This window comes from Dryobates pubescens, chromosome 24, assembly GCF_014839835.1.
Source record: "Dryobates pubescens isolate bDryPub1 chromosome 24, bDryPub1.pri, whole genome shotgun sequence".
Lineage (NCBI taxonomy): Eukaryota > Metazoa > Chordata > Aves > Piciformes > Picidae > Dryobates > Dryobates pubescens.
The window spans coordinates 6,111,395-6,255,573 of record NC_071635.1 but is presented as its reverse complement, the minus strand read 5'-3'; the positions used below and the strand labels follow the sequence as shown (position 1 = coordinate 6,255,573).

At 40.7% G+C, this 144,179-nt stretch overlaps 2 protein-coding genes across 2 annotated transcripts; both read left to right on the top strand.

Moving 5' to 3' along the window:
* Positions 1 to 53,148: 53,148 nt before the first annotated feature.
* QRFPR (pyroglutamylated RFamide peptide receptor) lies at positions 53,149 to 64,376 on the top strand. The gene is made up of 6 exons (XM_009895943.2): positions 53,149 to 53,630; positions 58,696 to 58,854; positions 59,399 to 59,460; positions 60,062 to 60,297; positions 61,886 to 61,983; positions 63,833 to 64,376. Exons 1-6 carry the CDS (start codon positions 53,291 to 53,293, stop codon positions 64,231 to 64,233), a joined length of 1,296 nt encoding a protein of 431 aa, XP_009894245.2. The 5' UTR covers positions 53,149 to 53,290; the 3' UTR covers positions 64,234 to 64,376.
* Positions 64,377 to 79,074: 14,698 nt separating this feature from the next.
* Positions 79,075 to 128,288, top strand: TNIP3 (TNFAIP3 interacting protein 3). Its single transcript, XM_054172507.1, has 12 exons — positions 79,075 to 79,097; positions 102,891 to 103,110; positions 106,225 to 106,311; positions 107,690 to 107,779; positions 108,784 to 108,849; positions 110,064 to 110,195; positions 111,904 to 112,032; positions 114,693 to 114,806; positions 117,573 to 117,698; positions 119,093 to 119,251; positions 122,602 to 122,662; positions 128,188 to 128,288. Exons 1-12 carry the CDS (start codon positions 79,075 to 79,077, stop codon positions 128,217 to 128,219), a joined length of 1,239 nt encoding a protein of 412 aa, XP_054028482.1. The 3' UTR covers positions 128,220 to 128,288.
* The last annotated feature ends 15,891 nt before the right edge of the window (positions 128,289 to 144,179 follow it).

Genomic DNA, 144,179 nt, shown 5'->3' with positions numbered 1-144,179 from the left:
ATAGACAAGTTTGTACAGATAGGTCCATTGGTAGGTTTTAAACCAAATCCAGTGTCTGACTCTCACTGTTCCCAGCTGCTTTTTCTGGGAGCTAACAACGAGTGCGCTGTACTTGCTCTGTTTCTGATGCTCTTTCATGATGGTTGCTGCTGGATTAAATGACCCATGCTCAGACCCAAGTGGCAGGTTTTATTCCTTCCCTCCTCCACCCTCCACTCCAACTCTTTGTCTAGCAGTTAGTTTGTCTTCCCCATGGCTGCCTGTAAGTCATATGTTAAAAATGAAAATACTTCTGTAAGACTTTCTCCACCCAAGAAAGAGCTGCCTTGTCAGGAGGCCATTAATTAGTGGCTTCTTGGTAATGACCGTGAAGGATGCCTAGATGAGACAGAATGCCCACAGCTCTCAGCACAGGACACTGTCCCATAACAACCACAGCAGGGTACAAATGAGCAGTCTGAATTCTGCTAACATCTGCCAACCGGAACAGCCACATTCCCAGCCCATACTAAAAGCTGTAACTGTTCCTCTCCAGCTGTATTCCCTCCTTCTTCTACGGGCTGCTTGCTCAAGGGGATGCTTCATTTTGAAAGACTGACAATTGAATGCTTTGGGTTTTAACTCCCTTTGATTTTGTCAACTTGACTCCCCCAGTCAGAGCAAGGTCAGGTGGCCAGCAGCACAGAGCTTTCAAAGCTTCCTGAGCTAAGGGGCTTGCTGTCTTCAAAATGAGAATGTTAAACTGATAGACATGAGAGTCACCCTGTAAGAGGAGCAGTATTTGTATAAACAGGAGTGTCTTCCATAAGCATTGGCTGGCTTGGCTTTAGGTTATTTGTCACAGTAATGGTAACACCTTAAGCTATCATTGCAGCAGATTGGTTTAATGCAGTCAACTTTATCCTTGCCTGCATCGAAGTGTCCTTTTTTCCCTTCACATACTAACCACTGATTTGAACATACGGCTTGCTTTTGCAGTCTGAAATAGTAAGTGCAAGGGACAGAGACGTAATTGTGTTGTACAGACCAATCTTTCTCTGCTGGACTAATATGAGCTTCTGACAGTAACTGTCCTCCAGTTGCAGTGTTCTGCCTCCTAAAATAGTTTTTGCTGTACACATCCTGCTCCCTGGAGCAAATGGGTTTTGCTGTATGTCACGATAAAGCTTTCCCCAACGTGGTTCTTCAGACTGGAACTCCCCTGGCAGATGTTTTGAAGCTTGTTTCTGTTCCCAGAGGTGGGAAACCAGTCTTTTCAAAGGGCAGGATCTACCCTAGCTCACCACAGACTCAGTGGCCGGTAGCTGCCTAGCAATACTATGGCCCTGGCAAGGAAGAGGCAGGAAGGGACTGCCTGCCTAAGTGTGTTGGGCCAGTGGCTGCTGGCACTGCCTTGCCCAGAAGGGGAGTGCAGGGGTTTGTATCAGTTACCTTAAGTTCCTGAGAATCTTTTCCATGTTGATTGCAAGCCCTGTCTGGCTTTTAGGTTTTGTGGGTTTAAGGACACAAGAACAACTTGGAAGACTTGGATGTGTTTTGGGCTTTCCAATGCCGTGTTACGGATTCTTTAAGTATACTGTAAAGAATGCTTAGCCTGGAACATGCCTTCAAGGAATGGGGCTATAGAGTTTGAACTTCGGTCAGAGCCCTCTGGTTCAGAAGCTTAAAGGACTCCATGGTTGAGTGCAACTGCAAATTGACTGACAGCCTCTGCAGAGACGGGCTGTCTGGTTTGTAATTGTTACATTCATTCAGCTTGAAAAGGTCTGGATGTTCTTTTTGATGGGAGCTATAAACATTTCATTCCCTCAGTGTAACTGCCTTTCCCAGTCCTGGTGGAAAAGGCAAGGTTGAAAGTAAGCAGCTTGCCAATTTGTTGTTCAGAGGTTCTATTGTTCTTTTCTCTTCTGATAATAGCAAGGTTGTATAAACCTTGTCTGGAGATTCAGAGTTAGCCTTTGTTCTTAAAGGAGCTTTAACTGCACACCTCTTTCACCTGGAATTTCCTGGAAGATTGTGAGGTTTTGTACACAAAAAGAATGTCTGTTGCAGTAGTGCTTATTCCACTGTTAGGGAGAAATTGAATGAATAAAAGGGAGGATTATGCCTCTCTAAATTCCAGAGGCATGATTTGACTTTGGCCTTAGATCAGAGCCATTAGAATATTCAGGGTGTTACGCTATCCTTGGAGTCAATGATTTGGTGACTTTTCATGCCTTCTCTGATGGCTCTTTTCTCCAGAGAGGTGTGTTTGTTGCTGGCTTGCACAGACAGCTGGGACAGATGAAGGGAGGCGCTTTTGATTCCATAAACATGCTGTAAGTCCTGGAGAAAGCAGTGTGGCAAAGTGGGTACAGGAAGAGAGTTGTAATTAGGGTTAAATATATTAACTCACAGCCACTAAAAGCTGTGATGTGGGCAAGTTGCTTGAGAACAGGGTGATGAAAACAAAGCAGGACTCTATGGCATTTTAAGAGCACTTTGTGATTGCCTTTCACTCTCCTTTGGTCCTCGATAAAGAAGACCTCGCAGAACACCGTGGCTGGCCTGAAAAATTTGCTGTTGGAATCAGTCTGAGCGAGTTTACCTTCTTATTAATCTTTCTCTAGCAGGGCCTCTATTATCAGAGTGATATAGGAACTCATGGAAGGGAATGGGGAGAACTAACATCCATCCTGAGTTGTCAGGCATTCAGGAAAGTCCGAGTTCATTGTTGTGGTTTAGTACTTGCAAACCAGAACCTAATGTAGCCTTTTGCAGTAGGAGCCTGTAGGTAGCCTAGACGGTATCCATGCAGTTCAGTAGTTTGTGTTGCTCCAGCCAGGGTTCTGTGTCTTCAGAAACCAAAATAATTTGATTTAGAGGGGTTGGTGCTGAAAATCTGGGGGATGTTTGTGTGAAAATGGTGACTTATTAGTACAAGAAGAAATTATATAAATGAGACATGATCATATCTAAACCTCAGGCTGACTTTGGATGTCTAAATCCAAGTAGGTAGTAATTTTATGAACTAGGGAACTAAAGGAATGTCTGGGATCTTGGTAGATTTGAAGGAGTAATAGCTACATGTTGGAGTGGCAGCTTGACCATGAACCCATGAGACAGCCTTTCACAAACAAAAGTTGAATTTTGTCTTGTGGGTGTGAGCATTGAAGCAAAAGCTGAAGTATTGTGTCCAGATTCAATGCAGCAAGTCAGTGATGATTATTAAACCAACCAAATGCTCAGAAAGCTGGAGTGATGTGAATTGCTGGCTCATGGTAGGGGGCAGTACTGTATATGAATTGCTAATGGTTGTATGTCATGTGGGAGCTTTGACTGGAAGTAGAGTTGATGTAAAGTTTTGTCATCTTATCTGTCATTTTAATGGCAATACCCTTGTGCACAGATGAGAAAAAACCATTGAGCTGGAAAATATACTGAAGTGATACTTCTTCTGCATGAACTCTTATTCAGCACTGGCTCATCTGGCTTTGTTATAATTTGTAATTTAGTTCCACTATATAATATACTTAATAGAACTTAATAAAGCTAAATGGATATTCTACTTTATGGGCCTCCGCTGTGTGCAACTGGAGAGATCTTAGGTAAGTGTTGATAAACTCATAAATCCCCCAAAAGCAAATTCTGTAAATGCTTATCTTTTGTCAGGGGATATATGAATACAAGGCACTGCATAAGAACAGAGCTTCCTTAGAAAATTGCACAGAGGCAGAGAAGAGTTTTCTTTATTGTCTCTGTCAGGGGTCTGCGCTGTTGGTATTGCTGCCTGCATGGAGGATAAAAGTTCTCCTTGGTTTTGGTATCAATGGTGAGCTGTGAAGACCGATGGAGGTGTTCCACAAAGAAGTCCTGCATCTGAAATTACACAGGTTTCAGAATTTGCCAGAATATCTTAGAGGAGATTTCCATAGCACACATAACTAGAAATCAGACCTGAGCAGAGTAGCACATGTCATACAGATACTAAGCAGCCAAGCAAAAGGATCTCAAATGTGATGATGACTTTCAGTTTTTGACTTGTGACTATAACAGCAGCTCCCTCACAGTACTTGAGAGCACAGCTTTAGCCTGCAGCAGCTGCCATTCCTCGTGCCTGGTGTTCTTCAGCCTAATTCCTATTTCATTAATCAGGTGGTATTTCTTGAATAGATAAATGCAGATAATCAATAAGGCCTTTCCTAGATGATGGTTGAATTCAGCTTCTTCTCTATTGCTTCTAATATGCAGTCACAATTTATATTTTAAAGAGATTTTAGGCTGTAGCACAACGTTTTTGTTCAAACTATGACTGCTGCTAGGACCTGCAGAGTGGAATAAAGGAAGGAACCAAGGGAACAGAAATGCGACATCATGAAACCAGTGAAGAAAAAGAGGAGACATGGGACAGGTTAACTTTTGTATTGGGTTGGTAGTCATGTACCAAGGACTATCAGGCACATCTCTTACTCTGGGTGAGTGTGACTGCATCAGGTGCCTCCAGGTTAATCAGTCTGTCAACCATATCCTGAAGCCACAATAATGAAGTATGAGCACAGAATACACTGTGGTGTGTTGCAAAATGGCCTGTGAGGAGAAAGCAGTATCTGAAGAAGCTGGCACTAGAAAATCTAACCCATGTGACAAGGGTACATACAGTGATCTCTCGCTGGGTTTAAGTAGCAGAGGGAACTAAGCAAGAAAGGTGGTACCTGTGACAGGCTATTGAGTAGCCAGGAGGAGGGAAGTGTCAAGAAAGAGCTCTGCCTTCCAAAACCAGAGCTGAGCAAGCCAGGATGGAAAGGGACTCACCATAACAACCCCACATTATTACTTCATGGTAGTCTCCCTCTCAGAATATATTGCCAGTCTCAGCACTGAACAAGACAGCTGCTGTATTTTGAGAGGAGAGGTGAAAGCTTGTCTGGGCAGAGGGTAGGAAAAAAAAATAATAATGCATTTGTTTACATAATGGTCTGATAAAATGTGATTGAAAAACGAATCAATTGTCTCTTTTGTTTAGATGATTATAGTATGTTGTCCACTATAGCAATCTGTAGGAGTTCCAGTCAGATACGTAAGGCTGTGTGATGGTAGCACCAGAGACTTGTATTTTTTAGCTTACAACCTTCTGCAACTTTGAAAAATAAATAATGTAATGGGTGACAAGGTTCAATAAATAAGTACAGAGAGAAATGCGAGGGAGACTGCAGTGGAGATTAAGGAAATGTGATAGTGGTTTGAGTGGAAAGTGTCAGGGAAACGTTAGGAGGGATGGGATTTATTTTTTTAGCCCTGGTATATAAAGCCAGCTGTAACAAATAGCAAATGAAACGCTAGCATGCTGGTATGGTGCATAATAAGCAAGAAAAAATTAGATTTTATGATTAACATCATATGACTTAATACAATATACATTAAGAAAGCCCTTGGAAATCAGGGAATGAGGTTTTCTTTCATGATGTAGGGGAGTAAACCAGATCATGGTAGCCTTGGGCTATTTAATTTCTTCTGCATGCCAAGGTTTGGGAAAAGGACCTTTTATTCTTGCAATTTTTGAGTCTGTTACAAGGTACATTCTTTCAAAAAAAGTGGTTTTGGAGGGGAGCTGGGGAATGTTGCTTTTCTCCTTCTGGAATTGAGATGAGGCAAATGGAAATGTCATAGAAATAAAAGCAGAAGGCTGAGAGATGTTTGTTGCTGGCTCAACTTAGTCTGAATGAAAAAAAATGAAATGGTAAATTAGCAGCTCAGTACCCCAGAGCAAATTAATTTCCTTGTTTGGGTATATGTGACCAATTCTTAGATGTCCTGGCCTGATATTATGGTAGGCTTATGCAGAGTTAGTTAAATGTTGTTATTGTGTGTTGCAAGGGAGCGCATGATCTCTGTAAGAGAAGGCTTGAAACAATGCTTTTGCACAGTGAAAACTTGTTTGCAGTAAGGGCATAAATGCAAAATGACTTCATGAGCTTCAGCAGAGTTATTAAATGCCAGCTGATTCACAAGATTTTCAAGTTAAGAAAGGCTGAAAACGGCATAATTAAACTGAAAAGTTTGAGAAAGTGCATGTAAAATTGCTTGAGTGATGTCTCAGCACTGAAGGCAGGCTGATCTGAATCATGGAGCTAAGTGGCACTGCAGGAGACCTCACTGGCTGTGAGTTATGCTGTGGTGAGTAGTCACTGTAACAACAGATCAATGGGTACATGAGAAGCCTTGTTTGATAGAGGCCTGCAGCTGTGCCTTACTAGGCATGAAGGATGTGCTCCCATGGCAAACAGCGAAATCTAATGATTCTCTTAATGGACCTGATGAGTTTGAGCTGTGTTCAGAAAGGAGCTGGTGATGAGGAAGACATTCAAATCTGCAAGTGACATGCATTTGCATGTGGGGAAGGTTCTGAGTGATCCTCAGCTGACTGGCAGTGTGCTGGAGGTGGCTGCTTGGTGGTGGAGAATCCCAAAGAGGGATGTATCTGAAACCTTGCAGCACTGAGTCTTTGCTCACTGAATTTGGATGGGACCCTGACATCTTTTGGAGAAAAGACTGAAATGCATAATCTGGAAACCTTCCTTCTAAACAGGTAGCCAAGGCACTGCTCTGTTGAAAATGAGATGAACCTCTGTTTTAAAGATTCCACATTTATACAGTGAAATTCTGTGCAGCAGAGGGAACACCTTTATTTAATTCCTTCTTTGTGCTGATGTGTTTGTGGCTGAAGAGTCTGAACCCACAAGAGTCTTCTCAACGGCAGTGTTTTATACAAGGCTTTCTTGTGCACTGCAGCAAGCTGTATGCAGAAGCAGAAACTGGCTTCCTTCAGGTAAACTGGGGCTAACAGCTTTTTAGAGCTTTTGCATTTTGCCAGTACATTCCAGAAAAAAAAAAAAAAAGCAAAAGTGGAAATGGTTAAAGGCCAGAAGAATGGGAACACAATTCTGCAAAGCACAAGTTGGGTGGAGAAAGGAAAATGGAGGAGGAGGTAAAAAAACTAAGTCTTATAAAAGCTGCAGAAACAATTGAAGAGCAGGAGAGCAAACTCTGTCTTTGAATTCTTTATAATGCTATTACAAATAAAAATGTAAAAATATCTGATTTGTCATGAGCAAACATTGTGAAAACCAGGCTAGTGAAAAACAAAACAATGAATCTGTTTTGCTTAGAAATGAATAAGCAGATTTGATTAGGGACAAAAGAAATCTGTACAGTGTAAATGGGACATGAGGCTGTGAAACTGAAGTGAGATCTGTAAGGTATCATCCTGTGCTCTCATTTGCACACTCTGTCTCTCTTCTTCTCATCTTAGGCCCTTTGGGCTGGGTTATGATGTAATCTTTACATAAGTCACTTTAAATGATAGCTTTGAATTGTCTTTAAGGCATTTTTTACTCCACACATTCTGGAACTGAATGAATTGGGGCAAAAATTTCAAAGAATTAGATTAGGTGATTCTGGATTTTGAAACAGGGAAATCTTGACCCTAAAGAAAAAGGAATTGGGCAATCCCATTTCTCTAGTTTCCTCCCTGCTGCTGTGTGGATTTAAGTGAATACATAGAATACATAGAATAAACCAGGTTGGAAGAGACCTTCAAGATCATCGCGTCCAACCCATCAACCAATCCAACACCGCCCAAACAACTAACCCACAGCACCAAGCACCCCGTCAAGTCTTCTCCTAAAAACCTCCAGTGATGGCGACTCCACCACCTCCCCAGGCAGCCCATTCCAATGGGCAATCACTCTTTCTGTATAGAACTTTTTTCTAACATCCAGCCTGAACCTCCCCTGGCGCAGCCTGAGACTGCTTTCCAGCTGCTAGAGGAAGAACAAGCAGTTCATACTTTTTTACTGTAATAAATTAATGCTGGCATTCTTAGGTCTCACAGTGTTGTGGATGCTGCATAAAGGTGTGAGTAATACTGTAATAATGGCACAGTAGGAGAAAGGAGTGAGAACAATGGTGACTATTTAATGTAAATTCTGGAAATGCTTTAACTGTATGGAGGGGAAAAAATTGCTGGTTTACCCCTGCATCTAACTGTCTGACATACTTGAAAGGTCTGGTTGGTTCTTTGGTTTCTTTGTGTGAACAAAGATGTCATCTGCAAATATGTTAGTAAGCTCTTTCTGTTGCCTCATATTGGCTGCATAGTCATAAGCCAAGCTCCAGTGAGCATTATTAATGAACAGAGAGAAATACCTTTCTGTTTGGTGTGTATCCAAAGCAAGCTGAAAATAATGGGGAACATTTTATTTTCTCCATTTGATTTTCACTAAATAACTTCTTGCAGATTTGTACAGATTCCTAAAATGAGACTGAACACAAATGATGCAAACTCCTAGTGATCATAGTACAGGTGCCATCTTACTGAAAAGATCATCCTATCTGATGTGAAAGGACTGGCACTTCAATATCCTCTGGTTATTTTAGATGCTTGCTGTTTCCTGTACCTTTCTACTAGGAAGAGGCTCTTGAATCTGTGGCAGGACGTCTGTCAGAGTAGCATACTAAATCCTAATGATTGTGCAAAACACTTTTCCCTTGGATGTACTTTATGCTGCAGGCATTTTGCATAGCAGACAGCACTTTTGTCTTACCCTGTGACTGAAATTATCTGCTGTGATGAAAAATATAGGAAAACTGCTTTGGTGAACACCAGTGGTTCCATTTTGTACTGCCTTACATGAAAAAGAAAAAGCCAACAACAAACAGTTACTAACATCTGTTTGCAACACAGGACTTCAGTAGCCTTACTTCTCTCTGCACAGTCTATGAACTGCTGGCCTAAAAGAAAGGATCTGGTTGCTCTCAAGTTGCTTACTAAGAATTTTCTGGAGTTAAAATCAAATGGAATAAACCTGAGAAAACTCAAATATGAATTCACAATTGTGGCTATTGATAGCCTGAGTATTGGAAGTGCAAGGGCTAATTGCATGCACTTTAATCAGTATAAGGAAGTACTGTTCTGATTTGATGCTTTAGAACATTGTGGGTTTATAAAAAGGAAATAGAAGCTGAATTACACATTTGGGGAGTGTGGTTTTACATTTCTCTAATACCCTTTCAGTGTAGGACTTTTCGATTTAGTGCACTCAGAGACCTGTGCCTTACAGGTACTTCAGAACAGAGTTCTATTGCAGAGGGGGTTCCATGCAGTGTTTGATAATACTGGGAAAAAAGGACTCATAACCTGAAACACCTCTGCCTGCTGAACACCTAATGCCTGCTGAAATGAAAAAAGTCTCTCTGTACTGGGGTTGCATTACAGTGTTTTGAAATATCTTGCTGGATGCAGAGCTTTTATTTTTTAATGTGCAGATGCTCGAAACATGTTTCAGTCTGGCTTCATGTCTAAATCCAAATCTATCTTTCTTAGAAGTGACATTTCTCTCCCGCTTGAAGTGAAAATGTGACACTAAAAGTATACCCAGTAAGATAATTTCAAGGCATGCCTGAGAAGCAAAAGAAGATACATTAATCTATCTTTGATGATTTCAATTTAGCTAGCAAATAAGTAATGGTAATAAAGCTATCACATTACCAATTTCCATGCACAGAAGCAACCAGAATGTGGATGCAGATCCCTTTGTGGCTTTATCACCTGCTTCACTCTCCCTTCTCTGCCTGTGAAGGTTTAAACTGGCTTTGCATAAATCTGGTCTTGCTAACTTGTTGCCATGCCATCCAAAATAGCTGTCTGCTCTGGAATTACCTGGCACGGCCAAGGTGGTGTTTGATAGTTACCTTGTCATGACACATCCTTTAATCAGCTGGCTTGCCATTTCTGTTGCAGCCTGCTTAGAGATCAGGGCAGGTGGTGTCCGGGGCTTTGGTGCTCTGGTTAGTATTATACAGCAGTATTAGCAACCTAATACTTAAGCTTCAGAAAAGCTCTGCTATTGATAAAAATATAATAGCTGTGCTGCTAGATAGTATCCTGTGTAACTACTTGCAGTAGTTTTTTTTACTTCCTTTCTGGCTCTTGGATCCTGGGCTGCAATGCATTTGAACACAACAAGAAAATGCAGTAAGTTTTTCTCCAGTCTTTGGAAAGCTAAGTGCAACACACAGAGAGTATGAGTGGAAAAGTTCTGCGGAGGGATAACAGACATCTCTGCTTCTCAAGTTCAAGTACAGCAGAGGCTACTGCAGGTAGTGCAGCTGTGCTCACTTGTGTTCTGCTGCACTGCCATAAGAGCTTTTGGTAACTGCAATCTGGTGTGCTGGGTGTGGTGCTGGCATAATGCCCTAGGTCTCTATTTCGGCATATGCAATAAGATCCTGAGCTTCGGAGGTAGCCGTACCTAGATCCTTTCTTTAAAGAGAGCAGCCTGAAAAGAGCTTTTGGAAATTCAATGGCAGGTGAAGCAGAATAAAGCTGGATTTGGAGTGCTATCTTCCCTGCATCCTAACACAGTGGGTTCTTCTGCATTTGTTCTGAGCCCTTTTTTGCTGACCAACTCCACAAAGTCCTTTCAGCTCTGTCTCTCTGTCCCTTCAGACACTTGATTCTGTGCATGCTTTTCTGTTTCCTGGGCTCCACTTGTTCTGCTGGATTGATTTGAGTCTCTTTCTCAGCTTCTGCCCCTCTGGTATTTACCCTTCTAGTGCTTGCCCAAGATGCTGTCAAAATCAATGATCTCAGTTCTTTCTAGAGAAAGATGCTGGCTCCACAGCATCAGCCAGGACTAGATAAAGAGACATCTTTAAAAGACAGATAGTTCTGTGCCTTAACCAAATTGAACTGATGTTTTCTACCATAGCACATTCTAGAATGCATTTTGTGCTTCCTTGAATGGCATGTCATGGGCTGCAAATCTTACTCTGTTTTCAACAGAAAGCCAATTCTGCTTTGTTAGGCTGACAAAGTCCTAGTGGTAGTGTGCTGGAGAGCAGACTGTTGTAGGTGATTGACAGGAATGTCATGGGCTCTACCTGACTGGAGTGGTTTAAAAAAGAAGAGAAATTTCAGCTGTTCTGAAGGTGGGGAATGGACTAGCTGGCTTGATAAGTGGTGGGGGGTTTTTTGTTGTTCCCCAAGTTTATTTTTGTAATCCCTGAATTCAGTGATTGCAATAAATGATCGATTGTTCCTCATGGAAGCATCAATGTGTCCCTAGAACAAATAAACATAGAAGAAATATCTAAGTATAAACAAAGTTATTTTCCCTGCTGTTACCATGCTGCAGGGAGGCTGGTTTCGTCTTGCTTTTGTTTTTGTATATCTAAAGGCATTTCATCATATTTAGCAATTACTTCAGACTCCCAGCTGTCAAAAGGGCTGGAGGAAGAATTGAATTTACCTCCCTTTGCTGTTCTGCTCTTTCAGGAAAATACCTGTGATTTTCAGACTGGATAAACACAGGCTACTCAAGACCTCCCAGGCTTTCTGAATGCAGGGGGTGTGTGTATGGTTTTTTTAGTGACCAGAAACAGTGAAGTACTTTGCAGACTAGTGAGAAGTTCACTGCTGTTTCAGGGTCAGAGCTGATAAACAAAGGCACAATGTCCTGTTTCCCTGAGCAGAGCAAGAGCTGTCCAGACCAAAGGCTTTTGCAACCATCATGCAGAAAGGGCATGTCAGACTATGGTAAAAATTGTAGTGCTGGTGGAAATGGGAAACAAGTTCAAGTTGCATGGGTCAGGTTAAAGTAGCTTCTTGATGAAGGCCATCCATGTATTCTGACAAGTGTCCCATTGGCCGTTGCTGTTTTGGAGTGGATGTGTGTTGTAAGTGTGCTCATGGTTCTGGGGAACTATTTGGGGCAGCAGGTAAGGAATCTCCTAGCACATATCCACACCTGCTTAAGCTGCAACGTAATGTACAATGTTTAGCATTCCCTTATATGAGGGAATCTTCTTGTCCTACTTCACAATTTCAATTAGTGTGTTAGGGAAAATTTGAGGAACTTTGTTGTCTTAGTAAGAAGTACCCTTCTAAAAAAAGAATCATCATCTCCTTATCACTGAAGACTCACCAAAATAAAGGAAAAAGCTACTTCTGCTAGCAAGAATATGAAACTTGACTATTTGCTTACTGATAAGAGATGTGTAAATGCTTTGGTCAGAAAATTGGCTGCTGTAGTTAAGGAAAAGTGGAAACTAGCATCTGAAAGAAAAAAAATAACCTAAGTGAGGAGACAGATTTGTGGCAGAAACTTGGAAAATAAAGGAAAAGAAACTTAGGGGCAGGCTAATAGATGGCAGCTGCAGCATCATGTAACAGTGACAGGAGCCATTCTGGCTGATTTGGGAACCTTGTTACTCAAGCAAGGGGCAAACCCTTCTACTAATACATCTTTCTAATTGAGAGAATGGATTGTAGATGTCATTAAGACAAAGGGTTTTGTCAAATGGGATGGAATCCAACACAAATTAGAAAGCAATGAAAGAACTCGTGTCACAAAGACTGAGCAGTATAGAGATGAAGGACTGATTTATTTGGTTACAGCTGAAAAACTGGGATTAAATCAAGCCAGGTTGAATATTTAGGATGGAATTTCCTCATTATGATAACTACTAACTATGTAAATGGCTTCCTGGGAAGTGCTGAAACTTCACTGCTGGGAGCCCTTTCAGAATCAGGCTGGATGAAAAGCTGGTAAAGGTACAATAAAGAAAAACAACCTTTGCTAAGAGAGAGAGGTGCTGTATCTCCATTATAAGGACTCTTCCCTCCCTAGGGCCAGTGAATGAGCTTCCCAACAGCCTGAATGAGGAGTGCTTTATTAGTTCAGTGCCATTCCATCAGTTCTTTTTGGAGCAGGAAGGTTGTAAGCATTGACAGCCTCTGAGGCTCACTAGCACCTGAGAAGCAGCCCTGGCACAGCAGGTAGATGCCAGCAGCCCAAGGCAATGCTAACAGACTGCTGGACATCTCCGTAGGTTAAGCTTATTTATGTGCTTCTAATAATGACTGTAATTTAAAATTTGTAACCTTGGATGCTCATTATTTGATTTCATTTAGAATTCAGCATTGTGCTTGTTGCAGTTACATGAAAGCTTTGATGCTGAAAGCCTGTTTTTAATACACAGTAAACATATCTACTATTAGGAAAAGTTGCCACTTTTAAGCTTTTCTAGTAGTGGGAAGCAGCTATTCCACCAAGTAAATTTATCATGTGCTCAATGACAGATGTTATTCTTAGCATACTTGTATGGTTATTTAGTGATATGACAATTGCAACCCTTTAACAGTGACATCAGGGTAATGACCTTGCTGTAGATAGCACACAGGATATCTTTCTTTTGCTTCTGGTCACAGCTTTGGCCACCTTTATGGGAAACTCATTGCTGGTGTTAAGAATGAACCAAAATTTAAGTTTATAATTTTGAAGTCAGTCTTACAGAGTGTGACCAGCTGATGTGCATACTGATAACATGCAATCATAGAATCAATAAGGTTGGAAAAGGCCTCAAAGTCCAACCTGTCACCCAAGAGCTTATGACTACTAAACCATGGCTTCAAGTGCCATGTCCAGTTCCTTTTTGAACACCTCCAGGGATGGTGACTCCACCACCTTCCTGGGCAGCCCATTCCAATGGCTAGCAACTCTCTCTGTGAAGAACTTTCTCCTCACCTTGAGCCTAATTAATCTTTTGAAGATGTTTTCCCTAAAAAAAAAGTTTTGTGTGCCTTTTTGGTTTGCTTTAGGTTTTGACATTCTCCCACACTATATATTATAGCAAAATTCCTTTTTCAGTTCATCCGTTCTAGATCTTTTCTCTATTTTCATTTCCAGTATTTTCCTCTCAAATAGAATTTCACCAAGGTAACATTTTCATAAAGCCCAGAATGGTGCCAGAATGGAAACAGCCCCTCTGTTTTGGTTCTGTATGTTGGGATGTTCCCCCAGTGCTATAGTAAGATGATTTGACCCTTTGCTTTCTAACCCCTGCCTGGGAGCCTCTTAGGCAAATCCAGGAGTCTGTGAATACAGCTCCTGTTGCACCTCTTACAGTGTTTTGTTGAATATGTTCTGCTTGGTATGTTTTGCAGAAAAGTGATAATATATTTTCTGTTCTTGAGGGGAGCACTTGGATTTTAATTATTTGGCAGATAAATCACAATATTTTTAATCCAAATCTCATGTTTAATTTAAATGCCTGGGCATATTAGCTTGCAAACTTAAAAATAAAAGAAAAAATGGCATTTTTTCTTTTAAGAGCTCTTCTAGACATTCCCTTGTTATTATGTGTGTGTGTGTTTGTGGGTTTTTTTGGTCCCCATTCCTCTCCCTTGATTCTTCTGTTTCCTCTCTGGTATCACCTTTGTTTTCTTTGCAAAGAAAACAGCTCATTATTTTATAATAGTTAAGCATATTTTGTGATCTGTATTAGCCACAGAAGCAAAGGTTAGATTCTGACTTAAGCATAACTGTGCACGTGGCAGCTCCTTCAGCTGAATGGAGTGGAGAGGGTGAAGCACCACCATGTGGAGCCAGCAGCAGGAGGAGTGGGAGGCAGTGTATCCAGTCTAGTCGTAACCTACCATCCTAGTAGTCCTACCATCACATATCATTTGCCTGAGCTTGACCATCTTGTTCTTTGTATTTTGTTTGGTTGGGTTTTGTTTTCTTCCTTACAACTATTTAAAAACATCTAAGCAAACACATATTAAAGAGAAAAGAATGTGGCATGCATTTCTTCAGTGAGCTTTGCTTTCTGTATAGGACAGAGGCTCTGTGTAGATAAACCTATACAACAGGTTTCTGTAGGATCACAAGTAGATGATCTCTGTATTTCCTCTTTCACACTTTGAGTGATGTACTCTAATATTAATGATGAAGAAGTTTGTATAACTGGATGAGCTGCATTGTATCAAACTGATGTCAGGTAGCTTGCTTGGCTTTGAATTTCATTCAGTTTTGATATATCATATACAACTGCACTTTTTTGCCACCTCTAGATGTAAATACTAAGATACTACATGGAAGAGGAAGGCAGATACTCAGAAGCTCTTAGCTCTTGCTGGCTTGGGACTGACTGCTCTAACATCCATTAGTTGAGGTGGTTTGGCATCCTGGACTTGATCTGAAATGAGCTGCAATCTCTTAGTAATTGCTAAAAGGAATTAAAAAGTTACAAGCCAAAGATAATTTTTTTTCTGGAAGCCATAGAAAGCTGTTTTTTAGTACTGCTGTAACAGACTGGCAGTGGGATTAACTGAGATTGTTTATGTGCGGTTTATCCAGGCGCAGAGGAACATACCCTGTGCAGCTGATTTGTGGCATAAGTGGAGGTGCTTTCTGCATATTGCCTTTCAGACTGAAGGCACAGTCCACACCTGCTACACAGCTTTGCTAGTGGAAAGCATCTCTTGCTGAGGGTGAGTTTTGGTGAGTCCCAGCACTTTTCTTGCTCCATTAAGACAGGTTACAGAGGCTTCTGAAGGTGGGATGAACAGCATTTCTCTGTTAGTGCTAGTGCTATAGGCACTATTGGCAACTGACCCAGTGTTAAAGGTTACTAACCCTTGTTAAGGCCAAATCTGTAATGGGAAAGGGCAGTGTGACACTTGCTGCATTCAGTTCAGCCTTTAGTGGTGTCTGCTGTGTACAGAAAGCCTGAATACAAAATACAATACAGCTGCCAAGGACACATTAATTTCCTCAGATATAGCCCTCTTCTGCTGATGTGCCACGCACAACATGGGAAGCAGAGGAGCTTCCTGGTGAATGTCTCCTGAAGGATTCAGGTTTTATTAGTTGAGCACACAGCATGTAAAGGCTTCCATTCTCCTGTAAAGGTAACAGAGCCTGATGTTTCACAGTTGGCTATGCAAAAAACCCAACAAATTGCTGCTTCTGGAATGGGGTATTGTCATGGGGCATTAACGATTCTGCCTTAGAGTGATTATAGGGGAAGCGAAAGATGGTGCTCACTGGGAACAGGGAGAGAATTTGAAGTAGGGAAAATGTAATCACCAATTCATGAGTGAGAATAGCAAACTCTGGAAGAAAGGGCAAGTTTAGGAGCGTGGGTGATAGAGATATTTAGATAAAGAATGCAGAATCGATGTGAAAAACCCAAACTGGATGTTTGCTTCCACTACCGAAATTTCTCAGAGACCTCACAGGGTGAGGTGAGTTAGAATGACAGCATAAATTGCAGATAATATTTGGGGTTTGTGGAGAAAATGCAAAGGATTTCAGAGCAGCCTGGGTTTACAGTAAAACAAATAAAACTGCTTTCTGAGAGACAGCTCCCTTTTCAGAGCTTTCAAAGAAGAGGCAGGAGAGGAACACAAGCTTAAGCACCCTTTCTGTGAGTACAGAAAGGAAGTTAATGAGCATTCATGAAAGCTGACTTGGTTAGGTCTACCTTGGTTTCAAAACATCTTTTTTTAAGGTTTTGTTCTTTTCTTTCAAATAAACTCGTGGGTTGCTGGGAGTAATCATAGACTTTTTGCTCTGCTTAGTTCCATAATAAACATATAAATTAGCTCATTCTTTAAATGCTCCTTCATTAGCAGTGAGCTCAGTTAAACAAAAAATATTGAATATCTTGTCACTTATTCAGAGCTTGTCCTGGGGGCTGCTAAATTCCCATGTGTGGTTGCTCAACGTCTGTCAGGAAGTGACTGACACATGCCAGGATGCTCTCCAGAGCCTGCAGTTTAGGGATGCTCTTTGTTGAAATTACTACAGAGTTGGATCTGCCACATCTTTTACAGGAGGAACAGTTAACTTTGTTGGGTGGCAGAAGCAGACAGTGAGCAAGCTGTGACCTGGAGAGCTTCTGGATCTGAATGCTTTGCCTTCAAAGCTGAAATCACCCAATAATACAGCTTTCATGTATTGTATCTTGGATATTGGTGAGTTGGTCCCAAATTAGCTATTTCTTTGTACTTTGTGTAGTGATTTATGCTTGTGCAGCATGGCTGTAAAATATTTCGTCTCTTCACAGTGTGCAGTTATGCTCTTGTAGTGAACTACAGAGGGTATAAAGCAGTGGAGAATCAGGACAAAATGTGTGCTGTTCCTCTCACTATTGATGGTGCTACCAATTTAGTTATACAGCCTTGAAACAAGAGTTTGTTTAAGGTGACTACAGAAACTCTGCAACTCAGTGATATTAAGCTGTGATAGCAAAGTTTCGATGTTTGTAGCCTTCATCTGATACTTGTAGCCTTCATCTGCATTTAATCTCCATATTTCTGCCTCTACTTTTATCGCTTTCCTCACTGCATGCTTATTGGAACATGATGGAAAAACAAATCAGTGGGACAGATGTTACTCTACCTCTTATTGTTGTTTAAAAGAGCCAAGTGCTTGTCAATCTTAGAAAAGTTTTAATATAACCTGGTTCCATCTAAATTATGTTGAAATGGCCCTTTTCTGGTTTATTGTTTCTGTTCTATTTATTTTTCAATCTCTTACAATGACTTTGTTTCCATTTCTATAAAACATGAAAAATGAAATGCATTAGCAGTTCTGAATTGAGCTAGTAGTTCTGAAAAATGTTTGGGTTTTTCTTTTTTGTTTGTTTTGGAATAATTTCTTTGTAGGTGGTTTTTGTTGTTGTTGGTTGGTTGGTTTTGTGTAGGTTGTGCATGGTTTGTTTCTTTTGGTGTCTTCCCCCCACCCCCTGGCTGCTGTTGTTGACATTTTCATTCAGAACAGAAAAGACCAAACTTCACTGATGGAGTTTCTCATAGAGCAGAAGATCCAGATCTTTAAACAGCTGAAGTACTTCACCTTTGAGTTAAAACTCCTGGTGCTTCTGTTTAAAAATGGATAATGTGGATCTTCTCAGTCACATTTTAATTGAATTGTGTTTGGAAGCCTCTACACAGTTACAGGGCCACCCACAAGGCCTGCCATTTACTGGTAGCCATATACAGATGAGCAGATACTTTGGCAAAGAATGCCAGTGAAGCTTGGCGGCAGCAGGTGAATAACTGTTAGAGGGATGGTAATCCCCTCATGGCCTAGTAGGTGCTGATGTTCTGTTTCTGGTTTAGCTTTCATCTTTGCTCTAGATTACAGCTGAAGGAGAACCATTTGCATTCACAGTTGTGCTTTCAAGAGGAGCGCTGTATTTGCTTAATATATTATCTGATGTGTATGAGGTCCACTGTCTGCTTATTGACCTGCCATTCAAATGATACTTGTGTTTCCTTTTTAACAACCATTGCTGCTTTGTTTTGTAATTCCACTGAAGCTGGAGATTATATCAATGCAAAACGGGACCTTGAAGGAAATGCAATTTGTGTTCTATTTTATTACTTATAATGATATTAAAGACATGTATTTTTGTTATTCTGTGTAGCAGGGTGGTTTCTGTGAAGTGTTCTTCGGGAGTGGTAATGCCTCTGCCTTGCTCACAACCTTTCTCTAGAAAGTCAAAGGAGGACATGTCTTCCTTCATCCCTATAAATACAAATATCCTATTCCCATTCTTGAGAGCAGTACTTTTACTGAAAGCAGGGACTAGGTAGGATGTTACCATTTCTTCTTTGATGAATCATCTGTCTGGACAGCTGGGTATTACTGAACTCATACCCCAAGAGCATCCTTGGTGCTTGGTGGGAGCAGAGAAGATGCTTCTCTGATCCTCCCTCATGCTGTCTGCAGCCAGGGCTGGGTGATGACTTTGATGTTAGTCTGGAGTCATTTGGCTTCCTGTGCAACCTCAGCACTGGCATCTCCAGTTAGATGTGCTGGGCAGAATGCCTGTGGGCTGGTGGACCCAGCAGTGGCAGCGGTGGTGCACCTTGGTTTTCCAATGTATAGCAATCAAATCTTGCTTCTTTTCTTCGTGAAGCTTTTTTTTCCTCCTCCCTATTATTTTACTCTGAGTAGAATATTTTATTTGGAAAAGCATTAGTCACACAGAAGGGCTGGAGACTCTGACCTGGTAATTTTCCATCATTTTGCATCATAGGACATTTATATTTGCAAAAAGTGGCAGTAAGTGATACATAATAGCTACATACAATATTGGCATAAGTATAAATACATGATGTGCAAGATACATACAAATCCATGCTCACAGCCTAAACCCTTTAATGTACGCTGTACTTTTCCTCTGTCTGACCATAGCCAACAAGTATTGGAGCAGAATTAAACAGCAGTAGGCAGGAATGTGTGGTATAACCACAGCTCCAGTATCAGTTCTCAAAGTTACTTGTTAAGTATTTAGATATTTAATGGCTGAGCTCAACATTACCCAGAAGCCAGTTTCTGTGCTAGTTTTGCCTGTGATCTTTTATTACATGACTCTCTTCTCCACTTCATGCATGATCTGTTGGTCTGTGTTTCTTAACATTTATAATCGCACACTAGCATCATGTTCTTTTCACTGGCATTCATTTCTTGCAGGAAAATAGAGCACCATATTCAGCAGGAAAATATATTGTTGATCACATATTTTCAAAGGAGAAACACAACAGTGTGAGAGTTATGGAAGTTTGTGGGAATGTGATTGAACAGACTCCTTGCAGAAGTGGATGGTTAATACTGAGAGAGTTTGAGAGTGAAATTCCAGCCAATGCACCAGTCTCAAAGGCTTTGGTACCTCTCCCTGCTCCAAGGAACTGCACCATGGAAAGCAGCTGCTTGGAAATGCCTCTGGTTGCATGAGAGATGTGGGATGTTTTTCATTTGCTGCTTGTTAAATTTGAGCCCACAGGTCTCTCTTTCTCCCCTCTGCTATACTCCTGTAATTAAGATGCTCAGGAGTCTGATGCTAATAGCTGTATTTCCCTTTGTACACCCTGTGGTGTCTGTTTAGTCTCAATTAATTTTGCATAATTATCTCTGAGTTTTAAGAACACCGAACAGTTTACTCAAGTTGCAAGATGCCATTTGGGAATGAAAAAATCTCATTGGCTTGCAGAAAATAAGACTCAGATCTCAGACAAAATATATTGTGCCTTAATTCTATGTGCTTGTGGGAGCAGGATTCAACAGAGCGAGGTTTACAGATAAATATTTTCATTTCAGACTGGCACAAATTTTAGTTTCATTTCACGCATCTTCTTTCTCTCCTTCACTGAAAGAAAAGTTTCCTGAAACATCTGGGGGGAAATTCTACTGTAGATAAACAAGAATTGCCCTGGAGCAAGGACTGGGCAGCTGAGACCAGGGTTATTACATTAATGAAGGTAACACAAGTTCTCTGCTTACCAAGGCTTCTTACCTATTTTTAGCTTTTCTGACATGGTTCTAATAAAAGTGACATCTGTCTCAAAGGCTCGGTAAGAATCAGTTTTGGTAGTGTAGGCTGATATCTTGAGCAGAGACACTGGCACAACAGAAAAACCTCTCAGTGATTTGTGCAGCAGGATAACTAGTGAATGTAGCATTCCTAGTTTCACAATAAATAGGAGTTGCTAATTAATTTTCATGGGCTTGCATTCCTGTGGCTTTGTGGGTACTGCAGGTACAGGAGGGAACGATGCCATGACTACTGGGCTGTTTCTTTTTGCCTAGTTCAATAGAAATACTTGATTCCTTGAGGTGGCCCAGGTCAGCTCCGTACAGAGCTGAGCAGGAAGCCTCTCTCTTTGCAGAAAGGCTTGTGATCAAATAATAACATTCTCAATGTGTGTCTGAGAAAGATGGAGACCTGTGAAAGCTCAGGAAGGAGGAGTTGGTCCTCTGACTCAATCCAGCGGAATTGACATGGGTGCATGCAGGTTTTCAATATGTAGAGCAATGTGGACCTGCCACTCTTTCCAAGCTTTGGGGTCAAGTGGAAGGAATACAAGAACAGAGATAAATCAATTTGCAGGCTTCCCATATATTTATATTTGTAATTGGTCATATGTCATGTTGATTCATCCTAAAATCTGCTCCTAAGGACTTCATGCAAACTATGTGCCTACTCTGTTAAGAATGTTTAAGAAGCTAGTGTCAAGCTTCTGGTAAGAAAGGTCATGTGTAAATTCTGATAGATGAGAAATTATTCTAGGCTGCTGTTTTCAAGTTAGTAGCCTACAGGAACTATGCAAGCCTATGGTAACTATGTGACTATCTGCATTAACTGACAGGCTCATTTTTATTAGCCAGTAGCAGTCTTGAAAACAACAGCCTTTTTCATTTCTGTATTGAGATCATGTGGAGTAAGAGATTCTCCTTTCCAAAGACCTAAAGAATGGCCACTGAAACATGGTTTGTATGTATAATTTCACCTAATTTCTCAGGACAAATGGTGCATTTATAGAATTAGGTCTGATCAGCTCTAGTCACCTTATTTTTATTTGCTAAAAATTCATGTTGAAAGATGGGAAGCATTGTGTAAGGAGTGAATGCAAACAAGACTTTCAGTATCACACACACACACACAAATTACTTCTGAGAAAGAGAATGAAGAGCAATGTACAATGACAGCATGAAGATGTAAAGTTAGATGAACTGCAAATTTCAACACAAGTAAATCTTCTTCTGACGTGTTTTAACATTTGGAAGGAGATGAAACAAATTCTCAATTTCAAGTTCTGCAGAGAGATTCATAAGCAATAATTCAGACAGAGCGTGTTTGAAAGAATTGATTTCAAACCAGACTGTCAGTTACCATCGCACATAATCAGACACTGAAAATGAAAAGATTTCTGGTAATTCTTGTTTCATTCCTGTATGTGTGTGCGTGTGTATCTGTGTGTGTGTGTATCTGTGTGTGTGTGTGCATATATGGTTTTAAATAGTAAACTAAAGGCAATTGTATATATTGAAGTGTTTTGGTGTGCAGATTATGATATCCAGCAACTTAATTCCCAGTCAAAGCTTCAAAAATCCCCAGGAATTGTATAGGAATTATATGGGGGTTTTTTGTTTGGGTTTGGTTTTTTCTTTACAGCCGGGGCTTCAATCAGAGTTAGAGACCTGTAGGAACCATCTGTATTACTCCAAACTGTTCAGCAGTTTAAAAAATGTGAGCAGGAGGGACTGTCAGTGTGTGGCAGATCCACTTGTGCTGGATGCTCTTGCATCTTTTGGTTGACACTGATCTCGGCATCTTCTTCAGTTTTTAAATTAGTTTTAACTGTGTATTATCAGGGGACCAAGAATACTGTAACATGAATTAATTTCTCTTGGTCAGAGACTCTTTTAAAGTTGTTTGAAATACCTAAACTCCTTACATTATCACAGCTTCTCCAAATACCTGAGAGTCATAGCAGCTGTGAGAAAATACCTTTAATCTGTAGCTATTAACACTGGTATAATACTCTGCTTGGCAGCTTCAGCAGATGCAGAAATCTTCTATGAGATCTGTATCAGTCAACATTACATTTTAAGGCATGAGATGGGTGGGCTCTGGTCTTGGGAAGCAAGAAAATTTTATGGCTTAACAGTTCCTGAAATGAACTGTGGGTGAGAGTTGTGTCTAGATGCAGTAACTGTCAAAAAACCAGGATTTTAGCTTGGATTTTGACCAACAGAGTCTGCATTTCTAAACTGAAAACAGGTTTCAGTACTGAGCAAGCACAGCTAGGCTTATCTTGCTTCAACTTTCTGTTGAAAAATGCGTTCAGTTCAGTATTTGATAAGGTAATCTATTCTTTCAAGTGAAGAGAATGAAACTAGAGAAGATAACATTGTGTTGGTTTTTTTCTTCGGGGAGGTGGTGGTGTGTGGAGAGGGGGGAGCTGTTGTGTACCCCTGTGTGTAGCTGGTAGAAATACCAAGCATTTGAATCCCACCAATGAGATTTTTTCCTTGTGCTATAACACTGGGATTTTACTATTGCTGCTTTCGGGCTTTCACCGTGGGAGCAGTGAAATGGCTGCTGTCAGGGCTGGTGCCTGCAGTACCAATCCAAGTGAGCTGAAATTCTCTCTCACTGTCATAGGGTGGATTTGCAGTTTCCTGACTGACACTTAAAAGCTTATTATTTCTGAAGTGCAACAGATGAGGCAGGGAATCTCCTGAAGCATGGATTGAGATTTTGACTGTGATATAGACATAAAGGAGAATAGATCACTTGTTCTGATGCAGCTGGCTGGGATTTATGAAAGGTATTTCTACTCTAATTGAAGCCATATTTAAAGTGAAACCTCGGGATTAAGATATTTTTATCTTTTCTGCTAAATAACTCTTTAGTTTTGCAATCTATCTGTTACTGAAAGACAGCTTTCCCACATCTGGAGTTTGCACCATAGCAGCTATCTGTAGGAAACTTTCTGTGTACCTTATCTTAGCAGCAAGAAAAAACAATTCTTCCTTATGTTTATAGTCAAGCAGGTGGGGTTGAAAAGATCCCGGGTGATCTAATTTTACTCATTGCTTTCACAACCACCACATCATACAATCCCTTTGTAAAATGTGTTATACTCCCTCTTACAAGTAGTTGTCTCCATTGCCTTCTGTCCTGGCTGTCCCAGGACATAATTGCTCTACTGATTAGGGACCTCCTAATTTTTGGTTAAGAATCAGCAACTCTGTTCCCATGCCTTAGGCCAGTGCTGCCTTTCAGCTTGGACAGTGCTTATTCCTCCAGTCTTTCAAGTCAGTGTATTTGTGGGAAGCTGCCTCCTGTTCTCTAATTTACCAGGCTGATTACACAAAGGCAATCTTTAATTCTCTTCTTGGCAGAGTTTGTCATTTTAGTTTGGTCTCATATTCTTTGGTATGGATAACCAGAACTGCAGAGTGTCAGCTCTGAAAACAGACTGAGAAACAAATCATCATTCATTCCTAAGAGTTTTGGTGAACTGATGACACAGGTTAAGAGAAATACCACCCTCCGTAAGATGTGATTTCTATTGCCAAAGGGTATTAATTTCCAGAACTGTAATGCCTTAGTTAAGAGCTTGATAGTAAGCAGCCCACACTGCATCTCTGGCTTCCAAACTTTGGCATACTACATAAGCAAAGGAGTCAGAAGGCCAAGGTTAGGTGTTTGTTTCATGTTGCTGCTTTCAGCTGAGTGATGTGCTTGATGCATTTCTGAGCCCAGTACTATACAGGTGTCTGTAGCAGGTATTTGTAGCAATAGCAGACCCAACCAGTGTTAAATTGGTGACCTGCAGCTGTATGTCACCTCGTTTTTGAAGCTGCTCCATCAGAGCTACTTTGAAAATGTGTAGCAAAACCAACAGCCCGAAGGAAGCAGTGAATGGGAACATTATAACATTTCATCTTTTTTTTTCCTGCCACTTTTTCTTGGTGAACTTGATCCTTTAGTTGACCTTCCCTGGCAGCAATTGAATTCCAGCAGCCACTTACTTACATTGTATAATTCAATTAATTGGATCACCTCTCCTCATTGAATTAGTGAGGTGAGAGACACAGGTGAAAACTCTCAGGTGAGTAGATGCTTGATGTGAGACACAGGTTGGAAAAGGAGTGTTTGTAAATTAAGCCTGATGATGTGTGTGCCAGCATTTGGAATGCACTGTCTCGACAATATTTGCTGATGTTGCTGGAGATTTGTAAAGCTGCTGAAGAAAAATGCATGTCGTGAGAAATACATCCGTGGCTTGTTGCTGGGGAAGGAAATATCTTTCCTGTTCAGATTAGAGGGGCAAAGGAACAGCAGATGGATGAGAAAAGGCTATCCCTGGTAAATGTGAGACATATTGTATCGTTGGTAAGCTTTCCAATTGCAATTTTAGCCACTGAGCCAGGCAACGCGGCTTTTCTTAAAATGAATGCATAGACTGGGAGAATAAACAAGGTTTGGCTTAGGTATGACACAACTGATTCATGGCCTCTTTGGGATGGCTGGGGCCAGGGCATGCAATGCTTGACTAGATTTCTAGTGCGAGATCTGAAAGCAAAGAGAAGATGTCTGCATTTAAAGGTGTATTAGTCGCCCTGAGGAAAAATGCTTGTTAGCACATGAAGAGAAAAGTGTTCTGAGCCTATTGAGAATTTTGTTCCCAGCATTTAGGAGAATGTGTAATGAACTGTACATCTCTAACAACAAAAATATCTGGGAGGGAAAAAAAAAATAACTGCAAGACAGTGTTGAGACTTTCAAGTACTGAAAGTACCAAATTCCATCAAAACCTTAAGTTTTCTTTCAAGTCAGATTGATAATAAATTAGATCTTAGTCCGCCAGGATTAGAAGAAGATAAATGGCTGAAGCCACAACCAAAGTACAAGGTAAAATCTACCAAAATAACAATATGTGTGTCTGCCTTTCCTTGGGCTAGTTTAGTTGGCACAGTTTTAATGTTTCTTACGGCGCTGTGTGGACGTGCCTATTACACAGTACAAAATGCAGCTGTTGCTGATCAGTCCCTTTATTCCTATCTTCGGAGCTTGTACTGCGCACCACAGCCAGCCAGCAAAGACTCTGCACACCACGCTGTCACGTGCAGGATCAGAATGACAGTGTTAACCACCCCCTGTGACAGTTACCTTTGATTATGCTGACAGCATACTAAAACTTGAACGTTACCTGCCCTGCACTTCACTTGCCTGGAGTGCAACACCAGAGTTAAAATGAAGAAGGTTAACTTACATTTCTCAACTTCCACATCCTGAAGGGATGTGCAGTTAAGTTGACTGTTTTGTAGAGGATGCTGAGATACTAGCTGTCTGATTCAATGCTGGCTCTTCTTGGGCTCAGCGTTCTGCATCAGCAAGAGACAAATGAGATCCCAACAGATTTCCTCCTTTTATACTTTAGCTGAAGAAAAGCAGCTTTTTACATTTACCATGGCTACCTGCACTATTAGAAGCTTTTGTAAATGGTGTAAGATGGGATAAGAAGTGGTAGGAGCAGCAACTAAAGCCACAAAGTAAATAGATGTTCCTAGTTTACTTCACAAAGCAAATTGTCATCTGTCAGTTCAGATAACGAGCAGGACTGTGGGCAGGAAGAGTGACTAGAAGAATTAAGTGAGAAATGACCTTTATGAATGATAAATGATTTTCCAAGTGGAGACAGTGAGCAAAATCATACAGGTTTCTGAAGGCTCCAAACATCTGAAAAAATTAGACTGGAACATTCACAAGCACAAGTTTTTAGACAAACTTTTTAACTTCATTATTATTTTTTTTTCCCCTTTCAAAATGTTGCAATCACCTTTTCTCTTTCAAAACAGCTTTCTGATCATGGGAAAAAGAAGGAACTGCAGGAGAACAGCATACTGAGTGAAGTTTCTCTTTGCTGCTTTAAAAATTGTAGTTCAAATAGTGTATTCCTTTCTTGATTAGCCAGAAACAGAGGAAAATATGTGTAACTGCTGTAGCAGACTACTGGCATCTTAGCAGGGTGCTGAGCAGGCAGCACGGCTCTGCCAGCACAGAGCTCAATGCGTGTTGATCTCTTTGGCCTTGTGACCATATCTGCTTCTGGTTTCTAGGTTACAGTATAGCTGTTGATTTCCATGACCAGTGGAAGCCAGTGGTCTTTGGGTTTTTTAAGTCTCTGTGAAATCTCAGAAGGATAAAAAGTAGTGTGGTTTTTGTTCTTCAGCTTCATTTGTGCTGTTGCCAGGTGGAAAAAGTGTCTTTCATCACTAACCCAGAGCAGCTAAAGTGAAGTAGAGGTGCTTGGATCAAGTTTCTTTGGAACCAACCTACATTTTCAGTATGGGATGTGGTGTCACTTGAACAGTTGATTCCAGTGATGTGTTGACTAATACAAGAAAGGTAATGTTGGGTGTTTGGCTGTGAGGAGCAAAAATTTGCACTGTCTGAGATTTGCTTTGGTCCCTTTTAAGAACGCTGGAGACTTAAAACAGTATATCCTGGGTGTGAGGAAGATGATGAGGCAGCAGGAGGAATGCATTTAATTTGATGATGGCTGGGAACAGAGTCACTCTGGCTGTTGAGTTCAACTGACCAGCACATGTTTGGATATTGTCATCACTCTGTTAATGGAGCCACCGAAGCTCTGGTCACAGCCTCTGGAGAGCATCTGCAAGTTTGCTGGTGACCTGCCAAACCTGCCGTGCCTCCAGATGGAGGAAAACTGAGGTCTGTATTTGTTAATAAATGTAGGCTATGCAAATAAGAGATGGCTGAATGAAACTGCAAGTGATCAGTGATCTGTGCTCTGTGTGCCCAAGAGAAACCTAAGTACGCTATAGCCTGGAATATAAACCAAGTGATTATAAAGCTGAGCTTGGACTTCTGGGGTTTCCTGACTTGTCAGCCGTCAAACCCTTTGATACGCATATCGATACAAACATTTTTACATTTACTTACCTTGGAGTTTTGTTTCTTATTTTGGCATACACTTTAGGGGGAATAAAGAGAGGGTAGGAAAGTTGTTAGCAGAGAACTAACAGCAGGCAAATATGCTGACAGTTATGAATAAAAAAAGTATATTGGGTCCTACTTTGCAATATTTGTTCTCAGCAGTCTGTCGGTGTCTGGACAGCTCAGATGGAAGGACAGAGGCTCAGTGGTGCTCAGTAAACCAGGATTACCAGACTTGTTTTACAAACAACTTGCTAATTTGTTTATTTCCTTGGTTTGGCTGCATCCTAAGGGAGCTGTCCCATGGCAGCAGCTGTGACAGTTGGTCTGTGAAGGGCAGAGAAACAAATACACTTTGTGGTGTAGCCTTGTTAAATGAGAGGTATTTAGCAGTCAAAACAGCAGATAGAAAAAAACCAACCACCACCATCTCTGTATTTTAATGATTTAAAAATAGATACTTGAAACTGCCTCTGACCAAAGACTCTTATTTTGATATAAGAGAAAAACATTAGAATAATGGTTTGCCTAAGGTTATATTTAGTTTGGACAACACCACAAATAAAAGGTGAGACCTTACCAAACATTCCCCTCAGACATAAACTGCCTGGGACTGACTGGTCCCTGTGAATCAGCCTCTACACTGTTTACCTACACTGACAGTGACTCAGCATGCAGAGTAACAGCCAAAAACATATTTAGATGAAAAAAATATCCAAGCCAAACTAGTTTAGTTTAGCTTAGTTGCCTTTTTTTTTTCATCTTCCTGGTCTTCAAACCTGTGTCTTTTAAGAAGAAGTTCAAGTGTCTTTTAAACTGATTAAGTTCTTAGTTATTGAAGCTGATGAAAGAAAGGTAAGGAAATAAGCCAGTACATAGTCAGCTGGAGGCTTTAATTCCTTCCCCTCATCATTACTGACTTCTCCTGGGTATAAACATATTTACAGTCATGTAGACTCCTGCCTGATTACTCTATGTCCTGGTCAGCCTGACTTCCTAATCTTCACAGTCACTTCCTCCAGCTGTTCTGGGAACTTTGAGAGGCATTTGTCCTTATGGCTTTCATGGCTGGCACAACACTGCTCTGCAGTGGCTCTTGGGACCTGGGTACATAAAGAGACCTCCAACCTCCAATATTTTTTGCAAAGTCTCCATATCTATCTATATCTAGAAGTATCTGATTTTCCTAGGCATAAAATATAATACAGGATTATATTTATAATTATTCAGTTGTATTTTCTTTATGCATGTAACACCCTGACATTTTCTCCTGGAAGTCTGCAGGAAGCTGTTGTTGTTTCTGTCTGAAAGCATATAGCATAGTAGGGAACAGGACAGGGAGGAAAACTACTCTGTGTTTGTGTTAATGATTTGGACAAAGAACTGGAGAATGGCCTTATTAAATCCTCAGAGAGTGCCACAAATATACAGTAGAATACAAAGATCAGGATTTGAAATGATCTTGACAAGTTGGAGGTGTAGTATGAAAAGAAGATTCATCAAAGGTACAAATGTAAAGCATTGTGCTTAGGAATAATGAAAGCATGGAGAGAGCTGGCTGTGTAGCATTTGTAGGGAAAATGATGAGACTTTCAGGGGAAGACTTCTCGGGGGATGTAAATGAGATATATAGCCTGGGAGGGTGATGAATGAATGAGTTCTTCTGCATTATTAAGGCTATAAGGTACCAAATCCTAGAGCATTTGGGTACCAAAATCCAAGAAAGCTGTGTACCAGCTGAGGATTACATATAGGGAGGAAAAGAGGGTTGTTGGAAGTGTGCAAACAACCTGCAAGGATACATGAATCAAAAAGTTGTTCCTCAAACTGAAGGGTTCATCCTTTGCATGTATTTAGAGACTGTTGCAAGGTGAAAGGGAATGGCTTGTTCTGCCTGACTGCCGTTGGTAAAGCAAGAATGAGCAGGCCTAAATTGAAGTGAAGGAAATACAGAGGTAATCACTTGGACTTTTCAAAGGTACGGGTACTGAAATGCTAGCAGATTGGAAAGACGGAAATCTGTTAAACTCTGAAGTTTATAAGAACAGGCTGCAGAAACACGTGTCATGAATGGCATACATACAGCTGGACTTGCCACCAGGCACACCCAAGTAATGCTTTTCAAGCTCACCATTTGGCCCTGTTGTCTGGTGATTTTTTTTCTCACTGCTTGTGCAGCTTTCCTGAGTGTTAGTAGCATAACTGATACCCTGTGCCTTTCCATTCCAGATCACATTATAGTGAGGTATAAAATTAATGGTGTTTATGGCAAAGTTACAGCAAAGGCAGAGCAAAGCAAGTAGCTGTTCAACATAACCTATGTTCTCCCATAGCTGCTTACTGATTTGTTTAGATCAACTGACTTTCTCATACAACCCCATAACCAGACAGTGGTGAAGAGGAGAACAAGGACGCTGGACAATACTGTGTGAAGGCGGCAGAATTTATGATCTCTCTCCAGAGAATAATCTTTCTAGAGTTAAATATGCACACTCTTGGTCCCCTCCCCCAGATCTGCTGTTTTCTCCATCTCCTTGCATTTGGCAGCTTTATCTACGTACAAACAAAGAATCTAGGATTGCTTAATTGCTTGCAATTGCTTGGCAACCATAAAACAGAATAAAGTGGAGACAGTGGTTAGAAAACAGATTTCTGAGCTCCTTATTTAAGAAGTAAAAAACCCAAACAGACTTGTGGAATTTGTGTTCTGCCTGTTCTGTGCTGGTGTGTGCTTAGAAGTCAGTAGCAGGAACAAAGGCTGTGTGCTCCCAAAGATCTGAGGCTTCCTTAAATCAATTGTAATGGCTGCTGCTGGGTTTAAATGCTTATGCCTTTCAGAAATACTGTTTATTTTCTTCTGCACCTACCTATTAGGTAAACTGAATTTATGGTTTTATTAGGTGAGCACCTTTTGAAAGCTACTGTCTGGTGGTAAGATGAATTCAGCATGATTTTTTCCTGGAATAGACGAAACTGTGGGGCTGCACTTTCTATTTAATAGATGAAATGTCTAGTGCTTTTGGTAGTAGAGTTTTTATTTTGTAATATTTTTATATAAGCTGAACAGTATTTCTAACTTTTCAGTGAAGACTCTGACATCCTCAAGGTCTGTGTAAGAACTCTCAATCAAATTTCATATTCAAAATTTACTATGAAATAGATAAATGGCTATTAAATGCATAAAATTTTTTTTTTATAAACTATTCACTAAAATGCTTGAATAAGTGACACAGATTCCCAGACTGCATTGGGTTGGAAGGGAACCCTCAAAAGTCACCTTGCCCAAACCTCCCTGCAGTAAGTAGGGACAGCTCCACCTAGATAACGCTGCCCAGGGCCATGTCAAGTCTGATCTTGGGTGTGTCCAGTGACCCTGGGCAATCCATTCCAGTATTTCACCACTCTCATTGTGAAGCACTTCCTCCTAATGTCCAGCCTAAATCTACACTGATCAAGTTTAAAACTACCTCCACTCATCCTATCACTATGAGCCCTTCTAAGCAGTTCCTCCCCAGCCTTGCTGTAGGTTCCCTTCTGATCATCTTTGTAACTCTAAGGTCTCCCCAGGGTCTTCTCTTCTCTAGGCTGAAAAGCTCCAGTTCCTTCAGCCTGTCTTCATAGGATAGGTGCTCCAGTGCTCTGATCATCTTTGTGGCCCTCCTCTGGACCCGCTCCAGCAGGTCCATGTCTCTCTTGTGTTGGTAGCATTTCACTATTTTGATGTTCTTGGTTTTGTGATAAAAACACAGCATCTTTCATATTTTCCTAGTTACCTGCATCACAAATTCATAAAAGCATAAAGATTTTAAAAGCAGAACCATAACAGTATGGGCTGCATAGCTCACTGTGAGGGATATAGGAAAGCCAGGCTGCCTTTTCACTACAAAGTTGGACCAGAACCTCCAGTTGTGCCCTAAAAGGTGGAAGATCCCTTGTGGAGGTTTATTTCCTAATTGGATTCTGTTGGGTTGCAGGAAACAAGAAGGTCTGCTAACCAGGGATAGGAAAAAGCTGAAGATGAAAGAATCTGCTTTGGTCTCTTCTGCTGGTCAGTGGCAAAATTGCAGTAAGTTTTTTGACTCATCAAAACCAACATTAAATGCCCCAAAGCAAAACCTTAGTCTTTTAAACCCAGATGAAATCACATCAGAAGGTGAGCTATCTCTCTGCACATAAATACACCTCCCAGCTCTGTTCTTTTCAGTTACCTTGTCAAGTCCTGATTCCTTAGACTTGCATAAAGTTCACTCATTCTTTTTGTGGTGATGCCATTGCTTCAAGCAGTACACGGGACTTCAGAAATATTGAACTTTCTTCCCTGCAGCACCTTGCAGAATGTCTTCAGGTTTTCTCTCATGGTTCCTCAGAGAGAATGACTAACATCCACTTTTTTGCACTCACAGAATCTCATTTAAAATTCTTTTCTTCATGAAGATGCTTTCACAAATGGTTTCAGACTTAGTTGAGAACCAAACTAGCTGACTTTGAACATGAGTCTCTCACTAACTTTGACTCCTTTTTGCAATAAAATTCCATTGAAACTTCTTCTGAAGTTCTAAAGTGTTCAGAAAGTTGCCTCCTCTGTTGACAAATTCGCTGTTGTTATCAGTGGCCAACTAATTTCAGATAAGCCCCTGTACTTGTCAGATTCATTCTTCTGGATCACTTCCCCCTCCCCCCTGATGGGACATTCAACTGGTTTCTGAGTTGCTTTAGATGAGGATTTGGTTATAACCTTTTTAAAATGTTGGTATTAAAAAACCCAACAAACAAAACAAAACCAAACCCCAAACCCAAACTTGAATAAGCATTACCTCCTGCTCTAGTTGGAATTAGAATATTGTTGGCTTTTCATGTATTCCTGGAAAGATCTTTACCTTCTTAATGGGTTTGTACTGCCAGTTCTTGCATTTTCAGGCTGATGACTGTATCTCTTCCAAATATTTTTCCTTTGATATTGGAAGTGTTACGTAAAGAGATCTCATTACCTGTTCCACAGTTCTCATCTTTCCACTACTGAAAGTTTCTTTTTTGTCTTCAAATAGCATATAGTATTCCAGCTTCTTATGCACATGGGAAGGCCTGGAAAAGATGAAAAATAGAAATGATCATCATTCAGACATGAATATACTGAAGAGATTCCATGTTTTCCTCATTGATACAGGCAACAACAAACCTAGAGCTGGTTCATATGAAACACCAAAGGAGATTGTTTCTGCCTGGCTGGTTGAGGTGTAGATGGTGCAGGACTTGAGTGACATGACTTCCCCTCCTTCCCACCATCTGGAGTTTTCAAGAGTTTGTGAAAGGGTTTCACATATTCCAGTTTATGAAGCTCCACAATTGCTACAGTCACACTTCCATAGTGTAATAGGCACTGGTGAAGAATGGATGGAGAATATATTTCCCAGGTTGGTGTTCTAGGTTTTTCTTTTGATAGGGTCAGGAATAAAAGTACTCTCTGGCTCATAGAAGAAAGCAACAACAGGATGCTGTTTGCAGGGTTATTCCGGTTCCTCTGAACAGCACGAGCAGTGCAAAATGGTCATTGACTGGTTGATGTAAAATATGTAACTGATCTCCAAGACTCTGAAGAAGTTAAAATTTAAGCAAAAACCTCTTCAAAGTTGGCAAAAGAAACTCTTGTATATTTTTGTTCTTCTGCTCTTTTCTACAGTCATTGTATTCCTCAGAAAAAAGTCTGAAAAACTAATTCAATAACTCTCTCAGCATGACTTTCTGATCAGTAATATAAATTGCTGTGAGAGAGAAGCACAGCTGACAATAACTGAGCTAATGGTTTAGTGAACATCCCTCTAACCTACGCAGAGATTGATCATCAGATCTTAAAACATGGGTGAAAATACAGAGAGAAGGAATGAAGAAGAGTGATGTGAGAACACCTTCTGCAATGCTTTTCTTCCTGTTGGTCACAGCTGTGCTCTTTACTTCACCACCTTGGAGTCAACCTCTGTTAAAATCATGGCACGTTGTTTCAAGACTACTGGGCTTTTATGCTGATGGTGTTACTGTGAACACTACACTTTGCTTAAAAAAAGCAGCCTGTCACTCAGTGGTTACCTTTGTGTATTTACAGAAAAAGAGTGCCTTGTAGAGTGGCAAAGACATTTTAAATAGCTTTTTGAAGCATTTTGGCTTCCTTTCAATTCCTTCTTGGACTTTTTCAGTGGAATTATTTATTAAACACTGACAGTTGCATCTGGGGGACTATAGGTGTCACTGAGAACATGATTTGAAGGAACTGCACAATGCTGTCCTGTTGAGATAAAGCTTCACAAATCAATTAGGTCTTTGTTGCCAGCAGTGATGGAGAGGGAAGGTCCCACTTGAGTACATTTGCTTGGCAACCATGAAAACTGTTACCTATAAATGGTGTGGCAATAATTGCTGATGTGCACAGTGGCACTGCCTGAAGAATTAAATAGCAACGGATCAGTAGGGAGAAGTGGTTGAAAGATGTGACTTTTCTCCTTGGGAGCGTTCATGTCACAAATTGTAATTAACTGGTCCCTGTTAGTGTGTTTTTTATTTAGATTTAATATTAAGCCAAAACCTATGTGCAGGCCCCAAGAGGCACTTTGGCAGTAATTAGATTTGCAATTACTACCCAGGAGTGCAAAGACAAAGCTACCAATAAATAAACTCTGCCAGCCAGCACCGATGAAAACACTGATTTAGCCCAGAGGATCAAAATAGAAGAATTCCATGGAAGCCTTTCATTTCCAATGCTGTCCAGAACCCTGGCCAGAGGTTGGTATTGTTTCTGGAAAGTAACCTGCATGGGATTATTTCAGGTGGCGGGGAGCATGCCCTATATTTCTGGGGCTGTCCTGCAGAGCATTCTGCAGGCAAGCCTTGGTCTTCTCATTATCCAGATCTCTATTGAGTATCATTGGAGCTGAGGCAGTGGGTAACTGGGAGAGAAATGGCCTGGAGAGCTGTATATGTTGTGAAAGCACTCTGAGTGCCACACAGAGGCAAAAGGAGTCTTGTATTTTGTACTGTGTTGTGTGCTTCTGGTAAGTGCTATGCATAGTTATTGTCTGCTGAAGCCAGGCAACTAATCAGTCAGGCTTGTTCTTCCGGTCACCATCTATCAATATATAAAAAGGAGATGCTTCTTTCCAGCCCTATGAACTAATTAAATTTTAGAAACAGTACATTGTTTTTAAAAAGAGAAGGGGATGAGTTTCCTTACATAGACCTCAAGGAGAAGTTTCTGAAGTCACTGAAATGTGAATATTTACATTTTTCTTGCTATAAAGAAAAACAAAGCTTATCAGCAAGAAAAACTGTCGTTGTTCCTAAAAATAATTGTATGGGAAAATTAGTTTTAGCAAGAGGAGAAAGAAGTGCTTTCAGGTTAAATATAGTGGAAATTTGAACAGTTATTTTTCTGTTAGCTTCCCTGGGAATTCAGTAGAATCCCCAATTTATCTGGTTGTTTACCATGAGTTGTTTACATTAACTGGAGTATGGGTGGGTGGATTGTCTTTAACTATGGAAAGCTTAAAAAAACATATACACTGTATTCCACACTTCAAGGTTTTTTGGTGGTGGTTGTTTGTTTGTTTTATGGTTTTGTTTGGTTTTGTGTTGTTTTTTGTTTGTTTGTGTTTTTTTGTGGTAAAGACCTTGTGCTCTGGAGGTAAATGAGGGAGCAGGGGGTGTTTAGTAGCTGCCTGCATGTGCTTGTTGCTGAAGGCAAATATGAAGTAACTGAATTACCTCAACCTCCAGTAAAGGAAACAAAGGTAATCTGGGTGACCTTGTAGCTGCTTAAGACTGGCAGTGTGTAGGCACAAGGTTTGTGCTCATTTAGAAACAACAGCAAGGAAGGAAATGGAAAGAGCATGTTGCCAGGGAGTCATATAAACAATTACAGTTCACAACCACATTTGCATGCTGTGCTATGGATGGGTCAGAGCATGCTACAAAGCCTGCCTTATGCTGGGCTAAAGCCACTAGCAGGTTATTTCCAACCTGGTTTGGGAAAGCAGAGAACAGTAAGTTGAGGAACTCATATGGTTGTGATGCTTGTGAGACACTATCTACAGGACAATCATAAAGCAGCAGTGGCTAAACATTAAACCCTGTGTTAGTATGATTTCAGTCAGAGCTGGCACATAACCTGTAATTTTAAAAACAACCAAAATATCATCTGGTCATGCAGTAAATACTGAGATTCAGGGCTGCTATTTTAACATGAATCCATTTAAATCTGCCCTCTAGGTTTGGGGAGGTACGGCACTGGTCTCATTGCAGTGGCTTTGCTCCTGTTTTACTTGCAAATCCCAATGGTTTCCAAGAAAATTGGAAATAGAAATGGCTAAAGAGTACAGCTGCAAACTAAGACAGGAATTTATGGTTTGAGGCATATTCAGTGATTTTAAATGGTGATTACACCTGGTAATTGGAATTGTGTTCATTGCCTGCCTGCTCTTCACTTTGGTCACTGTGGGTCTCTTAGGACAGGATGAATTATTGTGATGGCTTTCCTGTCACAGCTAGGAATGCTTCATTCCTCAGCCCTGAGTGCTACAAAATCTGTTTTACTGCCTTCCCCTGGCACATGGGTGCTTGATCATAGCTGGAAGTGTGGCACAGGATTCCTTTGAGGTGGCACAAAGGATCCTTTTCCTGGTATTTGCCTGATATTTTTGCTTCTCCATATACACTCACTTGGAGCTGGAGCTGCAAATTAATTTGCCCTGCAGGGATCTCACAGGTTTCCACCTTTCTCTGAAGCCTGGGGAGCAGCTCTCCTGCTGGGGCTGTCAGGGCTTGTGTCACTCAATCACTTCTCTGCTACTACCAGCATCTCAAGAATTAATTGTTTTGTGCTCTGTGTGTGAAACAGATGCTTCCTGATAAGAGCAACACCATTAAGCTGGCTAAATTCGCCAGGCTTTGTAAAGGGAGTCAGAGGAAAAACAAAAGGGAGTTGAGTTTTTACCCTGTGACTTCGTGAGGATATGTCTAGAATAGAAAAACGGAGCTGAAAGGGTGAAAACCCCCCTTTTTCCAAAGGCAGCCAGTGCACTATGCTGAACACTCATCTTTCTTCAGGGACACTTTTCCCTAATTTGAACCCCACCCATGAAGCTTCTGACCTGATCTTTGTGGAGGGTGGTGGTGGTGCTGTGCTGAGTGGGAGCTGTCTCCCACTCAGGTGTGGTGGCTGAGCCATCTGACTTTGATAATTCCTGTTAAAGGACAACTTCACACCTCACTTAGGCCTGCTGACACCTTGCAGTAGGTTCCTTGTATTGCTCATACAATGGCATTCCAGTGTAGTAGAAAAGCCACTTACTAATGAGTGCAAGATGCAGCTAGCGATTAGCAGAGGAAAGCAATTAGGCATGAATGTGTCCATGAGTTTGTCTGAAGTTGTCTTTGATGGATCTAATTATTTGATAATTCTGTACATCTCCTTTGCTGTATGATGAACAACTGTAGTTGAATTTTTGGAAGAACTAAAAGCTTGGACTAGTGTGTGGTTTGTACTGAACACACACACACAAGTAAGATATAGTTCGAAGCCTTAGAAATAATGGCCTCCAACAGTAGAGCTAGCATTCCCTCTTGAAAGCTTTTTAATGAAATTAAATTACTAATTAGTCTTTCAGTTTAACAAATGAGCAGTCATATCTGTGTCATATTCAACAACAAAAACACAAGAAAACTGTAAGCATTACATTGAACTCATAGCACTAAATAATGCTCAAGACTGAACTTTATATGACCTTTACATGTTGTTTGTGATGTCCCTGGAAGCTGAAAGCAACAGACAGTATGAATGGGTCAGTACAGAATGAAATGGGTCACCACTATGTGTTTTCTTTGGTTAGAATTGTCTATCAGGTGTTTGTATATTCAGACAGCTGTTACCTACTGCCTTTGTAGGTAACAGCAGATGAGCAGTTAGAACCAATTCCACACACAACTTGGCAAGTGTCTCATCTAGACCAAAGCTGACAAGCTAAAACATGTCTTGTCCCTAGTTTTATAGAGGTGTATGTTCTTAAATACAGATGGAAGTTTGACTGCGGCCCTCTGAGGCCAAAGCAATTTTATATTTCCAGTGTTTTGTAAGGATGTATTTATAGTCACACCAGATAAACATAAGAAATCTTGATGTTTACCTTGATTTGACAAGCACATGAGCTTATTGGAGCTATTACACTTGCCTTGTTCTGCTGAAATTTGTGCATGATGATTGTTTCCCTTTCAGCTTCTGCAGACTGTCAGGTATTAAACTAAAGCACTTGGAATAGAACTTCCCATAAAATGACACAGTAAAACTGCAACAGAATCTAATTTAAGCAAGAGACAGATTTTCTTTTCACTCTCATATTTTAGCTTTACCCCAATCAAATGGAGTGAAGGTGGAATGACCCTCTGCTTGGTAGAAGTGAGCATCCACTAGTGTCATGAGTAAATAAACTGTACTTTACAATCATTTTATTTGGCTTTTGTATGACAGGTGCATATCAACAGAGGAAGTCTTCCCTCTTCTCATTCCACAGAATAAGGATTTATGGTCCTGCTGGCAAAAAGGAAAATAGCAGGAAGTGACTCAGAAGTTGCAGCAATGGTAAGATGAAGTGAGTGGCCAGCACCACCTCTTGAGGTGAAGAAGGCCACACAGCACTTTTGCTGAAAGGTCTTGAAGCAGATGGAGAAGATCTATGATAGTTTCTGTAGTGGAAGTTAGATGTCCTTGTGCTCAAGAATGGACTGTGAAAGGTCAGAAGTTTATTAGCTCTTATGCTGCAGTTAATTTCCATTGGATTAGACTTCAAAGTGGGACATTTGTGCCAAATATTTCTGTGGAGGCTTTAGCTGCCAGTACAAAATTCTGCCAAAACCTTCCATATGGCTAATGCTTATAAACCCCTGGTTCTATCACAGTCATGTCCGGTAGGTGTTTAAAGCTTTAGTTCCTGGCAATGCAGCTGGAATATCAAACAGCTGAGGAGCTGCAGGCCTGTTCAGAAATGTTGGTCTTGACATATTTCTGTAGGCAACATTATCTCCCTGATGAGAACAGATTTGTTCACAATGGAGGCCATGTAGTTGTCCTTATTAATTCTAAGCTCATTAGATGATGATACTCTCAGTACGATAATGTCTTCACAAGTAGACCTCAGGTCAGCCAGCTGCTAAATCTTGGGTGCCCCCCAGTGCTGTGGGAGTCATAGCCTGAAGTTAACACACAAACCTATTTACAATACCTGAGGAAGGTTAGGTGCCTTTAAGTAGCACCTATAAAAGCCAATGTGGTGCTTAGCAAAAAAAGGCAAAGCGAAGGTGAGGTCTGGGTATGGAAGACTCTGCGCTGGAAATAGAATCCACTCCAGGTACTGTTACTGGACCTTGGGACTGCCATGAAGTCTCTGAGCCAAAGAAGTCCTCTGTGCACCAATCAGGGCAAAGCAAAAGTGTTGCTGCATTTCTGTCTAAGAAATCCAAGGTTAGAATCTTATTGTGCTTCAACTTTTCTCAGTTCTTTCTTGAAGAAAGTAACACCTGCCCTTTCAGACTGAGTAGCTTTTGGATGCCATAAAAATCTCCTAGTGTGACTATCAGTGGGATTACTTCTTTTTTATAGGCTGATTTGAATTGTGGGCACCAAGTTATCAAAGCTGTTGCTGCCAGAGGGTTGTTTTGAGACAGAATTTTGTAGTAAAGCTCAAGAATGCAAATAATGCTTTTGCAAAAAGCTAGAAGTATTTTCAGCACTTTGAAGTATTTCCTGACACTCTATTGATGGCTTAACCACCTGTGCATATTTGAATTTACAAATTTAAAGCAGGGTAACCTTCTTAATCTGTCTCTGATTTTAAGAAAAAGAGATGCTATGTAGTCTTGGGAAGATACTCTTGTAGGAGATCCAAAATGAGTGTGCCTTCTTGTGACGGAAATTGTCAGAAATATCTGACAAAGGCTACCTTCTAGAAGATTCTATCAGCAGCTGCAAATCCCAGACAATAATACAATCAGTAGTCCTTCAGTTCAGCAGTGAGGACAGCGTCTAGTTCAAGATGAAAGGAGTTTAGTGTCCAAATAAAAGCACTTTTCAGGGAAAATGAGTCCTGTTATGGCTTAAGCTAGATCAGGACTTCAGTGACTTTACTTTTTAGCTCATTCTTTTCTAAGTGATGGCACTTTCTGAAGTTAACTATTTTTGCAGAGGGTGGCTGCTTCTAGCAATGATAACACTTGGTGTTTATAGTTATTACAAAGCATGGGTATGCAGAAGAGCTCTTGCTTAGACTTGCTCCTATAGAGACCAAGGTCACTGCTAAATCTTGTGTGCCATATTGATGGTGCAGTAAGAGACTGCACCTGTTGGGAGGAGTGGACAGGCCAGGTGACCCTAAGGTGGCCAACAAGGTATTCTATTCATATATATCAAATTTGATATAAAGCTGAGGGATCACAAGGGTCAAGCCTCTTCTACTTTGGTGGTGTCCAAGAAGGACTCTCTTTGTTCTGCCCTTGATCCTTATCCATGGGTTTCAGAATCCATCTCCTGAATCCTGTTCTATTCTGCTGATGAGTCCAGTTGGGGATTTCCTCTGCCTGCCACAGCATCAGTGGTGTCAATGATGTAATTGCCATAAGGGGAGGTGGCTTAGATATTGTTTTGTATATATTTGTAAATATTTCAATTTATTATTTTCTTTTCATAAAAGTGGTTTTAGTTTTCTATTCCAATTCATAAGTGTCTCCCTCTTTGGGAAGGGAGAGGGGTAATAGAGATAACCCATCATTTGTCCTGTGACTGGCCCAGCCTTATCTGTCAACACCCCCGAAATCTGTGAGCTCCCTGATGCAGGTGAGCATCACTGCAGGAGTCGGCAGTTACCCAGTTTGTGATAGTGAACAGCATTTACTTTGCTGTCCTTTACTCTGTGGTCACTGACTTATAGTATAAAATATGAGCAGTGGCCTCTTCATGTAAGAGGTGGGAAATAAATACTGTCAAAGGAACGGATGGTCACATTTCTGTCTGGGAATATAGCAGGTGACTGAGAGGGCATCTGAAGCATTGCAGCTGCTGGGTAAGATCACTGTGATGTCACCGACAGCTGCTAAGATGGCTTTATAACCTGTCACTATGCAGAATTAAAGAAGGAAATTAATCAGAAGGGGAATTACTTGTAGCCATTCTAGAGCAACGCTTCTGAGAAATTAACCTTCCATGACAAAAAGCTCAGAGGCATTTCAGGTCTAGGAAAAATTTCTGCTTGCCAATGCAAGTATGAGTGCATTGTTAGAGAGGGCTGGTGTTTCTCTGAGAGAAAAATGTGAACCATAAAGTATGTGAGTCTAGCTGGACAGTCCTGATGTGCTGCAGATAGACTCTTAGTGGTTTGTTTCCATCCCTGTTGGTTTATTCCCCCTGCAAAAATGAGACATTTCTGTGCAGAACAGACAGCAGGCTAATTTTACAGGAAGTGATGCATCAGGTTTATAGTAGGTTACTCATACTAGGGAAGAAAATAAAACATGAATACATATTAAATCCTCTGAAGTCAGGGCACATTCCTCTGTCTGGAAGCTGTAGGTTCCCTGCTTATCACCCTGAATGAAGTGAAGGTGTCTCACCTTCCTAAATGGAATCTATGCATTGATCCAATTATTGTACTTTTAGAGTTATAAATATCCAGGTGATGTGAGTAAGGCAGTTCCTCTCTTACCCAGAAACTATACATTGTTCTCAGGTAAGATTTGTCTTTAAGGAGTCTGCCATTTCTTAAACATAATCAAAAAGGTTGGACATTTTTCCTGCCACGATATCCCAGTAGCCACAGATCTGATGAAACAGTGTACTGGGCTGTGAACTGTTCTAATAAGTGAAGATTAAAACTTTATTAAACTAGTTAACAGTCTCACTAGAACAGCAACATTTAATAAGCTGTGATATTCCTTAATTACCCCACACAGACCCAACTTCTGATTTCATGAATCTGTTTGACCATTTGATCATTGTACCATGGTCAACACTTTTAATTTTTATGGCATTTCTTTTGTTGTATAAACACTTGTTCAATGCAGCCTGGATATTTCCATTCTTACTTGAAAAGATGAATGCAAATGCAACCAGGGGCAAAATATTTTCAGGGGAATCCTTTAAATTACCTTTTTGTAGCAAGACAGAGGTGCTGAAATTCCTTGTGCCTATAGTAAAATCTCTTTTGAATTCAATATGAATATGAAGCACAAAGAAATATTGTTGATTGCAGCTTTTTTTCCCCTAGTTAAACTAAAATATGCTCTGAATGTATGATGCTCTTAAAAATTTCTAAGGAAGGGCATTATGTCTATATACCACTATAACAGTATTCTGTACAACCAGTTTTAAAGGGAACAGGGGCAGGATTAGAATAGAATAGGACAGAATGATGTTGCTTGTTATTATAAGAAGCAGTTTTAGCAGCCAGTTGCTATTAAGATCATCCAAACAAATGCTGCACATGTTAAACAGAACAAGAAAGATATTTTCTGGGAAAATAATTTCAACTAAAAGTGAACTCAGGAATGCCTCCAAAAGTCACTATTATTTATTTTGGTTAGCTGTTTTCAGAAGTTTGATAAGTTAAGAGAAGGAAGAGATATCAACTGATTACTATTGGGACTTTCTGGCTGGTGAAGTCCCCTCAGCTGACATGACATCTGTAAGGCATGCCAAACACTTGCTATTTTCATTATGTTACTACTGATGGTGAGGCAAGGGTAATTATCTCTTGAGACAAATGCTATGTACATGTCTGCTTGCTCATTTATTCTGAGCTGCCTTTTCTTATTAAAAATAAAAATTTGAAGTTTGGAAGGGAAGTTATTAGGGGAATAAAAACTTCCACTGAAAAGCCAGGTTTTCTCAGTTTCCTGCCAGAAATGGCATCTGTACATACCCAAATGTTGAGGTTAGAAGTTCAATACTTTTGCCGTGAAATTGACAAACGCACCGACACACTTGTCCTTTTCTCTCATCTCCCACCATAGATTGAAACATTGCTGATTGCAATTGCAGGACTCCTTGAATTCCTGTTGAATTTATTGCTAGCCACAGACAACCAAATAGCCTGATCCCTCTCACACCTGCTCTGTAAGAACCCTTATTGCTTGGACTTGGCAGTGATCATCTGTGCATTTGTTACCTCCAGTTGCATTGCTGGACATCTATAGGAAAATGGTGCCTGCTGTCCACTGGTATCAGACAAAATTGTCCTGTTATGTCAACACTTTGTCTTCCAAGAATATATTGCTGCTGTTCTCACAGTCTTGCATTATGTCCTGGCCAGTTTCCAATGCCAGTTTGAGAGTGTGGTCCTAACCTTTAATAAAATTATTAGCTTGAGGCCAGGCTAACTTAAAGACAATGAAGCTACAAACCTTCTTAATGCCTGTGTGCCTTGAAAGGTGCAGGATACAAACCCCGTAAGTGAAGGATGTGAGGTTCAGAAGATAGTGATATCATCCAATAGGGTAGATTCCTCTCTAGTACTTTTGGTCTCTGTGCTTCGGCTCACCATCTAGCAGGTGACAGGTTATTTCTGAAACACATAATTTCAGTGGCAGGGTTTGTACTATGGATCCACAAGCCATTGCACTGCTTCAAATGGACAGATGGTAAATTATGCAGGCAGGGCATGGGAGGCAAAATCAAGAACTACTTATGCCAGGTTTGCCATGAAAGCAATTGCTTCCTGAGTTACATCCTGAAAGCTGAAACCAAAGTTGTCTTGAATTGCCTGTTAACAAGCATTGCCAAATCTTTCCAACATATACAATAGAAATGCTGTGGGGTTGTTTTTGAGCTTGAGTGTCTACCAAGCCTTCTCATCTCTACATACTGCTATAGCATAGGCTGGTGCAGTGGCAAGATTTTGCAAAAATGTTGGCTTTTCCTGACTCTTAAACTGAAATTATTCCTGACATCTGGTTTGGGGCCAGCTGAAGTTTTCAGTTTAAATAGCTTTTCTCATTCTCTACTATGTTCTTCAGGTGTTTGAAAAGAGCAGTCAAATTCTCTCTTTACAGTTATTTAAAGCTCTTTCTGGGATAAGGTTGCACAGTGTTTTGTCAGGGCTGCAGAATATTGTTCCCATGAGTTGTCCCACACAAAACATCCACTGGTTTTGATCCAGTGGGCCTGGAGAACTTCCCAGTGCATCTTCACAGCATGGTGGCTTGGAGACCCAAAAGTTGCCAGCACAGGCTCCTTTGGAAAGACTCTTCTAGTGCTCACTTTGCTGTCACCTTGTTAGAGACACATGGAGCTGTCACTGCACAGCACAGGCTGGCATAAGGATCTTGTACTTGTGTGTGGGACTTATACTTTTCCTCAAAGCTCATCTGCTATAACCTACAGCTCACAGAAGTTGCTCCTTCTTATGCAGGAGGTGCCATGCAGCCCTGCTCCCTGGCTTTTTTCTTCGTCTTCTCCCCATCTTGTCCCAACCTTCTTCCCAGCATAATCCAGCATGGCTTGGTATCCTCAATACAGGTATAAGCAGCAAGACATTTCACAATGTGGAGAACAAGGAGCTCTTCCCCCATAATCCCAAGTCAGGGTGCACAAGTCATCTAGTGTCACACACTTTATCTTAGGCTAGAGCTGATGGGAAAAGAAAACCTATGCAATGGATTTCCCATGGCAGAGGGGAGATGGAGTTCTGAGGCAAAAACGGTGGCCTATGCCTGACTCCTATGCCTGCTTTTGCTTATGAAATAACCTTTACCAAATCATCTATCTTTGTACCTCAGCATCCCTCTCATAACATTTCACTGCTCTGTTGTCAAGCATTTGAATGTCAGTTGATGACAGAGTCTGTGGGCAGTACCATATCGTGTTTCAGAGCCAGCACAAGCACTTGCATGGGGAATGTGCCAGCTATTAACTACCTTTGTTACTCTGTCCTTTCTAACTTAAAGAAGGGTTCCTTATTAAGGGTTCCTGTCCTCTAGAGGACAGGTTGAGGGAGCTGGGGTGGTTCAGTCTGGAGAAGAGGAGGCTCCAGGGAGACCTAATAGCAGTTTTCCGGTACCTGAAGGGGCCTTACAGGTAGGATGGGGAGAGACTGTTTACAAGAGCCTGTAGTGACAGGATGAGGGGCAATGGCTTCAAACTAGAGAAGGGCAGATTTAGATTGTATATCAGGAAGAAGTTCTTCACAATGAGGGTGAGGGAACACTGGAAGAGATTGCCCAGGGAGGTGGTTGAAGCCACTTTCGTGGAGATATTCAAGGTAAGACTCGACAAGGCCCAGGGCAACTTGATCTGGTTGGGGATGTCCCTGCTGACTGCGGGGAGGTCGGACTAGATAACTTCTGGAGGTCCCTTCTGGCCAAGAACATTCTATGATTCTATTCTATGATTCTATTAAAACCAGTCTTTCTTCACCAATGTTACATCTGGGACAGCAGCCAGTAATTTGTTCTGGATATGGGAGAAATATGAAACCTCAAGCTTTGAAAAAACTTCTTGGGTTTTACTGAGATGAAGTTCTTATAGACTAGCCTCATCTGTGGCTCCAGTGCCTTCAGAATTGTTGAGAAGATTTCAAGAGGGCTCTGTGACTTATATCCTGGTATTATCCTACAGGATTCTCTTAGGGAGTGTTGATCAAACAGGCTGAAAAAACAGTTCTGCAGAAGTAGTGGAGCTGAGTTCAAGCTAAGTAACAAGAGGTCATATTGGCTTAGACTTGCTTTCTGAGTGGTATATGGCTTGCCTGAGGCTGGCTTCCAGGATGCAGAGTTTGCTTGTCTCCTCACAATGGAGGACTGTTTGACCAAACTGTTCAAATTCAGTCTATGCTCCAAGCCATTGCTGGGTAAATTAGTCCAATCTGCAAGTCATAAAGCTGACTTTGTGTACATGGACTTTAAGTAGCCCCAAAAGATAAATATAATTTCTTTTCAGCCACAAGAAAGGACACGCTTCCCCACTTAAGGTCCAGCGTATTTATCTTGATTAAGTGGATATATGAGTGGTCAAACAGGCTCTCATTTTTGTTGTGTGCTTGTAAATACTGATAAGAAATGTAATTTGGTTGATTTTATATATGAAAGTGCAGAAATATTTGAAGAGAAAAATTAATGCTATGGGTTTTTCTGAGATCCATTTCTTACACATGCAGAGCTATCTTTCTGTTATCCTTCCTTCTCCTCTCTGTCCTGGGGAATATGCAAGATCAAACACAAGTTTGTCCAAGGCAGTTAAACAAGTACAGCTCTTCTAGAAAACTCTTTATGCTGCCTCTTGGATGAGGTGCTTAATACACAAGTGGTTTAGGATTTGAGGATTTCAGAAATCTCTAACTTGTGTTCAGGCATGAGACTTTCCAATTTACTGGATTTTCCAACAAAAGGTCCTTACCTGTTTCAAATAAATAATTTACCACATAAAGGACTGGAACAGTGCATGGAGCCATGGTCAAAGCCATCCTTGAAACAATGCAAAGTTCTCTACCATGGATTCCTTAATAGGCTTTTTCCCTTCCCCCCTCCATGTAAAATGATCTAAATAATGTAAAAAGCTCATAGCAGGCAGTGTACAATCTAACAACAGCTGTGATTCATAACTCTGTTTTTCTTGTCTCCATTACCTTCAGAAGAAAACCACTTAGATTTATTTCAGTGTTTTCTTTTGTAAACAAACAACACTTATACTAAACAAAGGACAGCCACAGGGGCACTGACTACTATTTTTGTAATATGAAAAATGGAGAAATGGAGTGTCCCAAAATGCTTATTGATACTGACATTGTTTAAAAATCAGATTGTTCCATTGCACTTCAGTTAAGATTCCCAGGATTTCCCAGTTCAGTATTTAATGCCCAAGTTTGTTCCAGAAAACTGCCTTTCCCCCTGCTTTCTTGGCATTTTGTATCCTTGGGTTACACTGGGGGAGTTGCTATTGTGTCTCAGGGCTTCCTGCAGAATAACACCACCTGAGTGTGTAAAATGGTCCAGTAATCTGGTGATTGACTCTACCTAACCCTAACCCTTAACCCTACCTACACCTGTAATCCTGAATCTAGCCACTAAATCTAACCTCTTACCCTAAACTTAATGCCAACCCCTAACTCTTATCCCTAATCATAACCACAAACCCTAATTCCTAATGCTAATCCTGACCCTACCTCTAACCATAACCTTTTCTGTTGTTTCAGCTCTAGACTGAAACTCTCTAAGTCACAGTGAACATCCTACATATCTTTTTCTAGTTGTTTTGGGCATTTGGTTATTTTATTGTTTAATAATATTTAGAATTCTTTTGGAACTGGATCCACTTTTTACCTGTTATTCTAAAGCAAGGTATAACCTAGTCTGAGGTGATATTTGAAGAGAGAATCAAACTCATGTTTTGCTCACGTGGACTGTACAAGTGAGACTCCATCTCTTTCCACTCCTGTTCTTTCCCCTCAGTTTCATTCTTGTTACTGCTTTTGCCAGTCCACTCATTATTCTGATCTGAGTCTGTGTGACAAATTGTACCTATTCCTCTTCCATACCTACTGCTAAAGAAGGTGATAACTGCTGGCCCTCTCTTTTTCACGTCTAGACAGCATTTCTTTTTCTGCCCCTTGACTCATAACTTCTAGGATGCCAACAAAAGCTTGTTTGGAGTTTAACCTGCATTCTACAGTTAGAGGCTTGCAGACTGAGTTCAGAAAAATTTTGGTTTGTATTTATTGTCTAGCAATGACATGTATGTGCTGACATTATGTGCTGCGATGGATATATATATATAAATATAAAAATAAAATTGGAAGTGTCAACAAGTGATTGTTAACATCTTTAACCAAGTAGAAAACAACTCCCAAACCCTTAAGAGCACCTTCCTGTATCCTGTTGATCCTAGCGTTTTCAATATGCGTTTAGTTAAATGCTCTAAAGCAAGTTATTAATTTGGAACATGCCTGTACCTTGAAATCTCTGTTTCTGCAGCTATGTATCCTTCTGTGAATTTTATTTTTTGGGACAGAAGGTGGTAACATGAACAAGACCATGCTAGTAGGAGCATGCTAGTATAAGCTGCTTGCTGCTTAGCACATCACGCTACCCTTTCTAGCTGGAGTCATGCAAAACATTAAAAAGGAAAAATAATGATTTAATATTCTAATTGAGAGAAAGCAACGACTCATCCAGAGCAAGCTGACCTAATTTATAATAATACAGGTTATGTGGCATTAATCATGCCTAAATAAATCATGGTGCAATAGCATCTTAGCAGGGTCACCAGTCACAACAGTATTAAGGAACACTTAGAAGATAACGAGGGTATAGTGAAAGAGCTTGATTATTATTCACATGAGCCTCACATTGCTTGTGCCTGGCCATAATATAGGGCCTGTGGTTTATCCCTACTTGAACCCTGTGTAGATTGTTTAGAGTGGTGAACAGGGGATTTAATAAACTGGTATTTTATATTCTTTCTGAAATACTGTGATCATCTTCAAATTAGAAAGCTGCTGCAAATCAGACCAAACATGTAGGGGACAGAACATGTTTTGATGTAATAAAACCTTATGGAGTTTAGAGTGACTGATCCAGCTGTTACTCAAATCATGGCAAAGTAGCAAACACCCAGATCAGAAACAGTAGGATTAGCTATTTTCTGAGATGTTTAAAGTAGTGGTATACACTGCCTTTCACTGAGACTAGTACTTGTAAAGTCATCAGATGTTTTTTGAAAAGCTAGTCCATGGCTTTCATAGAAGTGTGACTATTTTATTATCCTCTCAGAGAAAGTGTAGATTAATCACAGTAGGAAGACTGTTACATGAAAAAAGCCTCAGAGTCTAATTCTAATTTTGTCCAAAAGCACAAGAAATATTTTATCTCCAAGTGGGCAGCCTTTATTTCACTCTGGGGCCAAGCAATACTACCAAATGTTGTTAATACTTTTATGTTGGTCTTCCCCAGTAATTTCTGTTGCAGTCTTATCTCTCCAAGTTTCCTATTCTATGCATCATTTTTTTTCCCAAGTAATTTCTCAGCAATGTTGTCATGCATCTGGAGTGTTTCTTTTTTTTCTTTGTAAATCCTTTGTAACTCATAAAAAGATTTTTTTAAAAGGCTTCTATATACTAATTTTACATAGAAAAATTCAGAAGTGAAGGTGGCACTTCCTGTTTAACTGTTACTGTTGGCATTTAATCCAACAGGAGTTGTGATTGTCAAGTGTTTTTACAAGACAAGTGTAAAAATGGAGTCATTCAATTACTTGGCTTTAGAGGATGGAACATCCAGCCTTTACAGCCTGTAAAATGTCATCCATTATTGTCCACTGAGTCCACTGTATCCAGAATGGGATATCCACTTCCCTTTCTGGAAATTACTCAGTGATGGAGAGCAGAGTCTTGTTCTGTTCTCCTCCCCATGAAACAATGAAAATATTCTGTTTACAGTTGGCTACTGTCAAATGACTGCCTCAGAGAGGGGCAGATTAATTGGAGGTGCTACTTACACTCAGTGTTTTCCAGCATGAGGTAATTTCTGTAGGCTGAGCTCTGTGACCTGTGTTTAGTCCTGCTTCCATCAGCTCTGACAGTATTTAATAGGAGCAGGGTGAAATGCTGAGGAAGAGAAAATACAAGTTTAGTATTTTTTTCTTGCCTATTGCTAGTGGAAGGGTTTCTGCTGCAAAGGAGTACTTCTGTATTAGATGAAAGAAAAGGTGGATTTTGAATCTTTAAATCAGCACTTTCACTGGAGCTGACAGCGGACAGGTCTCCAGGTTTCACCCTTGCCTGTTCTGAAACACCCAGTTCCTGAAGTTTATGGTTGCTGCAGTAGCAAGAGATATAATCAAAGTGTAGTGTGTAATGCTGGCTAGAGGGCCACCATGACCTTTGTTTGGCTTGTTAAAATTATGCCCGTTTGATAACCTGAGGTGACCAAACAAGAAAGACAATTGCTCTCCATTTTTCAGTTTCAGAGGCTGGCACTTGGCCACAAGTATCTGTAGAAACACAAGTAAGGTTTCCCCTGTCACTGGTGTGCATGTACTTTATGGGACTCAGGCCTGTGGAAAATCTTTGATGGATTTGACTTTCTTCTGTAGCTCAAGCAGCAGGAAGGCAGGATTGGTATGAAAATGCAAGTATTTAAACTTGAAATGAGATGGCTGATACCACTTTTTAATGCAGTTTGAGTTAATTTGGAGCAGCCTGCACATTTCACAGAGTATTCCTATGGGTCTAATAGACTTCCATTAGTGTGAGTTTGGCAGGGAGGTGGGACTGGATGCTCTTTCAAGGTCCCTTTCAACCCCTGACATTCTGTGATTCTGTTATTCTCTGACCTGAAAGGAATTATCTCTTCCAAAGTCATTCTCTTAGTAGTTAAGTTGTCTATTTATATTGCCTGGACTAGACAATGAAAGTACAGATTTGGCAGGGGAAAAAATAGTGTTTTAAAATATTAAGTTTAGGAATACACATAAAGCATTTTGCTTTCTCAGTGTTTAAGATGTGTTCTGTTCACAGTTTTGAGAAGCCTTATGCTCAGTTAACAAAACTTATGCAAAACTATATATGTGCATTCTTTGTTGTTGGCTTTTTTTCACTGCAGTCATACATGGATCTTGTTACTTGCTGTTAAAAGGGTATCAGAGTTCAATTATAGCTTCTTTTAGCTTTCTAGTAAGAGCAAAGGTTATCACCTGTGCACAAACTGACTGGCAGCATTTCTCAGTCTGCAGAAAATTCACTGTTCTTTGGAATGAGGAGTGTATTACTGATGAATCATCTAGGCAAAACAACTTAGCATACAGTGGCATGAAGAAACGAACAGTGTCGACAGAGTGCAATCTGGCACAACTCATATTTCACCACTTCTCATACTTGTCAGTCTGTAGATTTGTGACCAAAGAATATATTATTTCTCTGAAGTCTAAGTAAAATTACTGGAAAACCTAAGACTTGATCTGTGTTAGGGTGCAAGGTTGTTTCACTGGGATTCTAGATACAGAAGTAAAATACTTCTGGCCATTTATGTAGTAGGAGGCTTATTTTTTTTTAGGTTAAGTATTCTGAAAAATGCACTGTTTCTGTATAGTCAATTGTTTGTTGGAATAGTCTGGGTTTTTTTTCAAACCCTGCTTTATATTTGTAAACACAATCAGTGTCAGAAATTATAACCAGAGGAATAGAAAAATGCCTTGTGATTTATTATTATCTATAAAGGCATGTGCAGGCTAATAATAGTCTTTATTTTACAGCATGCTACAGCTTCTCAAATTTATAACCAAGATTAATGTAAGCATGGCAAAGATTATGCAACAGCATGACCCATGTCTCATTGATGTAAATATCAAAACTCCATAGACTGCAATGGAAACAGGAGTGGATTTAGTGGTAGATGATACTAGAAAATCAGCATTAAAAGCTGAGGGGAAAAAGAAGAAAATTCATGCAGGAGTATCATAGAATGGTTTGAAGGGACCTCTGGAGATCATCTAATCTAACCCCCATGAGGCAGTAGTGACATTTCTACAAGATAAGAAAGTCAATCAAGGACAGTCACAGGGCACAGGGTAAGATAGAATGGCAGCTACCTGCTCTGACAAGTAAGCAGTGCTTTTCCCTACCCACCAATCATTTGTAGCCCAGGGAAGCAGAGAATTAATTTCAGTAATTTCAGCAGGTTTTAGATGAGGTCACCTTTCATAACTCAATCCTTTTTTACTACAAATATAATTTTATTCATGTCAAGCAGCTGGATAATTCAATTACTAGTGATTTGTATGATGTCCATGCTGTTATTGCCTTAACCAAGAGGATCAATAAATGCTTGTAGAGATTTAAAGTTTCTGCAAATCCTACATTTATCTTCTCTGTGTGGGTAAATACTCAAGACTAATGTTATCTGTAAAACTACCTGCATCATGCCTTTGCATGCAAAAAAACCAGCTAAAGCTGCAGCAGATGTAATGGTACACTTCCATAACATACAGCTTTGAGATGTGTTTGTTTTATGTAGATTAAACTGTTCAGACATTTTTCATTTTTAATGCTGTTTGAGTACTTGTAATGAGCAATCATAGTAATAAAATAAGGATAGATGCAAAGCAAATGTCCATGTTAACCATAAACTCTGATTATTTGTAGTATTTAGGTGAGAGCTCATTTCCATTTGTTTGCTTGCTTGCTTTTGCAACGAATAACAGCACGCTGCAAGCCATGATGACAAAAACTGGCTTTCCCCATGTTTGGTCCTTCTTTATTTATAATAGGAATGAAATTTACTAAAATGCACCTGGTTTGTTAATAGAACTGCTTCTAAATGAGATTTCTGCTAATACAACATGGGGAGGCAAGGAGAAGAGCAAAAAGAAAAGGAGGTCTAGTAAAGGGTGTGTGAGCAGAGTAAACCAAAGTGGCTTTAGGCTATACATGGTGTAGTTAGTGTATTGTCTGAGGGGAGGTGATAGGAAAACTGATCCCTAAAGAAGCCTGTCTGTGCTACAAGACATAAGCTCATCAGGAGCACTGTAAGACTGAAAGAGTGAGCTTTTCTAGCCAAGGCAGCAGGTCTAAGACAAGGTGAAAGTGACTCAAGTGAAAAATGCAGGGCCACACTACAGCAAAGAGGAGTGACAGGACCCTTTCATGGTGGGGTAATACAGATAATTTTTTTTTTTCGGGTCAATGAGCTATATATTAAAAGAGGGTTGTCAGCACTTGGAGGACTGACTTGTGCAGATTGGAATATATATGCAAAACTGCAGACACCAGAACTCCACAAATACTTTCTTTCAAGGACAACAGTCTTTGCTCTTATTGAGAACATTCATTTTGCTGAGAGTGACTTTGTGGTGAACTCTTCCCTCTCCAATTGTCCTTGGCAAGCCAGCAACATAATACCTAATAAATAGACAGATTTTGCTCGGCTTTTCTTCATTTTGTTTTATACTTCCCTGGTGCAGACGAAAATGTACCCAGGGCAAGGAGCACCCTTTCTGTACAAAAATCTAATTTTGCAGCATTCTCCCAGGTGATGTTAGTTCCTTATGAAACATCTCTTACTGTGGAGAGGGGGAAGTATTGCCAGGACAGTCTCCTGTATTGTTATTGCCTTCTCTGGATCCTTTTCAATAATTAAGTGATTAAAAACCAGCTTGTTGCTATTAAACCTGTTATTATGTGGTACAAAGGGTTTACCTGTGCTAGCAGGAAAGCCATGATTGTCAATTTAAAGCAGGTTGGAAGACAAATCAATGCTTATTTTCAACTTGACCTATTAGAACTTAACTCCCATTATTATCCATGTTTAAACTGTGGTGGCATTTTCTTGACTGCTGTTGTAACCAGTTAGCTAAACGCAATTTAGCAATCGACATAATCTGGCAGTTTAGCCAGTTAGGTTGAGTGGGTTTGGATTCTCACAAGGTTCTTCTGGCAGGAGTCGTTACTACTGGTGAATGTGCCTACCTGGGAAACGAAACTTTAGGAGCCTCGTAGTATCTTTCTGAGCTCAGCGGATGAAACTTTGGAAAATTATTTTTCTCTTTAAGCTTTGGCTCATCATCACAAAAAGGTCGGATAAAATTCCCCTGCTGTCTCGCTTGGGCTTGGGTCGGAGCAGCAGCAGTGTGACCCGCTCTCGGTACTCCCACTCTCCCCTCACGCAGACCGTGTACCTACCACATATAAAATCTCTTTTATTTCCTGCTCGACCTTTTATTTCCTTCCAAATGTGACAAAAGGTTGTCGTGGTAGTTGCAGGTCCCAGTATAGGCATCTTGAGCCCCTCCTTGGGGAGGCACCGGCCATACACCTTGTCAGGTGCTGAGGAAAGGGCGGGCAGGGCTATGAGGGGAGCCTCGCGCGCCGGGTCACAGCCGTCCCGCTCCTGAGCGGCGGGGCTGGGGCGGGCACCCACTGCGCGCCGATTGGCTGCCGCCACGGTGCCCGTTGGTCACGGCAGCCGGCAGAGGCGACGGGCAGTGTTGTCGCCTCACAGAGGTGGTCGTGTTGTCTCATCGTTCGCGGACTGCTTTCAGCTGTGGGAGTTCTTCCTCTGCTTCGCGGTCCGGTGCTAGCTGTTTTGTCTCTCGCCCCGGCAGAGTGCCGGAGGGGCGGTGGTCCGGCGATGGCGGGGCGCGGGCGGCGTCACTAAGGCAGAGTGAGAAGGGAGTGGGGAAGTCGGCGCCATGAGGTCCCTGAACATCACCCCGGAGCAGTTCGCGCAGCTTCTGCGGGACAACAACGTGACACGGGAGCAGTTCATCGCCCTTTACGGGCTACAGCCGCTGGTGTACATCCCGGAGCTGCCGGGGCGCACCAAGGTGGCCTTCGTCCTCATCTGCGTGCTCATCTTCGTCTTGGCGCTCTTTGGCAACTGCCTGGTGCTCTACGTGGTGACCCGCAGCAAAGCCATGAGGACCGTCACCAACATCTTCATTTGTTCGTTGGCACTCAGCGACCTCCTCATCGCCTTCTTTTGTGTCCCCTTCACCATGTTGCAGAACATCTCCTCCAACTGGCTTGGCGGTGGGTGTCAGGCGCGGGGCAGCCGTTAGAGGGAGGCGCGGGAGGGCGGACGATGAGGCGCAGCGGTGGGGTGGTGCCGCCGCTGAGACACCTGCGTTTCCCTCTCGCCCCGGGAAAGGGACCCCGAGCCATGTAAGGTATCCGTGTGAGGAATCCCTGGGCAGCTCTTGCCCTTCGGGTGAGACCTCCGCCGAGGAGGAGCGCGGCCGCCCCGCTCTGAGGGGGCTGCTGGCGGAGCTCTTGGTGCTTGCGCGGGGCTTCAGCTCTCGGGTGAGAACTTCAAACATCTGTTGTCCCTGAAGCCGCTGGTCGCCTTTCAGACATTTGAAATCTTGTATCGTTGGACTGGAGCGTTATCTCCAGGTGTGCAGTTCAGTAACCTTAATCTGTTCTTCCGCAGAGTTAAGTAATGGGTGTGCTGCTTCCTCAGGTTACGTTAAACCCAGCGCACTTTAGTGCTTGTATTCGTTAAAAGTTGCAGTACGTCTGTGAGAAACTATACGTCGTGTGGTGCTGATGAGGTAGTCTTGTGGTGCTTTAGCTTTTGTTTTTCTCACTAAGTAATGAAAGCTGTCTGCCCAGTGAAATATCAGTCTCCATTCAGCTTAAGTTCCTCTGACAGCACTCCACTTGGAGTCAGATCTCCTTAACCTTTTGTGAGGAAAAAGAACGTGCTCCTTGAGAAATGAGGAGAGTGAGGCAACATGCACAATTTATGTTGAGGTGATGCATTGTTTTTAGAACATGCTTTTATCTTGGGAATTGCGTTGTATTCCTGTTGATGTGAAGGACCCTGAGCAAGAACTCCTTGATGGCTAGGAAAAAAAATGACATTTTTATCTTTTTTTTTTTTTTTAATGCATTCCTTTGTGAAAGTAGTAGAGTAACAAAGGTGAAGTAACACAGCAAGTGGTATTTATCTTCCTTTATTTGGTCTTAGAAGAGTGTTTGACAATTTTAAGTGGAAAAATGAAAGTGATTGTTTTGCAGCAGACAGCGTTTAAAAATATTTTTCAGAGTGTTTCAACGTGAGCAGAAAATATAAAGTGAAACAGTTATGTGTCAATTTTCAAGGCTTCCTGTACTCCTGTTGTTGGGAGAGAGTGAAGGTTGCCTTTAGAACATGAAGATTTAATTTCAGTATATTCCACAAGCTAGAATGCAGGATATGAACTGACATGTCAGAAGAGACTTTAAAAGTGCACAGAAATGGCCAGTGAGAAATGGGCTTTATTTTTGTCTGAAAACCAGGAACTTTTGGGGAATACAAAACTCCAGGGGCTACTGATAGCCAGGACAACTGGTTTATTTTCTGACAAGCTGTCTTTATGGAAGGTAGCCTCTGTTTTATGACAGTACAGATGTTGAACCCCCAAACTAATGAGGATGTGTAAATAAAAATAATAAATTGATAGCTATACTGCTGGACCTTCCTTTTGACTGCTGTAGTTGCAGATTTCCTTCGTCAAAGAATAGTACAGCAGAAAGTTACTGGTGGCATCAAGAGATGTCATACAGAAGGAAGAAGACTGAATGGATAAACTTTCCCTAATGAGGTGTGATTATTCTTGCTGGTAAATAAGACCCTGGTCTGTCAGCTTGGCCACACATCTGACTAGAATCAGCTAAAAGCTGAGTGGGATGAAGCCTCCACCTGAGGTGAATTACAGCATATGTGTCACAGACATATAGAACAGTATGGTGCAAGTCTGTGTTCCATTTACTTTCTGGTACTGAGGATGCTTGGCAAAAACCTAGAAGTAATGAACGTAAAAGGTATAGCTTAGTGGTGACAAATACAGTAGATAGATACTTTAAAGCATGCTGCATTCTGTGGGGTTTACTATGCTTTTTGTCCACCCTCTTTGCTGTGCTGGAGTATCTTCAGTGCAAGTGGATCCCCACTTTAATTAACTTTAACTAGCGTAGTATTGGAGGACATAAGCAACATAATTGATCAGTGTTACCCTTAAGTGTTGGGGGTTTGTATGTGTGTGTAAACTAAAATTCAGGGAAGCAAATGAGATGTAAACAGATGGTACCTGATTTCTGAGGCTTACACTGTGAAGTGTGATTATACAGTGATTATGCTGCAAATCAGAGCTTGCCAACCTGGGAGGAGTCTTCTCCTTGCTAGCTTTACTGATTTAATTTTCTTTTTGCCTTCTGTTTTGTAGTCCGAAAAAGCTTATTCTCATCTACTTCAAACAACATCACTGAGCAGTGCAAACTCCGGTTTTGTTAAGAAAAGGGTGATTTGACTATGCAATATACCCCTGCTGGAGAAAAGTGGTGCATCCTGAGACACTTGATGCTAGAAATATCTTTGAGTTTCTGAGCATTTAGTTACTTTATATCTCATTTATTTGCACTTGCTTCACTAAAACAAGCATCTGTACTAGATGTGAACTGAGAAGTGTATGTTTTGTATGTTGATTTTGAACTGGTTCTTTATTTCCATGCTTGTTCTTTCTCTTCTTTCCCTCTTTAGAAACCCACAGCAGAGTGGGAGAGGTGAGTGGAACAGCTGTAGACTGCTTAGTTAGTTGAGTAGCAGTGTTGTCTTTGCAGAACTGGACTGCATTTAATGATGTATAATATAATAATCCTGGCAAAAGATAAGGGCAAACCGTGAGGCAGACCTAGCATTATGGTACATCTTCTGTGTGAATTTCATATCTAATCAGTTAGAATATGTCTTCTCAAGACAGGCATCAGAGGGTGTCTTTTCCTGTCACATAGAGTAGTGAGTGATCAGAGGCGCTACTGAACACCCAAGCAGCTTTTTAGGTGCCCTTGCATATCATGTCTGGCCCCTATCTGCCACTCAGGAGAGAGGGATGTCTTCTCTACATTGCTGTCATCTCAGGTGCTCCTTGACATGGCAGTTTCCTCTTCTTTAAAGGCTTGGTTGAAGGCCAAGTGGCGTCTTCTACCCTGTAGGGTATTTAGAATCCTTTCTGTTCTATACCGAACATCTTGCATCAAGCACTGTTACCTTAAAGCTTAAATATTCCTTTCTGAGGGACTAGAACTAAATCTTAGATTGGGAATTCACTGGGCCTTTTGTGTCTGATACTCTTGCATACTTGTAGGTTCTTTGCTCTGACTTTCTTCTGGAATGTTCTTTGATCCTGAAGAGCTTCCAAGTGGTGATGTGCTGTTAGGGTTAATACTAGACAACACAGCTGGACACAAGAGATGCAGTTATTCAAATCTCTTGTTTTCAAGCTTTTTTCTAACTTTCCCATTTAAGTTGTCTAGACTCGCTGTAAATCAGGTCAGGAATATGTGAATATTCTTTATTTTCCTCTTGTAGTGTGAGAGGTTATGCCTTGGGATTAATCTTTTTGTTAAGAGCAGTGTGATTTTATAGTTCTGTCTGTATTGGTGAAATCTTGCCTTTATCCTAATTTTCCATGCCCTGCTCTTGTATATTTCAGAATATTTGCTGAAGAGTAAGGGCAGAAGTAAAATTCTGTATGATGGTTTGAGAAATTCACTGTAAAACCCTGTCTCAGTGCAGGAAATTATAGGCTTAGTTTTTTTACATATACGATATATTGGCAGAGTGCTTTGCTTAAAAGCAGCAAAACAACACTGACAAAAGAATATGTACTCACAGACTCCTTTTAAGGAATTTCTTACTGTAGATTTTGTGTATCATTAGCATAAGTATTCAACTTAGTGATGAGAAATATTTGCTGTTGCATTAATCAAGCAAAGAAATAAAGCAAGATTTAGGGTGTGGATAGATTGGTTACTGTTCTGTGTGAGATGTGATGTTGTTTTTCTTGGTAGACATATCTTGCTTTCTTTGCTTTGCACCCAGGGAGTCAGGAATGTGTTTACTGTTTCCCATTTTGCTCACTGCTAGTGAGTCTGTCTTGTGAAGAGATCTGGATCTTTAACCTGTATCCCCACCAGAAAAAACAACAACAGTTGTACAACTTGTTTTTTCTACCACTGTTACAGACAGTAGTTTACTGCAGCAGTTTTGTGTTGTGGTAGCATTGCTTTGCTGCACGGCTGTCTTGCATCTTTGGTTTTACTTGCCAATTACTGAATTTTTAATCCAACTTTGATCCAAATTTGCCTGAAAGCTGGGGTGCCTCTTTCAGTGTTTTTGTAAACCCACAGGCAGAGCAGCTTCATGTGAGCCATGGAGGGAATTGGAAAGGAGGGTGGACAGTGTGAAATACCTTTGTCAGCTAGCCCAGGGTGTGTTGTCTCTGCTTTCCCATTGCAGGATGGAAGGAGTGCTGTGGACTCCATTTTGCATGTAAAAAACATACAGGCTATTTGAGGTGCATGGGCTCGTGATATACTGTTTTCTGTCAGGTGCTGTGGTTGACCCTGAACAAACTTAAACTCCCACACATCTGTGCTAGCTGTACATAAATACAATGGGAACCTATAGAACTGTGAAAATGTAGACAGAAAATGGTATTTAATTTGAACACTCATTAACATAATGTGTTAATCAGGAAAGAGGTCTGCCTGGAGAATGGAGAGATGATGAAGAGACTGAAGTTTTCCTCTTATATTGCACCTCATATATATAGTGCTTGGTGGAATGATGACACTTGGCAGATTAAGCGTCAAAGTGTACAAGTAGAGTGGTATTTAAATGAGCAGTAGGAATGTCTTTGTTACAGCAGGAAAGGTAAACTTTTAAAGAGGGAACAGGAAGATCTTTATAAATCTGGAGAGTAATCTACCAAGATAAAAACATAATAAATACGCCAAGACACAGGGACATTCGAAAACACATGATGGAAGACCCAGTCAAAAGTGAAACAGGAATAAGCATCAGCCTGGGAGAGCACACAATTACGGCCTTAGAGGTCTTGGTTTTGCAGTTATGTGTATGGTGGAAGAATGGCTCTTGGAAGCTGCATTTGATGAATAGCTGAAATAGGTGACTTAGCATTTGGCTGTTAAAATACATTAAAGAGTATTAGTCTGTTCATTTTGCACAATGGCACTTCAGTAATGAAGTCTGGTATGAGTAGCTTTTTCATCAACTGCAACAGCTGCATTTTTTACTTTCTGATTTTTTCAGGTGCCTTTGCTTGCAAGATGGTACCATTTGTTCAATCCACGGCTATTGTAACTGAGATTCTTACAATGACCTGCATTGCTGTGGAAAGACACCAGGGAATTGTGCATCCCCTAAAAATGAAGTGGCAGTACACCAATAAAAGAGCTTTCACGATGCTTGGTAAGATTTTGGGCATCTCCAGCAATTGTGTATATAGAGAAATAATGTTCAGTGTAGCTGGTGTAGACATTGCATGACAGAACAGAAGGCTCTGATATGACCAGTGATTCAGAGGTGGAGTTATTGATAAGTCTGGTAACATTTATGCAATAGCTAAAGGACAGGGACTGTATGTATGGTGATTACTAGCCAAAACCCTGACAATGAACTTGGAATTTCAAGTCATCAGTGTGACAGCTGTAAACAGTCCTTGTGTTGTTACACAAAGAGAACATAAATAATGCTGCTCATACAAATGAAATTGTCTTTACACTTGAATACCAATAAATGAAGGTAGTTTGAGAGGAAAAAAACCCCAATGATAAAAGACAATCTGTTATTGATGTGACTTGTGACTTATGCATGCCTCATGCAGAAAACTTTGTTCTATTTTTAAACTGTCTACATTGCCTCCTGACCTTTTAAAGATGAAGCTGTTAAACTGTTCATACAAAAACTAATGGTGCTTGTTGTACAAAGTATTAAAAGCTGTATTTGTTTACAGGCATAGTCTGGTTGCTGGCACTTATTGTTGGGTCACCTATGTGGCATGTGCAACGGCTTGAGGTATGTTAGGTGAAATGGGAGTTTACGTTTTAAACTCAGTCCTTGCTGGATTTCTTTCTACCTTTAGCAATGAAATTCAGTAAACCCCTAAGAAGCAAGAGTGGATAAGAGGAGTAGAGTTTTTGTTCTGTATGCCAGCATGAGAAGGTTTAAGGATTAAGGTTTGCATGCACTGGAAGGAGGACTACAGGAGGGACCAGTCTCATCTACCCTCCCCAGCTATGTCAAAGCACTAATTACACCTATGACTTCCATTGTGGCTTTTTTTTTTGTTTACAGATGCACTGGCATACAGCAGTGTCGGGCTTAAGTCACTGTTTCAGGATGACATGGTGTTCCCTGAGATTTGGAAGAGCTATGCCTATGTTACAATGTATAGTTGCCCATTATAGCTTAACTACTGTAAGGTTTTGGAGGACTGAAAAAAAAAAAAAGCCTTCTCAGCTTGAATCAACCCAACACTTGATGTGGGAAAGTGTTTGGAAGGAATCTATCACTTTGAAAAGTCTCTCTGTTGGATTTTGGTTTTGGTATTTGGATGTGATTGGTTTTTGCTTGGGGTAAACTCTGTCGTGACTTATCTCCTTTACACTTATTACAGGTTAAATATGACTTTCTGTATGAAAAGGTGTATGTTTGTTGCTTGGAAGAATGGGCCAGTCCAATTTATCAGAAGATATATACAACCTTTATTCTTGTTATACTCTTCCTTCTTCCACTGATGTTGATGCTTTTTTTGTACACTAAAATTGGCTATGAACTCTGGATTAAGAAACGAGTGGGAGATGCTTCAGTTCTTCAAACCATTCATGGGAGTGAGATGTCTAAAATATCAAGGTTTGTAAACTAAAATACAGTTGGAATTTTGTCTTTTGGAATTTCCCCTCTTTGCCCCCCGACAGTTCTAGAAAAACAGTGGAAAATAAATAGATAAATCTGTGGTCTTTATCTGCTGGGAAGTCTACAAACAGGGCAGATTTTAAAAGATGGCTAGTTATTTAACACTTAGATTCCCAAACTAAGTCAACTTAAGCAGGGTGTTTTCTTTAAAGTATAGTGTAGCCACACATTTGAAGTCAAGCCCTTTCAGTAAATCTCACATTATACATTGTGAAATACTTGGTTTTAAAAGGTGTTAGAAGATGTCGTGGGGAAAATGCTGCTACATTATTTTTGTATGTTCTATGGAAAGTTCTTTTTATGATTCTGAAACTGTGAACACTGCTTTATGATCCTATTCTAAGTTAAATGGGCATCTAGGAAAAAAAGAAGAGTTCATTAAAAAGCTTCTTTGGTACAGTTTAACTTGGTCTGCGTTCCAGAGTGTTTTAAGTATTCTCGGATGTGTTCATGTGAGACTGTCCAGATGGTTATGTTGTATCTGTGAAGTTAAGAAGATCGATAATCATAATCTTTGCTATTTAGCACTAAATATGGGCTGCCCCTAGTATTGCTTCATGTTTTTTTCCTTTCATTTGGCCAATTGATCTGTTGCTTGATGAGTCTTAAGCAGTTCTACTCGGTGAAGAGGAGGGAGGAGAGTTACCTCCTTAAGTATTGACTGCATGGAGAATGCTGACAGGCAGCATAGAGAGAAATCATTCCTTAGATATTTGTCTAAGTTCCTAAGGAAGTGAAATCAAATCAAATCCTGTGAGACTGAAGGTTCAGTCTCACAGGAGTTATGGTGACATGAAATCTTTATGCTACTCCTTGGTTTATTTTCACATGGTGGGAAGAAGGCCCCATGACTGCTACCAACGTAGTGCTACTTCTTTAGTTCAAGCGCAAGATCTGTCTCAGGATCTTTAAATGTAATTGTATGAATTATGTATAAATTTTAATTATATATGAATTAGAGCTATAATTTAAATTATATATCAGTTTGGGAATGGTGATAAATTAATGTAATCCTTGAGTTTGTGAGATATTACACTGGATATTACAGGGAGCATGTTTCTTGGTGTTACTCTGCCTCACCTACCAGCAAAGGTTAAATGTTGCAGGTGTAGTTTTTCTTACTCTCCACCAAATTCTCTGTGTAATCAGCTGTGTGGTGAGTGCTCCCAGATATAGGAAGAGACTTTTTTAGGCATGTGGGTTTTTCCCCTTTCATTTTTCACTATTGGAACTGCATCTGCATGAATAGAGTGAAAAAGCCTTGCAAGATATGCTAATATCACTGCTGCAGCTGCAAAGTGCATTGCTTTCCCAAGAGAGTGAAATAAAAGGTGTTGATTGATGTACAAGATTTATGATACTGCCTTTTTTGTTTCAAAGGGGATTGTGTACTTCTGAGCACTCTTCCATTCTTATTTGCATCTGCAACCATCAGAACACATTTACTGATCTAACTTGAAGAGACACATCAAATTACCAGTCAATTCTTAGTGATTCAGCATGGAATGTCTTGGTGCAATTTCAGGAAGAAGAAGCGAGCAATTGTTATGATGGTGACAGTGGTGTTTCTCTTTGCAGTCTGTTGGGCCCCTTTCCATGTGATTCACATGATGATAGAATACAGTGAGTATCTGCCATGTGTCCTACAAAAAAGCCTTTTTTAGCTTTTTTTGGTAATGAAACTACAGTTTGTGAAGAGCTAGTACTGCTGCAACACTCAGCTGTGGCAAACTTCCTGCTAACAAAGGCTAATGCGCTTACACATTCTGCATCCCTGTCTTGTCATAGAGATACATAGCCAGCACCAGACGAATTACTCTGAAGTCTGCAAGTGATAGATGTGAAGTACTCATGTAAAATGAGTACACATAAAAAAACTGTTATCAGTGAATTATTTAAGTTGGAAAGGGCCTTTAATGTAGTGTTTGGGAGATACCTTATATGTGAGACTAACTTGCGTGTCATCCACGTCTCTTCTTCCCTGCTGTATGAATTGAAAAAAAAGATAAACATTTCTGTCTTGCTATAAACCCTCCTTAACTTTGTTGCAGCGTAGGTGAGAGGGAACCCAGGCTCTGTACCAGCTCTTTTAGAATGCATACCCTTTAGAAAGGAGATTGTCAGTACTTCTCTGAATTTCTACAGTCTAATCCAATCCTGAAAGAGAGGTTTGATAGGTCTTGCGAGACTCAAAAAACCCCGTAAGACTTGACTATTAGGATGGTGAGTGTATCTGTAGATTCTTTCTATGCCTGTCATGCTGTCCTTATTTGCTGAAAGGTCAAAAGTAGTTGACTGGGAGATAAAAGTTATTTCCAAGTATAAAACCTCTTGAACAAGTAACTTTGCAATTCAAATATAATTTTAATTTAATGTGTGAAGACTTCTATTTGCATCCACTTAAGAAGTCATACTGCTTTGAATTAAACTGTTATGAAATATTTATCCCTTCTGTTGCCCTGCTTTTAATGACCTAGGTGTATTGGAAATAAAAATACTGGACATCATAGTGATAATACCCAGCAAATCCAGCTGATTTTTTGCTGTGGTCTTGACTGGATACTGGCTTGAAAATGCCCTCAGTGCTTGTTATCTTCACATTTTGCTACTTGCCTTTCTCTGAGGTCTTGTACTGCATGGGTACTGGGATAGCACATGGTACCATGCAGCAAGCTATGTGTGGGAACAAGAGGAGGTTTTCAGTAGTTACTGTATTCTTGCCAAAGGCAGAAATTGTTTCTTTATTGTCTGTCACAAGTTGTAGCAGATAGACCAGAAGTCCTGCAGCCAGTCAGCTGAACCAAATAATGTTTATTCCTGGGCACAATCTGAAGTGCAGAAATTGTCTGTATTGTCCCATGTTAAGCTTGCCCATAAGGTTCCATGAGCTGTTTGCTGTCTTCACATTACATTATTTCAGGTGCCACAAGGCCCTTATTTTATGTGCTGTATTAGCTTTCATAGTATTTATCCAGAATTTGGTCACAATTTGAACTCGAGGAATTCAGAGCCCTCTGGGATCTCAGTGATTAAAAAAAGAGAAATGTGACCAAGAAGATGCCTTTTTTACCTCCATGAGGTGATCTGTGGCAGCGCAAAGGAGAAAGCCATGTGTGGTCAGTTAAAGTACTTACACGTTTGATGTGAAACTCAGTGCCAGAAGACCAGCTTAATAAACAAGGCTTATAATTAGCAGAGTGGAAGCTTCTGTTGCTTAGCCATTGGGCAGGTTTTTTGGCTCATAAACTGCCTCTTTCAAATGACTCCTTATTTATGTGTAGTCAAAGCAGGGCTGAGTTGTTGCTCTTGATTTTTCCTTCCTGCTGATACCCTGTTGCTAGTATTAACTTCCAGCAAGGTCTTCTGTTGATTTTAAACAAAAGCTTCTAAGGCTACACAGGATATAAACAGACTAAGCAGTAGGCATTTGTGCCATTTCTGTACTTACTGCACATTTCTCTTTTCTTCCCAGGTAACTTTGAAAAGGAGTATGATGATGTGACAGTCAAAATGATCTTTGCAATTGTCCAGATTATAGGTTTCTTCAATTCGATTTGCAACCCTATTGTGTATGCCTTCATGAATGAAAACTTCAAGAAAAATTTTTTGTCTGCCATCTGCTTCTGCATTGTCAAAGAAAATTCATCACCAGCCAGGCATCTGGGGAACTTGGGGATTACTCTGAGGCGGCAAAAGGCTGCGTCTCAAAGAGATCCTGTTGACTCGGATGAAGGCAGGAGGGAGGCATTCAGCGACGGCAACATTGAAGTGAAGTTCTGTGATCAGCCATCTTCCAAAAGACATTTGAAAAGGCACCTTGCCTTATTCAGCTCTGAGCTTACTGTGCATTCTGCATTAGGAAATGGACAGTAGCATCACAAAGGGTTTGAGAAGGGAAAAAGCATTCTCTTTAGATAACTTTCAATAAGCCATTTAAAGTAGTTTCCTACTTTGCATGCTGAAACGAGGGGAAGACTATTTTGTGGATTATTATAATGCTGGATAATGGTTGAAAAAAACTGAATATCTTTTATAAGGACAAGGAGAAAAACTTTGGAGAACACTTACTGTCTGATTTCCAGGAAAAACACCAAACGTTTTTCTTCCTAAGCTAATTTAGGGCTTGTTTGTGCTTTGCTTTAGGTAAACTAAACAACTGTTGCTCTATTTGTTCTGTGTCTGGATGCTGGCACATTGCTGGACCATACACGGTTGAATGGCAGAAGACAGCATCTATGAAGAGAGTGCACGTGTTTTTTTGGACCGCTTAGAAATCTGACATGGTCCAACATTGTAAGGTCTACTTTCTGCAGCTTGGAGATCAGAGGAGCTTCAGATCTGAGTTCAGGAAAAATGCAGACTGAGATGCAATTCTGTTTAGCAAAAAAAAATAAAAATTGAAATAGCCAGCCAGAATTTAACTCTGAAGAAATTAAGATCTAAATATTGCATGCATGATCAGATTTTGTTGACAGGAACCATATTATAAATTAACAATGCATGCATAATTAATGTCCTGTTTTTACAAATTAATTCTTGGGTGCAGATTTAAATGCCAGTGAGCTGCCCTGCAAACTGCATTGTTGTGCTGAGAAATGTAGGCGCTGACAAAGTGCTGTACAAGCATGTGCAGATGCTGGAGGTGAGGTCTGTAGAGTGAACACTGAGTTTAACTTGCAGATGTGCTTGGATAGGTGACCTTCAAGTTGGAATTGTGGTGTTGCCATTTTCTAGTAGAATATCGGGGCCAAATCCAGGGCCTGTTGGGGAACTTCAAGTTGAATATCAGTCTTTTGACCAGACACTTTTCTGATGACATGCACAGATTTTTCTCTCTCTCCATCATCTCCAAAGTGGATTAATTACTGTCCAAGAACAGGGCCAGTGTTCCACTGTTTTTATCCTTCACAGTAAATGATGGGATTGAAATCCATATAAATTCTAAATGGTTTTGCTCTGGGTGGATCAAATTGAAAAAATTGTATAGGGATGCTTACAACAGTGAGACTGAGGGAAAAGTGTGATCTAGAACATTATGCTGTGATCTGATCCCGTAAATGAGGTTTTGAAATACACAATTTGCAGCTCCAGCTGAGGTTAGGTTAATCTTTTAATAGCCTCTGAAATGTCATTACTCTCTTCTGTTATCCCTTGCCTCACCTAAGGGACTTTAGTGCTCCCAAGGCAATACATTTTAAGATTATTTTATGTTGCTGCTTCACACTTCATTGTAATTGCAAACTTAGTCTAAATTATCCTTGTATAAATTGGAAGTAATCTGTTCCTTCTGTAATGTCTACACTCATGACAGTGGAAGATTCCTGACTTGTCCTGACAGGAATTAAGAGCACTCCTATTTGCATAAGCATATGTATTAGAGTAAATAACAATTTTGGAGAGCTACATCTAGGAAAAACAGCATGAGTGAGGACAGATTCTGGGTTTTTTTCTGATGTCAGTCCAGTTATAACAGAGGGATTTGCTTATTACCCTCCCAATACACCTGCCTAAGTCACAAGCTCTACTAAATCCATTTGATGCCCTCTGAAACTAATTCTCACAAAACCAAAAGAATTCTGCCACAAAGAAGTCTTACATAATATTTCTATTCTTCTGGGAGAACAGGAATTCTATAGCAGACGCACTGATACAGACAGCTATTGAGAGGTTGCATGCTCTTGTACTCACCTTTTTCGTTGTTTGTACTCCTGTTGAGCAAGACAACATCTCTGACACTTTTTCCTGGCCATTCATTTTTAGAATCTCTGCTCAGCTGAATGTGTCCTTTCAGGTTCCTGTCTTCACCGGCAAGTCAGTTCCTGGCATCATCTCATCCCAACTTTAAAGCTTAGCCTCTTACAGCTGAGAATAAAATAAATTTCTCTTTAATTTGATCAAAATTAAAGAAGTGATTTGTGACTAAGATAGTAGAAAGAAAGTTTTCTGAGGCAGCATTTTTTCTTCAAGACACGTAACAGTTTTAATAGATATTCTCAGTTTAGGGAAATAAGCAGGATTGTCTTTTCTGCTCACTGGTAAAATCATTAGCCAGAAATTTTTCCAACCAGATTCCCCACACAATTCTGTTAGTAGAAGATGGGAATAAGCAGGTAAACAGCAGGGCTGTTCTTTCCACAGCACTGCTAGCTTCCACTGGTTTGAAGTAGTTACAGCCACATGGTCAGGAACACATGATATGAGCCCCTGAAAGTGACAGGCTACAAGCCAGAACTAACACTTGACCTGACAGAATAGAACCATTTGTTTTGTTAGTTAAATCAAAAGTGAAGCTCTGACAGATTGAAAAAAAAGTCATGGGCAAAATCTTGGTCAATAAAAGCTTTTCTGTTCCCTCCAGCTAGGACTTTTCACAAGATTACTTGGCTCTGAGAAAACTATTGTGTTGCAAATGCACAAATAATAAAGGGCAGCAGGAGGACTGTCTTCAGTGCTTTGGTTTATATTTAATCTAACTATAGCCACATATATCTGTGCTGTAACATTTTCCATTTCTCATCTACCAAGAGACTGGAAGGTTTTTTCCTTTTGCCCATGTTATTCTGTAGCCCTTTAAAACTACATCTCAGGACTACAGTAACAGCTGGCACCTGTAACAAGACTCACTATTCAATCCCTAAAAATGCACATGTAAGCTTGTATGAATCTTTAAAGAAAGCCTCAAAAATTGAAATTTATAGCAGATGCTCCCAGTGCAAAGCAACAGCAATAGCAAAAAAGGAATTTTAATGAAAAAATACCACAACAATTACTTATTGACCTAACATAAGACAACAGAAGGAACAGATAAGACAAAACAAAACCATAAAATACTCAGGTTTTCTTAAATACTTGTTAAAATCTGTCACTGAAATTAGCAGTGCAAATAAGTAAAAGAAACCCATCTCTTCTGGTGGGGCCAGTCAGCTTAAACCAATACAATGGGATAGGAAGGTTGTCATGGTAAGCTACATTTTTGATATGCTTAGAAATTATCTGAGTGTTACAAAACTTGGGAAAGTTTAGAAACTATTATAGAGAGCAGTTTGGGGATCAGGACAGGATCTAATTGCACAGAGCAAGAGACTGAGAAAAGTGAAAGCTGCCCTTTTGGTGCTTCTCTGAGTGGAAGTGGTAGAATGGAGCCAGAGCTCCTCAAGGGTGAGGAGAAAGGGACACAGTTCAGCTGTGTCAAACCTGGTGAGAACAGGGAGGGGTTTTTCCTGAAAGAGCAGTAAGACAAGGATCAGAATAATTTCTGTCTGCATCCTGGTTGACAGAAAGTATCTCATGTTTGGTTTAAGGTTTTCAAAACAGATGCTCTTTTATGTTATAGATGAATTTTGATTAACAGCAGCATTCTAAAGCTTCTGTCCTGAGAAACAGGGATTTAATGCAGAAACACAACAAGGGGTTAGATTGTATATATTCCTTCAGACACAATCACCTAATTTCTTTTATTTCTGTCTGCACTGTAAGTGATGCTTTGACACCTCAAAACTGGCTTCCAGGAATCTTGCTGAAAATGCAAGCCATTATCAGGTTCCTCTGTTCAAACTTCAGTGAAGATGATGGATTATGAGGTTGTTTTAAAAACCTCTGATGATTTGAGATGAGAAAGAATCCTATAATGCTATTATATTTAGTTAATAATTTATTTCAAGTGGCTCTTACTCCTTGAAACTGTTAAAATGTGAAGTCCTGCTCAAATGTTAAGCACATTGTTTCTGTAATAGATTGTGATTTCAATTGCAGTCTCCAATGCTGCTATTGGGATGTGATACTATCTTTATTATCTTCTGATTACTCCTGTTTGTGTGGGTACTGTTTCCTGTTCTGGGATTTCTGGATTTTGCTTTGTCTGGCAAAACTGGCATTTTTTGTGTTACTGACTTGTCTATTAGCAGCTGCAGGGATTAGAGCTGTCTCATCCAGATTTCACTTTATAGAGGCATTAATGTTTGTTTTTAAAAATCATGCTTAAATATTTATATTGCTTGCATAAAAAACCACCACAAAACAAAACAACAACCAACCAACCAAAACCAAACCATGAACTCATTGGAGTAAATTGGGGTTTAAGGCATTCTTTGACCTGCTGCAACTATAAGTGAAACGTGGTGCCTTACCTCTGATTGAGCAGAACTAATGGTGAAATAGGTGTTTTGGATTCAGCAACTGATCTGTAACCTTGTAATAGGAATATCTGGAGGAATAAATGTATTGTAGTAGTCTGCTCTCCTCCAGAGTCACAAACTGTTTTATGATGAGAGTTTAACCTCCCCAAACTTTTCAGCCGCATCAGTACAAGAAAATGTGGTCAACCAATTTCTGATACAATCTTATATTGTGCCTGTCAGGGGTTTGCTTGAGAATACGTCTAAGGAGTGTGGCTCACTGGGTTCAGTTGCTGTTTGTGGAGTATGGTCAGTTTACCAGTCCTGTCTATTAAAATGGCAAAATATTTTGCTTGCCTTGAAAGACTTTTTAAAGTCGGGCTCCTTTTGTATAGGAAAATTTCTGGTTGCAGTCTCTTGATATCTTCCTAGTTTTTGTTTGCTCTTTCCTATGGCAGCACTTAGGAAAAAAAATAAGTTAATCACATGAAGGTTTCTTGGGAGTCTTTCTCATCAGGTAAGTCTACTATTCCCTTGCTCACAGTCCTTCTCTCTGCTCTCTCTAATCATTTTCCAAACGTGCATGATTAGATGGTATGCAACATTCCAGCTGAGGCTTTAACAGTGCCTCATGGAATGAACAGTAGCCTTCCCAGAGAGCTATATCTTTGTTTGCCAGAATGCAGGTGCCATTGGATGCTTAACTTTCTCCTTGTACAGCATTTGCAGTGTGTGAGTGAAAATGTGTGCTTTCATGCCTCTATAAACTGGAAATTCTGTTTTGCAGACTTGAGATGAATTTTTTTCAACATCCAGCTTTAATCACACTTAGTTTAATGTTTAGATCTTCTTTCCTCTACCCTTGAGCAAAGCCTTAATTAAATAATTTAAATTTTAAGACAAGATACCCACATTTCTCTCTCTATGCCTTGGAAATATGTGAGGAGGGTTTCAAGACTTTTTTTTTTAGTGCACTTGTAGCTGATTTGTAAATCTATTACTTCACGGTTTTCATCTGAAGCAGGTGTCTTTGCTACTTGTATTTATGCCATCTCGATAAATATTCCATGTACATAAAACTGCTGCAGGATCAGACCTAGTTTTGCTACTTGTATTTATGCCATCTTGATAAATATTCTATGTACATAAAACTGCTGCAGGATCAGACATAGTTTTCCAGTAGTATCTTGGGTGCACTGTTTGAATTTGACTTCTGTTTCAACAGTTTGTTCAAACAAGAGTTCTACAAGATTGAACTGTTATTTTCCAGCAGTGAAGAATGAATTCTTGATTAAATACATAAAGCAGAAATGCATGGATTTAGGCATCCATCCCACCAGAGGGGGAAAACAATTTGAATGGCTTTTTGGGTTTTTCAGTGTTATGCAAGCCAGTCTCTTTGCAGGTGATGAAGAAGTCTAATTCCTGGAGAAGTTACAACAATAACTTGTGAATAGTATTCATTCTTCACAAATATTTACAATTATTGTAGGAAAAATAAATTATTTCTAAAAGGAAAATGTCAATGGATTTTTACATATATATATATAAATTAATATAACTTTGCTTATTACCTCTTCTTAGGCTGTACTCTTCTTGAGGGATTCCTGAAGCTGTGAACCCATCTAGCAAAACTGATCATACTGCAGTGAAGCTCTATTTTTATGAATATCAAAGGTACTTTTAACTTCGCTCACAACCCCAGGTATACTGCTTGAAATCTTCACTGTGGTGCCTGCCATAAATCAGAAGTGTTTGCTTCAGAGATCAAGTTTGAGAGAGTGAGAAAGGGGCCTTAAGGTTTCTTATATTTTTACAAAAAGACAATTTGCCAACTTAGGTCTCTGCCTACTCAGACAGCTAAGTCACTGGTGGCAAAGTCAGGAGCAAAATTTCTGCTGATTTCAGAGCAAGAAGTACAGCTTATGAATGACACAAACTCCAGTCTAAGTCAAACCTGGATGACTACTATTTGCATCACAATCTGAAGTAAAGTGTTCAACAGAAGTGTGATGAAAGGCTTGTAGTATGAATAGTTGGGAGGTTATTGGTTTGGTTAGAACTTGAATGCTCTCTGCTGTGGAGCAGGTTTGACTTCAAGCTAGGTGGAGGAGTAGGTATAGCTGTCACAAGTGTTCTAATTAACATATACTGGGATGGGATGGTTTTCACATGGAAATGTGTACCAACAATGAAATGTCTGAGTAGGTAGCATAGAATTGGGTAATAAAATAAAAACCAAAACCAATCAAAACACAACAATCTACACAAAACAAGGACAAACTAAACTGCTGAACTGTGAAAGATCTTCTCAATAAGTTAGCTTTAACAAGTTTATGAATTGCCTACTCTTCATTTTAGATGTCTTTCCCTAGTGTTCAGATTCTGTTGTGAGGAGTCAGAAAGCTGCTAACTGGGTTGTGCTGGATTCACTCATTGAAGAGGTTGAATTACAGTTCTCAAATTTGTTCAAGGGCTACTTTCTGTACTCTGCCTTTTGATATTCCGGTGACATCCCTGGGAACCTTGTGCTTTCAAAGTCACTATTGCTTAAGATCACCCTTTCCTAACAATCAACTTAGTTTAGTTGGAAGATGAGATGTGACTTCTACCTTTTGCCTTACTCCACTAGTTTTCCTTGCCTCATCACCTTCTCTTTCACTGTCTCTGTCTCTTTTTTTGTTCTATTGCTTTCCCTGAAGCAGTTTTTTGAGTTCCATGTGACACTGTTATCTCTTTTATACAGATCAGAATAACCAGCAGTGAATTTAGATGATGAAGTGAAGCAGTCCTGTGTCCTAGAAGCTGTATTCCATCAAGACTGACTATTAGATGTATGTACTGCATTTCCAGTCCTTGTTTCAGTCTGTCCACACCCTTGGGAAGGCCTTGCTCACTGCACTGGTTGATTTGGCTTGCATATGGTAAGAAAACTTGCAATTATTGAGAGACCAGCACTTACATGACAAAAGGTTTGCATGTGCTGGGGGAGCTGGGGATCCACTAAGAACAGTGTATGTAGCTGCCAGGCTGGCATGAGGCACCAGGCCTGGGTACAGCTGTAATGACAGTGAAGGTGGTGAGATGGGGCAGTGTGGAGAGGTGTTTCTTCGACTTTACATATTTCTAAATTCTGGAAAGTAAAACTTCTCAGTGATGTGCCAGCTGCCCTGGGAGATTGCTTTTTCTTGCTTCAGAAAACAAGTGTGGCTGACCATCTTGATTGTCCACATAACAGCTGAACTATGGCTTTTAAAAGGTGCAGTAATTTTCTTCTGAGAGTCTGTAAAATACACTCTGTGTAGTGTTTTGGGGGTGTGTGACAACAGAAATGTAATGTTCTTCTGCTTCTTGCCTCTGACATACGGTTTCCATAGATGCATCTGTTAAGCACCTGATGTTGCGTTTGGTCCCTAGCCAAAGAGTCTTAAAGTTCATGCAGTCTGGGAACAAATAGTTAGAAAATATACAGGAAGAAGATTAAAACAGAAAAACCCCAAAGATCTAGCCTACTACATACCATATTAAAGCAGCATCCTTAGTCAGAGTTGAATTTTGAAGAACGTACTTGTAGCAAACACATGAAAAACCTGCCTGCTGCAGCTCCCCATTTTGTGTTGTGGCGTCACTCAGGCTGCAGATGGCACCATTGCTGCACACGAAAAGCCATCTTGGGCTTGCTCTTCAGTCACTCTCAAGAGAAATGTGATCCTACAGGCTTGTGAAAGCATGTATTTGATGGTAAGGGTTTGCTAGAGCTTCCCTCTACCTAGAATAGGATTAGGAAGAAACAGGTCGAGAAGTCTTGCATTATGGTTTTTTTCTGTTGTGTGAGGGAGCTTTGAAACACTTTGGTTACACACTTGTTCTTCTCTGATAGTACTGATAAAAACTGAGTCTTTCATTTCGGATACCAGTGAGAGATGCATACGACAAGGAATTTCTTAAAAGAATTCCTTAGTTCATCTTTGGAGTTTTCTGTGATACTTTCTGTGATACTGCTGACAAGGCTGCTATAGCCATGATGTATTTTGGAGGATGCTGAAGTTTTTCAGTTTTGCCAGCTTTAAACATCTAACCCACTTGTAGAACTTCAACATTTTATTTTTTTTGCCTGCAGAAAGAGGGTATCACTGGCAGGAAAGGGAATGGTTCTGCTTCAATATGAAGGAGGGTGCAGCATGAAGTGTTTCAGCCATGGCCTGAAACAGTGGAGGGACGAAAACCTTAGCTAAGGACTTAGAGCTGGTAAGTGAACAAGCATCAGCAGTATAAACGATCCAATAGAAATGGGTTATATTGTTTTTTTTCAAATCTTACCTGCAGTGTTTTAAGTTTTCCTTTTGGAGGGATAGTAATTTCCCTCTGTTCTGGAAAAAGTACTTTTTCCAAAACAAATACTGCACTTGGGACTGTCTGTCTTGTTTTTGAGTGGAGCACTTGAAATGTAAGTTAGTGAATGGATCCAAGGAAAAAATAGAGAGCTGTTTTGCTTCCACTGCTTTTGCAGCATCTGTCTTACTGCATCCTGGGTTTTAATACATTTTAGAGATCACAAATGCTCACGGAGCTTTTGTTCCAGAAGCTGTGCTGCAGTTGTTGCTATCTGGTTCAGTTATGTCTGACAGATGACCATGAGCTGTGCAGAAACTACTTCTGCATAAAATACATGAAGCCTTATCCTAAAGTTTGCATGGGTGGGTATAAATAACTTGGTTGCTTATACCAGGAAATACAAAATGACTGCCTCTTATGGATTGTATTTGGACATGATGTAGGCTCTTACAGCTGCTATCATGGTTGTGATCTACAAATCAATCAGGTAAAACATTTTAACTCCACCTGAGACCATAGTCACATTTTGTATTAACTGTATATGAGGTAAATAAACCCCATGTGAGATATATGCTATACTATTTATGAAATAGTCTCTATATTCTGTTTGTGCATATATATATTATATAGCCTTAATCTTTTGACCCCTAGTGCCACTATTTGGCTTGTAAGAAATATGACACATGTAGCCCTCATATTTCTCATCTATAAGCTAGTTACATGTGTAGTTCAAACTGAAGTGGAGACATCTTAAATTTGATAATTTTTTTACTAAGAAGCAGCAGTCCTTCCTGTTGGCATTTAATTCTAATGGTATTTAGAATTAAGCATGCACAGAGCTGCATGATCGGAAAACAGGCTGGAGCACCTCTCCTGTGAGACAGGCGGAGGGAACTGGGGTTGTTCAGCCTGGAGAAGAGAAGGTTCCAGGGAGATCTAATAGTGGCCTTCCAGTACCTGAAGGGGGCCTACAAAAAGGCTGCAGAAGGACTGCTTACAAATGCCTATAATGGTAGGATGAGGGGCAGTGGTTTGAAATTGGAGGAGAATAGATTTACATTGGATGTTAGGAGCAAGCTCTTTATCATGAGGGTGGTGGAGTGATAGAACAGGTTGCCCAAGGAGGTAGTTGAGGTCCCATCCCTGGAGATGTTCAAGATCAGGCCTGACAAGGCTCTGAGTAATCTGATCTAGTGGAGGATGTCCCTGCTTACTGTAGAGTGGTTGGACTATATAAACTTTGAAGGTCCCTTCCAATTCAAGCCATTCTATTATTCTATTATCTCTCCCCTCAGTCTTTATTGCTAAGCATGATGATTTTGAGAAGCTTTGATGAATTTTCTAACCAGAAACATCTAGACAGGCATACCCTGAGGACCTTATCTTCTGCTGTTTTTCCTTCCTTGCACAAAATACTTGATGAATCCTTTCCATAAGCTTTATGAATCCCTTCAGAGGGCAAAATTGGCTGTTCACACATGACCTTTTAGAGATGTTTTTCTGGCACAATCTTCTGTTTCAGGATCTGTAAGGACAGAATGCAACTTTTTAGTAGAATTAACCTTGAAGCATGAATCCACAGCCCTATTTTTTATTTCAAATATGAAATTTAGTGCAGTTTAGTGATGGCAAAATGGCCAAAAAAAAACCCCTCTGTGGTTTAAGAGTCTTTGTCCAGGCTGGACTATGTATTGAGGACAAGGTTCATTAGCAGGTACAGTGCCTGCTATTTCCTTACAGATGGGGTACTTGAGACTTTTTTGCAGCCGGTGAGTGCTGGGTCAACGATATGCCTTTGCACTATTCATCAGTGAGTAAATGTCATCTACTAAGGCTGTAAATGATATTAATTTTTCAGAGAATAGGAAAAACTAGGCACTCAAATGTAATTTCTACTCAAGAGCACTGTGTCAAAGAAGATTTAAAAATGTTAATCAATCCTTATCTCAAGTGAGATGTGATTTTACCTTATTGTCAAGAAAGGGAAATGTGGAGAGAAGTGGAAGGGGGAGTGTTTTTATCCAACAAAGTAGTTTTGAGTTCAAACTTCGTTCATATTGTATTCAATAGAAAGGGCCTTAAGGGGTAACTGTAAATGAGGTTATGAGCATGCCATCATGTCTCTGAGAACGGATATTTGCAAAACAACTGTGTAGCTTTCAGGGGTAGATGTGATTGGTAAAAAGTGAGTGTTAACCCATAAATTATTAAAATAAACTGAAATGAGGAAAGCATCTGTCCTGGTATTAGTGTGGAACTGAGGCAGAGCCGATGATTGATTTTGGTCCTCTTTCTTTATTAGGAGTCTGAAAAGGGGGGGGGCAGCACATCTCCTGCCAACTCTCACTATGTAAAATTTAAAACCCATCCCAAAATTTTCAAGATGGTTCGTTTAAAATTGATGCCTGAAGTTGCATTTCCCATTGATATGTGTACACTTGGTTAACTGACTGTTCAAATTATCACCTACATGTTTAATAGGCAACAACTTAAAGGACAGTGCTGCATTAGCACACTTCTGCTCAGGCGTCAGCTCTTTCTTTTCATGTTTTCTTTATTGTCTGTATTAGGCTTGACAAAACAGGGAAGCAAAGAATAGGATAGTAGGATTTGATTTGTGGCTGGTGCATCTCTAGTGACACCTCGTGGGGTATTTCATGGAATCGTCTGTAACTCGTTTTTCAGGGAGAAATAAACTGAAAGCTTGTTGGGCAATGAGTCGCCCAAGTGGGGTATGGTTAAACTTCTGCACCCAGCTATTGATTTTTCACAATTGCATAAAAAAAGTACCGAAACACTGAAATGATCATTCACAAACAACAGGTAAAGAGCAAGCTCTGTAAACAGCCTCCTTGCTTTTGATTTTTGACACAGAGGTTTGTTTTGGTTTTGTTGTTTTAATTTTTTATTTATTTTTTTTTTTCATAAGGTGAAAGGATGAAGTAATTTCAAGCAAATTCACAATGTAGACCCAGCTACTGTGTCAACAGGACTTCAAATTAGACTGGTCTTCTAATAACATATTCTCAGGAAATTGACAGATGCAGTGCATCTGAAATAAGTGGGTCCTGTTGGGCAAATTAGAATAGAATAGAATAGAATAGAATAGAATAGACCAGGTTGGAAGAGACCTTCAAGAAAGGGTAGCTGCTGTTTAGCTAGTGTGCTGCAGGCATATGCATATTGATTGATGTGAAGCCAGTGGTTGTATGTCCTGCTCAATCCCTTTGGTCCAGAATTTGTTCCATTTTAATTTTCACCAGAAAATGAATTCTGCACCCAATAAAATGTCTGTTGTAATTGGTATGTGTCAGCAGGAGAGTTATGGTTATAATGGATTCCCATTTTCAAATAGAGCAGTTTTTAGAAGATTGTTACCCAGCTTTATTGCCAGGCCTTTAGGCAAGGGGACTGTAGTGGGGGAGTTGGAGCAAGATAAATTGTTTGAAGACAAGAGATTGGAAAAGAAGACAGAAAAGAGATTTGAAAACGATTTACTGTTTCTTTCTTGCCCAGCAGAATATTTTGTCTGCCTGCATATAAATGTAATGAATGTAAATTTAGCTTAGTCCTTTACTGACTGAAAAAGAAGAATTAGAGACTTCAAGAAAATTCTATGGATTCTCTTCAGCATAGCACAGCTCTACTGATTACTGTTTTTTGCTTTTTATAAACACACAACCTTTTCTTTCTTTGCGTGCCTTATGCCCCTGGCATTCTCCATCTCACTTCCTTAGCCACCTCAGGCCTCTTTGTTTCTGTGGGGTTATGTGGTTAGTCCTTAAATTGATGCCTTTGATTCCATTTACACTTTTCTTTGTTTTCCATGTCTTTTCTCTAGATGCGAGCATTGGACCATTTGAGACTGAGAGCAGTAAAAGAGGGTCTCTAGTACTTGATTCTAGAAGTCAATGCAGAGGACTTGTTCTATTCAAAAGCCATCCACCAAATGCTTCTATGAAAGAATAATGGTTTTACAAAGGGGTGAGTTTGACTTCTCCTAATTTATATAGTCACTAAGATATCGCAAGTTGGTGGATGTGTTGGCCAGTTCTACTGCAGCTGCTGTGGAGAAATGAAGCTATTTGATACCTCTCATACCACTTTCTTTTTAATTAATGTATATTCACACTGCCCACTTACCTGTAGCTTTCTATGCCTGGCATTTGAAAGTAAGATACTTGAATTGTTCATTTTCTTGCTGGTTTAGTTGTGTGCTAATAGCATGGGTAAATGTCAGAGGCAGAACACAGATTAACTTTCTGGTATTGCCTCCTGCTTCCATCTCTTTGTGCTGAAGAAGTAGAACCTATGTAGCTGAACTCAGTTGCCTAACTACAACTATACTTCATCAGTAGTAATACCTTGGTTTTGAGGAGCAATTCCAGTAGGAACATTAAGCTGTGCAATTGTTTCACACCTCCTGGACAGTAGTAGACAGATGATTTGGTGAGATAGCACTGTGGCTCAGTGGCAGAACAGTCCCAGGTTTTATCCTCTGCCCGCTGATGTGATGCCAATGCAAACCTATTGGTACAACAGTGCTCTTTGAGAATCTTGTGCACTGGGCAGTCACCTAGTATAAAGGCAGAAAGTGTCCCCTGTTCATAGAGCCTACACATGAAACAGCCCACCTAGTTTGTAACCATCCTGCTTTCACCGAGTGGGAGTTTATCTTTACTAGAAAAAGTAACTGCAAAAGTGACCTTCATACTTACTGAAAGCAGTAGGGTGCTCCACTCTGACTCATGGAATGAGCCCAGGTATTGGGTAATGCTCGCTTCTTGATAACAAGTTTCTCTGTTGATTGCAACAGTTAAACTAAAGCTTGGTTCGCTGTCAGATTGAATATTGTAGGTGATAATACTATGGTTCTGCCTCCACCAGAAGCTAGGGTGAAGTGAAAACTACAAAATTGCTGCTCACTGATGAAAGCAGCCTTGTGTGGGCTCAGCTGGTTTTCAGAGCGAGGGCTCGCATTTATCATGTCTTCTAGTTTCAGTTTTAGAATAACAAACCCAGTTGGGATCATGCACCTCTAGCTGAAATAAAGCCATTTCTAGTGTTCTGTAATCATAGTGCCTCCTGAGTGGATCCTTGGGGCTCCCTCTTTGCTGTGATCTTAGCTAATTTTTGTTTCTGTAATGTTTTACTTCAGTAGGAAATCCCCTTCTTTAAATGCCTTGTAATGAGTCACTGCTGCTGTTTACTTCAAGCTGGAGGGGATTCCAACTATAAAATCATACTATTGCTAAAGTATAATCCTGTTCCATTGCGTAGATTGCAGTTTCAAAACAAAAAAATGTTTGGGGGAGTTGTGGGGTAAGCCAGCAATGTTGTTTCTAGTTTTGTTTATTAAATGGGGGATTAATGGCAATTCCAGTAAGAAGTAAGCAGTTGAAAAGTTTAATGGATGAAAACCAATCTCACACTGAAAATATTATTCAGCAGTTATGTGTCTCTGAAGTTCTGCTAATAAAAAGAAAAGAAAGAGAAAAAACACCCCTAGAACATAAGTTTGTGTGTTCCCAATGATGAGTATTAAGATTTATTTAGAAAGAAGCACTATTTGGTTTGACCTTTTTGTTTGTATATATATATATATAGGTCATGGAAGATTGCTTCACGTTTCTTTCTTTCATTATAAATCTGACTATTCTCATGTCTGTGTTACTGCTGGTTTAGCTCCTGCTGCTTTAAGCTGCAGTCTTCTGAAACCTTCATCTGTGGCTTTCTTTTGTCTGGCATAGCTGCTGCAACTCTTGTATTGGACTTTTGATTACATTTCAAATCCCTCTGTGCACACAGGAGATGGAAATTTCAATTTGCCACTAGTGGCATTTGGTCTTGCCCTCTCATATCCACAGAAGTGTGCAGGCAACCCAGGTATATTCTCTGAACACTTAATTTGCTCCTCATGTCAGATCTGCATTTCCTTCCTTATTTTCAGAGTTTACCTGAGAGCTTCTGAATGCTGTAATCCATTCTTCCCCATTCTGCTGGTGACAGCTACCTCTGCACTCAACGCCAGGTGAGACAACTTGTTCTCTGCTACTTCTGGACTCTGAAAGTCTTCTTGACAATTTCTTTTTCCTTGTCCCTTTCTGTTTGATTTTTTTTTTTACCAATCATTTAAACAGAACTCAGCAATTCCCATTTTACTAGGAATAACCCCAGTCCACAAAAGGCAGCTTTTAAAAGCAGTTTGTATCAGTGTCTTCAACATTAAGATATGTAAGGCAGTGCTTATATATTGAAATGGACCATGAACTTGCTGAAGGCTTCATGGTAAGAGTTGGATTTGAAGAGTTGTTTTTACAGCATATTGCTGTAAAGGAAATAAGTTAATGAAAGCCACAAAGATACACAATTTCCCATAGCCTTTGACTAATGCTTTAAGAGAAAGAATGTTTAAAAGATACTTTGAACTGAAGGTGAGGGGATTTCCTTAGGAAGGATCCTTTTAAGGGACCTTGTTCTTAACCAGTGACCTCAGGAGGCAATCATTTTGTAACAGTATGAGCAATGTCTGTGAATGGGAATGTAGCCAGTTCCATCTCTCAACCCTTAAAATGCTTTTGGGTTTACTTTTCTTTAAAGGTATTTAGGTCCTAAAGACTCAGAATCTTACACTGATGCCCTAAAGTGCCTAGCTGGCTTAGTTGCCACACTCTGAGGGTAACAGGACCAAAGGAGCTGGGCTGGCCTGCAAATGCTGCAGACCAGGGCAGGTGAGGGTGTCTCAGGGTCCAGCAGTGCAGGCTTGTCTCACCATGTGCTGTGCAACACTTACATGCTCTGAGGGAGGGCCAAAGCCAGGTTTGAGTGGATTGGCTTGTCCGTGTCCCCAGAGTCCAGAGGCCTGGCTGTGGAATTGAGACATTTGCGTGAACTGGTAGCATGGTGGCCCAGGCTGGTTCTTCACAGGAGTCAGGTTGGAAATCTGCATCTGTGGTCTGGCTTGGACCCAAGCCTGAAACTGATGTGGCTACTGGGAGCTGACTGGTTGACTCTGGTCTTGACAGGTCCATGTGGTGTTTATGTGCATAGCATGGAGTTTGACTGTTTTGGAAAATTTGGACCTGAGTGCTTTTCTTACTTCTGAAAAGCTTCCATGTATCTTGTGGAAATTTTGAAAAGAGCACCTCATTTGTGTAGTGAGATCCCTACAGATCTCTACACAGGCAATTAATGTCACCATGGCACTTTGACTAGACTGGGAACTGCTAATAATCAGGCATTTTCTTTTCATTTGTATGACCATTGTTACTTTTCTCCTGTGATAGAATGCTTTGTCTGACTAATCCTTTTGCATGTATTGAATTGCTTTTCAGTGTCCATCTTCAGTCTGCAAATGCCAGGTATGCTTTCTTTTAGGTAATTAGATTGAATTAAACTAGAATGCTTGCAAACATTACAGGTTTATTTACAGGTAGTAATGGAGTATTTATCAGACTCACTGGCTCTCTACTGTGGTTTCAGGCTTCCTTAGGATTCACAAAGAGGCCCTGTGAATGCTTAGAGTAAGGTTATAAGTATTAGGTAGATAGGTATATCCCTACTTTATAAATAACCTTAATCACTTTTCTAGGTTATAATTGCCAGGAAAGTTCAAAAGGGAAGCATTGCTGTATGTTTGCTACAGAATCCTGGTGCTCCAAGCACATAGTTTTATTATTTTTTTACATTTTAAAAAATATTTTCCCTTGTTTTCTATGTTTTGTCTTCCTTTCCCTCTTCCTTCTTTTCTTCTTAAGGGGAAAAAAAAAAAGAAGGAAAAAAAAGACCTTCTCTCTGATGCAGCAAATGGCTTTTCCTGACATTTGTAAAAATGAATCATTTTAAAGATGCTTTTCTTAACTGTTCAAAGAATTTTTACATTTTTCTTGATTGTTCCCCAATGCCTGTACACTGCCTCTATCTACTTTTTATGAGTACAATTTGAATAACACAAGGGTACAATTTCCATAAAACCAAGGTCATGTGAGGTGGAGCTAGCAGCCTGAGATCAGGAGTCCCTTCATTTTTATGGTCCTTTCTTTTGGTAACAGGAAACAGCTCCAAGGCAGTTTTCTTGCAGGATGATATATAGGAAAGTTGGCCTTTACAGAGCTTGTGTGTGTGCCTGTGTGCTTAAGTGATGGAGAGCTATGCTGGAAATACCTGGATCTGGTTTCTAACAAGAAGAGAATTCTCCATCTAATGTTCTTAGCTTTGCCACACACATGTATGTCCTGCACAGCTGCATAGCAAAGTTATATGCAGATATTATTCTTGATTTTGCAAAAAGGGAAAATTAGATTCATGTTTTATATGAGGAGGAAGGAACTTCTGCTTCAGTGTTATAATGAGTATTAGTTGTAGTGGAAAGGTCATCAGATCCTCCAGAGAAGCTGACAAAGAACAGAATTCTCATCTCAAATGTAGGAGATGTTTCACTCCTCACCACTGTCTTCTCCTCTAAACTGCCTTTCTTCCTGTGTACTAACAATCAGGATACCTTTTACGAGATGCCCTCACTTCCCCTGTTTGCCCTTGATCAGCTGCAAAGCCCTTTTCACCTGTTCAGCCACTTGTGCTGATGGAGAACACTACCTCTCGCTGGGTACATCGGGTCTCACCCTTTTTCCTTTCAAGTTTAACCCAGGCTCTTGTAGCTCTTGTGCTCAGTTGAGAACGTGCAAGCTGCAATAGTGGTGGTAGCTGACAAAGGTGGGCTAAGCTTGCTCTTTAAGTGTGTGGTTTTTCTGTGCAATACTGGTTTATGTTATTGTGAATTACCTTATTAAGTATCATTCCAGTGTTTCCCTCCCATGACCATCAACTTCCAATGGTGCTTTAGTTCAATGTAACCAAAACCTCTGCTGTACTTGAGTCCCACAGAGCTCTATAAAGGCACAAGCAAATGTACTAAAGAAGCGGCCAGTTTTTCTGAAGATTTTGGATGCATTTTGGAACACACACTTCTGTACTTAGTCCATCTTAGATTAGAATCAATGTGCACCTTACATTTAGAGTGTTAGCAGCAGTTGGGTTTGTGGAAATACTTTATTCTTTCCATGATCTTGAGCTTAGCTTTGAACATCTTGCAAGTATGTTCTTGGCCATTTCTGTGGACATATCTGCTGTTCCAAGTGAACGTAGTAAGTCACAGCACTCCTTTGCTGCTGAAAAAATAATCAGAGTCCAGGAACTTAGTTTTGTGGTAAATCATCTTGTTGAGAAAGCTCTTTACTCTTTGTAGTACTATAAAGTAGATAAGTCCTCTAGACTCTGTGCCTGATCTTACTGTTGTAGCTCATCCGAGAAATAGGAAAGGCAGAAAAGTGTCTGCAACATGCAGATAGTCTTGAATATGGGTTAAAATGCTTTGCCTCGTCTGAAACAACCTGTCTCCATGAGATAAAGGTCATATTTCTGTCAAACCACTAGAAGTTGGTCTAAAATTTCACTGACTATATATAGAGTAGGAAACTTAGCAATGGTTTAAGGTTTATTTTTCTCTCTTGGTATTTAGCAAGCAGGTTAAACTATGTATAGATAGGAAAGAAATCTTTCTAAAGCTTATGAGGAAGGAGAAAGTCCTTTCATGGGCCTTTCATTACCTAAAATTAGATTTAATTCCACTTTGGATCAGAATTTAGACACTGCAGTCTTTCAGTAATAATAACAAGTAGTAGTAGTGGTGGTGGTGGTGGTAGAAACTGATGTTTGGGCAACCAACTTGAAAAAGAGGTGGCCTTACTGTCCAGAAAAAAGGATTTGTAGTCAGGCTTCCTTCACACTAAGCTGCATACTTAATGTTTGTGGAATTGCCAAATGTGATGCAAGTGATGCACTGCTGGAACCTGCTGTTGGCCTGCTGTAAAATCTGTTTTCATACTTGGTATCATGTCAAATTCATGAGCATCTTCAAGAAAATCAGTGAAATAGTGTAAGAATGTATCTGACTAGTAATAATGAATTGATTGAATCTCCATCTAAGACCTTATAAAGGAGTTGTGGCACTTCTGATTCTTTTGTAAGGAAGGGAGAATTTGTTGTGGGTGGTCTTTCACTTCTGGCTAAGAAGTAAGCCACACAGGGAGCAGGAGCAAAATGAGTGGAAAGTACCTTGACTTTCAGTACATCTCAGGCAAAAACTGTTTGAATCCAAACTGAAAACAAAGCGGCTCAGTAAAATCGAGGGTAGAACTGGGTAACAGTATCCTCCTTCCTGGGGAAGTAACTTGTGTGAGCACAGAAATCTATTTCAATTCTGTACGAAGTGTGCATAGAGGTACCCTAAGCTTTATTTAGTTTACCTCTAAAACCTGTCAGCTGAGACTGTCTCATATCATTTCTTCTTGAACCTGTTTAAGAAGTATATAAATTAAACATAGGATAGTGGTCAGGCTATTTCTGAGTGAAGCAGAAAAGAGTATTTTACTTTGACACAAAGATAAGTGCGTGGGAGCAGTTCTCATTCATGCACCAAAAAAAGGACAGCTGTAGGCAGCCAGCAAGTACCTCTTGTGCCGAGAACACCAGGCTGCCTTATTTCAGCAGAATGAAATCCTCATGCCCTATAGTGCTATATCAGATTATAAGCTTAAATCTCAGAAACTTCCTGAGCAGCAAATCTATCTTCAGCTTCCTCTCCAGAATACCGGAGTCCCAGACTGGTTTGAGCAATTCCAAATTTGTGTGGTTTTTAAAAAATTACTATTATTCTCTTTTCTTCCTTGTAAGGGTCTTTTCTCTCCTGAATAATGCTTACATGGCAATTAAGCCCTTTACAAGTCACCCAGGATCCTATGCTTTAAGCTGCTATCTTTGCATTATATTAAATTTTTTTTCTAACTCATTTCCTTATTTTTCCCCTATGGAAAGCCCCTAAGCAAAAAGTTCTTCAGTGATCAATAAAATAATTTGAATGGCACTCATCCAATCTGGACTTTGTCCAGATAAGTGGCTTGGGTCTGCATAAGAAGCAATGAAACTTTTATTATTCACTTAGGTATGGTGTAGCCAAAGGGGGTTTTCCTCTTCTGAATGGGGGAATGGTGAGGTCAGGTAAAAAGGCACCTATGTGATTTCTGCTGTCCCCCCACAATTTTCCACTGGAGGTTAAGAGAAAGGGTTCCCCCTTCAATTTTTCCATTAACTGCTTTTCTCTGCCTCCACAAAACATTTTGTTGAGCCCACTTTGCTGTGATGAAAATGTCATTATTTTCATACCACTAGCATTTACATGACTTAAAACAATACAGTTGTTTGAGTCATGGTGGCTGTTAAGGTGGTGTTAACAAGAAATGAAGAGCCCATGTTTTCATCTCCACTTCTCTGGAAGCAGCAAGGATGCTGTTCCCACTTAGCATCTGTAGAAGGCAGTTGTTGCTGCAGCAGACAGAACCCCATGTACCTCCAGATGCGTGCTTGGCATGGCTGTTTTGAGGCACTAGAAGTAGCCAGCATGACAGTAAATGTGTGTGGCTCAGAATGACTCCAGTTAAAATGTTTGAGCATTTTAATTTTTCTTGAAGCATTCTCTGAATAAAATTGGCAGCTTTGGTCACTTCTCTTAACTCATGGGATGGCATGCAGCCTTCCAGATGAGAAGGCACCTGACTGTAAAGGATTAACAGTTGTGGCTTTGCCTGGTCCTGGATGAGGAGAAATCTGATTATTCCTGCCCTCTCCCTGGCAGCAGCCACAGTGGTGCAGTTGCCCAGGTGATGCATATTAAAACTAGTAACAGCACACATGGGCGGTTTTAATTTAGCCCCATCATTGTTGCTGAGCTGACAGATGATGATAACATTAACAGCAACAACCCCTCTAACTATTTCTAGTCCCACAGAAATTAAGCATGTCCAAAGCCAAAAGCTGTGTTTGAGTGCAGTGAAAGCCAAAACTACAGAAGGTTAAATACTGTGTGAATGCATTGATGAGGAAAAGTAATGCTACTCCTTGTTACTCACCAGTGAAAAACATTTCTCCTCAGAGGTGTGTGTCTTGGCTTCCATTTCCTTGGAGTATGTGCCGCTTGACTTCTGAGACAATGCTTTAACAGTTTTCTACTGAGCTTTTGCTGATTTTCATTCAGTCCTTAGGCTTCTCTTGTACTCAGTTTCACCATCACAGATTGAAGCTGAGATAAGCAAAGTTCAACCTGATCAGTTCCCTAAGATATACAGAAACCTTCGATGAGTTTTCATTGTGTTCTACCATAGTCTAAGCTCTACTTGCTTCAGATAGGTCCTCCAGGTTTACAGGGTTTCAGTGTGAGGAGATGTTTCAGCCCAGCACATCTGCAGAAGGAGCTGGAAGGACACACCTGTGCTGCCCACACACCAGCCACATGCCGGGTGTGTGCTGTGCACATATGCGTGTGCTGGGTAGAATGACCTGGAGGTACTGTTTTGCAGGAGTAACTCTTGAATTTGCAGTAGGCAGTAAGGACAGCAAAGCTGGGCTGGGTTTGACATCACAGGAACAGTCAGCCCTGCTGCAGTGCTGGGTCAGGCCTTGCTGTGGGTTCCCACTGGAAAAGGCTGCCCAGAGAGATTCTGGAGTTTCCATCTTTGGAGTAATTTCAAACCTGCTTAGATGCCATCCTGTGCAACCTGCTCTGGCAGGAAGATTGGACTAGATGACCTCCAGAGGTCCCTTCCAATCCCTATAATTCTGTCATTCTGTGACCAACATGTGGTTCTACAGATCCTAAAATATGTTTGCTGATTTTATTGTGTGAATTTTCATTGCAAACTTGATATTGTTTACTGGACTAAAGTAGGACTGAGTACAGCCATTAGCTTTTGACATTAAAAAGACTTGGATATTGGTATTGATTATCATTGACATGTTCTTCCAACAAAGTAACAGTAAATGCTTCATTCAAAATCAGCTGCAACTCCAGTGGTTAAAAGCATTTATCCAGGAGGTACAAATACAGTTAAACTCCCCTCAGGGAAAGGCAGGGGAAAAAGTTGAACCTTGATCTTCCACATCCTGACCTTGGCCTGTTGTTTCCTCTGCTATAATTGCAAATGCCTCCAGAAAAGTTTAATGTCAACAAAAGTGCAGTGAACTGAATGTTAGTTTTTCAAATGATTACTGTCTGCGTGCCTGTGAGAAGCATAATCTGACAGAGAAAGATCCACTTTACTGAGCAGCTGTGATACTTGTGCTGGGAGGGTGGAAATGCTCTCAGAGCAGTTCTATCAATAGTATTTCCAGCCCAGAAGACAAACAGGAGTCTCCTAAAGATGTCAGAATGGTTTCTACTCCTTGGTGCAAAGCTGCACAGGTTTTGTTACCAAAACTGAAACTGATACAAGAATCAGGCTTGAAGATGAATTTTTTTTCTGAACATAGGTGTTGTCAATCTTTCACTTCTAGATAACAGTGCAACAGTGTTAATTTTTATACCTGTGAAACTTCATTAATCAACTCCTGTGTGCAGTGGCCTATAGCCTGAAATGAATAGTATGCTTCTGAAAATGCTTCATCACTTCTTGTGTGGGTGGAGGGAAAACGTTTCTGCAGTCTTCACCTCTCTACAGCCACTTCATCAGAGAGACAATCAGATATGATCATGTAGTGCTTCTGGTCAGGGGCAGAGCTGAATGTCACTTCTGAGGAGACTGTAGCTGATTGAATTGAGCACTGATTCTGTAGGGAAACCTTTAGAATGAATTCTAATTAAAATGCATTCCTAGAAATGGGTCTCTAACCTATCTGCCCCTTACGGTAAATTATTCTACTTCTAGAGGAGTGTTTATGTTCTGTGTCTTTTGAGTTGATGCAACTTTTCCACCATGCTTGACAGCTGCTTTTCCCACAGAGCAGCTTTTGTGTGGGTGTGCCATTGTGTCACTGTTCCATGGTAATCTGAAGAATGAGAGGGAATCCTCTGTGGTCTCTTAAAAGCAGTGCTTTCAAGTAGGTCTGCGTGGGCTGTGTTTGTTTGAGAGCTACGAATATGCTCTCAAAGTTAGAATGACTTTAAGAAAGGGGTTTCCCTAAGCCTGAGGTATAGGTTCAACCTTGAGAGAGAGAGAGAGAGATATATATACACACACATACGTACTTGCCTACAAACCACTTAGTTCTCATTTGATTCAGAGAGCCTTTATTGAGACTAGTACGTCCTAACCTGGCAGCACAGAGACGAACACCTTCCCTAAATATGGTGAGTAATGTGCATTAATTTGAAGCTCCTGCCAGTGGATCTCTGCCTAGCCTCAGAGTGAAGTCATGCTCTTCTTTTCCCTTGTCATCTATCAAAGAGACCTCAAATCCCAAACTTGATATTTTAAAAGTTTGAGGTTTATTTTCTGATTGTTTGATTTCTTCGTAATTTTTATATAGACTATTTACATTAGTGTTTTACTTTCTTTTCTTGCATAAAGCTGGACAGTGAAAGGTGTGGGAGTAGTGAAGGATTGCTGTCATACAGAATATTGAGACTGTGTCAAATGGTTATTTATGGGTAAATTTAGTGATTCAGAGATTCAATGTATCTGTACTGGGTTTGACGCATGGATAATGCTTCTGCTGAGACCATTGGAAGCTTTACCTGTTCTGTACAGTTTGGGATGTTCCCTATGCTGTTGACTTTGACTAGGGCAGGCACAGGATTTCCTTAGCTGAGTCAATCAACAGAAGACAGGCCCTTTATCTACATCTGCTATAAAGTGTTCACTATAATCCACACAGCATTTCAGGGCAGACTAGGGCTCAGGGCTGGATGGTATTTTGCTTGTATTGTTGCTGTAAATTGGCATTAATTCCATGTCTCACGAGGACGAGGTTTGTGAAGATGTAGAAGAAAACAAACATGCTTGAGCTTTTTGCTCTCCATGTTTTAATTAGTTCTTTGACAAAAAACCATAAAGCTGCAGTACTTCTATCCATGGTAGTGAAAAGCAAGCATTCTGTTTTCAGAGCCAGTGTAGTTTGTTGCCAGAGGGCAACTGGAGGAACTCCAAACTGCTCTACCTTCCTGCTCTCAAAATGAAGCAGAAATTGTCGGTACACCTGTGAGGATTACAAAATGCTCACAACAACCCATTTAGAAGCCTGTATGATGAGCTTCTTAAAGGGTCATCTTTGCCTGAATTGCTTCTGGATTCATAGTACACCATGATATTCTGCCAGCAGAGTCCCAGTTTCCAGCAGCAGCGGTACCACATTTCCAGAAGTGTGGGCATGCTAAACTGTATGGAAAGCAGCATACATTTTTGAGTTGCTTAGGACTTGTATTCCTGCTAGCCAAGCAGTGCCAAAGGTTTTCCACAACTGGCTTGTTAGATGATTCCTACCTTTCTCTGGGCCACTCTTTCCCACCCCCCCCACCCCCCCCATTTTTTTTCAGATTTGTTTTGGTGTCAGTTTTTTGTTTCTTTGAGGTTTTGTTTTTTTTTTTTTTAAATCCTGGAATTTTTAGGCTTGTCTGGAGAACATGAAACTTAAATAAAACAGAACTGCATTCTTCATCTAAATCTGATCTTTCTTACCTTCTCATCGTTAAACTTACAGTTTTTTAGTTGCACAGTGTTTCGTAGGTAGGTTTGTCTATATCTTGAGTACTTTTCTCACAGCCTTGCTTCTTTCCCAGCCATGTGCTTGGAGACCGCTCAGACCACTTAGAACTGTAACTATGCTACCTCCTTGTAGTGCAGAGAGTTGATTACAAAGTCATTATAGCTGGTAGATCCTAAATATTTTCTCCCTTGGCTTGAACTGCACAGGAGGGTTCCACCATTTCTCTTTCCTACCCAAACACCACAGTTTCATTGTACTGAGATCTCCATTAAAAACTGTTCAGAACCACTACCTTGGGCACTGTCAATGACTGTCCTATGATAACCTTGCTTTCATCCTGCAGCATTTTTCCTATTCATTTCTGTGTTTATCTCTTGGAAAGTTTCCTGTTCAGACTTTGGCAGTGAATAATAATAGACTTTTTAAAATGTCAGCTTGAAATTATGCAGTAAAACAAATTCGTAAGTATTTCCTTTTCATCTTGCCCATCTCCAAGTAATTTGTCATGTTGATTAAAGCTGGGTTCAGACCATAAGAAAATACCATTGGAAAGGTTTATGCAGTGCTATTCCATTACATATATGCCTTGCTAGCAACTGGTTTGGTGAAGATCTATATACTTGGAAAACGTCTGGGTATTTGATAGATCTGTGGTTGCTTGATAGATTAATTTTAAGCAAATAAAAGATATTTATTGTTGAGGGATTTATTTTCTCAACATATTTTATACTTTTATTGGAACTAATTTGTATTCTCTTAACTACAATTTGTTACACAAATTGCATACAATAGGTACTTTCAAAGTATCATTGCATTTGCCCACCAGGCCTGTGTATACTAATTGGCTTCAGCTGAACCTAACACTGTCTAATGAAAACACCTCTTCTAAATGTATTAAAAATGAGGACTCTGTGTGTAGAGTCTGAAAATCAGTGATGGGCTGCATTTAGAAACAAAGGAAAATATGGGGATTTTCTTTAGGTGACACCTTTGGTTGTTACAATACATCATCTATGTTGCAAACCTCCCCTGAAAAGAAAAGCTTACATCTCCCAACTCCTGAACTCACAGCCTTACAATATTTAGAGGGTGTTTTTGGTTTGGGTGGGTTGGTTGTTTTTTTAATGTGGCCTCTGATGATGAGAGAGAGAAAGGGTGACTACAGGAATCCAGAGAAGTGCTGAGGGTGTTTTGAAGCATGTTGTGTGTGGCTTTGATGGCTCGATGATACTTACGACGTCCTCTGGTCACTTCTCATGTGACTCTTTTGCATGTAGGAGGTGTAGTGATATTTTTGGCACTGAGCTTATGTTTTGTAGCCTTTCAAATTAGCATGTATGCTTTAAACTCGTCTGTGCAGATGTCTGTGGAGTAACTGACATGGTAAGCTCAAATGCAGAAGCTGGTGTCACCTGAGCCCTGGGCATGACTGTGGTTGCTTTTTGGTACCATTTGTGCCACTGATTTTTGCGTAAAGAAGGGATTTATGCTCACTGGGAAATAATTTTCTCACATTTAGATGTAGTTCTCAAGATCTCTAATCCGAAGATGTTTAGAAATTGTTAAATAAGCTGACTCCCAAAGACAGAAATATGCCTGAGAATTGGTTTTCTTTCTCTTTTAATGTAAGAAAAAAAAATCAATATATTGTTTTTTAACAAGGTCATGTAGTTTAAAACAGTATTTTGTACCAGCCACTTAAACTAGTTTGTGATTGCCAACAGAAGCATTTTCACACACCCAGTGATGGAGGGCCGGCACTTGTAGGACCAAAACTGTATACATCAGGCACTGTGTGTGTGCAAAGTCATCCTGCTACATCAGTGCAACAAAACAAATGCAGAGATTACAATGCACATTTTCCTTTCTTGGACTGGAGCCAAAGAACCCGCAGTGCTGAGCCTCTCCTGAGTCCCATTTGCTGTGAGCCCAAAGCCAGGCATTCAGTTCTCAGTAGCAATAATGTGTTCAGCCTTCAGTCGCCTCATTTCCATTTCTTGGTTTGATCCACTTTGAGGGGTTTCTGTTGGTTTGGGTTTTAATTTAACTTCAGTTGATGCATAGTTTGAAATTGTCTCAAGAAATGCAAACTACTTTTCAGGTTGTGGATATCACAGCTTCATGGGAGAGCCTTTGTGAATTAAGTACTTTGGGATGGTTGCTGTTCTGAGTGTACTCTTACCTTAACCAAGAAGAGTTGTACTTAATGGTGAGATCAGTTTTAAGTATTCAGCACTGAACCTTCCTGAATCACGCAGGGCAGGTACCACTTTCATTTTATATGAACTAAACTAAATCAGGCAAGACAGAACTGTGGAACGTAACTGCTCTTCATTTTTAGCAAAAGTCAAGCTTCAGATGTTAAATTTGGTTAGAAACTGTCTAATATTGAAGCTTCAGCACTTCATCAGGAAATAATGGGGGGAGGAGAGAAGTCACCGATCTTGCTGTGCTTGGCTGTGGCTTTTTCTCATGCTGCAGTTGCAGGACTCAAGCTGCATTTTCTCTGCTGGGTGCAAAAGCAGAAAGACATAGTGTAATGGGATGGCTGGTTCAAGGCTGGCTGTACTTGTACTCTGGTGCTGTTATGAGCACTAAACCTGGGAATATCTAGGTAGGAGGAAGTCACAGAAGTGTTTTATGATTGACCTTCACAACAAAAAAAAAATCTTGAAAGCTTTAGTTCTGTTTCAGATCAGTTTCAGTAAGTGTTGCTTAGGGTCTCTTTCATCAAATGCTTTTTTTATTTCTTTGGTGATTCTTCCATTTTGATCACATTTACAGTAACAATCTATTTCTCCCTCCCAGTCCTCCTCCACAACAGCCACACACAGATATGTAATCTGCTGCCTTGTTTGTCAACAGCATTTACGATTATATACGTTCCACTTTGTTTCAGAGCTATTTTGCAATATGGGTAATGCTTCAATGATGTAAGTATAAATCTGCCTGGCTGTGATAGGCTCTGGATTTTTTGCAGTACAAAACTGGTTATCACCAACAGAGTAACTACTTCATGGGTTTGTTTTTTATGTGGAATTTGCTAGTATTTTCTTCCAGTTATTTGGCATTCTACCCATTTTCTGCTCCCTCCACTATGACAATATACCTGTTTATGGTGGTAGCCTGTAAAATTAAATAATTGAGCTGATCCAGAAAGGAAAAGCAAAACAAAATTCTCCTTTCCCTTATTTGCTTCTTTAAGGCTGTCTGATTTCTGACACTCATTTTCCATTGCATTCCTACAAAATACTGCTTTGGTACAACTGAAGCAAATTACAGAGCAGGTCAGGGACAAATGAGCAGACATTTGGGAGAATTAGATAATGTTAAGCTTAGAATTAGAGTTGGAGAAAGAAGAAAAAAGAACAGGCCAAGAGCAGTGCAGGGTTTAACATTTACAATACAGAAGATTGTGAAATGCGTTTTGAATGATGTTTTGAAACTGCAGTGTGGTGAGGGCCATCTCTGTCTCCAGTTCCACTGTTATAATCAGGGTTTTAATAGAATTAGAAAGTCTTGTGCTGTTCTTGAGCCATGTTTTAATTTTCTCTCCAAATGTTTTTGTTATGTGGAAAATTTACTTGGTATTAGTGCAAATAAGAACTTCAACCAAAATGTGCTTTTTTGTGGGGGGCCTATTGAGTGTATCTAGGAAGTACTTAGGGCTTGGAGCACTGATAAATTTGGTGGGTAAGCACCACAGGAATTTTGCACATTTTCATTTGTGAAAAGCCACAAATCTGTGAGCAAAACCGATCCTGTTTAACTTCAGGGTGTTCCTGTTCTTAAAAGCCTTGACAGAAAGCTGAAAATTTATGTAATTCTGAGCAACCTTTTGCATGGCCACTATAACCCCCTATTCTCTGCAGAGCCTTGATTCTTGGAAGTAGCTGATTTTTCTCCATCTTGGCTTCAATATGCCTAGTCTAATAAAAACCTGCAGCATTAAATTGCATATTAGAGTTGTAAAAACTGATGGTTGTTTTAGTAACAAGCACTTGCAGATGGTACAATAACGTAGCTGCATCTCTTTGGTTCAAATTCGTAACTGTAGAATGAGATTTAGCACAACTTGTGCTGCCAGCACAGGTCAGATTCATTGCAGTGTACTTCTTTTGGTGAAAAATAAAAGATTACTTTAAAAATGTAATAAGAAAGAAGCCTCTCAGAGCTGACAGGGTTTTCCAAGAAACTCTTAAAAAATGAAAGGCAAAGCCATTAGTATGAACCAATAGCCCCTTGTGCATTAATAGTTTGGGAGACAGTGGAGGCAAGTCAAAGGAGGTGGCAGTTGCTGCTAATCTGCACCAGCCTGGCCATACTCAGCTGTGTGGACCATGCCAGCTATCACTGTAGGTAACTTCACTACTTTTATCTTGAACTGGCTAGAAGAGAGTGGGTATACTCCCATGCACTGATAACAAATTATCTTCTGATAGCTGGGCTGGCTTGTTTAGACAAGCATTGAAGGAAGGTGCTGAGTGCTGAAGGATACAATGCAAAATCTGCATATGACTAAGAGTCAGGGGATATTTACAGTGGACCTTGTCAAGCTGCATGGGAGGGACACACACACCCCCAGCAGATGTGAGCAGTAGGATTTCTGGAGAACTGTTTGATTATGCTGGCTTGCCATGCAGCTGGGCCATACTGTGATTAGGATTTGAACTGTTGTCTTGGCAGCTTCTTTCCATGTGTTTCCCCAGCTTGGCAGAGCAGGGCCATAGAGAACCTGGAGTGTCCACACTGCCCCAGAGCAAATTCCAGCAGGGAGTGTGCACTATCCCTTCCCTGCAGGCCCCAAGGCTCTGGATTGTCATCCTCTCACTGCAAACCCAGGAAGTGACTCACCTAATCAATGTTTTTGACTGCTTTGTTTTTCTTTTCAGGTTTCCAGAGCTTGCTTTCCTTCTTGCATGAGTTATACCGACATAGGTAGCTTCTTTTCAGTAACATCTCACCTGTACCCCTTTAAGATGGCCTGATTTTCAGCACATGGGCTGCAGTATTGGGTTTTACTTGGCAAATGCATCCGAGGCTGCTGAGGTGTTTAACCCAATGGGATAAATTAGAGATTGAGCAGCTGTCTGAATTATGTGTTTTGGGTTTTTTATGTCTTCAGACAAGTATGATCAGATTTCCTTTGTCCTATGCATAAAAGCTGAGTTGGGGTTGTTCAGCCTGGAGAAGAGGCGGCTCCAAAGAAACCTTATAGCAACCTTTGAGTATTTAAAAGGACCTGTAAGAAAGATGGGGACAATGGTTTTAGGAGGGCTTGTTGCAACAGGACAAGGGCTGATAGTTTTAAACTAAAAGAGGGGAGATTTACACTAGGCATAAGAAAGAAATATTTTACAATGAGGGTGGTGAATCCCTGGCCCAGGTTGCCCAGAGAGGTGGTAGGTGCTCTATCCCTGGAAATGTTCAAGGTCAGGTTGGACAGGGCTCTGAGCAATCTGATCTGGTTGCAGGTGTCCCTGCTCACTGCAGGAGGCTTGGATTAGAGGACCTTTAAAGGTCCTTTCCAACCCAAAGCATTCCATGATTTCATTTAGTCATTTAATTTGATTTTTTGATGTTTCAGTGGGGGTAAAAGTGTTCATTCTAGGTCAACATTTTTCAGGTTTTTTTATTTCTAAATATAAAAAGTTAAGGTTAGGCACCTCAAAATAAGGTTTAATTCTCATTAGATCCAGTGTCTGTAGCTCCCATTGAAATATCTTTCCATACTTTATCATGGTTTTGTTATGATTAAACAGACACTCATAAAACTCAAGTTGGAATCAAATGTCACATAAAATTGCAGTGACATTTTTTAACAGCATCCTTGTAATTAGTGATTACCAGATGCATTTAAAATGTGTGAAATGCCTGCAGGAATGGGAACTAAGGAGGAGAAAGGATGCCAAACACCTCAGATCTTCTTCTGGCAACTTTTCATTTTAAATTTCTACTCTGCACATGGAGGAAGCAGCATGGTTTCTATAAATATGCTCATTTCACATGAAGTTGATGTTACCAATAAAGAGAGTGACTTGTAATTGAAAACTTACGTGGTTATAAATTGTAGGGCTCGTTCTTGTTGGCTTCCCACTTTATGTCAGTGGTCTCTTGCTTTCCTTAGCATAGGTACATGGTTTTACTCCCACCCTTGCAAAGCTGTCCCTGTCAGAGTGGTGGACTTGAGAGAGGATGGTGCTGGGAAGGAGGAAGTAGATTCCTGCCTCACTTATCAGCCCTTTGTGGTATTTGCAGAGAAGAACAGGCAGGCGGGCAAGGCGTGTTTTTTCTCATCTCATTGTAATCATGTACTTAATTTTTTTCTCCTTGAATTGTTAGTCTTTCTATTTCCCCTTTAAACCTGGTTGTTTGGTTTTCCCCCCTCCCTTTCTCCAACAGATTCACTGTGATCAGCTCAAAAGAAAGAATAAAGGTGCAGAGGATCATCTAGGATTGTGCCCCCGTGAGTGCGTTGAGATGGAAAGGTATTAACTATTTTAATTTTACATGGAAAACCTTTTTTTTTAAATTAAAAACAGAGTAGCATACCTTACATTAGTTGAAATGTGTGTTTGAGTGTTTCCTGCATACATCACTCGACTGATCTTCCAGACATCCAGGTTAACACTTTTTATCCCCCTGCTTTAATCCATCTGTGGAGATCTGTATCAATTCTGTTTAAATAAGTAAAACATGGAAATTATCTGTACTTGGAAGAGAAAAATCACAGGGAATAATGCAGGTTGGAAGCAACCACTGGAGGGAATCTGGACCAACTTCTTGCTCAAAGCAGGGCTAGTTAGATCAGGTTACTCAGGGCCTGTTCAGCTGAGTTTCAGGTATCTTTGAGTATGGAGATTTCACAGCCTCTTTGGGCACTTGCTTTATCACAACCTTTTAGTTCTACTGAGAATGCCAGTAAAAGAGGTGACACTGTAGGGTGGACAGAGTGTCACATTATGGTTACAACCTCTAAGGAGGCTCTGATGATGGCAACTCCTTTTTAAGACTGAGTAATAACAAACTTTAAGGAAATTCAGGTGCTGAGTACTTCAGTGATTACTGCTGTATTCATTAAGATAACTTCTGGCCAATAAAATGTAAATACATAAACTTTAAGTTTGCTTTAAAAATTGTTAAGTACAGTGTGTGGATTTGAGAGATAAAAAGAATAATTGTTTCAAGGTAACTGAATTGTTTGGGAAGTGTAAGAAATGAGACCCTACCCTTCTTTCTTCCTGTAATAAACATTTTTTTCCTGGGTTTATTGTGAAATAGCTGCATTTAAAATCCCTTGTGGACTGGGATTTCCCATTTATTGGATAGTGTGATCTGCTGCCTGTGTAATTTGATTCCAGCCTGTCCCTAAAGGGAGGTACCAGGTTCCTGTCTGGCCATGACATCCCTGGTGAAACTATATGCCACTCACTGGCAGTTCAAGCCATGGACCTGTGATGCAGCCTGCAGCGAGCTTCCTTTGCATTTCAGCTGCCTTAACAGCTACTGCCGGCAAGCAGTTGGCTTGACAGCAGAGCTGGGTTGTCCTCCATCAGCTACTGTGTGTTACATTTCTCAGCTGTGTTTCCAAATGGTGTTCATCTGTTTATTCTTTTTGTGCTGTTAGTAGATCACTGAAAATATCTCAGGTCTGTGTGAGAGACACTGACTCAAATGAATTATGGACTTGTCTTCCTCTGAGGGTGCAGCCCAACTGTGAGCCTGGGTCAGTAAAGCACATCTGCATCATGGCTGAGGCTGAACTAGGAGGCAAAATGGGCAGTGTGTAGGTGTTGTTCTGTTTGTGGTGATGCCTGATTTGGGAAAAGAAAGAAATGTATTGTAACAGTATAATAGTTAAAAAATATCAGCTGTGTCATTGCACCAGAATCACAGCTTCCAACAGAAATGAGCAGGTGTAAGATCTGAATAGACAGTGCTCAACCTGTATCTGTGGGGATGAGTGGCCAGTTCAGAAAGGGCTGTGGGAAGGGGACCATTTCAGAAAGGTGCCTACTGAGGCTAGGAGAGTGTCCTAAAATGGATACAAGATTTTCTAGTTATGAGTCTTCATAGTAAAAGGGCAGGCACTTCAAAACATTGAGATTTATCTCGCCCCTTGTTTTTTAACTCTTAGTGTTCAGTTCTTCCAACACTTGACTACCATCTCCCACCAGCCTTCTGCATGTGTGCTTTTCAGTGGGGGAATTCATCTGCTCAGAAGGCACATGCTCCTTGGTTTCTGTGCTTAGCCAAGCTTTCCACTTGATTGATTTTCATGGCAAAATTTCTGTAGCTGCATATGGAACATCAGTGGAAAGGGAACTGAAGTCCTGCGTGACGAGTCTGGGTGACCGTGTTTCATTTACTGCTTCTCCAGAGAGCCCATCATCTGGGACTCACTCATGGCTCATTAAAAGCTCAAGAAAGTTGGTGAAAATTATTTAATTGGCTTTCCTGAGGTTTGAGCACAGCCCAAATGCTGTCCATCAGGAAGAAATTCAGTTATGGTTAGGGTAGTATTATGAAGTAGAAGATCCAAGAGAAAGGGGAATGATGTTACTTTCCTGACATACAGGCTGTGTAGGGGACAAACATAAGGTGCCACCATTGAAACCCAGTCCCGAAGGACGGGAACCTCCAGGCATGGAGGGGAGCAGCACCATGTAACAAGTGTCACACAATGCAGGCCAGCTGGTCACTGTTTCCTTGCATGCTGTGTATTTGTTAAGGGGAATAGTCAGAAACTGGGAGACACTACACGCCTGTGCATCAGCAGCTTTAACTTCTCTCTTCACTGAGACAGGAGAGATTATGGGTGCAGCTTCACTTAACCACTGGGCACTTTTTGGTTTGGGCTTATTTTCAGAGCAGCCAGGTGTGTTTCCATCAAGAACACGCACCTCTTCTGTTGTGACTTGTGTAATTCTTAAAATTAAGCAAAACTATTAAAGATTAATTGTTTCTGTTCGCATTAACAGCACACAGCTTCTCCAGATGTGCCATTTGACAGCCAAACAGCTGCTGGCTATTAAATGTGCCTTAAAAGCTCCACTCCTTTGTCGTAAAGGGAACAGAAGTGTAGGGATGTTTATGGGGTGACAGGCAGATGGTTTGGCTGCGTCAGGTTTGAGCAATAGTTTAAGTGGTTTCTCTGCTATAATCACAGTACATACAAGTTTTAACCCCTGTCATACACCTTGCTTTGTGGTGCTCTCTTCTTGGGGCTGGAGTGAGATTATTTCTAATCTCCCACTTACACCTCCCAAGCAGCAGTGTTAGTGCTGGGTTTTTTTGCAGCATCTGGGACATCTTGCTCTAAAGACAACATAGTTCTTCTGCTAGGTGGAGCTCAGCTGCTGCTGGTGGCTGGCTTTCCAGCTACACTTTTGAAATACTGGGTAAATTATTTTTAGAGACACTTGAGTTAAAAATTTGGAAGTAATTTGAAATAATGTATTGCCTTTAAAAAAAAAAACAAACATGTTCTTTTAAAGTATATCCTCACAATTGCCAGAGGCACATGTTCTTTTTGTGTTTGTACTGGCACAGTATGGTTTATGCCCAGTAAACTGCTTTTTATAGTGTACATGTGAGGTGGGACATAGAACCTAACAGAGCTCAGTTTCAAGAGATGTGGCTCAAATTCCCAAGCCTAAACTGAGCAGAGATTTGCTCACTGGTTGTTGACTTCTGGGACACCACTGATCCTTAGGAAGCTGTACCACATTGTAACTGTTCTCTACCAGCTCAAAATCTGCTGAAATTGTCAGGGCTCAGGAGGATGCAAAAATTTATTTTCTGTACCAAAAGCCTTTTTCTTTTCTTGGCAAAAGTTTGTCCTTCCCATTGCTTGTTGGAGAAATGCTTTGTCATTTGGTCTTGACTGGATAAAAAATGAACATAAAAATCCCAACTTATTTACATAGAAAAAACCCTGAAAGTTCTTAAACTTGAATTAAAATCGAGGAAAAAAATCCTGTAAAATCATATGGGACTAGTTCTACACATAAACTGCCATTTTTAAGAATTATATTATTCTATTTGAAGTCCATTTCTAATATAAATTAGATTGACTATTCTGTAATCCAGATCTCATTCTCTTCCCCATTCTAAAGGCCTTTTTCTGAAATGAGGTGCATTGTCATAATTAGGGGAAATATTAGCCAAAAGTGTTTGCCTTGAAATTTGACACTTAAAATAATTATCTGAACTAATTCACCCTCAATAATTCAAATGCAGAAATTTATTTCTTTCCATGGAGCCAAGCAAGCCCAAGTGCCCACCCAAGAGGATGAAGCCTGTGCTTAACCTCTGGACTCTGGAATTAATTCCCCGTCAAAATATGGCTCAGTGGTGTTGGTGTCTGGCTGTAAATCCTGACTTAAAACCTTTTTTCACAATTGGTTACGGTGAGTATTTGTGCTTTCACCAATCACAGCAGAATGACCCCAGCACACCAGCCTTGAAGTTATTATTTCAAGTAAAGTTACATGCCCTCAGTATTAATATTTTGCAATAAATGCCTTGGGACATATTGTAGGTATGTCTGCTGTTGCCACATCACTGCTATTTGTAGACAATAATGCCAGTTTCTAGTGAAAACCAGGGAGAGCCCAGAGTTCACAAATGGTACCAGTTGCAGAGCCTGAGACTCTGCATGGAGCCTCTACCTGGCTATTTGATAAACATGTATTTATTTCTTGGCCATGAGTCTATGCTGCTGCAAGCCCAAAGAATGTGGCTCATCAAAAGAGCATGGGGCAGGCCATCAGGAGCTGAGCTGGTTGCTGCTCTGTTATGAAAAATTGTGTTAGTGAGAATTGTTCTGTCTTCTGCTTCTCCTGACTAGGAAAAGATGGACTGCAAGAATTGTTCTTGACACTTTGAGAAGTCATGGGTGTCCATACCTCATGCTTCATTCTTGTGCTATCATGTTCTGCCTTCAGTGATAGCTCTGGACCAAATGCAGGTTATGCAGTTACATGCATAATTTAATAAAATCTCCTGTGCGTGTACAACCAGAACTTCATTGCCTGACAGTGTCTGGGGACAAACCATTTTAACAGAGCTTGTTGCTACAGAATAAAGGGTGATGGTTTTAAACTGAAAGAGGGGAGATTTACACTAGATATAAGAAAGAATGTTTTTGTGGTGAGGGTGAAACACTGGCACAGGTTGGCCAGAAAAGTGGTAGATGCCCCATCCCTGGAATCATTCAGGGTCAGGTCTGACAGAACTCTGAGCACGTCCCTGCTTATAGCAGGGGAGTGAACTAGATGATCTTTGAAGGTCCCTTCCCATATCTTGCAAATTTGAATGGATTTAATGTTTCTGATTGCCTATTTGCCTAATTTAATTATTAAACCCAAACCCACCCGATTTTAGAAGATATTGGTGACAATGTAGATCAGTTAAGGGCATTAATGGTGTAGAAGACATATCTGTGAACTTCACAAAACCAAAATTAGTCTGGAGTTGTGCTTTCTGCGGAAGCTGAATGCTGTGTGCCCTCTAGAGCTCACTGCGGGAAGCTCAGGTCGGCATCAGGAACTGTCTTACTCTAGGGTAGGTCCTAATCACCACTATCCTGAAGACGTGTTCAGGCACTTGGATCGCCCGTGTGCCTTGTCAGTCTGGACTGTAAAATGGATCTACAGACCAGATAGGATTGACATTTTATATTAAAATGAATATATCCTTCCAACTATCAAAGTGGCTAATTTAAAAAAAAACCCAACAGATAAGTAATGGTTTCTAGTCAGAAGGAGAACCAAATGAGAAATCCAGTCAACAAAGTAATTTTCTCATTTTCTTGGTCATGTCAAAACACATGGGTTTTAGACAGAAAACACATGGGTTTTAGACAGCAGCAAGCAGTTTATAGGGGTTTGAATATTTTTTGATTCCCTTTCTTTTGCACAAGCACAGATGGTTTTTGCTTTTACCCAGGTATTCTTAGGAAGGAGAAGGCAGAGAGACAGGGTGGGAGCAGCCAGAGGTGAACATCATCTACGGCCACAGCATCAGACAAACTCTGGGGAGCAGAGCAGAGGGATGAACACTTCCTGGCTAGAAAGAAACATCTGAAGCCAGCCCACCATCTGTATGGGGTATTTCCCATCTTGACTTGTGCTCTGATCTCAGGAGGCTGTGGTAACACATCTCCTCTTGCTGTGGATGAACCAGCAGCAGAGATGAGTGCAGCCTGCTAAATACTTGCTGCTGCACTCCTGCCAGAGATTGCTGCATGTCTTTTACTGTCATCAGGGCTGCACCTAGACATTGCTTCTTTAGACTAAAACAACTGCTGAAAATAGGGTGCCTTAGGAAAACCTGCCTGTTTTGACCAAGCAGGTTGAACAGGTTGTGCTGACGGTTGGGGGTGGTCATTTGTAGAAGACACGTAGAGGAGGTGGATAGTGGCTGGGGCCCTCTGAGTTACACTGCCTGGTTTTGCTGCTGCTGGAGCAGGCTGTGTGACTGCAAGCCTGGGCAGTGAGTGAAATACTCTTTACCAGAAGCCACTCCTAGACAGGAGTTTTTCTTTCAGCTGAGCAGTAAGCTGGTTGGCTCCACTGATAGCACACAGGAGGTGTATGGAGGAAGCAAAGACAACAACTGGCCTACCTTTGGTTGGTTGCCTAAGCACAGATAAATAAATGCAATTTTGAAAGTTCAGGCAGAAAACATTGGTTTGTGATTTTAGCAGCTCTGTCTGAAATCCCTTGGTGCCACTCAGTAACATTTTCCCTTGCTGTTCTTAACCTCCTCCCTCCTTTTGCCACATTTCTAGGGGCTCTAAGGAGACTGCAGTGATAATTTCTCTCTTGTTATGCAAATACAATGTCATGCACTTTTAGGGAAAGTTTTAGGAGAACTGCATTTTGAGTGACTGCTTTTGCACTGTGGCCTTTCAGTTCTTCCAAGCATTCTCCAAAACTGCACACGCTCTGCACATCCTGCATTCAATTTGTTCTGAAAAGCACTCTCAGGCTTGGTTAGGCATGGGAGTCCAAACAAGCTGAAGGTGCTCTTTCCCAGGGAGGGGCACTTGAGAAAAAAAGGGATGTTACTACATAGGTTGCAAAGTCTGCATTATGTAGCTGATTAAACGTGAGGGCTGTAAGCAGAGTGCTTGGTCATGCTGCTGCCTGAGAATTTATTGTTCTGGAACATGAGCACAGAATTGCTTAAAAAAGAAAAAGTGCCACTGGCATGGTCTGTCCAGGATTTTGCAATATTTAGTGAGAAGCAAAGGGCTGGATTTGTTTCGCAAGGCTGGTTGTTGTTCTCCTGCAGTTTTCTTCAGGAGCTGCTGGGGTTCACCTGCCACCCACACGCAGCTGAGGCTTTGAAAACTGCCATGAGCCTTCAGAGCAGTTTCAGCCTGCTGCACCACCGTGAGGTTCATGCAAATGTGCCTCCAGAAGGTCTTTCTTTAAAAGGGAGCTGAAGTGACAATACTCTCTTCAGTCAAGTTCTCTGTTTCATTGAACTTGCACTAGTTGCTGTGCTAGTTTTTTAAAAAGAGACAAAAGCAAAAGTGCAAAGAAATAACTTTCTGCAGAGGAGAAAAATCATGTGGTGTATTCAGGTGCTTCAGGACCTTCTAGCACTAAAAACTGCTGGTCTCGATCCTTTGCATAAACCCTTTTTCCCTGTGCCATAGGTCTAGCTCTTGAAACACATCCAATTATCTTGGTTTTGCCATTAGACTCCTTTTTTTTTCTCTCTCAAGTTTTACTTGTCCTTATTTGGTACTGTTGGTATTTTATTGTAGTACCTCTGCAAATGATTTTGGGTTCATACTTAATGAGAACACATTTCTATTACAGTCTTTGTGTTGTAAATATCAAGAATAAAATTAATAATTTTATGCTATCAGCACAAAAATTCACCACACTTATTTACTCTTATGATTAAGATAGATGGGTTTGTTTATTGGATAATTCTATCAATTACCCTTCAAGGTCTCCTCAGAATTTGCAGTGAAATCCCTGTGGATTGCCTGTCTAGACTGAAATAAGTAGAACTGACATTCTCTATTGCTTTCAAGTTTTTTCTGGTAGTTCAAATGAAGAATGTAGTATTTTCTGCCTAAATCCTAAGAGTCCTCTTGCTATAACAGGTTGGTAATACTTCTGAGCTTTGCAGTTTGCTCTCTCCTTATGCATTGCTTACATTTAGGGTTGGTTTCAGCTGATCAGGAGACAAAGGTCTGAGCTTGCAAAAGATGTAAGTATTTCTTGAAAAATTGGGTTGGTTCTAGGGACTTTTTGGGGTTGGTTTTAATTATGTCTCCATTCATTTTCTGAAAGTCACATCCCACCATTATTGTGTATCAAGTGAATCAGTCCTAGTTGCTCATTAGTTCTGTGAATTTAGAACTAACACTGAAATGCATGCAAGTTGTAGAATCATTGAATGGTTTGGGTTGGAAGGCACCTCCAAAGGCCATCTAGTCCAACCCCCTGCAGTCAGCAGGGACATCCTCCACAAGATCAGGTTGCTCAGAGCCTTGTGGAACCTGACCTTGTATATTTCCAGGGATGGGGCCTCAACTGCCTCCAAAGTCCTGTGTGTCCTTAGCAGAAAGACTGAAAGAAAACAACATTGTTATTTCTTTCTATGCAGGTGTGAAAGTAAAGAGCTTGATGTTGAAATAAGGAACTTGATAGAGAAGAACAACACTTCCCAGTTTTGTGAGGACCCCAAACCTATTGCCCAAGAGAGTCCAAACCCTCAGAGAACTTTGTGTTCCTTTAAGGTAAGCACAATCTGCTTTTGCAACATTTGTCTACCAGGAAAGAACATTCAGGGGATGTTCCCTGGGTGACTTGATTATACATGAAAAATTTTGATTCCTGAAATGATGCAACGAACTTGCTACACACACATCAGTTTTTCCTGATACAGCTACTTTCTTCTATGAGGAAGACTTGAATAAGAAGATATGTTTTATAGTCCTCTAAAAGGTCAACTAAATCTGATTACCCAGAGTGTCACCCTCTGTAACAAGCTATGGCTTGTGGATACGATCCAAGAAACTCCATGCCCCAAGAGCACTAGGAATTCTTTAGGTTGTTGCGTTTGGTAGTTCTGATTTAACAGAGAACAAGTGGAGGTGAGGGGGAGAAAGATCTTTGGGAGTGTCAGAAAGGCTTTTAGATAAATAGGAAGAAAGAAGAAGAAAAATGATTATTCAAACCCATACTTCTGTGGTATTAGAAACAGAAAATTGTAAGCCACCTGCTAAGAAGGTCATGTGTGCTTGCAGGGGAGCAGTGGTTAACAAGCATGACAGAAACTTGTTCTAGGTTTCCCTCTCAGTTTCCCTTTTCTCCCTTGAAATAGAAAGCTGCTTTTGTTCCTGCAGTAGGAGGACAAAAGGAAATGCCTGTTTTCTGCAAACTGGGAAAGGGAGTAGGAGTGCTTAAGCCATGAATGCCATCCACCTTCCAGAGATGACACACTCACCTGTCTGTGTGACTCCTCTGTGGGGTGGAAGGAAACCTCTGAAGCCTGTGCCCTGAGGTGTTAGGCAGGAAACTGAGGAGGTAAAAGGCAGATGACTCTTCTATTAAATCTGAAATCACACATAGATCCTTTCACATGTAAACCGCCATCTCCAAAATGATTCATGACCTCAGGGCATGAAGCTGAGTTTAGCCTAAGGAGATACCCCAGGGTTAGACTACTGTGATTAGAAACAGCTAGAAAGAAGCCACAGCAAGGAATGGGGATTCCCAGCCCCAGGGGAGAAATAAGCACAGTGAAACAGAAGTCAGTGCAGAATCAAGTAACATCGAGCTGTGAAATTACAAACAGAACAGCAAGCCACAAATGGTCTGTGGAATCACCTGGTCCCCCATGTTAGTGTCCTTCCAGCAGAAGGGGATGTAGGAAAGGATTTGTAGGGTACAGGGAGGAAAAAGAAAGTTGGTGCTCACCTCAGCTGTTTCTCTGTGGTCCTTCAGCACTTCACACAGAATACTGTGGCAGTGTTTAATCTGTAGTGTTTTGTGCACTTGTCTGCCTGCGTAAGATCTGTCTGTGGTTTTCATAGGTTAAAGGAGGAAGGTTTATGGTATTTCTGCACTATAAATATACTGGCTATGTTCTATTTATGCTTACAAGTCAAACACCTTTTCACTTGGTTATTTACTTGGACTCTGTTCCCTCCTCATTGGCATGTCTTCTCTTTATAAAGAGTCCAGACATACTCTTCTCTTTCTTATACCCTGTACTGTTCTTACATAGCAATCAGTGCAAAAGAGTGCTTGTTCAACAGCACATTGTTGCCCACTAGCTCAGAGCTTATTGATTGTTAGCAGGGAGCAGTACATCTTTCAAACAGGGCAGTGATGTTAGGTGAAAAAATGATTCAATATGTGAAGCCACTATAAATTGTGGCTGCTATAATTGATGGTGCGAACGGCAAAACTTCACTCAAAACTCTGTGCGTGGGCCTAGTGTGGAAAGGGACAATGGCAGTTGCTGTGGTAGGCTCACAGCTAGTGAAAATGGACAAATATTCGGGTCAGTTTGGCATGAAAAGCAGGGGGATGTGAAGATGCTGTTGCTCTTCTAGATTCTGTTCTTCCAGGAGCTTTGCCTTTTCCCTCTAGAGCTCCTCAGCTCTCTCACAGCATCACGGGGAGAAGGAGCAGAAAGGAATAGTGTTGCAACCCTTCAAAACCTCTTGTCCCAGAGAGAATAATTTGCTTCCAGTAGTTGTTAATATGGTCAGTAAGATGTCAGCAAAGGAGGACTTGGTGTCTTAATGTCCACCTAGCTTTCCAGGAAAGTGCATTGAACTAAATACTCCATAAACCAGAAAAAATAAAGAGAACATCAGGGTAAGGATGATATATTTCATATGCAAATATAAAATAGTAGCTTGCTTCCAAACTGGGGTTTGTGTCTTGCAAAAGAGGAGCTGCTTAGTCACACATTATGAACCAGAAATCTGGAATGTGGCTGTTAATTCCAGCATTTCACAGGATTACTTTTACTTTGTCTAAATCCTTTTTTGGAAATTTTGTGCTTCCTTCTCAAGTCCATCGTTGTGCAGAATTCCAAGACCAAAGACAACGATACTTTGCACTTTTCTATTTTGTCCTGACTTTGTACGTCAAATCAATGGAAGCCTTTTCTTCATTAGTCTTTCCTGTGAGTTGAACCTCATTTTCCAAATGGAAAACTCAGACACAAGTTTGAAGTGTTGGGTAACTTGAGTACCCAAGTACTTTTAGCAGCTTAAAGCTTGATCCTAATTTAGGTAAGGGAAGTACTAGAGCTGCAAAGACAGTGTCTTTAGGAGAACACCACCACCACTTGTCATTCATCTGTGCAGTTTTTCCTCAGGGAAAGTAAGTCAGTTTTCCAGCTATGGCTTTCCTCTAAATACCTCTTCCCAATAGCTGTTACCAGACTGCACTATTACTCATTGATTTTTTTTCTGTTGTGATAGTTCACCCAGTCTTGCTGTATGATACTTGTCATACTTGCGTAAGTTCATTTTTACAACTGGAAGCAGGGGCAAAACCCCTGTCCTCTCACTTACTGAAAAAACTTACCCTTTCTTCCCTCACTCGTGCAACTTCCTCTGTCAGGCTGAACTGGCCAGTGGATTGTGATTTACATGCACACCAAGAGGAGTGCTGCCTTGCCTGGCGTATTAGTCATAGGCAGTGTGCTTCAGCCTGGCTGGGAAGCCCCAGCCAGGAAGGAGGAAAAGCTTAAAATCAAAATTCCACCATTTATTTGAGAACCTCAGCTGTTTCCGCAAGCAGCACTCCCAGACCTTCTGGGTCTTAATGTAATTCTGCTCCTTTAGCCAAGGCAAAATACCTGTTTAATTGCTCTTCTTCTTCCAAAGACCCAGAGTGAAGCAAATGCTCAAGGCCATCTTGAATGCATGTGGACAGGTGTGAGTGACATGGAAGCCTCAGCAGACCCATTGGAAGTAAGTGACTGTTTTGGTTGTCCTCTGAAGAGCTGATTACCAGGAACAGCTTGAGGTGGTGCAGGTATCATGCATGTCACTTTGTAGATTGAGAATTATGGCCTCATTTTTGTGTTCCAGTAGATTTGTCTGAATGATTTAAACTGTTTAATTTGTTACTATATAAAGGGTAGAAAGTGGTTTGTTGTAGTGACCCAAAAACTTCTGTGAGCAGTGTTTGGGTCAGTTGGTACCAAGTGAGTGTACAGCTGTTGGGTTCATGAGTTCTGCTATTCACTTTAATAGAACTCTTAAATATGCACTTAAATACCTGCCGGAGGCCCAGATTCTGGAAATAATTCATGTAACTAACTCTGCTGACTGCTGGATAATGGCTTCACATAAGCTGAGCTGAACATGTTGATGGACTTCCATGCTTCTACAAGAAGTGTGTTTTCTGGTATGGGAATGAAGTGCGCTTTCAAAAGACACAACAAAACTATTCTTTGATCTTCCTCATTGATACTTGGCATTACATTTTTTAGATGAATATGTAAGACCTCAGGAGTGCTGACACTTTTATTCTAGTTTTTCATATATTGGTTGAGAATTGAGGGAGAAAAAATAATAAATCCTGGCCCAGGTATCTGAACATAACAAGTTTTATTTTTATGAGCATGTATCTTTTTTTCCAGTACAGAACTCTTGATATATATCTGTCTAATAGATCATATGCCTTTTTTTTTTTTTTCATGATAACTCATAGAAACTTCTTGGAAATTATGATCTATGATGCTGCCATTACAACAGGAAAGGCTTAGTTGCTTTTGTCCTGCATGGGGAAAACTCCACACTTTAAAAAATGGAACAATTGCAGACTGATTTCCCAGTTTCTCCAAATGACCTATTCATTTTCTGTATTGCTTGTTTTGAAGCCATTGTGCTAAAGTTTATTGCCTTGGGCCTGCAAGCACTTACCGGGGCAATAATACTAATTATTCTAGTTCTTGTAAATGAAAGGAATTACTTACGCCCACTTCAACTTATGCTCAACTTCTGTGGCTTGTTCTGCTCATTTGTATTACCATCTGTAAGGTGATTAAAATCCTATTTTGTGTTTTCTGTCTCAGATGGTACAAACAGGCATAATTTTGTTTATTTCAGTGTCCATTTGCATAACGTTTCAATTAAAACAGAGACCAAGCAGGGTTAGAGCAGATGTACACTTCAGGATTTGATATCAGCAGGTGTAAAGGTACTGAAATACAGATGCAATGGAACAAAACGTTGCTCTTTCAGTTTCTTTAGATGCACGTGGCAGGGTGGGTAGAAGTTTTATGTGATAGTATTGACTTGAAGAGAGGATGCCATTCATTGTTTAACATTTCCTTTTCTCCAGGCAAGGCACGTGTTATTAACCAAAAAGAAAACACTATCAACCAGTTGTCTGGAACAACAGATCCTCTCACTGGAAAGACAGAGACAAGAGGTGATCTTAAGTTTACCCTTAACCTTTACAAATATAACCTCTAAGATAGACATTACAGTATCAGTGATAGACCTGAGGCAGGAAATCACTGAATGTGTTATCACTGTTACTTCCACTGTGTTTATGCTGCTGGTTGCTTTTACCTACCAGTCCAACCAGGCCCATTTTTTTCTCATGCTGGGTTCTTGTGAGACAGTTTCTACATGGAAATATTTTGGTTTGCATTTCTTCACAGCTGAGTTATATTTGGAGAAGCAGTTAAATGATACAAAGGCAAATTTTCTTACTGATCACTAATGTAAAGGTCAAGGAGCCCCTGTGAGCAGTAGCTGGTGGTGTCTTGATCTCAGGCGGGAGCAAACTGGAAGCCATTCTTTTACTGAGCATCCTAAAGATTGCTCAGTAAAAGCAAAATGCTTTTGCTTTTGCTTTTGCCTAAAAGCAAAATGCTTCAGAAGGACCTGTTTCCAGCAATAAAAATACACACACACTGGCTTCACTCCTAGCACTACCTGCATGGTGTTAGATGATCTTCCCATCTTGCATGTGTACACTTGCAGAAAGGCAAGAGGGATTTGCACAGAGCAGTAACTGCAGTCAATAGAAGTCTTCAATTCACTTTCTGGAAGTTGGGTACTTTCTAATTGGAAATATGTTTCTCAAATGTAAAGCAAGCTGACAAGAAAGTTCTTAGCCATTTAGGAGATGCAGCTTGGGTTTTGTACTGCATTGCAGATGATTCACCTGTAGCTTATCATGTGTTTGAATGTTTCCTAAATGTTAACATCCTGAACATTTGTGTACTTCAACTGAAACACCAAAGCACTGGCAGATGGGCTGGAGAGCTTGCCAAATCTTAACATTGCTGTTTCTGAAATGAACTGGCCAGATAATGAGGAGGTTGTGAGCACTCATAGCTGGAGTTTTAGCATGCCAGTCTATATTTTCATTTATTGACAGTATTGAAATATGGGTTATTTACTGTGACTTCCTGTTAATTCCAGCTTCTGGAGGTGAACAAGCAATGGGATCGTCAATTTAGGAGTATGAAACAGCTTTATGTAAAACAGGTAACAAGATTACTATTTCTATTGGAACCTATGCCCCATGCTGATAGTTAAGTCTGTGCTTGAATACCAACCTGCCACGGCTATAGTAAATATCTTAGGGGGAAAGCCATCACATTTACTTTGTCTTTAGCTTACAAACTGAAAAAGCTTCATCACACGGAAGTGGAGGTAACACATGTAGAGTCCTCAGTAGGACAAAATAACCAGAGAAGCAGGGCATCTTTGAAATAGTAGGGAAGTAGAGATCTTCATGTCCTCCATATGGTAATAAAAATTGCTCATATTTCAGAGAACAATTAGCTGAAAATTAGCTCTCAGTGCCTGGTGTGCCCAGCCACTGATCTGCATCATCACATAACTGCTGGTTCTTGTCCCATCTCTTGTGGCTGGCTTGTGAAGCCTGCAAACTCACCGGGGCTCCTTATAATGGGGGAGCTCTCAGATCCTCCATGAATGCTGCTTTCTATAAGCAGAGAGCCTGTTTACTGTTGAGAAACTGCTCTGTACGAAAGCTCTTCATTAAAAAATTAACAATGTTGTAAATAAATTTATTTGTCTTTTGTCAAGATTTCACTGGCACAGCTTTCATTCCCTGTTGGCAGCTGCATGGCATCTTTGCTTTGGGTGTTACAATCAGCTGCCTGCTGAAGCTGGCTGCTTACAATTTTGCGTGGTATTCTAAAACCCACATTGGTTCTTTGACTGACACTTCTCATCTCCTGTTTCCTTCTATGAAAGGGAAGTTTGCAGAGTGACCTCACGTCCTTATCAGGAAAAATGTCTCAAATATATTCCAGTAAGCTGACATCTGGAGCATTTCTGTGATAACTTTTTTTTTTTTCCCTTTCATTTTCCTCATTTATTTTTTTCATTCCCTCCATTCTTTGGCTAGACCATTTGGATGTGCACCACTGGACAGGGAGTCCAAATTGCTTATAAGGGAAAAAAATAATAAAATGGAATATTCATTTGGAGGGACAGACCCTTGCTAGTTGTTCTTTGGCAGCAAAAAACAGAGAATTTGCCCAGAATCATTAAGACAGAGTAGTGGATTTTAGAGGTGGGGAGGGGAAAGTTAGTGGCTGGGGACTTTACACACACCAGATCCACTCCTTGACACTGATATTCTGAGAGTTGACAGAATTTGAAGGCACCTTTGAGGTGCAGTGCCTTTCAGGAGCCCCAGTCAGCCATCACTGTCACTTGCTTTTCAGCTGGCAGAAATGAAAGCAAAACTGGACATGTCAGAGAGGAGAGTGGGTGAACTGGAGGAAGAGAGACACCGACAGCATCCAGAAGATGGGAGGTTGCAAGCCCTGGGCAGAGAGAGGCCGTTGCAGGAAACGGTAGGAGGGTGCACTCTGTTACCCTGTTTGTGTTCAGTGTTGAGCACTCTCTTGCCTTTCCTTTTTCTCTCCTTGTGAGTGGCCAGCATAGGTTGTCATACAGTGTGAGATGAGATTGTGGGGTTGAGTGCTCTTCAGTATGGTACATAAGGCAGTGGCTGATGTTCTGTCTGATCAGTAAACTATGTATAGAACCATCTCAGTAGATATTGGCAGAGAGCACAGCATTTGTGTGTGTGTGGGAGTAAAGAGCAGACCGATACGAATGCCACAGAGATTTCCTTTTTCACTGCTCATTTTGGGGTGAACTTTGTGCATGAAAATGCTACAGCCATTTCAAATGGAATAAGAACATCATTGCACTTGTTATCTGAAATGCTCTCAGCGTGCTTGATAACATGAAACCTGAAAATCACGTGGCTTCTAGGCTCAGGCAAGATGTAAGGTAGGTGCTGCAGGAGAAGAAATGCACCACCCTTAGCTTCTGCTTCAGAAGCAGAACATTCATCATGCTTATCAATCATGGTATGGTCATAGCTAAACATTTGCAGCCAATAGGACCATTAGCATGCTTTAAAGTAGTGTTTGTCATTACGTACTTTCTGAATCACTGCCTGTATTTGCTCGAAGCGTGGATTCAGCATGAGGCAACCTATCTTCCTGATCGTATTACTAAGGTTTTAACTGACTGTTCTTTGATATGTGATAGCTGTGGAAAAATAGCTCTAGCTGCTTGAAAAGGTAAGGACAAGCAGTACACTCTCCCAATTTTTTTGCTACATACATGAATAATGAACTACATGACAAATATAATCCAAAAATCTCTTACGGGGGCAGGTTAACCTGCATGGACATTCAGCCTTAAATCACCAGTTTCTTTGCAAATTATATATTCAGCTGGTCAGCAATTCTGTTTACTCTCAATTTCTTTACTTTTTGGATGTCATGCAGGGGATCTACAGCTTGGCAGAAGCAGCTGCTAAAAGCCGAGATTTTAGAGTGAGCGACAGGGATTGTAACACCCACGTCAGCAGCTGTTCTTCAAGTACCATCTTGAAAGATCAGTGTGTAAATCCTCTTGCAAATACAGACATCTACCTGGTAGTTTATTGGGGTGGCAGTAGTGTAGGCGTATGTGCTAGGAAGGATCAAGCTTAAGTCAGTGACAATTGTGATGGGGTCAAAGAAGTAGATTTTTAAGCTATGGTTGATAGCCTGGTAAATCTTGAGCAGGCTGAGACCTGCCTCAGTCTCATGTGTAATGGAAAAAGCCCTCACACCACTGAGATGTGGCTTTGTCTTTAAAGTTGTATGACACTGGCAGTGGCTGGGACTCCACCAGCTTAGTCCTGGCTTGAGGCTATGAGTACCTAAGAGGAATTCTGAATAGTTACTTATAGGGTACTGATCTGCTTGGCCTGCCAACTTTCTCAGGCCTTTGTGCAACTGCAGACTGTAAAGAACAGAGATTTAATCTGGTGTCTTGTCTCTGTCTCATCATGTGGTGAGTGGTCAAAACAATTTCCACAGACTTTATCATATCTGGGTTTAACTAACCATCCACCTTCCTGTTGCCTCCCTTCCCAGCTGTGTTTGGGACAACAAAAATGCAGCACATCTGCCAGACAGAAGATACTCTGGAAAACTGTTCTTGCAAAATGGTTCCATCTGCATTTCAGCAGTATCTCTCTGTATTTTTGTATCCCAGAAAGAAATCAAAGTCCTTAGTGAAGCTCTGCTTGAAATAAGGGAAGAGAACAAGCTCCTGAAGCAGCAGAATGCCTCAATGATCAGAAAGAAGGAACACTATGAGTGTGAAATAAGTCGTCTCAATGAGGTATGAACAAGAGTCAGCCACTGATCAGGACCTCTTCCTTTGATTTTAGAGTCTCTATTGTCAAGCAGTGGCACTATTTTCAATCAGGAGTGAACAACCTGTTCATGGTAGCAAACTCACGATCACCATTTGGGAGCTGGAGGAACAAGCTAGAGCTTACTTTAGCTAATGGCTGTGCGTGCTGTTCTTGGCGAGTAGTAGGGTTGCGTTGCAAAGAGGAAAGCTAAAAGAAATTTTGGCTTCCCTTGTGAAAACTCCCTATATGTCATTATCTAAGCTTTTTCTACATTCTCCCTCATAGTACAACAGGGAAATGGCACAAAGACAGTTTTGTATGCATCCAGTGGAACACTGTGATCAAATTGAGACAGTTTAAAACCTGTTGTTTTATATATATCCTGAGTTTGAGAATAATGGCTTCTCTCACAAGACATGCTGCTCTCTTACTTTTTATATGCATACATACCAGTATTTAGGTATTATATGTATATGTCTCTTTGGGGAGATTGCCAAAAAATAGCTAAGTGGGATTTTATCTTTTTTTTTAACTGAGTGAAAGCAATAAATGTAATTTTGTTAAATCAAAAGATCATATAAAGCAGTGGGTGTTTTCTAGCAATTCAGTATTTCATGGTGAACCACAAACACTTCCTGAGGAAATGCACTGCAGTACATCATTGCTGTGTAACTTTAAGTGATGCACAAGCCATGATGTGCAAAAGTCAGGGTGAAAAATGGAATATTGCCATGTTAAAGGGTCTGGCAGAACATGTCATCTCTAGTTCTTTTTGAAAGGCATTCAGAGGACGAGCTCAAAGCCTCAGTGTGAGATTCATTCAAGGTCTTGTTTGTAAAGCAACACGCTTCAATGTTTTATTTTGTTGTGAACTATGACAGATGGGTTAATAGACAATTCTTCCAAGTGAAACACCACTTTCATGTAACGTTTTCCTATGCATAATTTCCTGATTTTCTGTGTCCTCGCACCCTTCAAATCTCAAATAATGACTGCTGTAAGAGTGGAAGGGGCCTTCTGTGCCCTTTTAAGTCTAGTTCTATGATATTGCAGGTTCAGTGACTTCAAGTTCTTTCAAAACTCTGAAATCAAGCAATTTTTTCCTTAAAAATAAAGCTGTTCTGGAACTGTAATCCTTATTTCATTAGATGCTTTCATCTATTTCATTTGGACTGAATTTATTCTGGCCAGATGATACACATTTGTTCTTCTGGTAGCAGTGTCAAACACCTCTGCCTCACTCCTCATGCGAAGCAGATCTGGCTCCTGTGAAGCAGAACTTTAATCCAGTGATTGCTCTTGGGGGCATTTGCTCTTTCCCTATAGCTACAGAGACCAATTGTATTTTCACTAGTGGACAGTTTAACTGAGCTGATCCAGCTCTTTTGGTCTTTTCAAATACAGCTGTGCCTGTTAATACCCATGTTTTTTTGTTTTTATCACAGTCAAAGCATCAAGTCTGATCTGGTCTTACTTTGATGTCTGCAGCATAAAAGTGATGTTGCAATACCATAAGAGTTTGCAAGGCTATATTCCAAGATTATTCACTTTCCTGTGGCTGTTCCCTTCTCCATGATGTAGTTCAACCCAGATTTCTGACTTACTTCATAACTTTGCTGTTCAGTTGTTATTTAAACATAGACTAATAAGTTCTAATATGTTTACTCTGATAACAAAATCTGGAGTTTATGAAAGACATGATGTTGAAGAGTGCTTTACTTCATCCCATTTCTCAGTTTAGAAGGCAAATCTCTTCAAAATATCCTCCAAAGCCTAACACATTCTCAAGGTTAGATTAAGAGATTTGTAGGTGCATGGACCAGACCACTTATCCTGTTTGCAGATTTGGAAACCAAGGTAGTGATTTTTTCAATCATAAAGTTACGTTTTTAATGTTGAAAAATTCAAATTATTTGTGCTATTGTAAAAAAACCCAACAGTGTTGTTAGAGACAAAGAGGGGTAAGAGTGATTTAAAAATTACTCCAGTTAAAGGGAGAGCTGGGTGATACTGTTAAAAAATAACAAAATCCACAAAGAGCTGTGGCAGAAATAGATTGAAAGATAGGAGTAAGATCATCACCAGTGTGGTGTGTGTATTCAGAACTCCCTCTAGTGACATGCTATAGAGTCTACATAAATTCTTCTCTGCTCTCAGTTGAAGAAATTCATGCTCTTACTGCAAAAAATGTTTCAGTCAGACTTCACTGTAGTCACAGTTTTAGGCCAACTTTGAATATTTCTTTATGGTCTTGTAGTTTTTGTTCGCTTGGTTTTGGCCTCATCTGAGTTCAGACACCTGTCTTTATTTTCCCAAATTCTGACTGGAAATGGTGTTAATGAATGAGATTTACAGTTGTGATTTCCATAGGTCAGTGCTGGGTCCCCCTAAATGACACTGACTCAAATTCATGGATGGAATGTAGGCACTATGAAATTGTGGACCTAGTTATGCATTTATGTTCTTCATGGGGTTTATATCCAATGTATATAATTGAAGCAACTGCAAATGAAAGGGAAACCATCACAAGTCTGACTCACTCTAAGCTATTTAGTTAGAGAGCAAACATTCTAATAATTTAGAAGTTTAGGTTTCTTTCACGTGGTGAATCTCTCTTTAGTAATTCTGCTGTTTGATGTTGTAGGCCCTTATGGATGCATTGAAAAAGCAACATATGCCTGTCCTTCAGACTTCAGAGAAGGGTGACAGGAACAGCCTTGAGGACATGAGAACTCAACTTGAAGTTCTCAGACAGCAGGTAAGAACAGCCAGAAGTAAGCCTGAATGAGTTTCATACAGTGTAGTTTTGGTCTTCACGCAAGAATGGTGCCTGGCAGACTTGCTATGCAGAGCTTTTTAAAGGAACCAGTTTATCTGTAGCCCATTCAGATGGTGTTTCCCAAGATGCTGTCATCACAGCAGTGTCCACGAAGTGAAACCGAGTCCTTGCAAAAAACTGAAACAAGGACTGCTGGGGAACTTGAGGCAGCAGAATGGCCCTTCTGACTCTTGGAAACACCCTGCCAGCTCTCTGCTGAATTTCATTCAGAGGGAATGCTAACCTTAATGAGTTACTGATTGTGTCTTCTGCTCCTTTTTTTCTTACAAATTGGAAGTTCAGTGAGTTCTCTAAGAATCTTAGTCTTAGAAAACTAGAGGGTCAGCATTACAGTCTTCCCAAGTGTGAGGCAAACCATTTGCATCCATAACTTGCATACTGATCACTACAGAGGAGTATATTTCTTTTATTATTTTATTTTTGTTCTCAGCTATTCAAGTGCTTTGTGCACTCTTTTTCCTTTCCACAGGAGGGAATCTGCTCAAAAGCATGATACTTTTTAGATAATTTCACATTTTAGGACAGGGTTATGGTTAACATTATTGACACACAAGTGGATGTGATCAGAATGGGAATTTTATTCAGTGGGAATAAAATACTTGTTTCTGTCACGTTTGACAGCAGAGCCAGATTTTGCTCACTAATGTAATGCTTGCCACATGCTGGAGAGTAAAATCCTGCACTTGATTGTACAGTAATGAGTTATTTCATTCTACACAATAAAATAGAGTAAATCAATTTTTTTTTCCAGAATTCTCATGGGGTATCCATTTTATGAATGTCTTTTTCTAGTTGTATAAATCAGTACAGTGACTCCAGACTTCCTTCTGCACAAAATGGAGCAGGAGGCTCTAACTGTATGGAGGAGGGACTCTTGGGACAAACAGCAACGTGACAGTCTCACCAGAGCTTGTCTGTCATCAGCCCATCACTGACCAAGACAGAAGAGATGAAGGGATTCATTCATTGAGAGGGTCCCCCCCCTTTCTCAGGCAACAGAATATATGGCAAAACTGACAAAGCAGTTTCCCTTGCAGCTTCAGCAGATTATACAGCTGAGGAGTGGGTGGGAAGTGGGACAGCAGAGTAGAATCAGGAGAGAAGAAATACTGAGGAGAAAGGAGTGCAGATGGACAGGGATACTGAGGAGAGAAGAGTGTAGATGAGTAGTACAAGAGATCTAGATTTGTGTGACAACTTTTCCTCTGCTTCAGAGGATCAGGGGTGTGCATGGCCAAGTCCCCATAATGCCACACAAAGCCTTTCTACCTTTTATGCAGCATTGTTCAGGAAGGGGATATATCCAGAGATATATATATATGCAGAGATTAGCTACAACAGGCAAGTTGTGAAAATATTTTATTGAGCCTCATGTTGACTTTTCTTTCACTGGGGCAGTAACATTTTCTCAGTCCTCTTTTGAAGTTATAGTGTTGCTGCCTGCAAAAAGGAAACTGGATCTGTACACCAGGCAGGGCATGAGCCCCAAGTTCTTTGGAAATAGACTGTCAGTAGGTTTTAGTGACCAAACAAGAGACTGTAAAAGGACTTCTGAAAGTTCTGGTGGTAGTTCCCACTCCAACATCCTTTTGCTGTTAATTTGTCAGTAGAAGTGCTACCAAACTCCAGCTTTGTACCAGGTGGATACCTGCCCCTTAGCTGAAGAACTAAACTGGCCAGCTTAACACCAATTCATGCATGGATTTGCATTTTGCTTCACTGCCTGTGCCTGGGGTGGTTAGATATTTTTAATGGAACGATGCAGTATGATTCCTGGCAATGTAAAAAGATCTAAGCACGTGGGTGAATTATCTTTTTCAGACACATTTTGTGACATCTGGGGCACAACAACCTCTTACAGTTTTGGTTTATTTCCCCAGTGCTACAGCCAAAGTCTAAATTCCTTGACAGTCCTGACTAGTTCAGCTCTTCTTCAGGTCATTAATATGTGACCACAGCTCTAAATACTATCATTTATTCTGCACAGATGAGTCCTTTGGGCCGCACCTTGGATAGACAGGTAGTACAGTAGGTAAGGTAAAGCTGCAGACAGCTATGAAAAAGTGAGGCAGGCTCAAGGGCACTGACATTCAGTGTGCTATAAAAAGGCAGGATATTATTTGATGATAGTGGCTCATCATTAGGGTAGAGAAGGTGATAATGTTCTGTCAAACTGCGTGCAAGAAGTCAGGTTTCGATGCTGTGTCAGCATCTCCATGAAAATTGTAACTGCTCGCATCTGAGATGCAGGGCAGAGTTAAGTCTTCCAACCTAAGCCATTCTATGGTTTTAGAATTGTGATAACTGAAAACTCAAACAATGTTAGTAAAATGGTTGTTCTGCTAATGTTTATCCCTTAAAATAATAAATGTCTTTAGTATTTGCTATCTTATTTATAACATTTAAAACTGATACCTGCCAGTTACCCTTTTAAGCTGCAAGGGTCTATGTAGTCTGCAACTGTGGACTGTCTTGACTGACCAGTTCCACTGGAGAGTAGCCATTGCTTGGGATTTGGTATTGGCAATAAAAAAGATGAGGGAAACTTGGTTGCAGGATTCTACGGGGAGGGAGCCCTGTAGAATGTACCCAACTTCTTGGCCACTGTTTAAGAACAGCAAAGTGGATGAAAACTTCCATTGAGGCTCTGCTGAAATTGACATCATTTGGTCATAATGGTTGCAGGTACAAATATATGAAGAAGATTTCAGAAAGGAGAGGTCTGACAGAGAAAGACTTAGTGAGGAGAAAGAAGCATTGCAGAAAATTAACAAGAGATTACAGTCTCAACTGAATAAACTAAACTCTCAGGTATGAGTCAAAATTAAGTTACCATTGCCAGCACATGTGTATTTTATTTTTGTTTTCTCACTTTCTACACAACCCAAAACTTTCTGGCTTCCATTAATTGATGTTGGATTTTGTATGGGGTCACCACCTGGGATGAAATCATTCTGAAGTAACGCACTAAGAAGATGAGAAATGATTTGAGGTGACTTCCAAATTAAGTAGATGAAGGGAGTATTTGTTGCAAAAACTCTTCAAACATATCTTTAAATGGAGGAGGGGAGAACTATTCTATTCTATTGCCAGTTGTTTCACTGGCACTTGATATAAGACTTGTAACATCAAACCAACTTTTGAAATAAAAAGCTTCTGTAATCCTGACCTCTGCAGTGGAATTACAGAGCTCTCTTAATATCACTGAGGAAAAAAAACTGTCTCCATCTAAATTAGCTGAGCAGCCTCTGCAATTTTTTTTTGTTGCAACACCCTTTTATTTCTTGTCAGTAGTGTCAGTACTCTGGTCACAGACATTCAGGAAGCCATAGTAAAATCACAACATGCAAAACTCTGAGCTTTCTCAATCCCCATTTCAAAATGATGAAATTTTGTGGTTTCCTGTCTTGACAAAATATTTCAATATCTTCAAAGACTAGCCAATTGCCAGAATGTCCTGTGATGATTTATTGTCCTCCCCAACCTTGTTGTGAAACAAATTTCAGTATTGGCTTATTCTCGCCCAACCCATGCATTGATACTAGTAGAGTCTTGCTGTAAAACCAGAGGCAAGGTACTGTCAAGCACCTCTCTGCCCCTTGACTTCAGCAGGAGTGGGGAGCAAATTGAGTGTCCTGGGTCATGTTGGGCATTGCTGCAGTAGGGCCCCAGACTTATCAGTCCTTTTATGGGTACTTGGAAGCATTTCAAGCAATGCCAGAGGGAATGAATGCCATGATTTGCATCCCAGGTATATAGAAATACCTTGGACAAGTAGCATTGTAGCATTGCATGAAATATCTGTCAGGTGTACTTCCCTCACCCACCAGCTCCCTCCTGAGCAGTTCAGTAAGATAAAGCAAAGCTTTTGTAGAAGACAGAGTACTCAGAGTACCATCCTCCTATATATTTTTGCACTGTCTAGAAACTGTGAAAGACTACATGTGTTGCACAACCCCAACTGGCGAATGGACACAGCGAGAACCTCTCACAGCCATGAGTGTAGAGAGCACGAGTCAGCTTTCTTAAAGAATTTTTAAAGTCATAAGCAGCTTGAAGGGGCTTAAACGAGCAGCATTGTGACCTGTGCTGAGAGAGGAGGTTTCTTCCCCATGGCTTTTTGCTGATGAATTCATATGTGAATATTCACTTGGTCAGCGGACCCCACTGCTAATGTAATTCTTGCTTTGCTTGTTTTTTGACAGACCAAAGACCTCTCGTTGCAGTCTGAGAGGCCCAGCTACCCGCCTCCCCTCTTCATCTCACCATGTGCTAATCATGGGAGTTGTGGGTTGGTTCTTCACTATCAAGATCCTCAAGTACATCCAGCGTCTCGCGGGGCTCCTGAGCACCAACCGCACTCAGTAAGGTTCCTACCATCTGCTGTTTCTCAAGGGCACTGACTCTCATGGCATCACATGGAAGAATAGCATGGTGCTATCTCTGGGCCATCCTCACCAGCAACTGTCTCTGTTGTTTCCCAATTTGTTGCCACTTCCAGATCAAGATTTTGTACCGGTTTTAGAATTAACCCGAGGTCTGGAACAGCTTGGAGATCTCTCTATGGCCTCTGCCCTTGCTATCTAGCCCAAAATGCTGATTTCCTCAGTAGTTGTGTTCTTTTCTTCTTTGCTACTCCAGTGTCTTTGATACTGAGTTGCACAGTGTGCTGCCGTGTGCAAATTAAAAACTAACAGAAATCTCTGCACAGAGAGGAAAAATGGCAGCAATTTAAATAAGTGGTTGATGAGATATGCTTGAAGTATATATTCCTAGAAATTTGAAATTTACTTTGGCAAATACTATTTATCTACAATACCCCTAAGAAGAAAAAGGGGTTTAAAATACATTTGCTTTCAATGATACTGGTGGTCATCCCTTAATTAAAACAATAAGGTTGGTTGATTGCACTCTTGCTTATTTTGTACTTCCACAGCACACATTCAAAGCCCAGTCTAGCTGTATAGTTACATGAATTTGTAACTGGGGGTTTGCTCTCTGGAGCCCATTTCTGGGCCTCCAAAAAAAATGGGAGTGACAAAAATGAGAATGTCACCAGGGTCAGCATTATGCTGGTCTCTTCACTCTATTCTGTCTGAGAAAGCTTGTTGACTAGCATGTCTTATTTCCATGTCTTGTGCTGGGTATTTCTTTCTCTGGTCGTTTGGAAGATACTTTCCTTCTTCACTCAGCTTCTGAATTCATAGGTAAGATAACTGTCCTGCTATCAGGCAATAACACTGCAGCCAGCCTGCACAGTCCTAGGTTCCCTGGATGCTTGCTGGGGCAGGCAGGCAAACTATCAGCAGGACTCACAATGTTGCTATTCAATTGTAAGGGCAAAATCCCTGATGCTGTTGCTTGTACCCAGTAGTATCTCCTCTCTGGTACACTGCTGTAAAACTGGGATTACATGAAAAATATGATTCCTCTTCAGGTGAGACACTCTGGCTGTGAATGCTTTAGAATTGCAATTCTCCCAAGCAAGCCTGTGTATTGCAAATAAATAAATACAATAAATCAGCAGAAGTAGAAGTTATATCTGAGTGTGGCTCACAAAATGGAAATTTGCTTGTTTTTTCCTGGCGCGCAACAGGGACCTGTCTTCCTCAGCATGAAGAAGAATAACTTTGCATTAGGGCAGGTTATATGAGGGGGAGTAATCCATTTCAAGGCAAATACTGCTTCAAAGAAGGATGTTTTGGAAGTGCTTAGGGTTATCCGAGTGGGTTGTGCTTGTTCACATCAAGTGAGAACACATTTAAACATGGCGAGTGTCACTCTAAATACACAATACGTGTTTCTGGTTATAAAGCTGTCACACCTGGAAAGATGCTCATTATGTCAGGAATTAGAGCTGAATGTTTTGCAAAACACATACAAGGCTTTCAGACTAGAAATCAAACGGAAAAGCTGTGGTCAAACAAGTAATTTCTGTGCTTTGGGAGTGTGCTTATCTGCCTATTTATCAGAGTTGTAAGTATTGCAGAATGTTTTTTACTGCAATTTGGATGCTGTCCCAGATTATTTTGGCTCTTCTCCCTGAACTTTCATTGTCTGGGTTTCTAATTCTGCACGGGATCACTGGGTTTACAACTTTGCCATTCCTGCTGGAGCGCTGGGGTCATTTTGACTGGTTGCTTTGGAACTCCCAGTTTCATTCTGAGTTTTCTTTGAAATTCTTTGTCTGTGTGATTGCAGCATTGCTGCTCTGAGCTTTTGATACCTCCCTGAGCAATTTGTTTAGCAATGAAGAAAGGTGTTAGAATTTGATGAGTATCCTGAGTTAAAGTATGTAATCCTGTGTGTTTAGTCTGTTCTTTTGCTTTTTTAGTTCCTTTTTATATTTTGCACTTTGTCATTCCTTTTCCATTGTAAGGAGAAACATTTTGTTTAGTCTGAGATGAACTATGCCTATTTTTGAAAGTCATTCAAGTTTCCTTAGTGTAAGTAGGTATGAAAGAGAAGAGTAGAACAGAGGGCAGTAAATTCAACAGAAACTGAAAAAACCAAATACAAATTAGTGTATTTTGAGCTATTGGTGGAAAAACTACCTGTGCTTAAAGCAAAGCGGAGTCTTGCTTTGGCCATAAGCACAGAATTAGCTAAAATTTCTGGGGATGGTAAAATTTGAGTGAAAATAGGATAATTCCTTTTTCCTGACTGTATGAGATTGAGTGCTTCTATGTAGCTATGAGTGACAATGTGCATGGCAGTTAAATCTGCTTTCTGTATTTACAGCTTCATCCTGCCATCTCAGTTTAAGCAAAACTTAAGAAGTCTCTGACATTTCTTCCCTACAAGTTGAAGTCTGTAAGAGCCTTTTTGGGATGACTCAGGATCTTGTCAGAGTAATTTCTGCAAAACAAGAATTATTTTCCCAGTTTAACTAATTTGAAGCAGTAATGATGTGGCATTTGACAAGTCTCTGTGTACTACTTGAAGCAGATAGACAGTTTAATACAGCTTGAACTGAAATGTTGGGTACCAAAATTGTTTTCCTCTAGCGGTAATTTGCTGCTCATTTGCCATGGTGTGTGGTATAAACTACAGCGTAGTTTTTCTTCCCTCCAGGATTTCCCTAGACAAAGAAACCTGCATGTTCATAACCTTCCCAATACTTCCTCTTACAAGAAACATGAGAATTGTCCCTTTCCCACAGTATTTTCAAGAAGTTACTTGATAACAGCTAATGTTATGGTAACACTAATAGCTAACCTGTGGGGAAGGGAGGTAGGGAGAGAACTTTATTAAAGTGGTTATTGCTGTCACACTGAAAAGTGTTACAGACATTGCAGGTATTCAGACTGAACAGTTTTACCTGTCAGGTCAATGTATGCCAGGTTTCGCTGGGGTTCTTTAGTACGGAGAATGTGATGCTTGTTAGTACCTTCTGGTGCACTTTACTCCTTATCTCTTTTAAAATGTGACTTGTTTCTGCTAATGTTTCTTTCAATTTGTGGGCTCTAGAAAGGTTTACACAGATACTTCTGAGTGCAGGATCTAAACCACACATCATAAAAAAAGGAAGCAAGCTGAAAGGCTCAATCAGTGGACATGTAAAGCTGAATAGATTTTTTTGGGGGTAAACTACTTTTGTATGACTAATAAAAAACTTCACAGCACAATTACAGTTTTATCATGTCACTGCTCTTTTGTTTGAAGTGTCTATGAAGTCCATATTGCTGTAATAATGTTTTATTGTTCTGTGCAGCCAGACTATCAGTGGTATGTTCCTGACCAGTTTCCGCCAGATGTGCAGCACAAGGCAAATGGTAAGACAACAGCTGTACAGAGCGTATTTTAAATGTACTTTTTTTTCAGATGGGGGCCTTGGAGGGATGTAGAATAAACTTCCCAATTTATCTGTTGAGTGCTTATGTGACAGCTTTGCCTCAGAGAGCCAAGGCTGGTGTATGTGCAACACAGGTGAGGTTGCTAGTGTAATACTATCTACATTACAGCTTTCAGCTTCATTGCAGTCCATAAAACATCTCTATTGCACATAATAGAATCACGCATTTGCCTCATTAAACACCTAGTGATAGTCCTAAAGAAAAGACATCCTCAGAGTTGTCATCAGAGCTTCTGTTGTGCCAGCTAAGAGAACTTTTAGTAATGTGCCAAACCTGGAGGCTGAGATGGGGCAGGTATTTGAAGTCTTGGTAACAAAGTACAGACTTTAGGATGTTGTTTCACCTTAAAGGCAAAATGTTCATTGCTATGCTCTGATAGTTCAAGGTACCAATAAAATAATTTGGAAGGACAAAGTTCATTAGTTGCCAGAGTGTCAGTGCAAACTATCTTTTGGAAAACCAGAAGGAGTATTTAATTTAATATTTGTATTTGAAATCATTTGAAAGCATGACAAGTTCCTGGGGGTTTCAAAGTAGTCATTTTAGGCCACTCAAAAGATGGATACCAGAAACCACAAGGATGAAGGGATGTTGTTCTGGATGGCCTCTGCTCCTCTGGATCTTCTCCTTCAGAAACTCCCCTAAACCGCCTCTTTTCTCGCAGCAGTGGTTGAGAATTATTTGGTTTGTGTTTTGGCTGATTCTCATGCCTCATGGCCCCTTTGTAGCAATACAATCTCAGATGAGTGATAACATTGGCCTATGTTTGCTGGTGTGCACTGTAGCAGAATGTATGCTTCATGCGTCTGCCATTTCAGGGTGGGAGTGGGGTGACAGGGGCTCAGCACCAAAAGCTGGTTTGTAACATCTAGAAGATGGCTACAGAGGAACTGTTCTGTTGTTTATTGTCATCCACATTTGCACAGAAGAGAGGATAGGGTGGGAATATAGCTTGCTGAAATGGAGGATGAGCTCCCCCTAATTACATGGTAACTGTTTGGAGGGTTCTGATGTGGTTGTAGGGAAAGTAGCGCTGTGACTGCAAGAGAGGACATGAGATTAATTTTGTTGTTCCTCCCACTTCAACTCAAAGTGATTTACTGTACCAGAGAATACAGGGAGGATGTTTATAACTGCGAATGAAACAAGTCCGACCACCAACCACAGCTGTGGTCCAGGGATCTGAAGAAAGAGGGTTCTTCTTTTAGCCTGCTTGATTCTGTGACTTGACTTTTGACTCCCTGGAAAAAAAATAATTAAAAATCAGTGTTCTGTCTTTCTATTTCTGTTCCTTGTCCAGAACATCTGAATACCTCCTTCTCAGTAGGACAGTGAGTAGGATACTGGAAGGCTTTTCCCTTCCTTTTTCCCTTCAGTCTTCATAAAGAGGAATTCTTAAGGAGTCCCATCATAGCACTGTGTAGGATGTCTGTTTTAAGATCTTTGGGGCTCTTACTCTTTTTATCTTGGCTGATAAAACAAAGATTATTTTGTTAGCCTTTGATCACAGGGAAATCCAGCTTCTATCAATTAAAAGGCATTAGCCTGGCTTTATGTATTCTATGTAGTCACCTGTATTAAGTCTGCACTTAAGTGTTTTGAGAAAGGTTTCAAAGATAGAAATGTGGTGATGAAAGTATTCTTGATGTTCCACCTTCTTTGTTCTCTTTTGTACCGGTGCTAATTACAGTGGTGGGTTTAAATGAGCTACTATGTGCAGCAGCATTTCTGAGTGAAGAGACTCTAGCTAAAGGGAGCTGGTCAGATAAGAGCTATGAAATATCCTTTCCTCAAAGGTCACAATAAAGAGAGAAGGGAAGTGTGGAAAGTTAAGCGTTGGCTGGCAGGTAGGGATTAAGGAGGAAGATGATGAGATGAGGAGTTACCTTATTTCACCAGCAATGTGTTTCCTGCCCACCTCTGGGCTGGTCCCACCCCAGGTACTTTGCAGTGCAGAAAACCTGGTTCTAAACTGTGCTTCAGTTCTTCCAGCTTAGCCTTGTTGGACCAGCAATGATGCATTTGGAGGGACATGAGCTCGTAAGTTTGTCCATACTCTTTCACTCTGTGTTCCAGGGACTGGTTTCCAATCTTTTTGTTCTTGGTTGTGATTTTTTTGGTTTTGTTATGATTTTATTTCTGTTTAAGGAGCAAGGCAGAAAGATTTCCAGCAAGTGTACTTAATGTCACTTTATTTGGCAAGTGATGTTGACTTCCTTCCTTCTCCAACTGTGCAGAATTGAAAAGACAGTTAAAAAAAAAATTTATTTTTGGAGAATTTTCCTGAACCCAAGTTTATAATGAAAAAATGTCTGGAAAAGAGGTTTATTGCTCAAAGTCTACTCAGAGCAAGAACCCTTTTGCATGCCACAACTGCTGGCATGTATTGCCTTTTTCACTTCCAAAATTAATCTTACTGTATTGGTTTTCTTAGCAGATAGATTCTTGGTGCTTGTATTTCAGACCCCCAGTTATCCCTTCAGAACTTAAGATTTAATTACTGAGTTTGTCTGACCTAAACTGTACACTTTTATTTTGGATCCAGTTAAGCCAGTCACGGGGAGTAGCCCTCCACCTACCTCTCAGTTCAAGAGGTAGCTCTGGAGGCTTGTGGGAGAGGTGAGAGCAGCTGGTTACCACCTTGTTCTGGCACACCTAGGGATAGCAGAAATCAACTTGCAAAGCCCTAAGGATGCCCAGATGAGCAGAAGAAGCAGCATGACACATCTGCTTACTTTCAGTGTAGTATCATCTCTTGTTCCCTTCCACACTCTGCTGCTTTCCAGATTGTTGCCCTCGAGATACCTACTTTGCTGCTAATGTTGTTATAATTACAGCTAATTGGAAGAACAGGAGGGAGAAGTGTGAGGTTTTCCTCCGAAAATAATGACATCTGTAGGGAGGTGGGGGAGGGGGAATGAAAAACAGATTTGTGGAGGTCTTCAGACAAAACCTGACAGAAAAAAAAAAAAAAAAAAAAAAAGAAAAAAAAAAAAAGTCAATTAACTGACATCTTAATTTTCCTGGAAAAAAATCCCAGACCCTAAATATTTTTGGTATTAGCCTGCCCTTGGTGCATATATTATATGAGAAATTATCAGTGCTCTCAACTAGTCAAGACAGATTTAATTAGCAGCTTGCAATCCATATGGGAATGCAAATGTGATTATTTTCAGGGTTTCTACTGATACAACCTGATTTTTGCTACTGCAGTGTAGCAAAAAGGGCATCAGAACCTGGCTCTGGAACCTGAGAATGGGCTTTTCTGAAGGAAGGCTTTGCTTTTAAAAGTCTGCTTGAGCTAAAGATTACAGAACATGTTGTAGTTTGTCAGAAAAACCTCCTATGAGGAGGAGCAGGATCTGTAATTTGAATGTTTGATAATTTTATTTCTATGAAACAGCCTGTCAGGATTTATCATGCAGTACCCCTTAGGCTTTAAATGGTTTAACACACTCCGGCTGTTGGGGTTGTTTTGGCTTGTATGTTTGTTTGTTTTGGTTTTTTGCTTTTGGGACAAAACATAGAGAACTTGACAAAGGGAATGTTGATGGTGGTCTTCTGGTGATAGCTATTTTTCTTAAATCATTCTTTTTCCTGGTGACTTGGTGAAGAATCCATGTGCTGTCTCGAAATATCCTTAGTCCCATACTGGTCATCTGAGGAAGCCATACAGAGATTCATCCCATGCTGTTTGCTTAAAGTAGCAGCCAAGTGCTACTTCTCTTGTTATATGAAGTTCACCTTCCTTTGCCTGTTGTGTATGTGGAGAAAAGGAGACTGAAGGGGGACCTTCTTGCTCTTTACAGCTACCTGAGAGGAGTTGGGGGTTGGTCTCTTCTCCCAAGTAACAAGAAATAGGACAAAAGTAAGCAGCCTCAAGATGTGCAGGGGAGGTTTAGGTTGGATACTGGGGAAATATCTTCACCAAAAGGATTGTAACTCTGGAACAGGCTGCCCAGAGATGTGGTGGAGTCACCAGGTGTTTAAAATATGTCTAGATGAAGTGCTGAGGGATTATCAGGTGGACTCTTAAAAAGCTTTTCCAACCTAAATGTTTCTGTGTGTTTTAAGTGTAGTTGTACCCTGTACTGGGCTCTGAAGCCTGCTCATACTGCAAAAGATTCAGCTGTTCTGAACTGTTAATGTTGTCTTAGGTGAGAGACACTTTTTGGTTTGGGGAGCAGATTTTAGCATGCTTGCCTTTCTTCTCTGGCAGACTGCTTGCAGTGCTGTGGGATCTGCAGGTTTGCACAAGCTGGACAAGAACCTTAGGAGCAAAAGAGCATCTTGGCATAAGCAGGGTGACCTCAGAGTGTACCAGTGAAGCTCAGGTCTTGGAAGGAACAAAATTAATTGTAGGGCATCCCAACCGTAGGTGTCTGAATATTTGCCTCATCTCTCTTCCCCTGCCCTGAATTGTATTTTTATGTATAAATGCCAACATTTGATGTGAAGCTTGGAAACACATTTCTCATTAGAAAAGTTTTATTCCACTATCTTTGTTGTTACATTTGCACAAAATGAACTGAGTACACAAATGTCTGTATTCACCTAACTTGCACAGAGAACCAGTCTTCTAATTGCTCTCCCTGGTTTTTGTGAACATGTAACATGAATGTTAGCTCTACCTTGCAAGGAAAAGATGTCAATAAAATCAATGGTTCTTGGTACTGCCACTTGCTACCAAGGTGGACCTTTTGGATTAAGTTTTCTTTCGTGTGCGTTTGGGTACCATCAGCGCTGTGGGTTTGGAAGTGAATGATGGGGTTACTGTGTAGCAGCTGCAGAACAATTCTCCTAGGCAAATTCTAAACTCTGCTAGAAATATTTCACTCCTGATGCTTCTCTTGTAACCAAAATACTGTGTATACTTGGGTTTGTGCTACCAGTGACATGTCCCAGCATTTCCAGAACTTTTTAAACTTCAGGAAATGTGTGTTACACTAGCAATAGATTTCCTTTCTTCCATTTTATTTTGTTTTCCTAGCTCGAGTGAGTTACTATCAAACAGATCCTTGAACCACAGACACCTATTTAGCCATAGGTACTGCTACCTAATTCTTCCCTCTGTCATACTTACCTACTCCTTTGGGTGCACCTAATGCTAGTGTATACCTGTGAGCACTGTTGAAACTCAGCTGTTCTTTTCAGAAGAGATTTTACATGGAGCCTTTAGGTTACTAGACCCTACTGTTTGTACCAACAATCAAGACTAGAGGAAGGTGAAGACACAAAACCTGCTAGTGCACTGTATGATATCCCCACCCTCTGCTTCTTCTTCACACTTAGTGCAGTTTTTGTTGGGTTGGTTACAAGCTGTAGTGATGCAGGGTATTGGCTCCAGGGGTGCGGGGGTGTGTATTACAAAACAGAAAGAAATTAAACATAAGTGAGTTGTATTTTTCAATGGCAAAACAATTTCTATTGATTTACTCTTGTAGATTCATCTTTGGAGAAGGGAGCCCATCGTTGACAGCCTGTGACCTGGAGATGTGTAGACCAAAGGCTGCAAGCTAGTCTTGCAACTTCATTGTTTTGTTTTGTTCTGGTTTGGTTGCTGGGTTTTTTTGTTTGCTTTGTGTGGGGGGTTTTGTTAGGTTTTTTGTTGTTGTGATTTATTTTGCCCCTAGCTTCTTATCTCTTCAGTGCATGCTATTTATGCCCAGTGAAATCCCCCTGAGGACAATAGAAAAGCAGATCATACAGCTAGTGATCCTCAGGATCCAGTTAAACTCCTCTGGGAAGCATTGCTGTCCTTTGTTCTGCCTGTGAGAATCTATTAAAAACCCACACGGGAAAGGCTGCAGTTTTTGCTGGGGTTTCTGAGACAGGCACATCTGGTTTGAATTCAAGAGTTTATATGCCCAATGGTGGTGTGATATTTTTTTTTTTGTTTGAGAATTATACTTTTTTTTTTAAAATTTGATTGCAGGGAATGACTGGCTGATATGCCATCTTGAATCCTGTGCTCTTTTTACTTTGTTCTTTGGTAAAAATGAAATCTGCTTCACTGTTTTAACACATTTGTGTAATTGCAGGCAGGGTACCACCACTGTCATGCCAAGTAGAGGGTACCTGCTCCCCTTGTTGAGTCAAGGCCAGCTTTCCTTTTAATTTTGGCTGCAGAATGCTACAAAAAATGTCATCAATTTTCTCTGTATGTGCGTGTTTGTATCAGAATCATCTGAGCAGAAATATTTAGTGGGTTTAACTTCTCAGTGAAAATGAATTTATATTTCCAGATGATTCTTGTAATGACTCTGAACATCGTTGTGTAACCTCTAACCTGAGAATAAATCCTGGCTTCTTAAAACAAAACTGTATTAAGACCATGAAATTTTTCAGCAAACTGTGCTGACTGGGTGTTCAGCAAACATCACTTGGTAAGTTACTTGCAAGATTGTCTTTTCCCTTCAGGTCTTTAAGAAGACAGCTCTGAGAGAGACACCTGCTGGGATCCCACATGGAAGAAGGAACTGAGATTTTTGCATCATAAGGCTGCATGAGATGTGCTGTGTGTTTTCTTTGTAGCTCAGAAACAGCTAATAGGAGTGTGAGCTGCTACACAGCTTTTTGAGCTGTGCAAAGACAGAGTGACCAGTTAGGAGATCGCCCACATGTGTTGTTTCTGCTTTTAGAACAGGTATTTCCATTCTCATCAATACACAAAGGCCTGTGCATAAAAACAGTCTTTACAGAATTAAACATGTTCAGCATATCATTTTGGACACAATAAGGGACAGTCCATGGGAAAGGACTTTTCTGCTGTTAACATCTTACAGCGATCCTGCTCTTGCCCACACTGATCAAAGAAACACTTACAATCCAGACTGGGGAAGAACATGAGCAAAGCAGGGAGTGAGGCAGGCTCTGGGGAGGAGCTGCTGTTTCAGATTGGAGTCTGGCTGCAGTATTAGCTACAGAATGAACTCCCCAGTCTCTGTTAGGCAAGGGTCTTATCTCTGCACGAATTTGGAGCTGCTTCCAGACGCTCTAGCAGCAGATAGTTCAACCAGCAAACAATGCAACCCGCAACTCCTGATTAGTGATTTGGCTAATAAGGGTGAGATCATGGAAAATGCTAATGTGTTGCCTTCGGAAAATCCAATTATAATGTAACCTAATTCACTGTGAGCTCTCAGCAGGTGACCAATGCTGTGGGCACAGCACCCTGTGCTCAAAGAGCTCGGGAATCCTCCAAACAGACAAGCTTCTGTGTGGTTGGTGTGGGAGGCAGCAACCCCCCATTTCATTTACTGCTGCTGTTTCCCCCAACTAATCACGAAGGTTTGAGCCTTCCGTTTGTGGTGCTTAACTCATTATCTGACAGCTTGTGCAAGCTTTAGCTGGCCCGAGCCATTCACAGCAAGAAAATAAAGACAGTTTGCAGGGCTATCATTTTTCTTCTGTTTAGTCAGAGGCTTTTAATGTTTGGCTGGCTTGGGCACAAGACTGCAAACCTTGATTCACATAGAGCCTAATCATGCTGAGTGTGAGGCATTCCTTGTGTTATATGACAGAGAAGTTGTATCTTTAAAAATGCACATGAAATGCTTGTACAGATTGTTTTCCTCTTTATTTTCTTTTACCGATACACGTTTCCTATGTGCAGGTGCTGTTTGAATTAGCGTTGTCAGACCCAAACACCCCCAAAGGCTAAGTTTTCTGCAGTCACCCAGAGCAGTTTGAAGGGGGTGAGTTACTTTAGTTAAAATCAATGAGTATTTTTCCTTCCACAAGTTTTGCCAAAACCAAGTATCGCACTCCCTCTTCTTCCTCTGGCCTTTTAAAGAAGCTTCTGGCTTTTCCTAATCTTTGTTTCATATTTATTTTCCAAACACCTGCCAAATTTTCCACCAGATTAGTACCTTTTTCTGAAATTTTTGTGTATCAGTGGTGAGTGGACTGATTTTACAGAAAGGCTGATATGTTTGTGAAGGGGCTTTTCTTTTTCTCTTCCTGTAGAAACTGCTCAGAGTTTGAAAGTGCTGGAATTGCTGTGCATACTACAAGAGGAGTAATTCATACACAGAATAACTTTCTTTTCATACCAGACCAGGCACTTATTTTAATACCTGAATGTGTTGCAGTAGTAGGGAGCTACACCCGTGCAGTCTTCCCCCTTTCTCACAGTGGCTTGGGAAACAAGACAAGCATGAAGTAATTTTCTGTCAGAACTTTTCAGTTTAAGGTGATGTGTTCACTTGTCTGACAGAAAGACCAATGTGTCATCATGCGTTGATGCTGGCTAGCAAGATGTAGCAGGAGCATTTCACTCATGTCCTTGGGTGACCAGCTCAACCGTCGTATTAAAAATGCTTACGAGGTGATGAACTTTTAGGTATATGATAAAGAACTGAAGCTAATTGTTTGCTATGTTAAAATGAGGAGGAGGAGGTCCAGGTGTGGGTTGCAGTTAACTGTTGGAAACCCATGTTAGTTGTGCTGGAGCACACACTTGTGACTGCACATTTGCATGGATTCTAAGCGACAAGCTGTGACAGCTAATAGACACGAGCTTATTAAATAACAGATGTAGGGGAACACTTTATGTATGTTTTGACATGAGTTTCTATAGACTTTTTCCTAAACTAAACTTTTCCCATTTGGTTGCATTGTTGGATACTAGATGTGGAGAAATTTTCATTTCTGTGAATGAGAGCAAATCTTCATGTGTCATGCTAAATTATCTGCTTACAATATGATTTTACATTGTTTTCAATGTCTGATGCTGCGTTCACTAAATGATGTTTTGATTACAGTAACAATAATTATCCAACATAAAAACAGGAGCATGTTTGAACTCATGGAGTCATTAACATAAATGAGGTATTTAAAGACTTGGGGTCTTTGGGGAATTTTTATCCCATCCTGTTTTCTTTCTTTCTTTGATTTTGGGAAGCTAACAGATGTGACACTAGCACTTTGCTGACTTGAAGCTCTTTATTTTGGTTCACCACTATTTTACTTCCCAGCTCTGTACCTTGTCAAAAATGTATGTTGTTTTCAAATTGTGTTTTTCTTCTGAAGGCCTGAAGTACTGTTGGTGGCAGTCATACTTATTTCCATTTCTATATACATTTTTTTCTAGTCTTGTATATAGCTAATGTGTGGCATGATATGAAGATTTCACTGGTGATAAGTTGTCTTTATATATCTAAATATCAGCCCTCCTTAGTCTCAGGCTGTCATTTGTTTTAGGAAGGAAAACTTTGAAATTGCTAGTAAAAGCTGAGAGCTGTTTTAATTGCCTCAGAAACTCTGGATACAAGAGGAAGCGGGTTCATGATAATGCTATAGGGGTGCCCCACATATACAGCTACCCTATCCTATAATAGGGAGCATAGATGTCACATCTGAAGATGATTTGATTACAAGCAAAATCCTGGATCACATTACTTTCCTCCTCTAATCCATTCACTATTTATTGATCTTTTACTACATCAATATTAGATTTATTGTCCAAATAATAAACCTTCATCTCTCTTTCACCTCCAGCTTAACATTTCACTCTCTCAGGCTCACCCAGTTTCTAATCTTTCCTCTTGCCTTCCAGAGCATAGCTTTTGCATCCTATATATTAAAGATGTTTCTATTGCAGAGTCCTCAGCTTCTGCCTGTCACAAACATTTCTGTCTTCTTTCAAATCTCTTCTGAAATTTCACTTCCCAACTTCTTCTCTCCATGACTGATTTTAAAATCTTCCTTACTTGCAATGGCCTTTCAGATTCTGACATGCCTTTCTTGTCTGACCTTTAATAATACTTAGGAGAAGGTCTTCATCCACTGACAATGGGTGCCACATTATCCACTGCAATGCAAAGCCCTATATTCTTAGATGTAGTCTCATGAACTAAAACATTTCCTTCAGAAATAAAATCAATTGTATAAATAGTACAACTAGAAATGCCTGGTGAACGCTCTGGATGAAAGTATGGACCTGGACCCTTGGGCTCTGGTTCTCCACACCCAAAGACTTGCACTTCATTAGCTCCACATCATACTCCCAAACTCCTACACTTTCCATGACAACATATTTTAGGGAAATTAGGATTTTGAAGTGCTTAACATTTCCAGTCTTCATCCCTCTCTCATTTTCTGTAGTCTAGAATAGAATGAGAAAAATCCAGCGTGGTACGGTGATACCTTTTGGTCAAGTACATTCAGCTGCTGCAGCTCCTTCTGTTTGCCTCTAGAACAGCCTGGGAACATGGCCCAAGGCCTTACTGTAATGTGCTGAACTTACAGAGTATTTCTAATTCAGCTGAAGTTCTCTCTCCTGTTTTAAAAAAATAAATCTTCAAGTTTTAAAAATGGTTTCTGTATTTTAACTTTGTTGTGAGAATGACAAAAGAATTCCTCTGTTTTGTGCAGATGCAAGTTTAAAGGTCTGCAAGACACCACAGGGTGGAAAGTATTTTTTTGATTAATAAAACACTTTCCCCCCAGGAGCCAGGATGCTGGCTAATGCTGTGTTTTCACTTATGGCAGCAACAGCCTTGCTTCCACCTGCCCTATAAATGGGGAACACCCAGGTGCTTCCTGTTCAAGGGCTGCTTATGCCAGAGCAAAGGGCCCATGCTGGCCACCGACCGTGAAATGGGCTCATGGTGGTGAGAGCAGGGCTGAGGGCAATGTGGGCAGACAGGTAGGGTACACAATGAGACATGATCCCTGATACAATCTGTTGATCACTGCAGGATCATCTTGCAAGACTGAGACTGTAGATTGCAACTTTGTTGGTCTGATGGGAGGTATCAGAGCAAGGAGGTATCTGGTGCACTTTCTGTGGCCAAGGGAAAGGATTTGGAGAAGGGGAATCTCATGGAGTGAAGGCAGGATGTATGCTGCTGCAGTTTGTATTGCATGACCTGTATAAGAGAAGTGACAGCTTTGCTGAAGGTGAAGGGTGGAGCTCCATTGTTGGCATTTTCATCACCAGGTTGGTTTCTTTCATTTAACTGTTTGGATTAGTTGGGAAGAGAGAGGCAGATGTTTTGTTTTTCTTGGAGGAAGTTTTCATTTTCTGCCTTCCTGTGTTCAGGCATCCTGTGTCTCTCAGCTCTTAGTTGTGTAAATCCCAAGTTAATCCATGTAAGGCAGTGGCATTACCCTGTAGAGCTGACACATGTGCCAGTCCTCTGCAAGTTATTCAGAAAACCAGACATCTCTTTGGCTAAATACAGCAGTCACTTAGAACTGTTACTTCAGGCATAGAGCACCAGCCAGATTATTTCCTTGGGAAAGGATTGCACTTTTCTGAAGAATGAAATAAAAGCTGCTCTTTTTCTAGTTCCTATTATTTTCCCCTGTTTCTTTGCAGTGCCAGATTTTGCACCCTGTCTTTTCTATTTGTGACCCATCATGGAATCTGTGGAAAAAAAGTGTCAGGAGAAAAAGTCCTTCTTGTGCTGGACAGAAGAACTAGCAATGATACCAGAAAACCATGGTCATCAACACCAAAGAACAGGGTATTTCATGTAATATTCTTTCAGCATAAATGATCTGTTGAGATACCGCAACAGCTTTGGAGGAGCAGTCAGTCTCCCCATATTTTCAGCTTTCTTTTCAGAAGGAACATTATTGCCATATGGGGATGAGAACTGATCACTTATGAATTGCTGTATCAGTGATCTTTCCCACTGGCAGTAGCAAGGGAGGGATTACTTTATTCCCTGTCATGACTCCCCTGTGGTCAATGGTTAATGAGGATGAAGATACCAACAGGGGACTTGAAGCCACCAGTTAGCTAAAAGCAGGCCTGAGTCTGCCAGAAAAGTGCCAGCAAAATTGGTTGCTTAGAGGGATTGTCCCTAATCCTTAATAGTGGGGAGTTTTATCTCGCTGCTCATGACTTCTGAAGAGACAGCTGACTTCCCTGAGGACCTGAGTGTGGTGGGGTCAGAGTGCTCTTTTCTGTCTGATAAATTAATAACTTGGGCCTTTGAAACACAGCAAAGAAAAAGCTGCAAAACCAGAGAACCTTACCACCACATCAAACCCCCTGTGTGACCTCTCTGAGGGGGTGACCTCTCTGAACCAGAACTCTGCATTCCCAGATACCTGTTGGGCAACTGGGAAAAAAATTCTCCAGGGGGGAAAAAAAAATAATTAAAAAAAAAATAAAAAAGCAAAGCAATTAATGTGAATGTACTGTTAATTTAATAGTATTCCCTAGGGGAGCCTCAGACAGTGCTACTATTCACAAGCTTACCAGAACTTCCTACTGTTCCTGCTTGTGACAGGCTCCGCTCTTCATGCTTGTTTCTCTGAAGTCCTTCACTTTGGAGTCCTTCACAGCAAACCATCTATTTGTATTTTATGAGATAGAGGAAGCTCCCATTGTAGGAGGACTTAGAAAGGTGGTGCTGTGCCACCAGGAAACCTGTCCAAAAAATTCTTCCTGTTAGAAGTTTTCACTTTGAATGCAAACATTCAAGCTATAGCATGTTGTGAGACTCTCTGGATCTGAAAGCATGGATGAGTTGTGGGAAAGGCAAACAAAAAAAACCAACCCTCTGAGTAGCACCAGGGAAAGGATTTAATAAGGGAGGAACATCCCTTACACGTTCCTTGTTTATTTTGATTTCATTCAGCCTTTTTCACCCAGTTGTGTTTGGCTTCTGTGTGTAAACATCACTGCTGCTTATGAGCAGTATTTCATTTTGGTTTGGACAACGTAATCTTATGAAGACTGTCAGCCTTTCTTCATCTGAAAAGGAAGTGATGCAGACATTACACCTCTAGTCATATATGCTAGTAGGATATAATACTGACATGATTTATGACTCAAACCCACTACATTTCAGTTGCAGGCATCTAAATCTCCATTAAATTCTTTAAACTTCTATAGGTTATTCCTGGATTTGCTGCCTCTGAAGTCCCCAGAAACCCAGTGGGGCTCTGCAGAGCCAGACTGATTCTGGCTGTGCTAAACTGCGCAAGTTTCCTTGCTCTGCAGGAAAAATACGTTGATAACTCAGGTTCTACCAAGTGGTCTCAGGGCTGTACGTGCAAGCGGTGACGTTCATGCACATGTGGCACATCCCAGGTTGTGCTCATTTGCATGCTTGTACACATAGAAAATAAGTGTTCACTTCTGAAGGTTTGAGTGTAAAAGCTAAATATGTAAACAAATGCTCTTCTGTCAAGGAAACAAATGTAGCAGGATCACTAAAACCTTGAATCTGGTCATGTAACAAGAGTCAGTGTGCTGAGTCCCCAGGGGAGAGTGGTGTAATAATAGAAAATGAAGATTTCTTTTTAATCTGGAATTCAAGCTTCACCAGGCTCTAATTTTTAAGGCCTTGCAGGCTGATAAGCTTTGCCTGTGTTAATGTTGCATTGTACTCAGGACTGCAGAGTCTACTCCTGCCACCATGCTTGCTTTCTCAGCCTGGCTTTCTGGAAGTTCATACACTGGTGAGGGAAAAGCACATTTCCTGTGATTTTTGTTTACTCTTTTATAAGTGTACTTTGAGTTTACTAGACCAGTTTAACTGGGCTCTAAAGCGGTCTGGCTTGCTCACAGATCCATACTGTTCTTCCACTTCTGTTTTTCCTTCTGGATGAGGGGCCTCCAGAGCTAAACCATCATCTTCTCTGTGCCCACAGGCTGCAGAAAGGCTCATGAAGCACCTCTGTGAGTGTCTCTGGAGCAGTGATGGGCAGCGATGGTGTGGTGTTCCAGGAGGAATGAGAAGGTCAGTGTCTCTCCAGCAAAGAGAAAGTCTGGATTTGCCTGAAATAACCTAATTTTAGACCATCCTAAAAGCTACTCTTGGCAACCTAAAGACCTTTCTTTTGTAGTGAGAAAGTACAGTTAAAAACTGCCTTCCCTGAAAGCTTCCCAGGCCATTCCCTCACCTCGCAGAGCTGGTTTCCCTTGTGCAAAGCACAAATTCATTATAGGGATTGGATTATTTTAAGGAGTTCCCAAACACTAGCATGAGCCTGCCATACTCTTGCACAGAGGGGAAGTGACCTAGGCAGAATAGATCCATGCTTGCTTGTTTTCCACAGAGCAGTGTTTATGAAGCTGTGCTGGCTGTGTGCATGTGTCTGCCAGCCCTTCCCAGTGAGTTTGTACATCTAGGAAATGTCACATTTGCCAGCTTCAGTTGAATTTGATAGAAAGCCAGCAGGTCTCAGGGGTGTTAGCTTCCTAGAGGTGGGCAGGCAGAAGACAGGGGAACCTCTTAGCTCAAGGAAATCTTGGCATGAGATCTCTGATCTTGCTAGACAGCAGAGCATCTATACAAGATCTCAGCTGGGTGAGACCTGTCCCTAGGAGACCCAGCTTCAGCAGCGTGGGGCCTTGCTGCCTCTTTGATCCCACTGGCTGCAAAGCTGGTGAGATGTTTCTGAGGGAGAGGGGTAAGCCATAATGAATCAGTTTGGGATGCATGTTACGCACTGTGGACAGTCAGATAATTAGGGCTTTAGTGTGATGTTTTTCTTGATATTGCAGTCTGTAAGGCCTGAATCTTGCAGTTAGACACACAATGACCTGCCTGAGTGGTTGTACATCAGACTATGCAGACATTTTTCTATGAATTGCTTCCCTTGGAGTATTTTGTTTCACACTCCTCATTTTGTATAGGAAGAGCTGCCTTTCATAGGGCTGCCTGATATAGCCATAAAAGGCAGATGGGTGGTGGGTAAGAGAGATCAATCTTTATTTCCATTATGGTCATATAACACAAGGCAGGGTCACACAAGGTTACACTCATATAACATGATAGGTTGGTTTTTCAGTGTTTCCAGCTGACTGGTGTTTCAGTGAGGGAGAGCTCCAGCTTTATTCAGCATGTGTATCACGAGGGGGGTGTAAACTTATGTATAAAATTAAGCCTGGTGCATTCCTCTGTTTAGGGAACTGAGGCTTTTATATTTTGGTAGTTATTCATCAATAAAATTGTATGTCAGCAGAACATGAAAATGAGAACATAAAATGTCAGTAATATACATGCATGTTCATGTATGTATGCATAAAAATCAGGGCATGTTCAGAAGATGGTCCAATCTGTTTTCAGAGATGGGAACTTTTACTGAAGAGGGTTATCAAAATGTAGTCCCTGCTGTACAGACTCACCTCTGCTTGGGAGATCTCACAACTCTTCCAACAACTGCAGATGTGACCTTAGGCTGGGAAGGAGCTTTATTGATTCTAGAGGGAATTAGCAGGTAAAATATAGAACATTGGTAACCCAGATCCAGGCTAGTTCAGAGGAAAGCTGTGGTATTACCAATAAAGCAGGAGAACAGGATAAATTACTGCATGATAAATGAGTTGATGAGCTGGCAGTTAATCTAAACAATAGATGGAAATGTTTTTATTTGTGTGAATTTAGTGTGGCTGAAGTATGTGGATGCTGGTCTTCAGCCAGAAATAGGATTTTTGTGGACATGGTCATCACCATCTTGATGGTTTCACAGAGAAGCCACATGATCTTCTGTGGAAGAGTGGGACATAGTAAGCGGCACCTGAGGATGCTGCCTTGTCTGCGTAGTGCCAGCCTTTTCCTGAAGCAACATTGCAGAGCTAGGGCTAAGTTGTAGCTGGGGCTACCACTGTCTCCCTCTTTCATTGTCTCATTTCTTTCTGAATAGGAGCAAAATGTTATTTGTAAACAGATGTGTTGTATTCTTAGAAAGCAACCCTGCACCCCTGAAAGACCTGTTCTTTCAGCAGCACAGGGGACGTTGCCAGGTTATGGATGTCCTTATATTCTAGGATATGTCCTTAGGACAACTGGTAGCATCACCTGCTGGTTTTATATAAAGGAGTTCCATGACTTTGCCCTGTCTGCCTGTGTTAGCTGGTGAGCACTGTGGAAGTTCTCTGCACACAATGTGATGGAGCACTTTCCTCTCCTAAGGGATATATGTATGCCAGAGGCACCTCACTTTCCAAACTGGGATTCTGTTTATGTCCAGAAAACTCAGTAAAAGAGGAAGGGAAAAAAGAAGAGCTACCTGTGGACCCCAGGAGAAAGTAAATTTCAGTAGGAAACTTGGGGTTTGTGGAATTTTTGCCTGCATTTTTCTTGTATTCTGTATTGTATTTTTTTAAGCAATGATGTTAGTAACATTCCTTGGAGCCTTCCAGCACAGCAGGTCATGGTGTTTACAGACAATAAATGCCAGTCTGTGTGGAGGGGTAGGAGAAGAAGCTGTTGGAAAATACTGTGTTGGCTTGTATGAAAATCTTAAAGCCAATGCTGAGAAACATATTTCTCTTTAAGTGAACAATGCCATTTGGAATAGTGAAGCCCTAAAAGTATTTCCAGTCACTTAGTTCAGGGCTTCTCTTTCTACTCTGACTCCCTGATTTAGGTGACTCCCTGTGTTCCTCCAGCTGGTGTGGTAAAAATGAGAGGGAAGATGAAATAGATGGATCCCAGCAATTCCTCCTTGGCCCTTACAGCTTTGATAGTAAACTCATCTGCACAGAATTCTTAGTATCTTGAGGCAAGCTCTCCCATGGGCTTTCCTGAGGACCACACACAGACATTCAGTTCTCTTCTTGAATTTTTCTGTTAATTGCCTATCTTCTAACAAGCAGTCCTTGGGCTTACAAAGAGTCACAAATAACTGTAAATAGAAAGCGATTCTGTTGTGCCTTTTGCTCCTCACAGCATATGAATACCATGAAAAAGCAGACAAAGTAGATGGGCTTGTTGACTAGCCAGGCACATCTGAGGCTGTGTGAGCCATTCACACAGCCCTGAGTCCTGTTGCCCTGCCCAACCTACCAGAGACAGCACAGTGAGTGTTTCAAAAGGCAAACAAGTCACATACATTCCCACATGCTGTATTCTTTAGTCAGAGATAAATTCCTCCTGTTACAGATGTTGAGTTTTAAACTTAGCATAATTGTGTTCTAGATCATTTGCATCCTGTGTGGTTTTAAATTTTCCTCTCCTGGCCAATGCAATTTATTACAATTAACTTTTACTCTTCTATATTGGTCTTTATCATCTGTTCCCTTTAGATGGGAAGCAATTATAGATCTTTGAACCAGTTGTCCTACTTAGACTCAGCAAAATACCTTTAATGGGATCCAGTGGTTAATGAGAGAGGATTAAAAACTACCTTCCATCTTAGAAAGTGCAAACTTGGGAACTTTATTGTTCCTGAGGTGTGGTGTCACCCACCAATGCAGCTAGGTACAATAGCTGGAGAAGGTACTTTGGGATTAAGCAGATGAAATTCTCACCTGCCTAAAGACAGTTTCCTCATACCAGTTGAGATGCCTCTTGGTATCCAAAATCTCTGCAGTTATGGTACTGGGCAATGAGAGGCTTACACCTTTCAGTACGAGCCTCTATGGCCAAGTAGGACCTCCAGAGATGTCTCAGAGGTGCTTTCCTTCAAGAAGCTGAAGCAGCCTTTAATCTCCCTGTGTCTTGTGGTCTCCCATCAGTAAATACTTTGATACTGGTTGCACAAGGATGTTGTAAGGTTTGACATGGGAAAATGCATAGGTTATTTTCAGGGCACAGAAAGAGACTCTGACATGAATCTGGTTAGGACTTTTGTTTGTGAGAGTTGAACAGCTGGGCAGGGGGAACTTTTGGTTCATTGTCCTTTGAACCAAGTAGTCCGGGTGGACCAAAGCAAGACCAGCTCTGGCAAAGTGCTGGCACTTGACAGCCAGTCCTTTCAGTTCTTGTTGGTGGCGTTTGACCCTGAAGGCCAAAGTGAAAGTCTGTAAGTTAGTTATGGATGAAATTCCCTTGTGTCGCTATGCACCTGAATTTGGCCCCAGAGGGCTGGATGCATGCTTCGATGTTTTGGTAAAGTCCACCAGATGGAGCTCGTGTTTGAGGGATAAAGCTCCGGCAGGCTGCGGCAGAAGCTGAGGAACTGGAACATAGAGGTGGTTTTTCTGGGATTGTTTCAGCTGCGGGGTTGCACTGAGCACGCCCAGCTTCCCAAGCGCTTGCTTTTAACAGCGTTCGATGCTAAGGATGGAGAAAAGGAAATCTGCTTTTGTGGCTGGAAGTGCTTGGAACTTTTGTAGATGTTTTCCTCTTCTTGAGGCTGACTTGTTTTGGAGAGCTTTTTTAACGCTCGTTCCCACTAATTGTTCTGTCCTTTAGTTTGCTTCCCATATTTAATTATAGCAATTACACCTCTTAGCTATTAAACCCATATAAAATCAAAGCAATGGAAAACTTGCTTAATGGTTTAGAGGAAAAAAATGTAGGATTGGGGTGTGAGAAGGAAAAGTATTCAGCTTTAAACTTAGTTACCTAAAAGACAGCTAATAAAACTTTGGAGTGTGGCAAGGAAAGCAGAATTGAGAGTGTCTTTGTGAAGTTTTCTGAAAGACATAATCCATGAATTCAGAGGTCCAGCCACATGCCATTGCCACCAGGACAGCACTACTTTGGTATGCATGTCACCACTCAGATTTGTGCCTCGAAAGCTTTTAAGTCCACATTTTTAGAGGCACATTTGTTATTCATGTAATCAAACAGCTACAGTAATACATCACAGAGCAATGTAAACACTCCAACTATGAGGACATTAAGCATATCTTCAACATGGGTGGTACAAGTACCGATGAGATTTGGCCCCTGCTCCATGCAGTGTGAGGTAGTAGTGAGCCATGTTCTCCCTGGAAAGCAAAATTAATGGATATCACCAATTTCATCTTCTAGCTGAGTCATTGCAGCCCATCTCTGTAACACAACAAAGCCATCCTGAAGGCACTGAGGGTGTTCTGGGGGGTGATGTAAAGCTGAATGTCACTCACTTGCTATTGGATTTATTTTAAGGTCCACCAGACAACCAAATAGTGTGTTCATACCAAGTAGCCTGTAGTTGCAGACAACATGAAGCAGACCTACTGCTTTCTGCCATGGGATTTCTGGGTTTGTGAGATAACAAACAGCCAGATATAATTTTATTCTAAATCATGCGGAATGAGTTTTCCTTCAATAACACCTTTCAAAGGATCATTTTATAGCTTACCATCCCACTCCAAGGGTTGTTACCTGGAGCTGTGCTTTGGGTAAGTGAATGTCAGAACACAAGACATGGCTGGGTGCTGTTGGGCACACTTGGACAAGAAGAAACTAATATACAGACTTCCCAGAGCTGGCTGCATGCTTTGAGTGCTGCATGGCAGCCAGCTGTAGTTTTATAGTAGCCAGACATTGCACCATGCTTAATGTAACCTCTTTTTGTGTTGTTACAGCCCATAATGCAGGCATTGACAATGGAAAAAGTTGTAACCTGGAACACCCCAGAGGAGGAAGGATGAGAGTTCATGTCCTCCTTTGTCCTTATGGAGAATCAAACCTTAGCTCTGATGTATTTCAGATTCTCTCAGCAATTCATGTTGTGGTCAATGACTGACAGTCTCTGTTTTGCTCAGTGTTTTCTGTCTGTTAAGTAAATGGAATATTCTGATTTTCTGGGAATCATGGATGTCTCTGATTAAATACATACAGTAACATGGGGCAAGGCCTATTTGGGGCTATCAGACCATGAGAACACCATGCCTGCTGCACACAGCAACCTCATGTGTCCTCAATGTACAAAATTTGTGAGCATCTTCACGTTATACTCAGCTTGGGATCTTACTGGAAAATCTTGAGGGAAAGATGATGTCATGAGGGTGATGTAGGTGTTTCTGCAGAGTAGAGCTTGTAATTTTTGTTTTCTTCTTGTTGGTTAACCAGAAAGGAAGAAGTCTCAGTCTGGAAGTGGGAGCTGAGTATTCACTCAGGAAGGAAGGAGAAGAGGCAAAGGAGGAGGTTGATGCTTTGCATTTTGTTAGGACACAGACTCACCTTGCTTGTCCTATGTAAAGGCAAATCCTTCTAAGTTGTCATCAGATAAACCCAAACACCTGTTCTTCAAACTTGTTCTAATTTACTGCCACATAAGTTACCATCTTTTGTGTTCCACAGGTAAGTAATGTCCACAGTCCTCAAATTGGTCGTGATTGCAATGACTGCTTTTGCGGTGAAGTTTTATGAGGAGCAGTGTGCTCTGTTTGCCCACGTGAGTGCAGAAGCTGTCTGTACAGCTGAAGAATGGGGCATGTGAAATGTTAAATCCAGGAAAAAAAGTTAGTGTTTGGTTTTAAGGCCTGGTTTTGAACAGCTGATTCTTGTTGCCAAGGAAGTTCTCACTCCATTGTGTGAGTGGTCAAAAATAGTGACTTGGATAAACACTTTGCAGTGACATGTCTGAAACAAATCTTCTTTGAAGACTGGAATATAACAAGAACTTAGGTCTGTGGGAGCACCTAGTCACATAAGCATTAAAGGGTGCATGTTCTAGATCAAAGTATCTGATTATCATCCCCTTCTCCTTTATTAAATTAATTTGTTTTAATTAGAGGAATAGACACTTTGCATCAATTTAAGGGGTCTGTTTGGCACTTGAGATGAAATCAATGGTTTGTTAACAGTTTTATTTGGAAGGTAGATGAGGCTATTTAAATGATGTGAAATCATTTTTCATTTCTCAGTAGAATAAAGTTGTGATTAAGAAATAACACTTGGAGCATGAGAGCTCTGCTTCTCATTTTTCACATGCAGATTTGGGATATTAGTGACATCATTCATCTTTAATCTGGTTTTATAGTATGATATCAAATTTGGTAAAATAAAACAAGTGCTACAGCAGTGTCTCACAGCAGGTGCTTTCCAGTGGCAACACGGGAAATGTCACTGCTGGCTTCTGGATTCAGTAGGACTTGTATGTTCAATTTGTGTTTGATTTTTGTGCTGGTGGAGCAAAAAGTCTTGTTAATCAGTTCATAAAACAGTAGGATTAAAAAGAAGGCACTGGAGGTGTAAATCAGTCAACACCATAAGATTTTAAAGATTAGCTTAATAAATAAAACGTAATTGGATAAAATAGGCAAATAATGAGTTAAGGGCAGCCCAAATGTGTCATTTCTTTGGGTCAGTGGCAATGTGTCCCTTTGCACTGCAGCTGGGTAAAGCCTGGAGGGCACGTAACAGAGTGTCACAAAAGTGTGTTAACCACATTTGGCTGTTGAGGTGTCTTGTTTTGTCCTTCTCCCACCAGCAGTCTTAAGGAGAAATGCTGAGTTAAATCACGAGCTGTCTGCCAGCTGCTGCATGTGCTTTTGATTTTTCTCAAGATAGGGTAAAGAAAACATCTTTTATTAAAACAAGAAACCGTAAGAGAGGTGAAAAGGGAGCTGGCAGAGCTCTGGCAGGATTCTCAGACTGCCCTGCTGCTGGTTTTGCAGTGGGAAGACTCTAGGATTTGGGTGTTGGTGTGCTGAGTGTGCTGCTCTTTGCCTGCCTGCCCTGGCTGTGCTTGGTGAAGTAGCAGTACACTAGGGGAAGATGTTCTCACAGGGTCTTGCTTTGCCCAGCCCTGGAAGGTCTTCAATCTGCTTTAAGCAGCACTAACTTGCTGCCTAATGGGCAGA

Coding starts and splice junctions, on each gene's coding strand:
- QRFPR (XM_009895943.2), top strand. CDS start 53,291: ATGAGGTCCCTGAACATCACCCCGGAGCAGTTCGCGCAGCTTCTGCGG. Junction 58,855..59,398: donor AAGAGCTTTCACGATGCTTG/GTAAGATTTTGG, acceptor ATTTGTTTACAG/GCATAGTCTGGTTGCTGGCA. Junction 61,984..63,832: donor TCACATGATGATAGAATACA/GTGAGTATCTGC, acceptor TTTTCTTCCCAG/GTAACTTTGAAAAGGAGTAT.
- TNIP3 (XM_054172507.1), top strand. CDS start 79,075: ATGAACTTGCTGAAGGCTTCATG. Junction 108,850..110,063: donor AACAGCTTTATGTAAAACAG/GTAACAAGATTA, acceptor CTTGCTTTTCAG/CTGGCAGAAATGAAAGCAAA. Junction 110,196..111,903: donor AGAGGCCGTTGCAGGAAACG/GTAGGAGGGTGC, acceptor TTTGTATCCCAG/AAAGAAATCAAAGTCCTTAG.